The sequence below is a fragment of the Diabrotica undecimpunctata genome, chromosome 5, assembly GCF_040954645.1.
Source record: "Diabrotica undecimpunctata isolate CICGRU chromosome 5, icDiaUnde3, whole genome shotgun sequence".
Lineage (NCBI taxonomy): Eukaryota > Metazoa > Arthropoda > Insecta > Coleoptera > Chrysomelidae > Diabrotica > Diabrotica undecimpunctata.
The window spans coordinates 24,959,426-25,103,604 of record NC_092807.1 but is presented as its reverse complement, the minus strand read 5'-3'; the positions used below and the strand labels follow the sequence as shown (position 1 = coordinate 25,103,604).

At 33.6% G+C, this 144,179-nt stretch overlaps 1 protein-coding gene and 1 pseudogene across 5 annotated transcripts; one reads left to right on the top strand and one right to left on the bottom strand.

Annotated features, from left to right (window-relative positions):
* Positions 1–8,606: 8,606 nt before the first annotated feature.
* On the bottom strand, positions 8,607–19,592 carry LOC140442120 (uncharacterized; annotated as a pseudogene).
* A 9,506-nt stretch (positions 19,593–29,098) lies between these two features.
* On the top strand, positions 29,099–128,482 carry lig (ubiquitin-associated protein-like lingerer). 5 transcript variants are annotated; one of them, XM_072531765.1, is made up of 15 exons: positions 29,099–29,201; positions 30,064–30,190; positions 40,793–40,980; positions 58,992–59,711; positions 64,544–64,897; positions 66,721–67,017; positions 67,553–67,792; positions 68,526–68,760; positions 73,111–73,326; positions 82,040–82,188; positions 100,674–101,024; positions 103,334–103,576; positions 108,685–108,855; positions 120,818–120,847; positions 127,426–128,482. In XM_072531765.1, the coding sequence occupies exons 2-15, from the start codon at positions 30,106–30,108 to the stop codon at positions 127,522–127,524; spliced, it is 3,378 nt and encodes a 1,125-aa protein (XP_072387866.1). In that variant the 5' UTR covers positions 29,099–29,201; positions 30,064–30,105; the 3' UTR covers positions 127,525–128,482. The 5 variants fall into 5 exon arrangements, with proteins under 5 accessions (XP_072387866.1, XP_072387867.1, XP_072387869.1 ...); XM_072531766.1 differs by having other exon boundaries at positions 29,182–29,263; XM_072531768.1 differs by having other exon boundaries at positions 29,182–29,281; positions 100,737–101,024.
* Positions 128,483–144,179: the final 15,697 nt, after the last annotated feature.

Below are 144,179 nucleotides of genomic sequence, written 5' to 3'. Positions count from 1 at the left end.
TAAGCAACTTCATCAGTTCTTTCATTGCAGTGTATTTCTCGATAACCTGGCACCCATACCAGCGTGACACTGTTATGCTCCGCTTGTCAGTCGTGTTCTTCTCAGCATTTCCACAATAGCCTATAGAATACCTTTGGGCCATAGCCATTTGATTATCTATTAGAATTTGATTATCTGTTAGAATATTTTATAAAAAGTTTTGCATTTTAAGCAATAAAAGTAAAAAGAACTCATACAATTCAAGGTCTGCTTGGATGTATAAGTGAGAAGTCTTTAGACATCCTTCTTCCAGTACTGATTTATCTCCGTGTGATTTCCGTTACACTTAAACAACCACAAATAGACGAATGTGTTTTATTATAGGAGTATTTGTACTTGAATCGACATTCGGACAGGTCGAATTAAATTTACAGAATTAAATCATCCAATGGAACAGTTTGGCTTGTTGTACACTTCCCGTCATATAAAACTGGTACACTTTTTTTTCCCAATGTAAACCTGTGTTTAATGGTACTGCTCATTTCAACATAATGGAACAGTTAGTTCTAGTCCTTTTAAAACTTGGTTCGATCGTTCAGTGAGATGGTGCTGTCACTTCATTATAAATCCTCAGTGGATACTTTTTTCGAGCCATACTCCAATCATCAATTTTACAATTATGATAGTTTAAAATCGAATTTGGCTATGCAGCTTTGAATTATTGGAATCCACGAGAGAATTAAACGATAGAGTAGTAAGATAAGTCGCAGTCCAATGAAAGTAACAGCCTATTCTCCTTGCATATCTTTATCCCCATGGAAAAACGTTTTGTGGTCTCCTTCCCAGAGGAGAAATATTTCTAAGCACAATTTGTTAATTACGGTGTCCCCCAATAAATTGATATTTCTACAGAAAGATGGTAACTTCTAGAAGTAAATTAGAGACAAGTATGATTTTATATTTTCTAATCTTACCGGTCTCATTTGTCTTCCTTTCATAAGTATCTTCAGCTTGAGCTACCTGTTTTACTAATCTAAACTTAATCGGAAGGATTTTTCTACATCCAGACAGTACTACAGTGCACACGTCCTTCTGAGACTTTCTCGAATTAATCAGTCCTCTTCTGAAGGTTTTGAATGGATGAACATAGTGATATGGGTACTATTGGTAAGACCTAGCCATCATATGGAAGTAGTGACCCGTATAACTAACCCAAGTTATCAGTTCTTTGAGCAATTTGGGTTGCAATTTCCTACGTCACAGGATAGCTGTATTAAACTGGAGACACAAAACCCTGATTCTTTGAGAATAAGCTCATATTTGGTCAAGCAGTCTTCGTCATAACATGTTTCTCTAATGACTTGCTCGGTGAATAATGACAGCCATCGGCGAATCAAGTACGAGCACTAACAACTATATATTCGGACAAATTAAAATATATAACAGATTCATGTGTTTTAATAATTATGATATAATGCCAAAGAATAAAGAAGCAATATTTTGAATAATATTCAAACATAATAAAACAAAACGTAATTAATATTTTTTATACAACCCATATAACGTAATAATGTAATGATTAACGTAGTTTATTCTATGTATTTGTTAAATTTCCTCATCCTCATCCTCAAACCCATCCTCACCTACGCGTCGGAAACATAGACGATGACAAAGAGCGATGAAGAACATTTAAGATGCTTTGAACGTAAAATCCTCTGGCATATCTATGGAGGAGTACCGCCTATATCTGTGGAGGAGTACATCAAAATAAACCGGCTGCGGTGGTTAGGTCACATAGAGAGGATGAATGAGATGGAGCCGCCAAAACATATTTATAACCAAAGAATAGATGGAGTGAGAAGGAGAGGCAGACCCAGAGCACGATTTAAGGATCAGGTGGAGGAAGACTTGAGAATGTTGGGAGTACGAAACTGGAAAGCCAAGGCGAAGAATAGGAGAGAATGGAGACTTATCCTTGAGCAGGCCAAGACCCACCATGGGTTGTGGAGCCAATGATGATTTATTAAATTTTACGTTTGTTCCAGATTTGTGTTAACAGAATTTACCGATAGTTTTCAAACTCAGTACTTTACATAGTCGTTAAAAGTAAACTATTTTATAATGACTGGACAATTATTATTGTTAAAAAAAACCTTAATATTTTGCTTATTTTGAAGGTTACAGACTCACTTTTTAGGTCAATATTGGTCTTACAAAATTTCATAAACCTCACTCACTCATTTGGTGACGTCAATCTACGAATAAAACTATAATATCCTACATTCTTCTTCTTCTTTTGGCATCATAACCCTGGATGGGTCTTTGCCTGTCTGGCTATGTCCTTCCATTCAGATCTCTCTTGTGCCCTTCTTCTCCATTGTCTTATGTTCATTGTTTTCAGGTCGTCTTCCACGTTATCCAACCATCTCGTTCTGGGCCTTCCTTTTTTTCGCCTTCCTATGGGCTTCCATTGTAACATTTTCTTTGTTGTTTTTGCATCGTTTTGTCTCTGCACATGTCCCAGCCATGACAGTCTTTGACTTTTCACAAATCTTACAATGTCATAACCTTCATTTAACTCATTAACCTCGTCGTTTCTCCTGATTCTCCATGTGCCATCTTCCTCTTGTACCGGGCCATATACTTACCTCAGTATTTTTCTCTCGAATGTCCTGAGTTGGGCTTCATCTTTTTTCGTCATTACCCAAGTTTCACATCCATAGGTTACTACGGGTCTAATCAATGTTCTGTAGATAGTCATTTTGGTTCTTTTGTCTAATAATTTCGATGTCATCAATCTTTTATTAGCATAGTATGTACGATTCCCGCTGGAAATACGTGCATTAATTTCGCTACTTACGGTGTTCTTCTGATTGATTTCTGTGCCGAGATATGTAAAGGCATCCACTCGTTCGATAGTATAGTTGTCTATTGTGATATTATTTTCATTGTCAGTTATTCTCTTGACTGTCATATATGTACTTCGTTTTTGATTCGTTTATTTTGAGACCTCCTTTTCTTGCTTCAGGATCAATTTGTTTGAACACTTCCATTAGTCGTGGCTTATTCCTACTAATGATGGCTACCTTGTCGGCTATATCCGACATTACTGAAAATATTTAATTGTCAGCAGTGAGTTCTAATAGCAAGACAGAGTTAAACTACCTAGTTTTTGCATTAGTAAAATAGATTTTAATTCTTTGTATTGAATTAATTCAGTATGAAATTAAAGTAGTTTATTTTTGTTTATGAAGTTTTGAAACATCCCTACTAATAGTCTAAAATTCTAAAAGGTTAATTTATCTTATAGTAATATGTACTTATATTTAATTAGGAATACAATAACCCTTGTATCATTGCGTTTTATAATCTGCTCAAAACATATATAGTAACTACAAAACGAAATATAAAACAGATCTTATTCTTAAGTTTAAATCGTCCTATAAATCAGTTTTCCTATCGAAGTAACCATTCAGTTACTATTACTTTTAGTTTTATTACAGTAGTTCCAACTTTTTTTTGACCTGCTTTTTAAAGTAAAATGTTTGTATAATTAATTTTAAATCCATAGTGTAATTTTATACAATATTCATCAAAATAAAAAGAAACAAAAAGTTATTTGTCTTTATTTACCATAATAATTCAGCAGTTTCGTTAACTAAACCCAGGATCGTAAGTTCAATGCCCAAATTGGCAAAGAACAAAGTTTAGTTTCTGTAATCCACAAGGAAACTAAATTCCAGTAGTTGACTATACACCAGATATCACAAAAAATTTATTTTAAAAAATTCCTTTATAAAAGGTATAATAATAAAAACTCCATCGGGCTACATCAAAACGTTTTCGGAATGACTATTAAATCATCAGTGCTATCTGGATGTTTTAAGTCAATAAATATGTGGGTAAAAATCCTTTAAATGTAGTTTGATTAACTTTGAGTTACATCTTTGATAATTAAAAACTATGATGTTTAAGTTACAAAAGGAATTAATCACATGTCAACGTAAGACTCCACTGGGGTTGCTAGTCCTCAGACGAAGTGTCTGTGAGGACTTGTTGATGATTGACAGAACAAATTGTTATTTCCCCATAAGTTTCCTTCAAAGGGACTTCAGATAAGAATTCCCTCGCTTCAAAAAGGAGTCAGATGAATACACTCAGAATGGTGAAGAGATCCTGAAAGAACTTTTGGGGGTGCACTTTACTGAGTCTAAAACAAAACGGATAGCACTAGACACATGACAGCAGACTGAAATGAATACCATGACTTATGGATCTAGGGTAAACTGGCGTGTGGCAAAACAAGTGGTGAACCGGGATTTATTCAATCCTGCAAAAAAAATTATGTATGATACTGCAGGCTAGCTTAGGACTGGGATACATACCGAAAGCATGGAGGCTAAAGGGTGGCCTTTATACCCAAAACCGGACAGGAAAAACCTAAGTCTATAGGTCTGATGTCATTCGTACTGAAAACTCTAGAAAAATAGCTCGATAGACATATTAGGGATAGTTTGTTGGTTGAAAGTCCGATGCATCAGAGACAGTATGCGTATTGAGTAGGAGTCTCTACTGCAACATCTCAGACAGAGAGTGGAAAACTAAGAGGTGATGTTAAGTGCATTTCTCGATATAGAGGAAGCACCCGACAACACCTCCCACGAAGCAATCACAAGAGCGATTCGTTTAAAAGAGTTACGACGAAACAGTCCACAGATGGGTAGACTGCATGCTGAAGAGCAGTGTGATATAAGGAACTTTACTGAGAGATGCAGTGTCAGCTCACGTAGCCACAGGTTGTCTGCAGGAGGGCGGGAGATTTATCTATCTTGTGCAGTGTGGTGATAAATGGGCTGATAGCTAGACTCAACAACGACAAGCATTATGATCTGGGCTACCATAGTCAGAGATATAATGACTGTAGTTACAGAATGGACTTCAAATGTAGGGCATAAAATAAGCCCCCTAAGAAGTCTAAAATCATAAAATTTACCAGAAAGAGTAATTTAGAGGGCTTGCGTCGTCTAAGCCTAAATGTTACATATCTAAAGGTGAGTGAAGTAAAGTATCTTGAGGTAATAGTAGACTCACTTGGAATTAGCAGATAAAGCGAATAATCAAGAGAGCGGTAACTACGTTAATGATAGTCAGACGTACTCATCGAAAAAAGTGGGGTTAAAACCAGAAATGTTATATTGGATTTATAACATGGTGGTAAAACCAACAATTACATATGTATCAGTAGTATCGTGGTCAAAGGTGCAGCAAAAAAGTGCCATCCTCAAAGTAAGCAAGGTGCAAAGTCTTGCTTGCCTCGCAATCACAGATGCTATGAAGGGCACACCAACGGCAGTCTGAAAATTGGATATTATAAACTGTGAGAAAACCTGAGCAACATACTGATTATATCGGGACTTAGTAACATAAATGAAATTAGAGATACCGAATGGTAGTACTTAAAATACCTTTCGAAGTGGACATTTCTATGACAGGGATGGGGCAGAGGAAACATTTCACAGGTCCAGACTGCAGGGTTATACCTGGTCACAGACGGGTCTAAAACTGTAGAAGGGTCCGGTGCACCGGGTGTAGGCATATTTGGTTGGGATGGAAATTTTAACATTTCTATGAACTAGGAGAATATACATCTTTATTTGAGGCAGAGATTTTTGCAATGTTACAGAAAAATTAACATAAGGGCTTTTGATCTGAAGCAGATCAAAATATGCAAAGATAAACAAGCAGCCATCGGGAGTACTCATAAGCCATGAGATGAACTCTAGGCTAGTGTGGAAATTCTGAGGGAGGAATGCCAGACTGGTGGAATATAACAGAGGCACACTGGTATGGGTCCCAGGTCACCGGTGAATATACGGCAATGAAAGAGCTTACCAAAAGAGCATACTTCGGTCCAGAGCCGGTCGTGGAAATGCCAAAAAGCACTGCGATGGGGAAAAGAAAGCAATATAGCTCTCACTGGGAAAATATACTCGGTAAATGTTTATTAGACGGACATGTGCTAATAGGACTGGAGTACTGCGGAAAACAACAAGAATTAGCTCAGACTTATAACAGGCTTTCTTGCTGGATACACGTTTGTCAAGAGACAAGGTGATTTCACGATGAGACTCTGTAAAAGAGAACCTGAAACAGTAACAGAGTATGGGCTACTTGGACCAGGCGGTCAAAGTCCAATTCTGGCGCCAATATCGCTCAGCGTTGGATCTGCATTACCGGCCGAGATTAGTCAAAACATGAACCTTAGTCAAGACCGGAACCATTTTTCAACTAGCCGCTAACCTATAACAGATGTGTAGATAAATATACTGATATACAGGGTGTAGTCAGAAAATTATTTTGCGATATTTTTAGCTAGGTGAGGGTATATATAGAATTATAGAATACTTTGTCGTATCGGGACATATAAAACGTTGGTGGAAAGGGGAGGGGACAGCGAATATGTTGAGACAGAAAAAAACAAAACCTGGTGGCATTGTCAAAACGGTTTTACATCATATCGCCATTGTTATTGTGAATCCTTAAATGATTGGATATTGCGTGTAGGCAATATGAGTACAAGCACTGTATCTGAGAAATATTTAGAATCGGATATTTCACTTTTTGCTACTATTGAAATGTAGAACAACGTTCCATTAATGAAATTGTGGAGAAAGCAAAGATTACTTTAAGAGCGGTTCAAAACACGAGCTAAAAAACATTCTACTAAAATACCAATAAGGCTGTGTTTTGTGAAACATGTAGTCCAGGATATGACGGTTTTCTGCTCAGAAATCTTTTTATATGCATGGATTTGCTTAAAATTTTGACAGTAGGTAGAAAATACCTTAACCTTATCTTGCATGACTGCAAGGCATTAAATCGTAGACGGCAAACTCTTTTTAGAGACTACCAAATGAATCCAAAAACATATGGTAGGTACCCATCCATGAGACCTGTACAATCTGGTACATGGTTCCAAAATCCTGGAATGGGTATCATGATATTTAAAGAAAAAATAAAATATTTAAAAAACGATCATTTGAATTTACGTTTTTCGGAAACTATTAAGTTTTATATTACGTTTTTCAAAGCTACATAACTTCAGCTACAAACTCCAACCAGTACCGTCTTCGTGGAGGGATTTCCCGTGACGTGCGATTAAAATGCCTCATATTTGTTGCCAAAACTCAAAATCAAAATTTCATGTTATAGGTTTTGAGATTAGACTCTACCAATGGAAATTCTACAGCGACCGGTAAATAAATTTTATTGATCTCATGAAAAATGAAAAAATCGCGCAACGTTTATTTCTGTAACACCTTTATAAAAACTGACTTCATTTGCGACGAACATTTAAACACAGAACCAGCTCAAAGAGACAATTTCTGTATTTTTTACCAAATGAGATCTTTTCTAATAGTTTAAAAACTTGACTATAGCTCTGAAGATGGCTTTGTAAGCAGAAAGCGCTCAGAAAGGGAATAAATTGTTAACACACTTCAAAAATACTTTTCTATTCCATTCTTTGATTTAAAATAATATTAACTACCACAGATCGTGAGGAGAGAATGACAGCTAATAATTTAAAAAGTAAAATGGAACAGTTTGAATTTGTCTTCCTAACTATTTTACAAAATAAAGTTTTGAAATCTTTAAATCTACCTGTCACTCTTTTGCAGTCTGAAAAGATGTATCTCTCACACGCAACAGTACTTTAAAAAAGTACTCTTAAGCAAAACTATACGTCATTTTTACAAGAATCATTTGGTAGAGTTAAGAAGCATTTTAATGAATTATTACAAGATCAACGCATCTCCGATTCTAGAAGTGGATATCTTTTCAAATCGGATCCAGAATTGTTTGCAGAAGCCCGTAAATTAGTTGCTGTGTACCCGTCAGATTTAAGTAACTAGTTTTTGAAGCAATTTCAATGTATTAGAAAATCATTAAGGATATATAGTTGATGGATATAGGATGGATTATAGATTTTCCTAGCGCTAGTGCTTGCATACCAGAAGTGCGGCTTCACACATACCCGGTCGCCGGTTACACGGCACCGTGTACTCGGGTAAAGAGTGTACATATTAATCGATGCTTCCACACATACCGTGCTCGTTTAAACGGTAACCGGGAACCGTGATGTCGCCGGACATATCCACCATAAGCCCGGACAAACGTTGACGTATACACGGCGGTCGAACATGTAGTGGGATAACAAATTAAATGTGAGCGTTCATATATATGCATTCTTTGCAAAAAAAAACATGTAATAGAGTACACGACTTTCTTGAAAGTAGAAGGCATTAGACTTTTTAGAAAGTAGAAGGAATTTTTGTTGTGACTAACTTATGAAAAATGGCTGATGTGGAAATTGATACCGGGCATTTAATAAGCTTGGTGCATGAAAGACCTGTAATATGGGACAAGACAAGCGAAACATACAAAGACAGAAATGAAACCAGAAGTGCTTGGCAAGAAATTTGTAGGAAACTGAAGAATAACTTTGATGAGTTAGAATCTGATGACAAGACTAAGTTCGGTAAGTTTGTGTGGATATTTCTTTATTATTGCTTAATTAAATACGAAAATAAAAACATGTAGATGTGTATGCATATATTACTTATATACTAAAAAGAAATTTTGGTCATCTGCCATTTTACAGATCCAATAGGTGTCAGAAAATAATCATTTACAATATTTCTTATGTTATTTGCGTTAATACTCCCACGTACAGTTTCTGCTCTAGGGATATCTTCCAGCCCCATGATGGTTAAAGTATTCTCTGATTCATATCCGTCTCTATCGCGAACAAAGTTATGTAACACAATATCGACAGCATAATTAGGATTCAAGTTGATAGGTCGATGAAAAATTCGCCACTTACAGCAAACGCCAGTTAACTTGGCGACGGATTACGCAGAACGTCACTGAAAAATAGATTATGTTAACGCCCCATGATTCTCCTATTAGTTTACTATTTCTGATAAGTAGTTTCAGTGGCGTAACAGTATAGTTCGAATAACACAATTAAAAAAGTAGTAATATTTTTTCGCAAGCTTTAATATATCATTAGAAAGATGAAATTGTTATTATTTTTTTAGTCAATTTAAATTAAAAGCCACTTGTTTATAATATCTCTTTAATTTAACACACAAACACAATAATAATTATGACTGAATTTAATTAACAAATAAAACTACGTTGATATTGTCTTTCATATTAAATGGAGGGTATTGTATAAATAAATGTGACACAGTAATTATTTAATTTTGATATTTCGGTTTGATTATAACACTAAAACGAGTATCAAGTGTAGAAAAATAGCAACTGAAAATAATTTTCTAATGGTTAATTTTCTTCATCTTGATCATCAAAAGAAAACTTTGTACTGGAAGATTCGCTGTTAATATTTATAATAATAGGAGCTATTTCCATGGCGTTATCAACCACTATCTCGCTGTCCATGTATTCATCTTCCTTCTTAATGACATGGTCACATCATTTTCTCCACTCATTTGCATCAATTTTATTGAACTCTTTCTCAGCCAGTTCTTGTGCATCCGCTAATTTAAATGTAACGTTTTTCTGGCTTACATTATTTTTGACTGTAGCCCATATAAGTTCAATCGGGTTTAGGTCAGGATGGTACGGAGGTAAATGCAAAGGAATATGGCCATGCTCGCGTAAAATTTCGTCGAACTTGTATTTTACATGACGGGGTTTATGATATTTAATGGTTTCATATAATTCCGGTTTTAAAGCGGTAGGTATAAATGGAATATTTTTCTGTATTAAAAATTCTATCATTTAATTTTTTTTGAGTTTGATGTAGGCGCCCGCTCTAACTGAATACTATGATAAGATGCGTTATCAAAAACAAGTACCGAGTTAGGTAAATTAGGTATTAAACGTTTTTGTAACCACTTTCCATAATTATGTGCATTCATTTCAGAGTGGAAATACCCTGATTTTGTACCTGACTTAAAGATTAATAATCCATCCTTAATGAATCCCATGTCTCCACTGGCATGCACTATTATTAGTCGTTGACCTTTAGAAATTATAGAAAATAATCCCTTTGTTGATTCGTCAGTCCAGTTCTTTGAAAAAGTATGACCGCTGTGTAAGTAAGTCTCGTCAACATACACAATTGGCCTATTTTGAGTACGAAAATATTTGATTTGCCTGAGATATTTTATACTCAAAGCTCGTATTTCACTTTTTTCTATAAGTAATTTTCGGTTGTTTTCGGTTCTTCTCCAACGAAATTGCATTTTGCGTAGAAGTCGCCTTAGAGATGTCTGTGAAATTGTGATATCCAAATCGTTATGAATTTTTTGTTTTAATTTTTTTACCGTAACCCGACATTTGTCTGTTTTATAAAAATCGTAGATTATTCTGCGAATGTCTCTTTTTTGGTATTCCGGGAAATCTATGATTGATCTCCTTACTCGTTTTTTGCCTGGACTGGCAAATTGGACTCTGTCGGTATTTTTCAAAGAACCTTTTGCCTCTCTTGTTATCCTGTCGATTGTTCTGATGGAAATTCCTGTAAAAGTAACTATAGTGATTCATTATATCTAGTATGTAAGTATAAAAAGTCTAGATTTACTGCCATACCATAAGACAGTACACAATATATTCATGTGCTAATAGGTGTAATAATTTAAGTATGTTAAAAAATGTCTTTCAATTATCGAGAGTAAGACCGATGTACATACAATAATTATAATTTCACAAATTTTTGCAAATATGTTTATTTAAAAAGCTATGCCGTTTCAAACGTGAATATTTTGGCCATGTTATGCGACACCCAGAGAGATATAATATTGTTACGTAAAAATATGAGTCATAGTTTTAACCTTTAAAACATGTTTTTATTCTAATATGTTGTAGAGTTTACGAGAGGCCTCGATTTACCTGAGCGACCTTCCAGAACCGATGCGAGGGAAATCCAGTTTGCCTTTACCGTTTCGCCATCGAAGGTTTTGGATTTTTCGAGATAACGGCACTGGTATATAATAACGGAACTTTATTTGGAAGGGACAGTTAATTCTCAAGACCCCGCGCTCGCGAATTTGTTACGTACGGATATAATAAATTATTGTCAGATAAGTTAATATAAATAAAGAAATAAATTAAATCCGTAAGTGTTATAAATATTGAACCTTTTAATAAATTCACAACAAATGGTGTCAGAAGTGGGATCGAACATAAATTAGACTTATAATAATAATACAAGTGAATATAAAATAAATTGTGAAAATGGCTACGATTTATGAGCTGACAGTGACTAATTTAAGAAGACATCTCGAAGACAGAGAATTAGCTTCTACCGGAAAAAAGGCTGAGTTAGTCCAACGACTAAAGAACGCTTTGCTAGAAGAAGGACTAGATCCAGAGACTTATATATTTGAAGATGCTGTCCTCTCGTCGATTTCGAAAGTTTCTTCTGATGTAGCCAAAGTTTCTGGTGACATCGCATCATTAGAGAACAAAGTTTCTGACGATATTTTGAAAGTTTCTTCTGATGTAGCCAAGGTTTCTGGTGATGTAGCCAAAGTTTCCGGCGACATCGCTTCGTTGGAAGACAAAGTTTCTAACGAGATTTCTTCGCTGGAAAGCAAAGTCTCTGCTAACATCTCTTCGGAAATCTCTAAAGTCACTTCTGAGATGTCTGCCCTGGACGATAGAATATCTTCATTAAAAAACCAAGTTGCTGCCGATATGTTAGCCTTCGAAGAAAAGATATGGAAAGAGATGGAAAGGAAGATGGAGGAAACAGGGACAGCAGAGAGAGGTAACAATCCGATTACAGTGGAGATAAAAGAAGACGAGACGAAATTTAAGTTGGAGACACGGCCGAAATTTGAAGGAAGTGGAGGTTCTATTCATGTTAAAGTCCCAACTTTCGACGGAAAATCATCATGGAACAACTACATGAAACAGTTCGAATCAGCCGCAAGAGCAAATGGATGGTCTGAAAAAGAAAAGGCTGTAAACCTGACTATCGCCCTTCGAGGAGATGCCTTAGATGTGCTTCAGACCATAGCCGTAGAGGAGACCGATGATTTCGAACAACTGAAGAAGAGGTTAAATATGCGATATGGCCACGAACATTTGGAGCATGTATATCAGTCACAGCTTAAAAATCGTAGACAGAAGAAAGATGAGGCTCTTCAAGAATATGAGGTAGATATTGCCAGATTAGTACGATATGCTTATCCAACAGCTCCCGAAGACATGATGGAAAAATTGGCCGTTCAAACGTTTATTGATGGTCTTCGTGATCATGAAATGCAGAGAACACTGCGATTAGCTCGTCACAAGACGCTGGTTGATGTCCTATCCGCCGCCCTCGAATACGAGTCAGCTACGCAGGCCTCTGGCGGGTACAGTAAAGTTAGGACTGTAAAAGAGGAAGGAGATGAAGATAAACTTGACCAGCTCGTTAATATGATGAAAAGCATGACATACAAGAAAACGAAGACCATCAGATGCTGGAATTGTGGCGAAATAGGACACGTACGAAGCTCCTGTAAGCACCCTAGGTACGACGCAAATCAAGAAACTCACCATCAGGAAAACTAGAACGGGTCAGCCTTAGGGGGGCAGCTTCGACCCAGAACTTTTCCAAAGACCCTCTCATACTAATAGCTTCTTTGAAATGTCGTGAAGATAGTGTATATGTAGATGGAGACATAAATGGTAAAAAGCATACGTTGTTGGTGGATACCGGAGCGACCAGAACCATTATACGCCCGACAGTTATAAACAGCCGAAAGAAACTGTTACCAACGAGGTTACGACTTCGGACCGCTACAGGTGAAAATGCCAACATTCATGGAGAAATCCAGGTACAATTGGGAATTGGGGCAGAAAAGTTTGTCCATACTGTTATAGTTGCTGACATCGAAGAGGATGTTATATTAGGAATGGACGTAATGAATATGCATGGATTCCAATTGGATTTTAAGAATAAGGTAATCAAAGTTGGCAACGAGGAGGTATTTCTCCATCCACATAATGACAACACTGTGCAAGCAGCCATTACAGAAGATACAGTCGTGCCTGCGAGAAGCGAAACGATCATAGTAGCGCGACTACAGGGAATTGTAGACGAAGGGAGACCTGTTATGATGGAGCCTTGGAACCACGACGATGAGGTTGGCCGTGGAATCATAATTGGAAAGGAATTGGTGACTTCGGCTAAAGAAATTCCTGTGAGACTTATCAATGTCAACGACTACCCAGTGACCATAAAGAAAGAGACAAAAGTAGGAACTTGTGTACCTGTGACATCCATAATTCGTCAGGCGACAACATCTGATAATTCCAACGACAAATTCGACCAAATGGTTGCAGTTGCAGGACAGTCTCTAAATCAGATGGAGAAAAGGAAATTAAGGGAATTTCTTCGGCAGTATCGTGATATTTTCGTACCGAAAGGAGGAAAGACGGGAAGAACTACCGTTGTTAAGCATAAAATTGATACTGGTAATGCTAAGCCAATTCGTCAAACAGCTCGACGATTACCACAGGCGAAGAGAGAGGAAGCTGAAACGATTGTTCAGGAAATGAAGAAAGACGGGGTGATAGAACCTTCTACGAGTCCATGGGTCTCTCCGGTGGTCCTGGTTAAGAAGAAAGACGGAACGACGAGGTTCTGTGTGGATTACCGTTTGCTGAACAACGTTACCAAGAAAGATAGTTATCCTCTGCCTCGGATCGATGACACATTGGACACATTGGCTGGAAGTAAATTGTTTTCTACTTTAGATTTGAAGTCTGGATACTGGCAGGTAGAAATGGACCCAGTCGATAAAGAAAAGACAGCCTTCACCACAGGATCTGGATTGTGGCAATTCAACGTTATGCCATTTGGACTTTGTAATGCTCCTGCGACATTTGAGAGGCTTATGGAAAATGTGTTGAGAGGGTTATCTTGGAAAACATGCCTGGTTTATTTAGATGACATAATCGTCTTGGGGGAGACATTCGAAGGTCATTTGAGGAATTTAGAAAACGTTTTTAATCGACTTAAAGCTGCCCAATTGATGCTAAACCCCAAGAAGTGCCAGCTATTTCAAGGTAAAGTCAATTATCTGGGTCATATAGTCAGTAAAGAAGGAGTGGCCGTGGATAAGGGAAAAATCGATTCCATTAAGGAATGGCCAAAACCAACTGACAAACATCAAGTGAGAAGTTTTCTTGGACTATGTACTTACTACCGGAGGTTTATTAAGAAGTTTGCAGATATCGCTAAGCCATTAACGCGACTTACAGAGGAAGCAAGAGAATACCGCTGGGATATAGACTGCCAAAATGCCTTTGAAACGTTGAAAAAGCATTTAATAACAGCACCAATTTTGGGGTATCCACTGCCAGAAGGAGAGTTCATCTTAGATACGGATGCAAGTAACGTGGGAATTGGAGGAGTGCTGTCTCAGATTCAAGGAGGACAGGAACGAGTCCTCGGATATTTTAGTAAAGTCCTTTCAAAACCTGAGCGGAATTATTGCGTCACGAGAAGAGAACTTCTAGCAGTAGTTAAATCAGTAGAGCACTTCTACCAATACCTCTATGGCAGAAAGTTTCTAATCCGAACCGACCATGCCGCCCTTAAGTGGTTGATGCAGTTTAAGAATCCAGAGGGTCAGATAGCCAGGTGGATCGAACGACTCCAAGAATACGATTTTAAGATTGAGCACCGGGCCGGAGTTAGCCACAGAAACGCTGATTCTCTTTCCAGAAGGCCATGCCCAGCAGAGTGTTCCCACTGCAACAAAACGGAATCCAAGGAAGCAGCAGTGCTAAGAACGACGATTGTCAACGACGACTGGACGCCTACTAAGATAAGGGAAGAACAAGAGAGAGATCCAGTTATACAGAAAATCCGAAAATGGAAAGAGGAAAACCGTCGACCACCTTGGCAGGAAATATCAAACCTATGCTCAGTAGTTAAGACGTATTGGGCCCAGTGGGACTCATTTATCATCGAAGATGGCTTGCTCAAACGAGTCCTGGAAAATGATGACGGTTCAGAGAAGAGAAGACAGTTGGTGATCCCAAAGAGCAGAATAGCCGAAGTACTTCGTCAGTTACACGACAGTCCATCGGGAGGGCATTTTGGTGTAAGGAAAACCCTTCAGCGAATTCGGGAACGGTTTTATTGGATGAACAGTTCCGACGACGTAAAAGACTGGTGTAAGAAATGTACTATTTGTGCTACGAGTAACGGGCCTCACCGGAAAAGGAGAGCTCCTATGAGACAATATAATGTTGGAAGCCCGTTTGAAAGAATAGCTTTGGACATTGCAGGGCCATTTCCAGAAAGTGAAAATGGGGGCAAGTACATGTTGGTAGTAATGGATTACTTCACTAAGTGGGTCGAGATTTACGCACTTCCAGACCAGAAGGCCGCCACCGTTGCAGATAAGTTGATCCAAGAATATATCAGCCGATTTGGAGTGCCTTTGGAGATCCATAGTGACCAAGGCAGGAACTTCGAAAGTGATCTATTCCAAGGAATATGTGATAGACTAGGCATGAAGAAAACAAGAACTACCGCGTATCATCCGCAATCGGATGGTATGGTAGAACGAATGAATAGGACAGTTGGCAAGTATTTGACAAAGATGGTGTCCGATCATCAGCGAGACTGGGACCAATACCTTCCGTTCTTCACAATGGCCTACAGATCTGCTGTTAACGAATCAACGGGCCAGACACCAGCCAGAGTCCTATTCGGACGCGAAATGCGACTACCTTGTGATCTAGAATTTGGGTGTCGACCTGGAGAAGATGTAGCAGGTGAAGATTATGTGATCGAATTACGAAGAAGAATGGACGATGTACATGAGTTGGTCCGTTCCCACCTTCAGATCGCTAGCGACCGAATGAAGAAACGGTACGATACACAAGCCGAAAAGGGTTGCTTTAAGAAGAACGACAAAGTATGGCTGTATAATCCCAAGAAGCGAAAAGGTTGTTCTCCCAAATTGCAGCAGTTTTGGGAAGGTCCATACCTCATCATGGAGAAGATCAACGATGTCATCTACCGAATAAGCAAGATTCCGAGGGGAAAGCCGATGATAGTACACCATAACCGGTTGGCATCTTTCGAAGGTGACCACGACGTAGATGAAGAAGTGGAAGTAAACCAAGTCCAAGATGTGTCTGACCTCACGTTTGAGGAATTCATGGGTGCCTATGGAGGTACCGGTAAAGCGAGACATGGTGTTACCACTGAAGAAAAGCAAGATCTACTCGCGCTCCCCGATGACTACTCGCTGGCCCTTACCATCCCGGCCAGTATCAAAGACGCACCAGGGTTGGCATCCGTCTTTCGAAGGAAGTTTGGTGGAGTTGCAGAACTTCAATGCCAAGTGCCAGCTCCCGGTAAAACCTTGAAACTCCAAGATGCATCACGTTACCTTTTCTACCTGGTAACAAAAGACACTGCCCGTGACCAACCTACCTACCGAGATGTATGGGAAGCCTTACTTCAATTGAGAGGGCACGTACTAGAGTCCGACGTGCAAAAGTTAGCCATGCCAAAGTTGGAGTGCCGCCAATTAGATTGGAGAGTTATCCGAAATATGGTGGAGGAGATCTTTAAAGACACCGAAGTCCAGGTGTTAGTCTGTTGCAATCCGCATAGTTACTGGTGCGGAGAGAAAACCGTCCCTTGTCATTTTTATACAACTGGAAGTTGTAAAAGAGGGTCCAGTTGCCGATACCAGCATACCGTTCCAGTTCTAGTCCCAACAAGGTTCCAGGAGGAACCATCTTTTGAGAGGGGGGCAATGTTACGTAAAAATATGAGTCATAGTTTTAACCTTTAAAACATGTTTTTATTCTAATATGTTGTAGAGTTTACGAGAGGCCTCGATTTACCTGAGCGACCTTCCAGAACCGATGCGAGGGAAATCCAGTTTGCCTTTACCGTTTCGCCATCGAAGGTTTTGGATTTTTCGAGATAACGGCACTGGTATATAATAACGGAACTTTATTTGGAAGGGACAGTTAATTCTCAAGACCCCGCGCTCGCGAATTTGTTACGTACGGATATAATAAATTATTGTCAGATAAGTTAATATAAATAAAGAAATAAATTAAATCCGTAAGTGTTATAAATATTGAACCTTTTAATAAATTCACAACAATATACTCCACTTAATAATACAAGGCAAGGTAGACGGAAGAAAAGTGGACAGGTAGAAGAAGAACGTCATGGCTTAGAAATCTAAGAAAATGGTTTAACAGATCCTCTGCATCCCTTTTCCGAGCTGCCGTCAACAAAATTACTATAGCCAATTTGATAGCCAACGCTCGATAATCGAGCACGGCACATGAAAAAGAAGAATGCCATATGATACAACCACGAAAGTACGTTATACAACTAAAAGAGAATAAATTAGGCAGATATGACTAATAAAATGTAAAGGTACAATTAAAAACTCTCGATTATTTTCAGTTCATTTGATAGCGAATTAAAATTAATTTATTGTACAAACTTACCAGTTGCTTTAGCTGTTGTTTCTTTCACAGTTTTCAAGGTATCTGCTTCAAGCTTAAAATTTTTGAAATAATAACACATTATATATGATCTCACGAGATTGTCCATTAATAACAGAATCAGTCTTTCTATTACTTTCTAACGCCATCATTTAAAGAAACTGCCACAAACACACTTAACTATCCAAAATAATAAGAAATCTGAACAATAACAGCCGCACTTCACTTTTGTGTTACGCACCTGACTACTGGGAGGAGACTGATGACAACCACCTAATCCACCCTAAGCGGACTTCAATTTTGGGTTTGTGCGCCTCGCCAACTTAAGTGGCGTTGACAGTATTACTTAATATCCACATATCTTTGGGCTCTAGAGAGGCGATAATTAAAAACTTTTTTCTTAGTCGTTATGTCCACCGTAAGGTCTAATAAGATGTCTATCAAGTGCAAATGCTTCGTCTGCAATAAAGACATAGGGTATTTTAGGCCTCATTGATCCTGGTAGACATGTTTCTTCAGGAATTTCTAGTTCCTTGTTTTTCATGGATTTCCATAAGGAACAGATCTTAAATATATTCGAATCGCAATCTTTTCCGTAACTTCCAATATCTACGTAGATAAAACGATAATTGGAATCTTCTACATCTATTTTAAAACTATTGAAGGGTACCCTTTATAATTCAAGTACATTGAACCTATCGGATTAATAATTCGAATGTGTTTTCCATCAACTGCTCCTAAACAGTGTGGAAAATTTGCTCTATTTTGAAATCCTTCAGCAATTCTGAGCCAGTCTTGTTTCTGTGGTTCGGGAATACACTCAGAGCGTATAATTAACCATATGTTATTGCATACCTTTTCAACAATACTGCCTATTGTGGAAATACTAAGTCGATAACTGTAGTGTAGATCCGTGAAAGTACAGCTACTGGCGAGATATCTGCAAAAAAAAGTATATTGTACTAAATATTGTAGTAGTAATAACCAGGTTTTTTTGTTGTTGCAGGTAAACAGGTGATGAAAAAATGGGGAAATATCCTTGATATGTTTCAAAAATCTTGTAAAAAAATTAAGATAGCTACAAGATCGGGAGCTGGGGCAGTAACTCATAAAAAGTATATTTATAACGAGCAGTTACAATTCTTATAAAAGGTATGTGAGGAACGCCAAACAGAAGATAGTTTAACTAACACTGGACTATCAGAAGTATCAGAAGCAGCAACATCTGACACTAATTTCACCGACAGCAACATTTGTAAAGAAAATACCGCTACCAATGTAACTACTTCACATGCTTACAAATTTTCCAAAACGCCAACAGGAAGAAAACGTAAAGCAGACCCTGTTGAATTACAAATGATTGAAGCTTTAAGGAGAAACCTGATCGCCACATGTCCTTTTTTGCTGGTATAATTCCTTCGTTACAAAGTTTCAATTAATTTGAGATATTGCAAATTCAGATGGGAGTACTGCAAAAATTACAAACAATTAAACAACGACAGAAGATATCTTCCTAGACAACTGTCCACTGCTACAAATCTAAACATTCCAAAGTCAGTATTAACAACGTCAGATATTACAACAAACCGATCCTATCATACATTGCAACATGTACGCCCTGATGTGCTACAAATACAAACCACTCAGTTCTCCCCAATAATAGCATACACTTCTTACCAGTCGCAGCGGTCTCCTTTTTTAACAATAGCATCACCCCAGTCACAGTTTAGTGATTCCCAAATTTCATTAGATTCAATTGATTTCATTTAATGTTAAATATCATTCACATTGTCAACACCGTATTATAATAAACAATAATAAAATCGAATGTGTTTTTACTTACCTAATTGTCTGCCAACATTTGCATTGGGTTAATGCATTCTCTCATAAATGTGTTTTGCTTCTGAAGAGAATCCTTTAACCGATGATGTAGTTCATCAAACGTGGATATTGTCATCCTAAAGTAATTAAAAAATTTGTTCTCATCTTCTCGCAGTTCCAAGAAAAGAGTATAAAATACACCAAACTCTTTCATTTTCATATTAATGGGGTGAATCCACACATTTCTAGTTATCTTTCTTCTCTTTATACGCCGATAGGGAATCATGGCAACGATGTGTTTTCGATTCATGGTGAACATCGACACAGTATATTGCTTAAAAAGAATTCTTTTTAAGCAATATACTGTGACATCGACTAACATTTCGGCACGGACCACAAAACTGTTTACGTGTGAAATCTCGCCAGACCGTGTAAACGGTGCCGTGTAACCGGCGACCGGGTGTGTGTGAAGCCGCTCGAAGTGTGTCATGTACCTACTCACGACCGCTAGTTCAGAGAGATCTTTTTCTCATAGTACAATGCCAGAAGCATGGTTATCTTCTCTAGCGCTTATAAGTATTGAAAATGAAGTTACCCATCAGATAGATATTAATAAAAGTGTGTAGATATATTCGCTGATAGTAGTGCACGAAGAAAGTTGTTCACCTCATAGAACAATACTGTGTAATAATGTAATCATTTATCAATTTTTGTTCTATTTTATTCTATACCAATAAAGATGAAAAATGTAAGTTGTTATAAACAGTGCATGAATACACTAACACATGTAAGTTTATATTATAGTTTATTTTTATGAACGAGAGAGTAATTAGCATAATTTTAACTGGTAGCTCCGACCACTCCATGGGCGTGCTCAAGATTAATTGAAAAATTACTTTGAATAATTGTAAAAAATAAATGAATTATTTCAGTGTTATAAAGTGTTATGTGTATGTAAACAAAAGTGACCTCTTTTATCACACACTATATTAGAACTGACTGGCCTACATTAAAAAGGGTTTTAAAAAACTCACATTTTTTTTATTTTTAAAAATTACAAAAGAGAAAAAGAGTTTTTAAAACCGTCTAAGGTATGTTAAATAGATGAATAAAAATATTAATATAAAACTTACAGCTACTTGTTACAAATCCAAATCAGATTCAGAAGATGAACTTTCAGAACCAAGATTTATAATAACTGGCTCGATCATTTTATCAGTAATATTGTCCAGCTTCCACATTTTTTCCTCTTCTTTAATAGTGTGATTTACTGCCTTTTCCCAGTTTTCAGGTTTTACATTATTTACGGCCTCCAAAAACAACTGTTTAACATCATGAATTTTAAAAGTGGTATTTTTTCTTGAAACTTCACTCTTTATCTGTGCCCATACCAGTTCAATCGGGTTTAATTCACAATGATATGGTGGGGATCTAAGTACTGTCATTCCACGATTTTTGGCAATTTCATCAATTTCGTATTTTTTAAATTTTTCTTTATGAAGGGCACACAACGAATAAAGTTCCTTTCTTATAGATCCGGGATGGTACGTAATATTTTTTGAACTCAGCCAATTCTCCAAGTCTTTTTTTAACCACTTGGTTGTGGGCAGTCCTTCTATAAGTCTGGAGTGATAACTTGCATTATCCATTACTATTACACAGTTCTTAGGAAGAAGATCTATCATTTGTTCGAACCATTCTTGAAAGACATCAGCGTTCATGTCTTCATGGTAGTCACCGGTACGAGTTGATTCAAAAGTTAATAAACCACCTTCAACAAAACCGTCTGAACTGCCAATGTGTACTATTATCAGCCTGCGTCCCTTTCCTGATGGTGGGTTTAAACCAGTAGATAAGTTATTTACAAAAGCGTGCCTTTGACTTGTAACAGTTTCATCCTGCCAAAATTTATTTGGTGTATGACCCTCGTTGATCCATGTTTCATCAAGATAAAATATTTTGCTTTTTTGGTTTCTCATTTCCTTTATGGTTCTTAGAAAATGTCTTCTCCATATGACAATATCGCTTCTTTCTAATAAAATAGACTTTCTGGGATTCTTTTTCCAGCGGAAGCCTATTTCTTTTAAAAGTTTCCATAACGTACTTCGACTCATTTCTGGGTAATCCTTATCATCTCGAACTGAGACAAGAACTTTATCCAATGTTGGAAATTCTTGTCTAAAGAAGAATTCATGCACTTTCCGTCGAAGTCCTTCTTTAAAATGATATTCTATTTGAAATTTTGGTTTCCCTGGAGCATTACGTGGCATTTGAAAACTACCACATTTCTCTTTAATAACTCTTTAATAACTCTGTAAATCGTAGATTTCCCAACACCAAGTGTACTGCTAACTAACTCAACGGTCTCATCAACACTTTCACATAAACGTTTGTCTGTAAATGATTTAAAACAATTAAATATTAATGTTTTTTCATTAACTGTTAGAGGACCAATTTTTCGGCGTTTACACGGCACTTCCAAATTTTCCATAATACTAGTATACACAATAAACTGCACCTTGCAAATGAAGTACCTACTTTTAGTGAACTGTTAAGAATTTTGAATACGCCACTTGGACCTTCCTATATACAAAATGGAAAAACCCACTATCACATTTTCTGTGGAATAAGTTTAGAAGGTAATTATCTAGTCAAGTACTGTCGTAGATTCCTGGAATTAAAGAATTAAATGTTTGATTGTTGAAACCCTTACTTCGTGGAATGCACTCATTTCAGATAAAATAAAACGTTTTATTTTATCTAAAGAATTAAACTTTATTTTGCAAATAGGCAAAGAATTAAACTTTATTTTGCAAATAGATAAAATAAAACGTTTTATTTTATCTAAAGAATTAAACTTTATTTTGCAAATAGGTAGGTACTTATTAAACTTTTATTGGTTATATATAACCAATAAAATAAACATCTTACATTTCTTGCAAATTCATTAGTACCTGTTAACCTCCATCACTCCGACACTGGCAACCTTATTTAGGGATTAGTAACCCTCACAACTATTGTATTCTATTCTGCTCCAACCTTTATACCTGGTGGTCATACTCAATTTAAAATTGTTTTCCTATATACTTCTGTAAACTTGTTGACAAATATCTGTTTTTCATTGAGTCACCCGTATCAACAGTTTAGGGATTTGCATACATAATTTATTGTTTTATTACTCTCTCATACATAAAAATACACTATAACAAAAGTCGCATTTTGTAATTTTTTAAAGGGACCCCATTTCCAATTCTATGGGGGGGGGGAGGACGGAGTTTGTTACGCCACTGATCAATGAAATGGATTAGAAACAAAAATGGAAGATACTGAAAATGTAAAAAACAGAGAGAACACTGCAAACCCGGAGAAATTTTTTTCTCTCTTTTAATCGGGAGGAATTTTATAGAAAGGAATTGTTTACTAAAGATCTGAATTCGAGTGTTTAGAAAGACTGAAACAAAGATAATATTTGACTAAATGTTTCATTATTTAAAAATAATTATTGCAATGTTTACAACAGATAAACGTTTATTATAAGTAGGTATAAATTCTTTTGTCTTAAGCACATTAGGTACCTATTTATTAAAACGAAATTTGTAATTCAACAATAAAAACAAAATGGTATGAACAATTACATAATTATAGTAAATTAACAATATAATAATTGAAAAAAAATTTAATCACAGAACGCTATAAAAAACCTTCTATAAACAACCCATCATTGAACCCCCTCTTCACTACTTTTTAGCTTTGTGGGTCAGTTCTGATTCTAATAAATGACGTCATCGTTATATTAGGTTACAATAAACAGTTAACTGAAACATTTTATCATCTTTAATGCAAAGTTGATCATTTTTTATATCGGTAAAAATAATAACTATATTTTAACCAATCACAACATCAAAACAAAGCAAAATTAATTGCCAACCTATATGTCAACAACGAAATTACCAAACCGGTTCTGAATGGCCTGTGTGTAAAAATTTCCAAAATACTCCTTTTCTCTAAATACAAATTATACGTTGATAATTAAAATTAGATTTAGCTGGCTACGTAATAAATATATTAAATAAAAGTCTGATTATCCACTGAATACTTTTAAAACATTTAATAATTATCTAAATTTATGAACGAACGTCGAAAATATCAGATTGTTTAACTGGTTTAAAAAGAGCGCCTTGTTAACTGATGTGAAGTTTGTAACATTAACGAGAAGTTCATTTGGACATTCACCTCGGCATTTCATAAGCGGAGGTGTTCAAATATTTGAAATATTTTTAGTAAATTCAATAAAAAAATGATAATACAAATACAATTCAATAATAAAATCAATCCTATTTGTAAACTTAAATATATTCTACTTTATATTTACATTACAAATTTGACCCATTACTTCTTATTTCTGGTCAGCGTCCTTGCTTCTATCCATGTTGTTCCATTTTTTTCGATAATGTTTCCCTAGAATTCTATTCCATGTTTGACGTGGTCGACCTTTCTTCTTTGCGTTTTTGCCTGCCAAATTTCCTTAACCGGTTTTGTATTCTCCATTCTCTGAAACTGACCCCACCAACGAGTTGTTCTGTTAGAACCCACGACTCGCAATCGCAATCAAAGGTTAATATAGGCCTATATATTGACTTAAACACATTAATTTTTGTCTTTATTGTAATTTCAGTCTTGTTTATGAATTTATTTTTCATTACGTAGTATAGGTTCATCATTTTTTGAATTGTATTATTAATATCTGTTTCCTGTCTTCCGTTGTCTTCTAATTCTACTTCTAAGTATTGGAAGGTTCTTTTGATATTACTAGACTTTATGTTATTTTAACGGTCCTTTTGAGCTTAGTTTTTAAACCTATCTCGGTTGCCGTAATGTTAAATTTACTAACAACTCATGGGTTTCTTTAAGACTGGCTGAAATCAACACAATATGATCACAGTAAGGTATCTTTTTATGCGGATTATTTTTAATGCGATTTTTAGTGTGGTTTGTATTTCATCCAAAAATTTCTTTTATTAACCATTATAATTAAATATTAACTATTCACATCTAGATGTCAGTAAAGTGAGTGTTTGCAATTCGGGGATTCCCTTGTTACATGATGTCCCTATTACATCATTGCGAGTTTCGTATTGAAAGGTAGGGGAAGTGTGCCTATGTTGGACCCCTGTCTATGATGGACCCCCTGCTGTAATTTCAAATATGGCGCGGATACATGCACATTGCCGGTTGCCGCTTGCGCACTAAGTTTTTAGTTTAGTATTTGCAAAGTTTCAGACTCGTGGCGGTTATAATAGTAAATTTGTGAAGTAAAATTAAAATTTGGCGTTGCTGACCTAATAAAATTTTTTGGTAAGTAATATTTTACTGGTAACATACGTTAAGCTAAGTGTTGCTTTTGTTTTGTATAAAATGACTACACTTTCTTTGTCAAATACTATACTTTGTTTTAGGTTAGAATGGTCAAAACAAAAGTAACAGAATTAAATTTACTGTCTTGTCTATTTGCCTATGATGGACCCCTTTGTCGTTACCTATGACGGACTAGGGGTTCATCATAGGAAAAAGGAAATAAGTTGCTACTTAACGATTAACATAATACATTTTACAGGGATGGATCCCAATAAAAGGCAACAGTCGAATGAAAGTAATATGCAGCAAGCTTTAAAAAGCATACTACAAGAAAAACTATGGGGTTTAAGCTGACAGCAAAAACATTTAACGTTCCAAAAACGACTTTGAAAAGGCGCTTTAATAAGCAACAAGGAAGTACCAAAGGTGATTTGGGAGGACGAAGACCAATATTTTCCACTGCTATTGAAAAGGAAATTGCTGACCATATTATCACCATGGAAGCTCGTTTTTTGGCCTGACCAGTAAAGATTTACGAAAACTTGTATACGAAGTAGCTGAAAGAAACAATATTAGCCACAGTTTTAATAAGGAAACCAAGATGGCAGGCTGGAAATGGGTCAGAGGCTTTTTAAAACGAAATCCTCGAATATCATTACGAACTCCAGAAAATACTTCGTTGGCAAGGGCTCAAGCTTTTAATAAACCAAATATATGTGCATATTTTACAGTATTAGCACATATATTAGACGAGTTTCAATTTCCACCGGAAAACATTTATAACATAGACGAGTCCGGTTTGACAACTGTGCAAAAGAGATCGCAGAAGATTTGTGCTAGTAAAGGTCGCAAACAAGTTGGTGCTTTAAGTAGTGCAGAGCGCGGTCTACATTTACGCTCGTATGCACAATGAATGCAATTGTAACATATGTTCCTCCTGCTTTGATTTTTCCTCGACAGAGAAAGAAAGATGAACTTATAATCGATGCCCCTACTGGAAGTGTAGCCTTCGCTCACGAAAAAGGATGGATGACTTCATCATTTTCTGTCTCTGGCTGCAACATTTTTTAAGGTATTCAAAGGCTTCTAAAACCAACCAAGTGTTGTTGTTACTCGATGGTCATGGTAGTCATAAAAGTTTTGAAGCTCTCCAGTTTGCAAAAGAAAACGGTATTATTATGTTTTGTTTTCCTGCTCACTGCTGTCATCACGTTCAACCCTTGGACGTAGGACTCTTTAGACCACTTCAAACTTACTACGGCTAAGAAATTCAATTATGGCTGCGACAGAATCCAGGTAAAACATTTACAAAATTTAAAGTAGCCAGTATCTTTAATAGAGCATCTTTAAAAAGTGCTCTTCCATCAAATGCAATAAATGCATTTAAAAAGAATGCGTTTAATCCAGATGTCTTCGAGGATTGACAATTTTTGCCGTTTATAACAACAGATAGAATTACTTGTTTTTTTGATGATTTGGTGGATACAGTCCTTCCATAATAGTTTTCTATCTAGATGTAGGCCAAGATATTTTACAGAGTTGCTAATACGGAGTTTATATTTTCCTATTGTTAATGGTCTTTGATAGTTGTTTCTATTTCTAGAGAAAATACATATATATTATGTAATTCTATAAATATTTTAAGAGCGTTTTGTAGGGCAAAGTGGGGAGCAGATCCAAATACGGCTTTACTTTTCTACAAAACAATGGTACGATCAATAATGGATTATGGAAGTCAACTCTATGGAACAGCAGCAGATACACATCTAAATAAAATCGAGATACAACAAAATAAATGCTTAAGAGTTTGCCTGGGATATCTTAAGTCAACACCCATAAATATTATGCAAGCTGAAGCTGTGGAACCTCCTCTTAAACTAAGAAGACAACTATTGAGCAGAAAATTTGTGATAAAAACCATTTCCAAAAAAACTTCTTACCTCAATAGTATACAATCACTAACAGTTCAAGTTTTGACCCATAGATACTGGCACTTCAAGAAAACCCCCCTCATAGTAGAAACTTTCTCAGAAATACTTGACATTACAGATATACTTTATTCCAACCAACTCCCCCCGGTTCTAATTTACTCGCCAGAACAAATTTTTTCACGGGAAATTAGAACCTACTATTTTGAAAGTCAAGAAGTAGCAAGTTTCAATCAATCAAAGTTTAACGAAACAAAAAACAAATACTGGCCAAACTATGATTCTATATTCACTGATGGATCAAAGTCAAAAGAATATACCAGCTGTGCCTTTTACCATGTGGAAGAAAATACTGACAAAAAATTTATTCTACCAAAGGAAGCTTCCATATACACTGCAGAATTAACAGCAATTGTGCAAGCTATGAAATACATACTCGGCTCTAACCACGACAAATTCATAATATGTACGGACAGCAAAAGTGCAGTAGATAAACTTAAAAAAGTAAACATAAATAGATCAGTTAATCATATTGAAGCAAATATCCTGTATTTACATAATGAGATACACATCAAGAATAAAGTCGTCATATATCTATGGGTAAAGGGACACGCAGGTATAACAGGTAATGAAATAGTAGATACCTTAGCAAAAACAGCCCCAACATCAGGAGAAGAACTAAATCTTAAACTACCCCCGTCCGACCTATTCTTAAACCAAAGAAACAAAATAAATGAGATGTGGCAAAACCTACACAACGCTTCAACAACCGGAACAAACTTTTGTAAACACCAGCAAAGAATTCCCAGAAAACCATGGTTTCACAAAATACCAAACAGAAACTTTGTTGCCACAATAAATCGAGTACGTGCTAATCATGCACTAACACCTTATTATAAGCACAAAATGAAAATTACAGACGATCCACTGTGTAGTTGTGGTAAAATGGGTACATTAGTACATGTTTTACTTGAATGTCCAATAAATAATGTAAACATTAATCAACTATACAAAAACTTAATTCAGTACAAGATAAACCTTCCAATAGATCTAAATTGTATTATTTTTTCAGGAAATAATGATATCCTTTATGTACTTCATCAACACATCATAAACTGTAAACTAAAACTGTAAAATTACTAACCAATTTTGTATACAATTCTGCGAAAGAAACTAAACGTAAAGCACACAAAGAGGGCTGAAACCTCCGAGGGGATGAACCGGGTTGACGCCCTAGCGCGGAAAAAAAAAATAAAAATAAAAAAAAAATAAAAAAAAAAAAATAAAAAAAAAAAAAATATATATGTGTGTATATATGTGTGTATATATATGTATATATGTATATATGTAAACACCTTACACATTTTATATATTACTAACAAAACAAAAAATGAATACATCATGCTCAGGTCTGATACTATGAAACATTTTACACAAATTAATGATTCAATCTAACATAGTCTGGCTAATTGGTTCTCGCCAAAGCCATAAATTCCACCGAAAAAAAAAAAAAAAAAAAAAACAACAGATAGAGAAAATTATGAATAAAACCCACTACCAGGATGTTCTGGCGAGAACTCACTACCGGAACATCGGAACCAAAATGTTTCTTCGATTGAAGTTTCATCAGAAATCAACATCATCGTCAGTCCTAAACATCTCGGTCGAAGATATTTGTCCTCCTCCTTTAGCTGGAGTATCTGAAGTATCTCAGAAAAGGGGTTGGGGTCAAACAGGATATTTAAATTCAACGCCAGAAATTGATGATATAAAACAAAAAATTACAGAAAAAGAAGCAAAAAAAGAAAACAAGACGCAAGAAAAGTGAAAAGGCAAGTTCGTGTTTCAACTACAAACAGTTCTGAAGACGATTGTGACTCTTCTTTTGAAGAAGACGACTCGGACGATGCAGCTTGCATTTACTGTAACGAACTAATTTCGCATTCACGATCCAAAGAAAAATGGATTCGTTGTCAAGTGTGTAAGAATTCGTTATCAATCTGTTCGACAACGTGCTTTAAAAGGCAAAGATTTAAAGCAACTGTCACTGCATTGAATGGCTAACAAGAAAGTCTGGGTGACAACAGCTATTTTTACTAACTTTATTTTGCTATTAACTCGGATTACTTAACCTTTTCTATTAATATATATTTATGTTGAGTCTTTCGATATTCAGTTATATTGGGTTATTAACATAAACTTTTAATGGTTAAATTATAAATACTTCTAAAGAAATAATTTAATAATTTACGTTTTATTGTTATTTAAAATAAATTGATGCAAATAAATAAAATGAAAATTGAATAAAAAATGAAAATAAGAATTACAAAAGTATAACTACATATTTGTTTTTCATTCTATAAAGATGTTTTTCAGGCCCGTGTTTTTCATTTCCGTTTTTCGTTGGTATCTCTATAGTGAAACATTAATTTTTCGATTGTGCTACTAATACCCACAAGTAACTTACTTACTCCGTCCATGGTCAATTCGGATAAATTCGGTAGAAATGCTGCTAGCTTCACATGGATTCTATTTTATTTGAGATGTTGGCTACACTGGTGACCCCTAGCGCCCAGCCAGAGTGGATTGTAAAATCAGGTATGGTTAACGGCATTACGTTTTTGTTAAAAAAACAATTGTGGGTGAAAGTGATAGAATAAGTAATCATTTAATTAGTGGTATATTTTTTTATTTTTTGACAAGAAATCGAGTAACTTTCCTAGTATTTTGTTAATCTCTGTTATTTTATTTGCATTTCTCCGAGCAACTATAGAGCTTGTCAGATCGGGAAATGGCGTCTTTCCACATGGTGATAAAAATGATTTTAGGACTCTTATTAGAATCGTAATGGAATCATGTGGTCTTTGTGACCAAATGAAAAATTTGTCAACATTTGTACTAACGACTAAAATTACTTCATTCTTTGTACAAATTACTACGCGATGTTGCCGTTGTATTATTTAAAATAATATTTTGCAAAGCCGAAAAGTGTAGATTTAATTTGTTTTTGTGATAGAAATACGTTTACGGCGTGTACTTTGTTTTAAAACGATCGATTTACCACATGTTATCTAACAACTTAATGTTAAATGCTGTGAAAAGCACTTAACTTCCGTAAATACTGAATATTTAGATTTAAGAAAATGAAGAAAAAATCTAAACATCACAGAATTTGATAAGATCTTGAGTATATTATAACTTACTATATAGTATTATAATTCGCCTTATAAAAATCAAAACAGATTATTGATAATGTGAATCAACCAAGTATCCTTGGATGTATAGTTTGTACATGTACTTACATACTCTGGGAATATGAATAAATTCAGGAAATAATTAGATTTTGAAGTGGGCTGTCCTCAAAATGTGTATCATAAAATAAAGTACATGCCCATTTTAGTACATTTGACTTAATGTGTCAAGTTTATGATTACAAATTGACATATTTTCTTTATTACAGTTAGCTTGTAAATAGTACCTCTGTACATATTGTACAAAGAAAATGAGTTCGGGAAACAGAGCCACCTCCAAGGGTGGCAAAGTGAAGAGTGAAAAATCTCAAAAATCAGAGAAATCAGAAAATAAAGGTGAGTTACTTCTTTATTATTAATAAAAAGTATCAAAAAATCTGGAATAGTAGGTAGATTAAAGAAATAACCAATGATAAAGTAAAATTGGCTATATAGTAGATCCTAGTAAATTTGAGAGTAAACCACCAAGTTACATATTAAAAGAAGTTTATTTAGCATTAAATTAAGGTTATTTTGAATTAAAACCCAGAACTAAATCTTTTACTGTCACAAAGGCTATGATTAACTACAATCCCATTATTTGAATAAATTTTTAAATGAGGTAATAGTACAATGCATGTAAAAATATTAATTTTGAATCTTTTCATTAGATACATAGGTAAAGATAAAAAATATTAATAAAATACATTGCATTACAATAAGTTAAATAATCGATAAATCTTTCTTTTGCGCCTCTATTCATTTAGGTTATTGCATATTTCTTTGTGATCTATTTGTATTTATCATATATTTTTTAACATACTTTGATGATGATAAAGTATTGTTTATTGTTCCTCACATTTTCTTCATGCCATTCCAAAAATGAGATTTTATGAATAGGGTACCAATCATATATGATAAGAATATAAACATTACAAAATTGTTTAATAACAAGAAGTGTGTGTTTAGTGTGTGAGAATAAGTGTTTAATTTTTCTGTTGAAAATTATTATTGTGTTGTTCTGCTTTCTTCTTTAATTGATATTTATATATTTTGACTTACCTAATTATTACAATATTATTTACATAGCTATTATCACTTTTGGTATCAGTGTTTTAAAGTACTTTTAATTGATGATTACTTTAAATTTGGTAATTGTTTTTAAAATTGTATATAAATATTTTGTACCAAGTGTCATTAACCTTTGGGCCTTTTTAGGAATATTTTTTCTAACAATATGTTTCTATTTTTTATATCTTGTATCATTGTCTTATATGTCTTGGATACAATATAAAACAGGATAAATATATTAGAATTAGTGATGAACACATATTTATGTTTAAATTCTATGGAAAATATAAATTATAGAAACTTAAACTCAGCTAATATAATCAAATAATTGAAAGTGACTTTATAAACCTCCCTTTCTTAATACAAGTCGAGTAAGTGTTCTTATGAATGCAGAAACAACATATGTTTTTGGAAATGACTTTTTAAATAAAAAAAATAAAAATAAAAAAGTGATTAAATAACACTAAAATATCTTTCATAAGATCAACAGTTGTAATGAAAGATTCAAATTTTTATAATTGAAACTATCCATCAATATAGTAAATTTTATAGGTATGGAGATCCATGGGTACTGCCAGGATTATTTGCAGGGGGGTGCATTTGCATCTACACATACTATTAACGAATATAAAATATATAACAATACATGTATAGCTATGGATATATATACTTTTTTCTGGACAGTGGGTGCAATTTCATCCCATTTCTTGCCCCCATGTCCAAATCTAAAAATTTACTATTAAAATTTTTTAATACTTATTTAAATGACCATACTACTTAAAAAATCTAAATAAAATATATAATTTATTGGTTGACATTAACGAAAGTACAGGCTGATTATAGCCACAAATGTCAACCATGGAACAAAATATTTCGGTTTGGCAGTGATGGCATGTTTTTATAATGTATATGTTATATGCTTCAAATATAAAGAAAGCTTTTAAAAAGTACATTTTGATTTTATTATTGTATGACTTCTGCAATTTTTAATTTATATAACACAATAAAGAGTACATATATGTTGCGATCTGGCAACTGGTGGTTTGAGGATTATCACATCTATCAAAGGGCAATTGGCAAAAAAATTTAATAATTAACTGCAATTATAACCAAAATATACATATTAGAAATATGCACTGTGGACAGAAATGTGGACATCTTTTGTATCACTGAACACTGGCTAACAGAGGAGGAAATCCAAAGTCTCAATGGAAGGTTACCAACTGGCTAGCTTTACAGCCAGGTTCCAGAATCATTGAGGAGGTACTGCTATATATGTAAAAGTTCTATTTGTTTTAATGTTGTATGTAATGACCCAATATTGTTCTGTATGTCTTAAAGATTTTAACCTGATTATGATAGCTATATACCACAGCCCCTCTGGTCATTTTGACACCTTTTTAGAATCCATAGAGGGAGTACTAAGCACACTTAACCCACTCAAGCAAATACCTGTTGCTGGGGATTTCAATGTTGACTCTCTAACTGAAAATACATCTGTCCATAAGCTCCAAATTGTTTTTGAGAGCTTTAATCTGATTAAAACTATATATACTCCAACTAAAGGCAATAACTGCATTGCCAATGTCTTTTTCGATCCTGGAGTGATGCTCCTCTGGACTGAGGTGATCGATGTGGGATTTTCGGATCCCAGGGGGCAAATTGTTAGGTTTGAAATTGATAAAAGGGCAATAGGTTACACAGAACAACCAGGGTTTATTCGACCTATACCTGGAAAGGGTAAACATTTATTTTATAATTATTGGTTGTCTGGCATAGACTGGAGGTTTGTTTCTAACAATAACACCTATATAAATTTTAAGTTTAATGAGTTATGGGCATTCTTAAATCATGTTTCTCAGAATCCTTTATTCAAAAAGTCTATAAAATAAGAGCAGACCAAGCTGGGCAAATTACATGGTTCTCAAACAAACTAAGAGCAATGAGAGAACATGTCAATTGTTTAAATGAGTACTACAGACAACATAAAACTGACACAATAACTTACAAATACTAAATGATTTTAAAAAAAACTGTATAAAAATGAAATAAAAAAGGCAAAGATTAATTCTAATAACACAGTAATCTTGACTTCAAGAAATCCTCCAAAAACCATGTGGAATATCATAAATAGACAATGAGGAATATCTGGGGCGTTAAGTCAGGCTCATAACATCACTCCAGATGAGTTTAATAATCATTTTTCTCAAATTTCCCACAACTTAATAAAAGATATACCTGAATTACATATGGATTTTTTGAATAACATCAATGTAAATCCCTCAAAGAGCTTTTCCTTTTCTAAAGTATCATTCAATCAGACCCAGGAAATCATATACAGCTTAAAAAAAAGTAGTGATATATATTGCTTAAATGTTAGCATTATTAAAATGATAAACAATATCATAAACCCTCTAACTTACTTAATAAATCAATGCTTTAAAGAGAATACATTTCCCTCAGTGTTAAAAAGGGCCATTATAACACCCATATTTAAAAAAGGGGAAATTGATGTCCCTGAGAACTATAGGCCTGTCATATTGCTCCCTTCTTCTTATGGTGCCGTGCACCTATAGTGTGTTGGCGAATTATCTTAAGGTCAGACGTCTGTCTTTTGCGGCATGCAAACGTTCGCCAGTGTTAGTTACGCCTGTCCAGTTCTTTATATTTCGCAGCCACGACATTTGTTTGCGACCTACTCCTCTCTTGCCCTCAATCTTTCTTTGGATAATTAGTTGAGGGATTGCGTATTTTTCCCCTCTCAGGATGTGGCCCAGGTATCCAATCTTTCGTGCCTTGATCAAGCTGAGCAATTCTCTCTCAGTATTTGCTCTTCTTAGGACTTCCTCGTTTCTCACCCTATCTGTCCATGGTATGCGTAACATTCTTCGCAAGGTCCACATTTCGAAGGCTTCCAACTTGTTGATGGAAGATATTTTCAACGTCCATGTCTCCATGCCGTATAACAGTATGGACCATATTGCTCCCAGTCATCTCTAAAATAGTTAAAAAAGGCCATGGTTTTGCAAATCACAAGCTTTTTACAAAGTAACAATTATTTTTCAGGATCACAGTTTGGTTTCTTGACCTTTCTCATCTCATCTTAGAATCCTTTCATAGAATGCAATTCAACATTGTTGTGTTTTGTGGATTGAGTAAGGCGTTTGATTGTATGGACCATGGGATACTCCTGAAAATCTACAGAGGTACAACTTTTATCCACAGAGTGTCAAGTTGATCCAATCATACCTCAAGAACAGGGTACAATCTGTGAGGGTGTCTGAGGTGCTGTCAGGGGAGAGTGTTGTTAATATCGGTGTTCCTTAGGGCTACGTCCTTGAACCCAGGCTCTTGCTTAATGAAGCAAAGATGAACAGGGCTGTTTTTGCTCTTAGGGACACTTGGGCTGAAAACACAAATGTGACCAGTGTGAAGTTCCTTGGAGTACACCTAGACTCCAAGCTTCAATGGGGTCAACACATTGACTATCTGAGCAGAGCAAAAATCTATCAAAGAACTTATATGTGCTCAGAAATCTAGCATCAGGCGTTTTACATAAGGTCTTACGAACAGCTTATGCCATTTTTCACTCTCATCTGATATATGCAATTGTGGTCTAGAGACATTTGGCGGGAATGCCGAGAGTCTTTGGTTTGCAACATAAGGCTATAAGAGTTCTTGCAGGCCTTGGATTTAGGGACAATTGCAGATTGGCCTATGAGAATCTAGGAATTCTTACTATGCCCTCCTTGTATGTATATGAGAACCTTATGTTTGTTAAGAGAAGTGGGGGCACTTTGGAACCCATGAAGAGGTGCACAATCATAACACTACACACAGATGTGATCTTGTTCCAGCCTACTGGAGGCTAAAAAGGTGTCAAACTGGATCAGGGTATTGGGTAATTAAATTTTATAACAAATTGCATGATAGCGAAAAGGATATTCCCAAAACTCAGTTTAAAAATACAATAAGGAAATTTTAATAAAAAATTTATAGTATTTTATAGTAGTGAGGAATATCTTCAATTTCAATTTTAAACTATTTTAACTTGATCGGATATGTGTTTTTATGTAATTAGAATTTTAGATTTTTTAATAGAATTATTGTTCTGCTTTTATTTTGACATGTGTTAAGCTACTGGCAAAATTACATCAATAAATGAATTTGAATTAATCTTGAAACAAATGTTACTCGTTATTGTTTTATATAAATTAAAAATTGCAGAATTTATAATATAATCAAAGTGCACTTTTAAAAGCTTTCTCTCTTTATATTTAAAGCTTACAAAATATATATTATAAAAACATGCCAACACTGCCAAACCGAAATATTTTGTTCCATGGTTGACATTTGCTGCTATAATCAGCTTGTACTTTAGTAAATGTTAACCAATTTATTCTTATTAATGTGAAGTCTCATCTAATAGCTTTATAAGTTATAAAATTTTGCATCACCGCTTAAATGAAAATAAATAAAAAGGAAGAGGCCAGGTACCTAATAACCAAATTATAAAAAAGTATTGAGCACATAATATTCTTAAATGTCAAGCCATCTCTAATTCTTCACATTGAGTAATCTACTTTTGGGAATGATTTTAAGATAAGCCTCTGTAAAATAAATAAAAACTGTAAAATAATTTATTAAATCTAGTTCAGCAATATAAGTTTACATTACAATACAATCATCACTTTTAATTATTATGAAACATATGATATTGTAATAGAATTGAATTATTGTCTGAGTCTGTAGTCTTTATATGAATATATTATTATATTATCTGAATCTATTATGTGACAGTGACAAAACATTTTATTTTTATTACAAATAGACTTGGGAAGAGTTGAGACTGAGACATAAGTGAAATACTCCAGCCATCTGATAATTTAATCATGATTCATTAGAGAGAAAATTTATATATTAATTTGATTGGTTCATTTATCTAAGAGTTCTATTTGTTCTTATATTATTCCCTGAAAAAGTACTCATGTTTTTAGATTTATATAATAGCTTATAATTTTCCTCAATAGCATATTTGTGGTTCCCTTAGACTTATCATTCTGGGATAACCCTAGTTACATACAGGGGATTCCCCATACCTAGTATGTTTGTAGTTAACCTACTTTGATATTCTGGTATTCATTTATTCATATTCTTAATGTACAGTGCGCAGAGAACAATGTAAAGGTTCATTTTATTATATGTACATATATAAAAGAGTTGAAATAAAATTAAATACCCCCAAAGTTTTAGTTCCTAATATTTTTATCAGCATTGCTACAGTTTGATTGGCTATTCTAGGAGAATATATCCCTATGCGGGAATCTCCATACAGTGAGTTTATAGTTATTAGATATATTATGTGAGATTATTACAGTACAATCTAATAGTTAAAGAGAAATTGTATGAGATTCCCTCTTAAATTAGTTTTGAAATATAGTAGAATTTTAGGGTTTGTTTACTCATTCATAAGATAAGTAATTGTCCTTTGTTGAAAGTTCACATTTTAAGTATGTTGGACATTCAACAGTAATTACTAATTACGTTGTTTACTTTATTATCATTGATTGTTTTTTTTTTCAAATCTTTGAATAGCTTATTGCCTAACATTTATCAATATGATTGAATCTTTTCTACAAAATTTTGTTTCTACTGAATACATATTTTAATGTGTAGAAGTATTATTTTCACAAGTTTTTGGAGAATTATTTATCTGCTTCAATATATATGTTTACACAAATGATACAGCTGATTATATTGATTTGAGATAATGAATAAATGCTTGTTATGGGTATGGTGCAGAAATATTGAATTATGGGATAATTAGTCAGTATATATAAAAAAAATCATAAATAAGAGCAAACTGCATTATTAATCAATGTAATAGAGCACTCTCCTTTTTTTACTTTTTTTTATTCTTTTTTTTTTCACATGTTAGGCTTTTGGAGCGGGTGGACTTTGCTTGAGCACCATTTGTGTTGTTTACAATTAATTGACAATTGTATCTCAGGAATATAAAAAATACATGAAATTGAATTAAGTTGTGAAAAATTTTCATGCACTGATTTATGACTTATGACATTAATTATCAACATAGAAATATGTTGATCAACTTACTTCCACTAATTGTGGTGAAGCCTATCCCTTGCCACTGTGAAACATTTGTATAACAAATGTAATTATTGTTACATACTGTGCGATTGAGGCAGCCTTAGACATTATTTTAAAGAGGATATTATGTATAATCAATTTGATGTTTGTTCTATTAAGATCGCACATAATCTGACAAATTGTTGAAACTTATGCTCAATAATTATAATGGTGGTCCTTCAACAAATATGTATAATATTGTAACCTTGACATCATGGAGCTATGAGTATCATATCAGCCGGAAATTCAGTTGACTGTATGAATGTTTCAAAATGAAACCTCAAAGCATTTCGAAAAAACTAGTCACTTAATTTTTCTCATAAAGTGGTCATATGGCAACAGTGTCCTTAGAAGAACATGGAACTGTCAATTATGAATTGCATATAAGCGACATGTTTGAAAACATCAGGAAAACAAACCAAACAAAGTGTCATCCAGATAATGCCAGCTACTTACAATCAATGAGTACTCAAAAATTGAATTAATGGGTCATTCATCCTACAATCTTAATTTGGCTCTGAATGACTTTTTTGTACTGGAACCTCAAGAATAAATAGTGATGATTTTCATTGACAGAAGATATTGTTGATACATTCAGTCCATAAGCTAAATGGAAAAAATGCTTTAATAAGTTGTGTGAACACATGCAAAAGTATATAGATCACATTTTGAGCCAAATAGAATATTTTGAGAAATAAAGTCCTTATTAATGACACATGCCTTCTTCTATTATATTCTATTATATTCATGTATATATCTATTTTCTATTAATTTTTTTCATTTTATTATCTCCATCAGTTTTCAATACCTTATGAATTGTGGAATTATTCAATATAATGGCAAATGCTGAGCATGTTTTTATTTTATTATAAAAATATATCAGTATTGTTTTCTACTTTTGGGTAATTTTAATATGATTTGATCTTTTGTGACACATATTTTTCTATAATTTTCTGCTTATGTTCTTTAATGGAAGAACATTGTTAAGCATTCCAAGACTCGCAAATGGTTGTAGCGCCATTAGAAGAAGATGTTCTTTAATTTTCTGATCTGTATATTAATAACTCTCATGTCCCTTTTTCTCTTCTCTTTTGCTTTGTAGGTATTGAAAGCTTTAATTAGCTAATTTATATTGACTTAAGTTAATCCTATAAACAGTCTGTGTTGTGTCAAAACATAAGGTTTTCCAGTTTATGGCAAATTGATATGACTTTACTATGCGTGTGAAGTTTTTGCCACTTAAAAAAATTAAAACAAAAAATGGACATTTTCTGCAGACACAGACTAAAATTGTGCTAAGCCTTATTTTTTAATCACGTATCGTCGGCTGTATGCAATAGTGGCACAACACAAAAACTGATAATTTTTCAAATCGGGTATAAAGTTTGCATGCCAATAATTTTGTCTTGTTTTATTACATGGATTGGGATTTTTGAAAAAAAAATAATTTTGGTTACATAGCCTTTAATGAATTGTAACACGGACTTTTACATTTAACCCTTATTTTGAGTTGTGCCACTATTGCATATCAACATTTTGTCTTTCAAGACTAATTAAGGCAAAGACCAAACTGGCATTTTTTTTATTCCTATCAACTGAAATAAAGGTTCAATAAAAAATACTACAAGTTACTTGAATCAGAAAATGTGTTTATTAACAACTATTAGAAGAATGGAATAAAAAAAAAGTATATATTAATAAAAATAATATTAGGTATGATTAACAATGCTTTAAATGTCAGTAGAAATCAGCGTGAATTAGTGGAACACTCTTGTCTTCACGGATGCTATTAAGTTTTTTTTTCTTCTTTTCAGTTATTGGCAGGCTGCCAGTGTAACCCTTTTCTAGTTCTATAATATCCATGCTTTCTAAACCTGTTGTTGTTTTTTTTTCTTGGTGGTATCAACTGATCTGTACTAGAGCTTTTTTTACATGAGTTTCACAAATATGATTGAAATGAAAAGTATTTCTTTGGACATCTTCATTGAAAATTGTCGCTGTTTTAGTATTTAACTTTTTCAGATCAAAAAAATCATTATGAAATAATTTGTGTACATTATGAAATAATTTGTGTACTTCTAATGGTTGTTTGCAACGAGCAGTTCGGATTAGTGTAATGAGTCAGTTGATAAATAGGCCCTCCTTTTAAAGCTTTAGTGATATTTCTTTCTATTATAGAGTGACAGCTGTCACCCTCATTTTGAGTATGGCCGACAACTAAATAGCGATCAGTTATAGAAGAAATTTTTAAATAAACTACCTGTTTTTTCCTTAGCCACCATAATTGTCTGAGTAAAATATGAATTTGAAATCGTCAGAATCGGTTTTTATACATGTTTGTTCCAAATACATCAGCAGGCACGAACCAATTTCTATGGCACATTTACTGCCTTGTCCTTCATGCCAAACATATCTGTGCACATTTCCCAGTCCCATTTTCTGAAGTTCACATTATTTAGAGAAATGATTATGATAGATGAAGACAGCTTAGATTTATAATAATGTATATATAATAGAAAGCGGTTTCCTTTTGGTATCGGTACAGCAGCTTGTAGGTCAAGACAAGCAACTTTTTGTAAGTTAGTTACATTCAAGTGTTTTTAGCTCCTGGCTTAAGTTTTTCTCCTTATGATAGTTATTATAAGCATCTTCTAGGGCTATTTTTTCTTCACTGCTCGAATTTTTTATATTGTTTTATTTTTCACAATACTGACATTGATTTTTTTGGGAGAAAAGAATGCATAGTTAAATTCATAATTAAAAAGTTTACGATATAAACCGATTTTTACAAATTCATCATTGTGTTTTTGGCAATCCGCTTTATATTCATTGTACAGATTGTCAGTGTTTTACCTCATATATATATTTTTTTGAGGTAAATTTCTCTTGTTATTGTTAGAATTATTGATACTAAAAGAACTGTATCAAAACATAGTTAAATCTAAAATTAATGTATACAATTAAATTCAAAACTACACGCTGAGAAAGATCTGCTTCCCAAGTATTTTGTTTAAACCGGTAGATGTAAACAAAAAATCGTCTAAAGTTTTCTAATAAATCGATTATTTGGAATTATACACTAAAATAATATTGATATTATTATTACTCATGCTCGAGATAGGATCGCTTATTTTCTAATAACCCTTTGGATCTGACATTTTTAAAACAATAAATTTATTCCTTTTATTTAATGTAACACAACTCCAAAATTCTTACTGATACGGTTTGAAAATATCTAAAATTGTCTTCTATAGTGACACAACTCAAAAGTGCCGGTATTGCATAGAAACTTGATATCGACACGGTTCGACTTCCACTGCACAACTGAAAAGGGCCAGTACTTCAAGAAACAATTTATCTCAACCGACATGTCATAGGTACAAACGTCTAGCAGACATTTTTGCTATTATTATTGTGCCAGTTCTACAGGTCATCCCTCTGGTGATAACTCAATTTTGTCAATTTTTGAGTTAAGCCACTAGTACATGCAGCCGACGATATAATTGAATGAACGACGATGAATTGAAAAAAATTGAATTCTAGGAATGAGGGCATTTTGTCTATCTTAACGGGGGGCACCTTTTACTGATCTTAACAGTAATATTACATTTGCAGTTTTTTTATAGTAGTATTACCTCGTTTAATGAGGGTTGCAATTTCGTACCGCATTTGAATCGGCAGATTTACTAAAAAAATTTTAGTGTTTTAGATTACAATATTAAAATTTCTCTTTTTTAGGAAAAGGCGGTGATAAACAGCAGAACAGAGATTCCAATTCCAAAAATGAGGATCCCAGCATTAAAGACAAAGTAAAACAGCTTATAGAAATGTCGCAAAGATCTGAAGAAGAAGTTTGTTTGGCTCTTCACGAATGTGATTATGACCTTAACCAGGCTACAAACATGTTGTTCGAAGAAATGAGCACTGTAAGTATTTTTATTTTTGTATTTTGAAATTTAATATTGTGCAGTCACAATTACATTGAATTGCAAGTTTTATAACCCTGCTATAAACGAATATTGTATGTAAAAGAATATTATATTGCAACATACTCACTTTTTAATTGGATACATTTATTACAACGAACCAATGACATAAAAAGGGTTACTACAAATTGGGTTCAGATGACAGAAGCCCCTAGACCTTTCAAAAAAAATTATCTTGCTCTGCAAACCAGGCACCCACAGCTTCTATCGCATCTTCATTGGAAGATAATTTACAACCTTTTACAGCATTTTTTCAATCGAGGAAGGACATGATGATTAGACAGAATCAGATCTGGTGAATAAATTAGTTATTTGGGTTATTTGAGATTTCTGTGTCTTATCTTAATAGTTTTTCTCATCAATAAGTAGAATGATGAGTAATGTCGAATAAGAATTCCGTTATTGTTTTATAATCCAGTCCTCAGAGATTCGAGTTTTAAAAATTATACAAACAAGCTGAATTTTACTGAGAATGTTAATGGCGAAGATGCAATAAAGTTTGCCACTCCTACCTCTGAGCTTACCTTCTAACCCCCCCCCCTCGTGGGACGGGTGGAACGAAGAAAATCGATTTACCACGAGTCTTTACGAAACATGTTTCAAATAAAAAATTTTGAACAAACATTTTGATTATCACTTTTTATGTAAAACGAACCGTTCTCCCAAAAACAATGCTTGAAGCGGACGGCGATTTTGAATCAGTTATTGCGCGAAAATAATGTGCTAATTATGTGCAATGAAAATCTATAAATATTATTTTTACGTTGTACCCCAGGTTAAAAAAAAAACGCAAATTTAATCCAGTAGAACCCAAGATATTTTTTCCGAGTGCTCTATTTTGCAACTGTGTTGGATTTTTTGGAGAGCACGGCTGGCACATATTCCGCTAGCCCCACTCCTACTTTAGTCAGAACGAAAAGACTGTACAACACTCGTGTTTAAACAATTTTCAATAATTTTGTTTGTTAGAAGTTTTTTTAAAAACTGACTTTTCTCATAAAAGATTGGTTAATTTCAGCCTTTAATGTTTGTTAAGTAACATAACAGTGATTTAAAAAAGGCTATCTTGACTTCTATAGGTCGTAGGACCTCTTTTGTTTTCAAAAAGTTGTGTTTTTTTACCAACTCTCCGAATATTTTTTGCGATGTAATTTCAACTAAATTTTACTGAGTTATTATAAATGTTCAAGAGATTAAAAAGTGCTAATTATTATTAAATCATTACAACCCATGTTAACGTAAAAGCTAGTGTTGCCCAAAATCGGTCTTGTTCTTGCATTTTCGCAAGACCAAGACCGCCTAATTTTAGCAAGACCAAGACTGACCGTGCAAGATTTACGCAAGAACAAGACTAAGCCTGCGAGACTCTTGCGTCTTGCAGTTAGGACTGAGTGTCGTTTTAGCGAGTATTGTAGTTCGGGTATATGGTTAAATACTCTATGAGACGCAAAAAAATATGTAATAAAAATTTGAAAAACTGGACTTATGCGCATTACGAACAATACCATAAACATTCATCAAAATCATCAATCAAAATATTCATTAAAAACTACAAATTTGGCACGTGCTCAGAGATCATAATTACAATGTAAAAATAAAATATTTTGTACATTCTTTTCCAGCATACGACTTCTTCGCTCTGAAATTAATTGTCCAGATTTTGAGAATAGCCGCCCTCTAATCATAAAATAATCTTGCATTGCTACGCCGACAGTAATACCGTATCGAAATTTTTTAAAAATATGTCACCTTAGCTATAAAAAATATAACACTTATTATTACGGACACCCACTTAATAATTCAATTTTTTCCCATTATAATTTAGTTAGGAGGAATCTAAATAAACAAATCTTATCGGCCTAAGACTAAACATTGTTTCTGCTGAGTGTGCGATGAGATCATTCCGTTAAACCAAATTTGCTGAAAGAGCGCGACTAATATTCAAAAGTTTATTAATAACAGATAATGCTTACCGTGTAAACAAAATACCGAAATATTTAGAATAACGAAGTAACGATAATATAATTCTCGGTTTGTTATTAGATACTTAGGGTATTGAATAGTAACGGTCATATTTATAGTAGTACTTACTTTTTCGACATCACTAAACTTCATTTGACAAGTTTACAATTTGACATGGGCGACAAAGATTCAAATAGTTTTAGTCGGAGTAGTGAGCGTTGATTAGATGCTACATCTTCTCGATACTGCTGTACGGAGTAGAGACTTGGACTTTAAACAAGAGCAATATTGATAAACTAGAGGCCTTCGAAATGTGGATATACAGAAGAATTTTGAAAATACCTTGGACAGACAAAGTAACAAATAGTGAAGTTCTTCGAAGAATGAACAAAGAACGGGAGTTGTTGATCACCATCAAGAGAAGAAAGTTGGAATATTTTGGTCATCTGATGAGAGGGAAAAAGTACCGATTGCTCCAGTTAATTATCCAAGGAAAGATTCAGGGCAAACGAAGCGTGGGGAGACGACGTATATCTTGGCTGCGCAATTTAAGAGACTGGTTCCAGTGCACATCTAACCAATTATTTAGAGCAACAACTTCAAAGATACGAATAGCAATGATGATTGCCAAACTCCGTAGCGGAGAGGGCACTTGAAGAAGAAGTGAGCGTTGGAATTATAGATATAAAAGATCTAAAAGCAAATTTGATGAGTTTTTCGAAATAATTCATGCATCCCAAATTGCTTTGTTTGAATTGTGCCTACATAGAAAGGTTAAAATGAAAATCAGAAAGACTTCAGGTTTAAGGAAGCATCTAATATCTTTTCACAAAAAAGAATTACAAATATTTCTTCCTGAAAAACCAAAATTCTGGTTCCTAAAAAAATGTTCCTACTTTATTTTGGTAAATTAATGTATTTATTAAGTAGGTTCCTTAATTTAAAATAACTTCTTTTGATTATCATTGCTTTCTTACCTATTCTTTATTTTTTCAAGTTAGTTTTTCATATAAAAGTAGAGCTAAGATTGTTAATAACATTTATGTTGCTTTAATAAGTGGATTATAGTTTGTTATCTTATCACCTAAAGAATATGTGCCCTTGATACCTGTATGTGGATTTTTGCCAAGTACCAATTTTTTTTAAGATTTCCATTTCATATATGGTGGAGGTCCATCAATACCTTTCTAGACAGAAAATGTTCTTTAAAATACAGTCAAGTTTATGTCATTAATTTGGTTTCTTTGTGTTTTAACCTTGTTTGATTGACTTTCGTGGGGCATGGTAGATAGCTGGGTTAGTTAGAGCATAGGCACGGATCGCTTAGATCGTGGCTTCAAACTTCCCTATACAGCGTTCCACGTTAAGAAAATAACATTAAGCTTATGGAGATCAGTGTTGCCAAAACTCTCAGGCATGCGGTTTACTAGATTGTCGATATATTTTTCGAATTTCCATTTTCAATTAACATTTAACTGTAAAGTCAGAATAACAACTGAAGAACCACAAAACCTTATTATCATTATGTAGTCTCAGAGAACGACATAAAATCGCTAACATACATACACCGTATGCTGATATATGCATTCCAAGCGGTCCGTTTATTTACTTTAGCCGGCAAAGTGCATGATTTAAAGCAATATTTTCTACTGATTTCTATGATTCATGGTATATGACATTCTTACCGAAAAACAAATAAACTATCGTTACTATAATTAAAATAAGATAAAATAAAATTATCTTTTGTAAATACTATTTATTTAATTAAAATCATTTTCCCTACATTTCATCTCTTGTTTCGAATGGGCACTTTTGGTCAATTACGTTAAAAAACATTAATTTAATTCATGTCTGTGAAAACGAAAATACAAATATTTTCTGAAGCTAAAAAAAAACTAACAAAAACAAAATTTGTTTAATTTACTAATGTTTGTATTTTGAGAACGATTTCCGAAGTGGAAATTGAAACGTCAATAAACGTATTTTAACCTTTAATTGTGGCTTATTCCCAGTTAAATAGTAGAAAATACAAATTATACAACCCTGAATCGCGCTTGTGTTCATCATGGCATCGCTGCGCTTCTATCGTCCATAAGAAATACATGGCCCTATCTCCGCAATGTTATTTTCTTAACTTGAAACGCTCTATAGTAACGTTTAATAAATAGCAATAGGCTAATGGGTAACTGCAAGACCAAGACCGGAAGTGCAATACCAAGACTTGGTGTATTAGCGCAAGACCAAGACTGTCTAAGTCTCGTCTTATTCTTGCATTTGGGCAACACTAGTAAAAACTTACGGTGGTACAAAAAACTATTATTGTCCACTTTTACCAGATAATGCTCACAAATTCACTTTTTTTTATTCGGACGAAAAAATTTTCGTTTGTCCTGTCGACGTGCCATAAACAATGTCGATCATGGCTTTAGCAATATATAATATGCTTGTTCCACCACGCTACTTTAGAACGGTTTTAAAACGGTCATGAAACTGTTTGGCGTCGATTTTATGTGCTTGCTTCGACTTTGCACTGTTCGCTTACGATGCGAAGAGGAGACGTGTTGGAACGGATTTTGACACTGACCTAAGTACTGGTTCTTTGTTTAAATTCTGCTCATTTGTTAAAACAGGTTAAAAAATAAAGAAGAACAATTGATTATTTGTTTGCTAGCCACTTGTCTTTCTGTATTTTAACCAGAAATAGTAAACACGTTTATAATTTCTTTGATTTTTTCTTACTTGAATACTTTTGAAAAATGAATAATAATGTATTACTTGATAAGCAATATTAGGAAAACGTATAATATTGGGTATATTATACTTAGTACTTTAGAAATCAAAAATACCCAAGTAGGTACTGTGGCTAAAAATAGCCTGACATTTAAATGATAATGGTATCAAAGTAACACCCAATAATTGATTAAAATCAAAATAAAACCGGTAAATTTGCTATTGAATATAAATATTTATATTTTATAATAATGTGCACAATTGTAAGTAGAGGCCGTAAATAAATTTTGATGAGAAGGAAATTGATGAAATTTTTTGACATAAAAATGTATATCAACACCAAACACTCCTGTCAAAAGATTAAAAAAAATTAGAATTTACACGTTGAGTTATTACAGGGTGACAATTGGCAAAAGGACGATTTTGAACTAAATGGTACAAAAGAAGTTTGCAAGAAAATGTTATTTTATTAAAATCAAAATGAAGCTTATATTATGCCATTTACAATCTAATTAAGTATGGAAAATAATGTCATCAAGATGGTGACCATCACTTTGAATGCAGTTTTCGATCCTCTTTATGAAATCCTCCATAACACGCTGTAACATCGCTCGATCAATAGTCAGGATGAGTTGTCTTGGGAACAGTTTGCAGAGAATATTCTTTAAAGTATGAGCAGTATGTGTAGTGGCACCATCCTATTGAAACCACATTTCTTGCGTTTATCCCTTTTCTGCGTAGTTCTGGAATCAAAAAATTTTGGATCACGTCAACGTAGCGAATAGAATTAACGGCGACGGTATGGCCAGCCTATTCGAAAAAATATGGCGCAATAATGCCAGTCGGACCAATGGCACACCACACTGTGATTTTTTGAGAATGTAAAGGATGCTCATGGAGATTTCGTGGGTTTTCAGGAACCCAGCACCTGTAATTCTGTTATTAACGGTTCCGTCCAAATGGAAATAAGCATCGTCGCTCATTACAAGATGCTGACCTAAGTTATCTTCCAAAAGAACTTGCATTCTCGTAGCGAAATCCTCACGTTGTCCAACATATATTTCCATTAATTTCTGGACAATCCGCAATTTGTAGGGGTGAAATTTTAGGTGCTTATGCAACATGTTTCTAAACGATTCCCGATTAATGTTTAGCTCAATTGCATGTTTTCGGGCGGACCGTGTAGGGCTTCTGACGACGGCATCTCTCACTCGCTGTATGTTTACAGGAAGTCTTACTGTTCTATTCGGACCTTATTGCTTTTTTTATGAGACACTGCCTCTTGTTCTAAAATTCTTTATCCATCTTAAGATTGTGTTGCGAGATGGAACCGCTCCACGCCTAACAATATTACAGCGAGTGCGATAAAGCTGCTGCTTAGTGATCACTGGTTTTTGATTTTGGATAAACATGTCGTATGCAAACGTGTGATGTTCTACCGTCCACTGCTCCATGTTTACTGAAACTGGCACACTACTACACTACAGAGGTAGTAACGCCGCGCTTGTCCCACTCTCATCCCCTCAAGCTTCGTACTATGCGTTCTAAAAACATCCGGCTCCCGATTGTCACCCTGTATAATGGTGATTAAAAAGAGAAAAACTTCAACTTATCAAAATAAGAAATGATCTAATTGAAAGATGAAACAATATAATTTAAGCAAAAAATAATATTTTAAGTTAGGCAAAAAGTACCATTATCACTGCTGTATTTTTAAGCAATAAATACACTACGCTCCAAAATTAACGCATAATTTTAAAAACTCTGGTAAATCAAATAATTTTAATGTTTCAATTTTTGTGCTAATATATTATTGTTACCCCCGGTATATTGTAAAATTTATCGAAAGAACGGTAAAAAACGCTGATGTTTTTACCATTTTTTGGAAAAAAATTAAAATCATGCTAATTGTGCTTCATTTTATTTCGAATTTAGTTGGGTTGGATTACGTTGTGCTGAACATTTAAAGGGGGTTTTCAAGTTTATTAAGCGTTTTTTCTTTGAAATGAACCAAGAAAATCGAAATTTGTCAGAAAGTGACTGTTTTAGAATCGTTACTCTTCGCGAAGAAGGATACACTCAAGTAGAACTCGCTGAACACCGTAGGAACTGTACAGTATGGCGGCGGCTCGGTAATGGTGTGGGGTGAGATTAATTTAGAGGCTCGTACGGAATTAGTTAGAATAGATTGCGGTCGGCTTACATCGCAGAGGTATATAACAGATATTTTAGAAGAGCATGTCGTGCCATTTGCACCATTTATTGGGGATAATTTCATGCTTATGCAAGATAATGCCAGGCCATACACGGCAAGAATTGTGCAGCAGTATCGTCAGGAGGTTGGAATTCAAGCCATGGATTGGCCTGCGAGAAGTCCTGACCTCAACCCAATAGAACATGTTTGGACATCAGAGGCAGATGAATACAACAACTACCTAATGCACCAAACACATTAGATGAACTGTTTTTGCGGTTGGTTGAAATTTGGGATCAAATTGATCAAGAAGAAATCAGAATGATTATTCTCAGTATGAGAGATCGTTGTCAAGCAGTAATAAATGCCAGAGGATGCAATACTCGATACTAGTACACGGTACTAGTATTTTCTTTAACTTTAAAAATTTCAATTTTGTCATTAATTTATAATGTTAGTTTGTTTAGATCAGTTGTTTGTTTAGATGTTTAGATTTATGATGTTATATTGTTAATTTCAATACATTTTTTGTAAAAAAGAAAAGTTTTTTATTTAAGATGTTTTAAAACAACCATAAAACAGAAAAGAACAAAAAAATTTTTTTTCATTACAACTCAAAATAAGAATTTTAAAATTATGCGTTAATTTTGGAGCGCAGTGTACAAACGTTAATAGCCTTTGCGCGCGTACTGAAATGATGGTTTCGAAAACGATCATAAGTAGGGTTGGAACGACAAAGAAACGGTACGAGGTACGATGAACCGTCTATTTTCAGTTGAAACGCATTTTATCTATTGCGCAGAAGAGTTACCATACGTTGTACGGTTGCTGGACTAGTTGGAACAGACCTAATATTTATTTCTGATTTTGACAGGGAATTCCCGAAAAAGCCCCATGTATTTATCCGGTTCCCGCTGTACGAATTATTTTGCGAATATATCCGGTTCACACAGATGGGTTTCGAATCCATTTTAAATTGGCTGAAAAATAACTATGTACAAAATTTGAATTTATAACCCATTAAAAATTTAATTTGATTAAGACGTAAATACTTTTTTAATTAACTTTCATACCTTTCTTATCTAAACTCGTAATTCATACTAATGATAACATTAATGTGATATAAGTGAAACTACTAGAAAAATTGTAGAGTATGATACAAACATGACATCATGGATTCCCATAATTTTTTGTTTTGTCATCAATGACCTCATTGCAATGCCACTGTGTAACGCATTTTAATTACTCATATTTTACATTGTTATTACTAGAGTTATTAATAACATTCATATTTTTATAAATATAAAGGTTTTATATAGTGATGAACGCGAAATGTATTTTAGCACACATTCAATTAGTAATGTACGAATTTATTACCTTCAAAGTAAAGTAAGTAATAAGTCGGGAATCGACTTCTATAAACCCATATAGAGACGACGCACAGAGTGGTATTTTACATAAAAAGCTGGCCAAAACCAGAATTTCAAAAACTAGCATTTCGGACAGATTCTTGTACCTAAAGCAGGTTATATGTGATGTTATTTGGCACTATCCCCTCCCTAAATAACCTAACCAATCAAATTTGACAGCTGTCACTTCCTAATAGGTTTTTTTTTCTGTGTAATTTTGAGATTTTACTACATTTGTTTTGTACGATTTACGATTTCTTTATTTTTATAATTCAAATGATTTTTGTAATAGCGGCAGTTATGAATATGCCAGAGGAGAAAAGTACTTAATATTGAACCATTTTTTTAAAATATTACCCTTCTAGAATTTCAATCAAAATTAATGCAATTTTTTGTATTTCATAATCAAGATTAGGCTATATAGTTTCATAAACAGTTTTCAAAGATTACACAAGTTTTCACAATTAAATAAAAACGAAAATATGTATTGTGAGTTGTATGAGCTAATGTATGAATTTGTTATTCATACATTAGCTCACCATGCATCCAACAGTACAAAAATATTTGAAAAAAATAGCACTTATGTTTTTTTACCTGCACTTTGAATCTGAAATACTTCTAACCTTCTAGCACTTCCGTTTATACCGGAAGTAACTATTATCTTGGTTAATTTTTAACTTTCTGCAATTGTTTTTTATTTTGCATTTTTATTATTCCTTGAAATTCGCATTAATTCCTATATTTATAATTAAAGGGATCATATTTATATATGTATATATTAATTATACACTCCGCGTCATAGAAAACGGGCCACCCCAAATATTTAAAATATTTTCGAAAATTATTATTTATTGCTACAAAATTAAGCATTTATTTTCTTGTATATTGAATCAATAACTCGTTTAATACAAAATTTCATCATTATCGTAAAACATCAATCGAAAATAAAAAATTTAAGAAAAATAGGAAATTTATTGAAAAAATCAACTTACAGTTTTTAAAACAACAATGAACTGTATATTTAAAAAAAAAGCTGGTATCCATTTTCAGTAATGGGTATTGCCACCTCGATTCTGGATGACACTCCTCATTAGATTTGGCATGGAATTTATAACGTTTTGGATATCTCTTTGGGGAAAAGTGGCCCATTCATCAATGAGTGCCATCTGACGCTCTGCAGGTGTTGTTGGAGCAGGTATGCGACGCATAACGCGACTTTTAAGCAGGCTCCATATATGCTCAATAGGGTTGAAATCGGGGCTTTGAGCAGGCCAGTCTATTTTTGGAATACCAACCTCGTCAAGGTACTCCGTTACTATCCTTGCCGTGTGTGGTCTCGCATTATTCTGCATTAGCAGGAATTCGTTGCCAATAAATCCAGAATAGGGCATCACGTGATGTTGTAAGATTTCCGTTATGTACCTTACTGCTGTTAACGCACCTCTGTCGATCACAACGAGATCCGTATGCACATTAAAAGAAATCCCTGCCCAAAACATTACTGAACTACCACCAAAAGCAACCCGTGGTGCCAAGTGCAACCAGCGAAACGTTCTCCGGTCCGTCTGTACACCTTACTGCGTCCATCTTTACTATAAATAGACATTCTACACTCATCCGTAAACAATACTTTTTTCCAATCGTCTGCTGTCCCATTGATGTGCTCACAGGCAAAATCGAGTCTTCGTCTTTTGTGAGCTGGGGAAAGTAAGAGCCCTGTTGCTGGACTGCAAGCTGTCAAACCTTGCTTCCTTATCTTCGCCAAATAGTAGAAAGTCTGATTCCTGGTACTTGAGCTTGCTGTAAATGGCCTTGAAGTATTCTAGCGGTTTGGGTCTGATTCCGTAATGCAGCAAGAATGACGACGCGATCTTCCCTAGCGGTTGTTTTCCTTTTTGGACCTGCACCAGGTCGTCGTTGGTGAGATCCTGTCACAATAAATCGTTGCTGGGTCCTTTGTGCAGTCGAACGACTAACATTCAATTGTCTTGCAACTTGTCTTTGACTTAATCCACTTCCCAGTAACGTTACAATTTTAACCGATTTTTGAAAATTCTCCATCGTTATTAACTCAAGACTACTTCACACTAAGTCGGCTACTGTAATCTGAAATGCATTTAAAACTCATTAGAACCCTTTACAATATCGTACATTTCTCAAAACAATCGCTTTCTCGAATATTGATCAAGTTGTAAACAACTTTTTTTTCAAAATTGTTTTGTTTTATAGGTTCTATGAATATCCTTAATCCAGTTACATGGTCGGTTTGCTTTCGCAACAACCCATTTAACTTGAATAACCCAAGACACATTAAAAATAAAATAATATTAATTCAATATACAAAAAAATAAATGCTTAATTTTGTAGCAATAAATAATAATTTCGAAAATACTTGGGGTGGCCCGTTTTCTATGACGCGGAGTGTATTAATTAACGTTTTATACCCGAAACCAGACGATGTCTGCTGTCGTCCCCTTTCTAGGATCTCTTTCCTTTTTATGATTCTAGTTACTACCTCCAAGATTTGTTTGTATTCATTTTCTCTCTTCCCTACACTTCCATTGTATTATTCGCCCTAACTTCTACCCTTTCGTACAGCTCCGTTCTCTCGTTCGTAAGCCTTTTTCAATCAAACACACAATGTTCCGCCGTATCGTTAACCCCGCAGTCAACGCAACTGCCGTATTCTTACTTCCCTATCCTAAAAATGGTGTGTGACAAACTTTGAAAAATCGTCTTTCGGTTACTATGAATGCTAAAGACTTGCTAAACGTCATTTTGAAGAGGAAGGATAAAAGTTTTTTTTTCTGTAAAGCAATAATTATACCTATACCTCGTAAAAAAGCTATGGAGCAAAAAGGAAAAATCACGTTTTTCCATGTTTTTTTTTTCATACATTTTTGTAAAAAAATTATTTTTGACTTTAAAAAATGACTTTTATAGGAAATTTAATTTTGAACAATTTTTCTGTAGATGCATATGTACTAAAAGTGCATAGAATTCACCCAAATGCACTCTAGTGCATAGATACTAATTCACCCCTTTAAATGTTAGAACTCTTGGGGGTCCGTTGACCAAATGAAACAATAAAACCCCTTTAACGTTGTAGTTCCTTTCTAAAATATGTGATTAATAGCCTATTAACATCATATACAATTTATAAGGTTTAATATAACAAATTTAATAATATTTGAAGGGTTTTTACCCACATTTTGAGTTGTTTCACTCAAACGTGTATACAGTAACATCACTGATGATTGACTTGTTAGTCCTGTGATGTAACCTGACAGGGTTCTTTTGAAATAAATATACCTTTTTATAAAGCATTAAAAAAATTATCTCCATAATGTACTCCTATTTTATTTGTCCTATAAAGACTTCAGTAGTTCACATTCTCCATTCTCGTCTTATTTGTATGTAAAGATCTCTATATTTGATTTAGAGATATAAGTTGTCAGAAGAAAGAAGCAATGTTTTTTGTTATAAACTTAATGCCCGAAAAAAAAACTATTTTATCTAGTTTATCAAGAGCATATTATATTTTTTACATGTTCATATATACATATAAATCTTTGAATTTATAAATTGTTTGCTACATGATCCAGTACAATATCATCCATTAATTCAGGAATATTATGTTTCAAAGCATCTTCCTAGTTTTGTGAATGGTATTATTTTACAATACCCATGTTTTGTTTCATTCAGATTATTTCTAATTTGCAAATTTGTGTATCCATATTATAAGAATGGTCGTGTTTGGATCGATATTTTCTTTATAGTATGATAATAATTTCCGATATCTGCAGTACATTTTACATGTAGTATTTATAAATTAATATAATTTCATTAACGCTATTATTGGGAAATTAGTCACAATCTATAAATAGATCTATGGCAGAAAAGTCGAAATAAAGTGCATTCAATGGTACACTCGCGATCATAAAATCCGGGTCATCTTGAAAATTTCAAGTTTCTTAAATATTTTTGCCTCTGGTGCAGTAATAACCTTTTTTTGGCTAATGTATTTTTAATTTGTAATCAATGTTTGTTTTGAAAGAAAAAAAATGGTTTTTTATTGTTTTTATTGAAAAAAACAGAAAACAAATCAAATTGTTGATAAAACAGACATACGAAAAAGAATGGAAAATACAGAACGTGGTAAAAAATCAGTGAAATTTCAATGACCAATATCGTGTATTGCCTCCCCTTGCTCTAATAACCTCTTGCAGACGACTGGGCATACTCTCAATTTTTCTCCGGATTACATGTTGTGGTATGTTATTCCACTCTCTCACTAACATATCCTTAAGCTCCTGTGCGTTGTTAGGAGGAGGTGTATGGGTTTGAATACGTTTTTTCAAATCGTCCCAGAGATGTTCGATGGGATTCAGGTCCGGAGACCTAGCTGGCCAGGGTACCCTCGTAATTCCAACTTAGTCCAAGTATTACATACTGATCCTGGCAACGTGCGGTCGCACGTTGTCCTGCATAAAAACGGCGTTTTCTCCAAGCCCTGCCATGTTGGGCATAACATGTTCTTCCGGAATCTCCGTAATGTACCTTCGTGCAGTTAGGGGCCCATTTTCGATGTAGGGTAATTCTGTGTGGAAGTCGGAAGATATACCTCCTCAAGCCATGACCGAGCCTCAACCAAATGGCATTCTTGGAGCAATGCAAGCTTGTGAAAATCGTTCACCGGTTCTCCTCCAAACTCTTACACGTCCATCGGATCCAGTTAGGCAGAAACGGGATTTATCTGAGAATAACACTTTGCTACAATCGTTAATTCCCCAATGCGCGTATTGTCGAGCAAATGCTAGTCGTGCAACTCGAGGCACCCGGCGAAGTGGCGGTCCTCTAGCCATTACCCGAGGAGATAGTCAAGAAGAACGAAGTCTTCTTCTGACTGTTGCAACACTAAAATTGCGATTTCGTACTTCCTCTAGACGATTTTGATGCATAACCGCCGTTGAGGTCCGGTTTCGTAAAGCCTGAAACACAAGGAAATGGTCATCTAGTGCGCTGGTCGTTCTTCTTCGTCCAGAGCCAGGTCGCCTGGTTAGCAAACTTGCCTCCTGAAAGCATTGAAGCACTCATTGAACCGTAGAAAGGCTTACGCCAACAGTTCTTGCGACTTGCCGTTGAGTGTGACCGTCTTCCACAAGTGCAACAATTTGTGCCGTTTCAACAACAGTCAAAGGCATTTTTGTCAAAAAATAAACACTAATAATGACACTAATAAACACTAATGGTGGCAATAATAAACGTTTGTCCGTTGCATTTGAACAGAAAGTCGAAGTACAAACAAGACATTTAAAACAAGCGGAGTTACAGGTAGCGTTCATTTTGGGAAGTGTGCACTTTACCGCGAAATCGGCACTATTGGAATTCTTTCTTACAAAGGAAACCGCAACAATTCTCAGAAACATGCATTAGTTTGTATTTGTGTTCTTATTATTTACGATAAAGCTCGTTAAAAATGAAATATCGGTGATTTTCAAGGTGACCCGGATTTTATGATCGCGAGTGTATATAAAATTGTCACTTAAATATTCACTAATTTTTACCTTAATACTCTGACTGCCGAGACCCTATTTTTTAGGTATCTAATTTTGTGATGTCAGTCATATAAAACTGACTGTCTAAAGTGTGAAAATTTTACAGTGTCTGTGATTTATGCCATAAACTGTATCGTCAGTCTTTTTAGAATGTTACATTTATTTCGTTTTGTCTATCGAAATCATGGCGCTTGATTCTATTTACATGGAAAATCTTATACCGCATAAATATAAATTCAGATCTTTACAATACATTAAATTGTGTTTAAAATATCAGTATGAAATAATAAAAAAGTAATTTAGGAAATACAAATACACCTCTTTAAAATAATACAATTTTACTTCAACTTCAAATATGAGAAAAAAATTCGGGTTTTATCGTCGGTCATTTCAAAAAAAAAAAACGAAAGAAATATCAATAAATACAAGTGACACAGAGCAATGGAGAGGTCAATGTTACATATTCCTCGGAGATAGAATTTCAAATAAATAATTAGGAGAAAAATTGGTGTTAAGGACGCAGTTAAAAGAATTACAACGCCGAAATGGAACTAGACATGCCATGTTGCCAGAGTCAGAGATAAAGATGGACCAAGCAAATTTTAGAATGGAGATCTACACTAGTGATGTAACGAATATTCGCATATTTTTGCATAATCGCATTCGCGAAATTTGTGCGAATGTTTTGCGAATATGAATGTAAGAAAAAAATAATTTGAAGATTAGGTTAATAAAATAAAAATCCATTCACTTCTCAGTTTTTTTATTAAGAAAACTTGCTTTATTTTACAAGCTTAGAAAACTATATAATTAGAAAACAAAAAATAAATGATGCAATGTAAACAAACAAAAACAAATTATTCTTTGAAACTGTTGTTATCCTGAAGTTTTTGATTTTAGACAATCATCTTGAAAAAGCGAAGAATTATTCAACTACAAACTAAAAATAGTCTATGTGTTTTTATGTAAAGAGTTTAAACAAACATAAACAGTGCGACTTCAGTTAGATAAGTTCAGATAAATTTAGTAATTCAGCAATTTTCGGAACGAGATACATATAATGTACACTACACTGTAACGTAATACAGTACATGATTTGTATAATTGTTCTGAAAATTGCTGAATTACTAAATTTATCTGAACTTATCTAACTACACGCGCAAATGAAACTGCCGGCAGCAGTGGCGGATCCAAGGGGGGGTCACGGGGGTCATCACCACCCCCAAAACAAAATTAAATATGAATCAAATAATCCTAAAAAAATAATTTAAAACCCATCAACCTTATAAGCAGGAAGTCAAGAGTTGAAGAAATGATTCAAACTCATTTATTCTACGGGTAGGTGTAGAATTATACGGAAGTCTTTTTAAACTGCTCTTTAAAAAAATCAACAATTCTAAATACAGTAATACCTCGACTAAGACATCCACGAATTCAGAGGCGATTTTCAAATTTTGTCAATTCGTCATTTTAGTGCCAGAGAATCGTTCAATTATCGATGAGATAGAATTTCCGATAGAAATGGAAAACTTCCTGATTGTATTTTAGAAGTATTAGAAAACTGCGATATTCACATGTATCCAAATAGAATATTTCTGCTGATATTAATTACACTGCCAAGTCTAAAGACTTGGATTAGAAATAGAACTTCGGAGGAAAGGTTAACTGGTTTAGTACTCATCAATGTGCATCTTGAAATTTCTCTAGATGTTGATGTAATCAAAGAGCGATTTGCTTAATCGGATAGGCGAAAAGAATACATTTTATAAAATTATATAATATTTACTTATCTTATTCTTACAGTATTTTTAACCACTCAATTCGTGAGAAAAATTTCAATACCGAGTAAAAAAATATTTCACTCACTTATGTTTTTTGTTAAATAAATTAATTTAAATAAATTGCTCTCTATCTTAAGCTGTTCTTAGTATCAAATGTGTGTCCATGTCTGTCCAGTCTCTTACATTCTTCAGCCAGGAGCATTTTCTTCTACTTTCCCTTCCATTATGAGTCGTAGAAAGTTATATTTTTCTCCTCTGTAAATATGTCCTAGATCACTCGTTTTTCTATTGTTTACAATATTTAGGAGTTCTCTCAGTCTTCATTACTTTACTCGTTGTTGGCCACATGCTCTGTCCACGAAATCTTCAGCATCCTTCGAAAAACACACATTTCAAAGGCTTCTATACGCATCATACTTGTAATTCCGATATTTCCACTCCGTATAGCAATAAGGAATAAATGAATGTTTTTACAAATTGATATCGGATATCCAACGATAAGATAGAGTTTATTAGGAATGTTTAATACATTCATTACTTACATTGAGTTATTGCATTTAAATTAGTTAACATGGGTTTATACTTATTTATCCTTGGTTTGTTCTTGATTTTGTAGCCATAGGATAGGTGGGTTTAAATTAATTGTCTTTAAAATAACTAGTTTAAATTGACAGTCCTTGATTTTTCAGTATTTATATTTTAATAACTTTCCTATGGTTTAATAGTTTTGTACACTTGATTTTACTGTCATAGAGTATGTGGGATTAAATTTTTTTTTCTGGTTTAAGTTTAAGATCCCTTAATGTTGTATCCTTCTTTGGACCCGTAGAGTATTTGGGTTTTAATAATTTCTCATTTGTTTAATATATCGCCTAAAATAATTATTGAGAAAATGGTTCCCTTACATAAGGCACTAATGATATCAATCATAAAGGTGCAAAAATCTAAATCCTATATCAAAATCACCCTCAAGACCCATGACCCCCCCACCCGACAAAAAATTTCTGGGGATCGGCCACTGAAAGGTGCAAAAATCTAAATCCTGTATCAAAATCATCCTCAAGACCCATGACCCCCTCTGACAAAAATTTCCGCCACTGGTCGGCAGCGCCTGAGACAATTAAAATTGCCAAATTAAAAAAATGAATATTTGCATTCGTGAATGTCGGTGGCATATATTCGCATTCGCGAATGTTAAAAAAATGACATTCGTTACATCACTAATCTACACACAATGCTTATTGTAATCGAGGACGCCCTCCGACAAGATGGTTGGACGACATCAAACGCATCCAGCATGATTGGATTCAAAGTGTTCCAGATCAAATGCAATGTAATTATTAACTGGTGGCCTATGTTCAGTAGTGGACTCAAAACTGCTAATGTTGATGATTTCAAACTTCTCACCTCTAGTAATATGACCCAAAGATTCCAACATTTGATTTTAATAGTTTTTATAACTTCGCGAACCTTTTGTAATGTCACAATACTTTGGAATTTGTTACACAATACATTAAATCCATGATGTTTTGAGAATCAGTCATCTCCATATTTCTCTATTTTGGACATTTTTGTCAATTACATGGTTTCTAAATTAATTTGAGTTGTTAATCATCTCTACTTGTTTTCCTGCAATAGTTAGTCTCCCAATATATGTCGCTTTGTAATAATGGTGAACTTAGTTTTTTTTTCACGTCCATTTCTAGTCCTGTTGGATACTTCATTGATTTGCTACATTTACTTATTTTTGCGAATCTCGTTTTGAACTTCTGTTCGTCAATAAATTTAACTTTGTGAAAACTAAAACTTTTTGTTTGTTCTTTGCATTTTTTTTATTATGTATTCTCCCCTGGCAATGTCTTACATATATTGGTTATGTTCTTTATTTTCTAGTATCAAACAACGTGAACAATGTACTTTTCATCGATTTGATGTATGGGTGTTCTAGCATTATTTATTTTGTTTTGTTTTTTCTTGTATTTTTTTGAGCTCACTTGGTCAATTTTTTCAATTTCCTTTTTTGGTTGCAATTCCATCCAGAATTGAGAGAATATCTTCTATGAAAATTAATATTAAGACAAGTTGTTATTATGAAATACAACATAGTTTGTTATGAAAACGAAATGCAAATAACGGAATCTTCCATCTTGGGCTGTTGTACCAACCATTCTGGTTTATATATTTTCATGTGTAATATTAAATTTTACCGAATTTCACCTTATGATAGATAGTCCATATAATTTTACTTATTAAATACATCAAAAAATGTATTGCATAATAAAGAGTTTTTGATTATTAACATAGATTTCTATTTTAGGGTGAGTGGGAAACTAGAGTTAAAAAGAAAAAGAACAGACAAGCTTCAGCCAGCAAACAAGACAAGGCCGATGAAAATGCTCCAGTTGAAGAATGGAATGATGTGGCGCCACCATTATCGAATGCCGCTGGCGGAGACAAAGATAAACCACGGGGTGGCAGTCGCGGTGGCAGACAGAACAACAGGGGCTGGCGAGGTCGTGAACGCGAACGTCAAGAAAACGATCGTAATGCTGAGGACCGCCCCCGCGGTGACAGGGACAGAAGAGGGCGACCAGGCGGTGGCCCTAGAGGCGGAGGAAGTGGTCGTGGAGGAAGAGGAGGTGGCAGAACCGGTGGGCGGTATTTACCCAGGGGCAACAGAAACAATAACGCCTATAAGCCTATTGACACGTGGGATAGTTCGAATACTTGGGATAATAATACTGTCGCCGTTACAAATCACACTGTAGAAGATAATTGGGATGATTTTCCAGGCACAGATGAATGGTCAACAGAGGAATACCAAGGAAGTCTGGCAGATACTAAAGTATTTACTCCTAGCATTCCTTCTTCAGCAATGGATCCTGTGATTGAGCAAAGTAATGCAATGAATGCATTGCAAGATCCAACTTTTGTTGCAGATCAACTGGTACAGCATTCTAATCAGAGGCCCTCACAAAGTCCTGTGCCACCTATGATGGGTAGTCTTACAGCAGCTCAAACTCAATACTTTTCACAGGTATGTTAATTTATTTATATGATTTATGTGGGTAAATATTGTTCACTGGAGTGTTTTACGTTATTAATAATAAAATGAATTACATTTTTGACATTTTTTATAAGAAATTGCAAAATTGATGTTATACCTAGTAACAACACAACATAATAAAATTTTAATATCTAGTATTTCCTCCTAAATCTGATAATTTGTGTCTTCCTGATCAGGCTGTACAAAATATATTTAATGAATTTTTGCGGAATTTGCAGCTTGTCGCATAGATATACTATGGGATTATCCTTAGGACTTTTTTTGTCCACTTATGTGCTGCAGTTTTGACTTCTTTAAGGTATTGGATTACTATTATTACTGTATTTGGGCTCGAAAACTATCATGCGTTATCACAATTACGCTGTAGCCAATAAAGCCAACATAAGGTAAAACATGTTCTTAAGGATCATGCATATTTACTATACAGTGTTCCACATTAAGAAAATAACATTAGGTTTATGAAGATCAGTGTTGCCAAAACTCTCAGGCATGCGGTTTACTAGATTGTCGATATATTTTTCGAATTTCCATTTTCAATTAACATTTAACTGTAAATTCAGAATAACAACTGAAGAACCACAAAACCTTATTATCATTATGTAGTCTCAGAGAACGACATAAAATCGCTGACATATGTACACCGTATTATTTTAAGTTGCAATTAGTAATTAGATATATGCATTCCAAGCGGTCCGTTTATTTGCTTTTAAATCTTTAACAGCCAGCAAAGTGCATGATTTAACTAAGCAATACTTTCTACTGATTTCTATGATTCATGGTATATGATACTCTTACCGAAAAACAAATAAACTATCGTTACTATAATTAAAATAAGATAAAATAAAATTATCTTTTGTAAATAATATTTATTTAATTAAAATCATTTTCCCTACTTTTCATCTCTTGTTTCGAATGGTCACTTTTGGTCAATTGCGTTAAAAAACATTAATTTAATTCATGTCTGTGAAAACGAAAATACAAATTATACAACCCTGAATCACGCTTGTGTTCATCGTGGCATCGCTGCGCTTCTACCGTCCATATGAAATACATGGCCCTATCTCCTCAATGTTATTTTCTTAACGTGAAACGCTCTATAGTCAGCAGTCTTCCTGAAATATATGTCAATGAGCTCTTTGCGATTCTCCCAACTAATCACATCCTCTATTATAATGGAATCGCCTTCAAAGCCAAGATTGTGAAAAAGATTACATTTTATCTCATAATCTTCCTTATACACAACTACTTCCATCAGGCTCCTATCATTTTATTTTTGTGTTATCTGTTAAGAGGACCTTTCCTCACTGACAAGTTATTATCTGCTTTGTCAAATTCTAAATGTGCAATTTTGTTTCTAAACATAATAGATTTAAGCTGACCTTTTAAGTCTTATTATTACTGTTTTGATTAATACAATGACTTGTCTGGAGGTTAATAATTGGTTTCTAAGTTGCAGTGCTGTAAACATGTGATTTGGTAGAAACTAAAGTCGCAAATGTGGGTCATCTCTTGGTACTATAAATATATCAAATACACGATTCTAATCAGCCTGTTTTGAGGCATCTCGCTAACTCAAACTATACACCAAAGAAAAATATTGGAGATGTCAATTTGACAACAAATTATTTTTTGCCATTGTCACGTATTGATTTAAAACGGCAATATCTAACGCATATTTTATCTGCAATACATATCAAAATACATAAAACATCTCGGAACAATATTTATCAGAATTTATCAAACTATTGTAAGTAACCAAAGGTTTAACAAAAGAAAATAAAGTGAAAATATAATAGTCAATATTTTTGTTTGTTAGGTATATTAGAAATCAAATAGACTATATGCTTGTTAACAAAAGATATCGAAATAGTTTCAACAGTATTAAAACCTACCCAGGCGCTGATATTCAATCTGACCACAATCCTTTAGTGGGCGTGTATAGAACTAAGTTAAAGAAAATACGCGGAAAAACTGTAAAAAAACATGACATGAGAAAACTGAAATGTAGCGAAGTAAAAGAAATAGTCAGCAAAACATTAAATAGAAAATTTAAAGAAATCGATAATACAACGGAAAGCACAGAAGATAAGATAGAATCCCTTAAGAAAACAATAGACGACATTAAAGACAATTTTATGAAGAACGAAGAAGGTAAGAATAAGACATGGATGACGACAGAGATTCTGCAACTAATGGAAGAAAGAAGGAAAAACAAGAACGATAACTCCATGTATAAAACATTACAGCGAGAGATACAGAGAAAGATCAGAGAAGCCAAACAGAAAGAACTGGAGAAAAAATGCCAAGAAATCGAAATTCTCCAAAGTAAATACGACGACTTCAACGTACATAAGAAGGTAAGAGAAATTACAGGTAAATGTAAAAACAGAAGAATAAGTAAACTTGTTAATGACAATGGAGAGATAATTGTGGACAAAGAGAGCATCAATGATACCTGGAAAAATTACATAAGAAATTTATTTTTTGATGAGAGAGAGAACCAGCCCCCAATACCTACGGAAACAGGACCACCTATACTAGTGGCAGAAATAAGAGCAGCCATAATATCACTAAAAGAAGGTAGAGCTCCAGGACCAGACGGAGTACAATCTGAATTTCTTAAACTTCTTGATGATGAATCTTTAAGAGTACTATGTAAAATCTTCAATAATATCTATGACACAGGCAATATCCCAAAAGATTGGCTACTTTCAGAATTTATTACCTTACCAAAGAAACAGGGAGCAAAAAAGTGCGGAGAATATAGGCTAATAAGTCTAATGAGCCATACATTAAAACTTTTTCTTAAAATGATACATCGTAGAATATACAAGCTATGCGAAGAGAGAATACAAGACACACAGTTTGGATTCATGAAGGGCGTAGGTACAAGAGATGCACTGTTTAGTCTACAAGTATTATTTCAAAGATGCAGAGATATGACTTGCGATATTTACACCTGCTTTGTGGACTACCAAAAAGCATTTGATACAGTTCAACACCAAAAAATGATGGATATTCTAACAAAAGCCCAAATGGATGATAAAGATCGGCGTATAATACAAAATTTATACTGGAACCAATCAGCCACAATAAGAACGAATTTTGGAGGTGAACCAACGGAAATGATCCAGATTCTACGAGGCGTTAGACAAGGTTGTATACTTTCACCTATATTATTTAATCTATATTCAGAGGAAATATTTAGTGAAGCCTTGGAAAAATGCGAACATGGAATACTTCTAAATGGAGAACGCCTAAACAACATCCGTTATGCAGACGACACCGTTATTTTTGCAGACAGTTTGAACAGTTTACAGCAACTGATAAACAAAGTAAATGAAGTAAGTGAAAGATTTGGACTTCAAGTAAATATAACAAAAACTAAATTTATGATCATCAGCAAAAATAAAGTTAGAGACGCTCAACTACTTATCAATAATACACCAGTGGACCGAGTAAAACAGTATAACTATCTTGGAACAACAGTAAATGAACAATGGGATCACTCACAGGAAATAAAATGTAGAATAGAGAAGGCTAGGAGTGCATTCAATAACATGGCCAAACTCTTTAAAAGCCACAATCTTAATCTGGAGATAAAAGTAAGACTCCTACGATGTTATATCTTCTCAATATTGTATTACAGAGTTGAATCCTGGACACTAACTGAAGCAATGGAGAAAAAACTTAAAGCCTTCGAGATGTGGCTATACAGGCGAATTCTAAGGATATCATGGACAGACAAGATAACCAACGAGACCGTATTACGAAGAGTGGGCAAAGAAAGAGAGGTGATGTATACCATTAAAAGGAGAAAGTTGGAATATCTCGGACATATAATGAGAAACAGCACTAAATACAGATTACTGAAGGTAATCCTACAGGGTAAAGTATTCGGAAAGCGAGGAATTGGGAGAAGGAGAATATCATGGTTGAAGAACCTGAGGAAATGGTTCTCCACAACAACAACGAATCTATTTAAAGCATCAGTCAATAAAATTATTATAGCCAGAATGATTGCCAATATTCGGAACGAATAGGCACTGAAAGAAGAAGAAGGTATATTTGTTTGTTTTTGTGCATTTATTCCTTTTGCTCTTCTGCCCTGCACTTTATGATCTAGAGCTCCTCTCGGCAGACTGTCATCATCCATCCTCACTACCGGACATCGAAGTCTCTGAAATCTAACATATTCTGAGAAAGGTGGTTCTTTAAACGGATGATGCAGTTCCTCATTATATCTAGATCTTTATATACCATTTTCGGCGATTGATTTAAAGATCTTCATTAGAATTTTCCTTTTCAGAACTTTAGTGTTTTCTGTCACCACCCATCTCTCACATCCATAACATACTATTTGTCTAATTATGGTTCTATGGAACTTAATGTTCGATTTGTCATCCACAAATATATATTTATTTAATAAATCTTTTTGTTCTGAGAAAAGAAAAAAAAAATGCAATTTTTCACTTTTTACATTTTGTATTTTCTACTGTTAAAGAATTCTACTTTCTTTGTTGTATCAGTATCTGTTGCTTCAATTCATTCAGTATTCGATTGTATAAAATGATTTACATTAATATTGCATCATGCTGTTCACGAGTTTGCTTTCGTTTCTCATATAAATTATTAAAGATATTTCAAGAAGTTTAATAATACATGTTGATGGTTAAGATCAATCAGTCAATAGAATTTTTTGTGTGCCAAATCTTTTGATCTTATATTTTAACTTGATCACCTGTATATATCAGTAAAATTTAAACTTTTACATATATTTAATCTCCTTATTTTATTTATAGCTGCAGCAGAACAATGATAGCCTCGCCAAATCGTATCAGACTCAACCTTATCAAAGTCAAACTTATGAAAAACCTACTACAAACCAATATGCAAGTAACACAAGTCCACAGTACAACAGTGCATCTACTAATCAGTATGGGTCGAGTGTTTCTTCTCAACCTTATGTTACTGGAACTCAGCAGTATGGCACCCAAACCAACTCAAGCCAGTATGGCACCCAAACCAACTCAAGTCAATATGGAACAGACAATACATACCAGAGCAATGTTTATGTTGCAGGTCAAGAAACGGTGTCCACTCAACAACCAACCCGGACAAAACCACAGAGGGCTCGGGTACCACCGCCCTCAAAGGTAATTACTTTTGTTTTATACTAAAACATTTAACCTTGTCTACAATAATTTTTAATAATTTTAGTATGTTGAGTACGGATAAAATTTTTTAAATATTAGTAATGTTTAGTTCTTTTATATAAACGATACTGATTCTCTGGTTGGTCTAGTTCAATTTCATTTACCTCAATATAAAATAGTTTTGAAAAATTCTATGGTTTTCTCTTGTTCATTATCATCTGATGTATTTGATTCTTCAATAGAACTCTTTTGTTCATTGATTTGTTCCTAAAACTCACTTGTGATAAAGTAAATCTCATCATCTTTATGATGCGATCTATCAATTACAAGTAAATTTTAATCTCAATGGAAATTTCTGAGATTCTCAACACTTGCGTACATAACCCGATACATTGTAGCACTGCGTACTACAATGATATATGCAAGGCCAGAATCGCTCACTGTCGAAGAGAATTGGGCGGGGTTTTTTAAACATATAGAAACTATCGTATCTTAAATCCAAGCACAATTCGATAATATGAAATTATAATTTATTATTGGACGCCACCCCTGGTTTATCCTCGAAGGGGACGAGCAAAGAAAAAATTAAGATTTGTCGAAGGTTTACAAGAAAACTATACTTTATTATTTCTTAGTAATGAACAAAAAGAAAACATTAAAAGTTATGTCATCCCAAAAGGATACCAAAATACCATTTTATATTTACACTATCATAAACAAAAAAGCTTTGTATCATATTAAATTAAGAATTAGTTATAAAGAAAATGAATATATATATTAACCACAAATTTCGAAATTTGTTTACATTGAAAATAATATAGTTATTTATCAACTAGGAATAATAGAGAAATTAAACCTTTAAATAAAATTAAAACACTTCACTATATTTTCGTTCTTTGAGTTCATAATTATTTCTCGTTTTCTTGGTAGAAGATATAATAAAACATTGGTACAACCAGAATCTGCTCTGTTTCTTCTCTTATTTAATCAGTCGGCCAAATAAAACAGAATATAAAACATAAAACATGTATTAGAAATATATCAGCATTATAGCCTCTCCAATAAGGGTCTAAAAATAAATATCTATCTGAAATATGGACAAGAAAAGGATTTCTTAGCTCACCTCTAAATGAGACCCACGGCGGAAACACGTCTTAACGGTTGTACGTTCTTAAGAGAAAAGAGGGAGACGCTATTCTTGCGCTCTCGGAATTTGGGCGTGAGTGACAAGTTGATGAATGGGCTCATCTACCGGATATATTTGGGAATTACAGAAGAATCCTTGAGTCGGCTACAGGTACTTGACAGATAGATGGGGTTAGTAGTTTTATTAAAAAAAAAATAATCGAAATTTATGATTTTCTTTTAAATCTTTTGAAACGGTTACAACATCTGTAGTTTAAAGATAAACTTACCCTCCAATATGTGAATTTTGAGGCTTACGGCTAAGTGGAAAGTTTGGAAAGGAATTATGTCACAAAGCTTATGAGTGCGTGCTCGCTGAAATGTTAAGATCCCATGGATAAAACGAAAATTATGTTACTGTAGTTTTGGATTATTTGCTGGCAGTATTTTATCTTAAATCAGATTACTGTATAGTCTAATAAATATTACCTATGATGAAACGATGACGAGACTGAATAACAAGCAGGTTAAAGCAACACTACTTTTGTGATAAGTCTTTTATCACTCTGTACAATGTTACTTACAAACCAGTTTGTTAATACAGATGATCATGGCATCCTGATTTTAATTTAAATGTCTGTAATTTTATTGTTATCAGTATTTGCCCTTTTTCAATTTTATACTATTTTAAATTTCAGATACCAGCTAGTGCAGTAGAAATGCCAGGTGATCTAAATTCAAGTATAGGCTACTTGGATGTCCAATTTGGTGCTATGGATCTGATAGATGCAAATTCTTCGTTTGATGGAGGCATAGAAACCAAATATGGTACTACAACTCAGTCTACTAATAGCATTGAAGCAGCATCAGTAGTGACTCCTTCAGGTGGAAGCCTAGATCTCAGTTCATCGTCTGTAAATCAAAACTCTAGTTTGGATGCCTATTCCCCTAAAACTAATACACAGAACAGTATTAGCTCTGCATTGTCACAGAGCGTAAGTATTTTTACATAACATAACTGTTAATTTTTAATACGAAAAATTGTTACAGTATTTTTGTTTGTTGTGCTTGTCATTGAAATTTTTTTACCACTTCTTTTTTGTCTTTATTGTTTTTGCATGTATAATGCCATATTATTTTTTCTGTTTCTCATTATAGATCTGTGTTCCATTTCCAAATTCAATTGGAAATTAAATGCATGTTTACTGTACTCAGATGAAATTCGAATTTGATCCTTTTTTTCTTAAGATGTTTTTCAATAAGGTGTTAATCATGTCTGTTTATACAATGTATATGTCAAGTAGTATTGGAGTAGTAGACTTGTATTAAAAAGTAAGAATACCTAACTTTGTATATAATCGTTCAGAAATAACTGAATTCACGATATGCTCGCCAACTTGGAAAATGCAAATACCACTGCATCAAAACGATCGATTTTGTATCCAATGTTTTTTAAATTAATTAACTGCGTAAATGTCCTAGGCTGCTTCAGCTGTTTGTGTTTATGTATACTATTTTTTTTTTCCTCAGCTGTCAAATTCAGATTCCATTCCCCAAACAACTGATCATCTGACGAACACGTACAGTTCTGCTCCTCGGACGACGACGCAGGGCAGCACTCCAGCATCATCTTCAGTAACAGCAGCAGGCCTGGATCTAGGAGGGAGTAAACAACCGCCTGACACACATTCGTACTCACAGTCTTCAACTTACAGTTCCTACCAGCCTAAGACAAATACTTACAATTCATCGACATATAGTGGGACAACAGTAAGTATAATGATTTATTGATATTATTTTCTCTTCTAATAAATTATAATATCTAAATATAAAATGTTATCTATGATGACACGATGACGAGACTGAAGGTTGAGGTATTAACTCATGAACAGCACTTTTTATAAGTTTTTTATGTTAGTGTATAGTTCATAGTGTTGCCTTTTCTTTAGGATGTCATTGGCAATCTGAGATAAAACCTTTATTACTAATAACGCGAAATAACAATGCTGAATATATATTTATTAAAACGCTACTCACCTGAAAAATTAGTATACTAAGTATAACAAACAATTGCATTTACTTTAAGAAAGTAAGAAAGCAAAAAATTATTTTGAAATAAAAAAACTATGCGGAAGGTTTGGAGACCCCCTCTGAATATCTATAAAAAAACTAGAAAAAAATATTTTTGCTACTTCGGTTTTATTGGCCATGTATATACACACAATAAGATCGGTTTTGTCAATTGGCATCAAGCTGCAAAAATAGGACCCATTGAGGAATAAGCTTAGGAAGGTCACTTGAGCTTAACTTGAGCCGTGGCACCAGTAATTATGATCCGTCCTTTCAAGTAACCTCAGTAATGCGAGGAACATAATATACATGGATAGAGGAGCACTATGGTATTCTTTATTTTAAAAGCGCTGTCCTTGTAACTTATAAAACAAATCAACATGCTAACAATTATCAAAATTCATCAAAAATTTTAATTACTATTTTTTTCCAGTCTACTGTGAGTTCTTATGTTACGAATCAAGCTAATAGTTATGCGAACAGTCAAACTGGATCATACAATGCTGCTAGTGGGAACACTTATCCAAGTACCTACTCTTCAAATAGTTCTTATCAATCTAATACAAATTCAGCAGCATTTCCATCGATTAGTCAGGCTAATTCCTACTCTTCAAATACCCCATCCTATCCACAGAATACTAGTCAATCTGTTTATGGTGCTAGCACAGGTAAGTTTTTTTATATGTTATGTAATTTATGAAATCTAATAGTACAAGATCCCACTGCAGATTACTACGTTCATGACATAATTAACCAAACTCACATCTTTACATACATTTAAGAATAGGAGAATACATTGATAATAGGTTACCAGTCAAAAAGTGGCCGCAAGCTTTAGTTTTAATTCAATTAATGGTAATTAATTGTTACTGACTCACAGGAAATAAAATGTAGAATAGAGAAGGCTAGGAGTGCATTCAATAACATGACCAAACTCTTTAAAAGCCACAATCTTAATCTGGAGATAAAAGTAAGGCTCCTACGATGTTATATCTTCTCAATATTGTATTACGGAGTTGAATCCTGGACACTAACTGAAGCAATGGAGAAAAAACTTGAAGCCTTCGAGATGTGGCTATACAGGCGAATTCTAAGGATATCATGGATAGACAAGATAACCAACGAGACCGTATTACGAAGAGTGAGCAAAGAAAGAGAGGTGATGTATGCCATTAAAAGGAGAAAGTTGGAATATCTCGGACATATAATGAGAAACAGCACTAAATACAGATTACTGAAGGTAATCCTACAGGGTAAAGTATTCGGAAAGCGAGGAATTGGGAGAAGGAGAATATCATGGTTGAAGAACCTGAGGAAATGGTTCTCCACAACAACAACGAATCTATTTAAAGCATCAGTCAATAAAATAATTATAGCCAGAATGATTGCCAATATTCGGAACGAATAGGCACCGAAAGAAGAAGAATTGTTGAACAATAATTTCGTTTATTTATTTTTTAAATAAAATACGCTGTTCATGATGTATATGCATGTTTTTTATATCAAATTAAAGCTAATTTTTTATTAATAGGATAATATAGGATTGTCTAAGAAAAAATGGTCGCAAATTAGGATTGCCAGCTGTTAAAAACGCGAAATATAATGATAAAGTAACCGAGAGATAGCGCGCAACGCCACTGTTTGACATGGCTAGTGTCAGTCGTCGATAGATTGTGTTAATAATATACATATTATCACTTGTAAAATCAGTGTCATTGCGCGCTAACTCTGTTTTATTTTATATTTGATACCTCGCGATTTTAACAGCCGGCAACCCTAATTTGCGACCATTTTTCTTTGGCAACCTTCATCATTATCCAATAATCATATTAAGAAAAAAATTAGCTTTCATTTGATATAAAAAACATGCATATATGTGATGAGCAGCGTATTTTATGTTTTAAATAAGTGTAAATTTATTTTCCTATTCTTAAATATATGTAAACATGTGAGTTTGATTAACTACGTTATGAACGTAGTGATCTTGCAGTGAGATCCTAGACTAGTAAGTATACATATTTTATTATTAGCAGTATGTGTGAATACTTCTTCATTTTTTTAACAATTTTAACAATTTATTTGAAGGTGGTGAAAGTGATTAACTATTTTACTGTGGTATTTAAAGCAAAATTTTGTTCATTGCCTATAACTTAAATGTATTTACAAGTATTTCAATGTTTATTAAAATAAAACGAGTTCAATATTATTTAGAATGATAGTATAATTTGTTTTTTTAATTTAATATTTCAATTTGCGTTAATTAACTTCAATAAATTTTTGTCTGTCAGAATATTTAGTTGCTAAAGGATTTTTCACCTAAGAAGACCGCTTCGCCATTAAATGCTGGTAACTTTATTACTAGCGGACCAGATAAGCGGCGATATATTTTACACTACCTTTATGAATAACATTTTACTGCTCTGTTGTTTCAATCAGCACTGTTCAACAAGTTATCGTTTATTGGTTTATAATTTTATTGCAATGTTAATTTTTTTTAATTTCTTCTGACGTAACGTATAATGTAGGTTTACCCAATAATTAAAGTTATGCATTTACAAGAACATATTTGAAAAATAAGGAGTAAATATCATGTGTCATAATAATTGAAATCTCAGGAAAAAAAGGCAGTTAAGATTTTATACACATTTAAAAAATTTGTTTAGTAATGTATTTCTTAAATCTACACAATCATTGAAAAATGATTCATGCTGTTTAAAATATCTTTCTGTTAACGACACTGACGACAAAGTATATCAAATTCAAACGTCATCATATTTCTCTTCTGTTTATCCTTAAAAATTAATTGATGGTCGTGGGTTATATTTTTGTGTTTTAATAATTTAACAAAATACATAATCAGCAAAAACCTTATTTAAAACATGCGAACGGTTTTGCAATCACAATCAATACAGTGTTTATGCTTGTTTAGCATTGGCTGTTAAATAATTTGTGTTCGATTGTTTCGTCTGTTGTACAACCCTCGTCCTTTTTAGGGTGTAGTAGTTGTATATAAGTACCTATTTTTTATAGTAGTGTAGTGAAGCAGTACTTTAAAGCAAAATGAGTAATTTGGAAGAAAATAATATACAGTCGAAACGTAAAGTGTTATCTCCAGAAGAACGGCGTTTAGTTCTAAAAGTAGAAAGTTATTTAAAAAAAAATAATAATAATAATATGGGTCCATTGACATCTGTTATGGCAGTTCAGAAACGCACATGCGATGCTTGCGGTATCTCAGAGAGGACATTCCGAAGAATTAATAACATGAGTGGGAATGAAATAAATAAAGTAAGCAAGAGAAATCGTCGACATCCAAAAACTTTAGATTTGCACTATAGAGACCTTAATGAACATTTGATAATATGTTATAATAATAATTTCGATTATTCGAAATATTCCGTTCCACTTCTATTAACAACCCTGTATATATAATATTGTGTATATAATATTACAATATTATACATATTGTAAAATCCAATATTATTACTGAACATAAAATAAAGGAAACTAAATATTTTTACTTTTCAAGCGATCAGAGTTAAATATTAACGTCCCACTGTTTGAGGCCCACTGTTTGAGGCCCACTGATCATATCTTAATTACATACATATCGGCCTTCATAGGGTAAAAGGATTTTAGGGCTCTATTATACATACTGTTCAGTTCAAATCCTCACTGTAAATTAAAAGAGAAAAGACTATATTTATTATATCGTAAAAACAAGATTTAAGTGTTTATTTATAAAAGTTGATAATTTTTATTGAAAACATTGTATGGGATTCCCGCGTATATCTGGTTTGAGCTTGAATTTCTGTTTTAATGACAAATTAATAAAATTAGTCACTATATCACTGGTTGAATATCGTGAATACTGGCCTCCCCTAATAATATAAAGGGTAATGGTAATCTTTGAAATACCAAAAAATGGGTAGTAGTCAAAAATAGTATGTTGATTGAACACAGAATGTAGGATGAAAGTTCAGGGGTATTTGATGAACTCGACACAGTGGTAAATAAGAGTAGACATGAAGTGATGTGTGCCATAAATGGGTGGTTTAACACTCGAGCAAATCTCTTGCAAGGTGCTATCGAAAGAATTGAGTACCAATGAGAAAAGTGTGTTAAACTGACAGAGGCCATGTTAAGTTGTCAAAATGTTCCTGTGAGTACTATTTCTTCGTGTATAATAGGGATCAACCCTTTTAAATACCAGTTAAAACAAAACCAGTCATCCAAAAGAGGCTCGACAGTAGTTGCTAGAACCCATCTGAAAGTCACAAAAATAGATCTAGGATATACACAAAAAATCTTTTCAGATCAGTGTTAAAAGATCTAGGAGGCCAAACTATCCTTTTATCTACAATTTATGTAACATTGACTAGACATTTTTTGCTACCACTGCCATTTTCTCATTAATTGATGGTATATGTTCAGAAAATTGTAATGTATTTTAATTTTCTTTAAGGTAAATTTAGACAACTGTCGGTAAATTTGAATGTGATACAGTTTCGATTAAAAATCCCCATATCCACACTTACAGGAGATAAAATAAAGAGGAAAGTTTAATCTGCTCTCTAGGATATAACAACCGCAATTAAAAATATCTTTAATGTAATCATACAAACAATTTGTTTTTGCCATTAATCATAATATTGCATTCCACTCGTTTTTAAAATTATGAGTACCAAGATAAACGTAAACATTGTGACTAATGAATCCTGTCGCCATAGGCGTGCAGAATTAAAAATATTTAAGGGGTAAGACAAATTCAGATGTCGTTTGTGTATTTGCAAGCCTTGTATTTGCACGGGAAAAATATTCTTGTAAATTATTACTTCGATAATAATTTCAAATAGTATTAATAATATAGAAAATAGAATTGTTTCCATTATATCCCAATTAAATTCCCAAATAATTTGTTTCCACAGTAAAATAGTTAATGTCTTTAATAGTTTCTAATAGTTATTTTAAAATTTAAATATTTTTCGTGTTATCACAATATTCTTTTATTTTGTTAGGTTTGAATAACAGTTCAAGTTATGGTAATACGACGACAAGCCAGTATAACAGCTACAGTTCCACGAACAAAATAGGCAAAGACAGCAACGTCTATGAGAATAGTTCGAGTACATCAAGTAGCAGCCAGACGACTTCTACGAGTAGCGTTACGACTACGACGCCATTGTCATTGTCTCAGTCCGGAGTTACTACTAGTAAAACGTCGACAGCTTTAGGTAAGTCTCATTAGCCATTTTTGACATGAAGATAACCTTAATGAGTTCCTGAAGTAGTTTTAAATGATTTTTTAATACATTGAAAAAGCGTGTGACTCACGCCCTTGCATTCAGATCTCTATTACATATTTTTCAGAGTTATAAATCAAACTGTAAAACGTTTGTGATCTATTTTTCGGAATTGCTCGATTTTTTCGTTTGAGACACTTCACATTTGGCCTTGACAAGTCGTATAATTATTGTATCAAAACGAAAAAATCACAAAATTTAATGTAATACGCAGAAAAAAATTATCTAAGGAAAATAATTGTAGAGTGTAGATTTTTTTTAGGATTCAAGTTTTCTTTAAAAGAGGTCGGCTGAGCTTCATCGCGATTTCCTAACCTCTTTTGTTGTTTGCTTTGTCTATTATTGTCCCATAGCAGACGCGTTCCGTTAAATGATGTTGAAGCAGCTTCTCAATCCCGCAATCTAGTATATGTTGCTCCAAGTCTTCGGTTAAAGTTGTTCCACTACTGGCTTGAGGGAGACGTTCGGTCGATCCTATCCGCCCACAACACTTGCTCTCTATATTATCAGTCCCGATATTAGCGTATGCCAATTGCCAGTGCTTTGTTTGCCAATGTCAAGGTGACATGGTCTCGCGGTCCAATCCACTCACGATACACAAATACCGGTGTGACGTCACGTGCGAAGCAAAGTTTCTATTAGAACGTTAACGTCTGTCCTGTTAGTTGCTTGTATATTCATAATAATTTAGGAATATAATAATGTCTTCAATTCATAAGCATAAAAATTAATTCTATTTTATACATATTTCGATGGTCAAATTCTTACTGAAATATTTCCAAAATCGTGTAATTTGAACAAAGTATGTAGAATGGTTAAATATTAAAAACACTTCCTGAATCACTTAATTAACATTTAAAATTGAAAATTGTTTTAAATGAATGTGTTACAAAATATCTTCGAATTGCTACATTTTCCAACATTAGCTTAATTTGCAATGTTCCACTAATGAATCCGGCTGACAATTCATAATTAAGATTGATGAATATTTTGAAATATCAAAATCAACATTTTGAAAACGAAATATATGGTCATTAGCAGAAACCCTCCAGAAAACCCGATAATATGCATAGGTGACGATCGCATAAAACGCGTGAAAACTTTTAAATACCTTGGCACCACAATCAATGACCAATCGGATCCACAACAAGAGATAAAAACCCGAATACAAATGGCAAGACAAGCTTTTGTGAAATTCAGACCGCTCCTATGTAATCAAAACCTAAATTTCGAAATACGCTACAGAATGGTCAAGTGCTACATATGGTCTATCTTGCTTTATGGCATGGAAACGTGGACTTTGAAAAAAACATCTATCAACAAACTTGAAGCATTTGAAATGTGGTCATTAAGAAGAATGATGCGCATACCTTGGGTGGATAGAGTTCGAAACGATGACGTCCTCAAGAGAGCCGGCGTGGAAAGAGAACTCTTTAAATTAATTAAAAAACGCAAGATTGGTTACCTTGGGCACATATTGAGAGGAGCAAAATATGAAATACCACAGTTAATCCTACAAGGGAAGATCGAGAAGGGTAGGAGAGGAGCCGGCCGCAAACAATTATCCTGGTTAAGAAATATTAAAGAATGGACAGGAATACACAATACAGGCGAGCTGTGTCACGCCGCCAAGAACAGAATTCTAGTAATGAGATAGTCGCCTACGCACTTTGGTGTATGGCATGTTAAGAAGAAGAAGAATATTTTATACTACATTATTAAAATTTATTTCTTGAAGTTAAAAAACTTCTTCATTTGGGTACAAAAGAGAACCTCTAGAGACTGTCTGTAGCCATCTGGTTCCATATATGTCTCATAATTTTGTAGGGTTTTCTAAACCATATTTATGCCTGAATTTGTATGCAACAAAACCAGCAACATACTTGAGTCCCGATGAATTTTTTTCTTTTACCTCATAATTGTCTGCGACTTTCAAAATGTCATCGTCAATTATATGATTCTCCTCCAAATAGTGAGCTTCTATAAATGTATTTTGAAGTATTTTGTCCTGATCAAACAGATTATTTCGAACCTTCAGTTTTTTCTACCAAATTAGACAGTATTTTTTGTGTGAAGCAAATATTTTCTGACGCCGAAAAATTTTGCTACAGAATTTGACAATAATTGAACTGCAGGTCTTACTCTTTGCCTCATAGAGCCTTTAAACAGCGATTATGTAGTGTCAATTTATACGCAATTTTCAATTCTGAAGTCGATATATTTAGCAGCGCTTCAAAGTAATCATTGTTGATTATTTTATTGTCAATGACAAAACCATGATCAATTACAAATGTGGAAAATCTGCAAAAACAAAAATATTTAAAGACTAATCACATGGGTGATTAATAAAACAATTTTTGTCATATCCAACACTCAGCTGAGACCAAAGGGCAGTATTTCCAATACCCATGTCACTGGTGATCTTATATGTCGGGATATTATAATTTTTACAATTAGCTACGGCACAATCCGGCATGTTTGTCGATAATACACAAAATTGAACTAAACACTAGAAAAAGAGATCGAAATGAAAGGGCTTTGTAAAAACAATTCAGCTAACGCACGATGCACAAATACATCTACCGGGACAGGGAATCCTATATCTCGAACATCGTAGTACCCTGTATTGTTGCTTCGCAGGTGAGGTCATGCGCGTCAAAGTACACATTTCTATTCCTTGAGTAGCATACCGGTATTTGTGTATCGTGCAATCCACTCAATATATTCGCGCCACTTCTCCAACGCGGATCTGAAGTTTATCTTTGTGCAGCATGAGATAAAGAATTTACAAAGCCATATTTAGTCATTAATGACGTATGTTGCATAATTACACTATGACACTAGAAAACCGAAGAGAAAACTGGAAACTGCAGTAATAAAACTCTTATGAGAAATTATTCTTGGATGTAAGCTGTAGAATATTAATGAATTAAAAAAGAACCTGTCGTAAGACACTTGTTTGTAGCTGTAAAATATGATATGAAATAAAATTATATTTTCCTTACAGCATAATTATGAATTCTATATAAATTCAATGGTTACTGTGTCTCCCGAGTTTATATGTTTTGTATGAAACCATAATTTTAGTATTTATTTAATGTATTCATCAAAATCAGCTTAAACCAAAACAAAATTAGTATGATTGAATAGGTATGTTCAATATCTTTCAAACGAGGTATCACTTGCCATAAGGTCCCATTTAAAATTATCGGTCACAGTCACCCTGTAACGTCAACTATAGTCGGTTCGCTATATTTACGCGGGTTTCGGATTAACAAAATTATGCTAATGACTCATTGATAACCAGTTGCAGTAAACGACTTCCCAGAAAATTAGGTAAAAACTGCATTAATGGTCATATTTTAAAATACATTAAAATAACATTAGGTTAGGTATAAATTTGTTACAATATTGCAGTTGAATTGATTCTTTGCCAGTGTTGACATTGTATGTTTGGTGGAAATATTTGAAAATGCCTAGACGTGTGTTAGATGTAGATAGTCTAATTTGTAGTGTACATAAGTATTTTACGGATGAAAAAGAAAATGGCGGTCCTTTAAAATCGGTAATGTCTGTTCAACAACGCGTATGTGATGCTCTAGGAATTAGTGAAACCAAACTAAGAGGAGTATTACAAAATCGCAATAATGAACGGCCGAAAGAAGATCACCGAAAAACTCGCCTATCATTGAAAACGAAAGATATTCCAGATGGAAAAAAATTTGAAATTCGTGATACCATGTATCGAATGTGAGCCAACAAGGAACATGTGACCTTAAATACAATTCTCTCGGAATTAAAAGATAGAAAATTTGACGAAATTGGCAGAACAAGTCTATGGCAAGTGATACATAATTTGGGTTTCAAATTTCAAAAGGAGGATAACAGAAAAGCCCTTTGCGAAAGAAGTTCTGTTGTGCATAAAAGAATTAACTTTCTAAGAAAATATTCTAAATTAAATGAAGAAAGGGCAAATTTTATATATTTAGACGAAACATGGATATTTTCTAGGGGTGCAACCAAGAGAATATGGCAAGATGATAACGTAAAGTCTATCAAACATACTGATGGAGAAGGGAAGCGACACATAATTTTACATGCAGGAGGGAAATCGGGTTTTATAGAAGGTGCTGATTTAATATTTTCATCTAAATCAAAATCAAGTGACTATCACGATAATATGAACACAGAAATGTTTGTAAAATGGTTACATGAAAAACTTCTCCCAGGTTTAAGTGAGCCCAGCGTAATTATTTTAGACAATGCACCTTACCATTCTGAAGTATTAAACAAAAGTCCAACGAATTCTTGGACTGTTAATAAAATTAAAGAATGGTTGACAAAGGAACATATACCATTTACACAACATATTTTAAAATCAGAATTATTACGCTTGGCAAATATCCACACAAAACCAAAAACCTTTGTTGTGGATCAGATTATTGAAAGTTACGGTCATCAAGTTTTACGTCTGCCACCGTATCATTGCCAGTTTAATCCCATCGAATATATATGGGGAATAGCAAAACAATATTATGACAACCATATTGGACCTAACGGTTATAGCGACGACGCAGTTCGGGAAACTTGGCGAAAGGCACTTTCAATTGTAACTCCAGAAGTGTGGTGCAACTGTATATTCAAGTGCGAGAAACTAATAGAAGATTGGTGGACTCGTGAAAATAAAATAAACGAAATAAGTCCAATCATAATAACAATTAATGGTGATGACAATGATGATGACGATTATGATATTTTTGATGATAATGACTGATTTTCATTTTTGTTGGCAAGTTAAATTTTTTTATTTTTCATTAGAAATTCTCTCCATGTAACAAATATACATAGACCATATTTTCTGTGTGAAGTGTAATATAAAATTATTATTAGGTTTATATTAGCCACATTAGACTCCATTAATGAAGTAATTCTCCTTATTATACTGTCAATTATATAAAAGATTTTCCATTATTATTTAATTAAAAAAAGGTATGGATTATTTTTCATTTCATTTGACCAGTTGATATTTCCCCAAAGAGCAGGTAATTAAAACTGGGTACTTACAATAAAATTTTTAATCCGAAACCCGCGTAAATATAGCGAACCGACTATATCACTATTACGTCACTTGTTATGACTAGTTGAGAAGCCTACGTCCGTTTATTTCCTTCCTTTAAATTTAACTATTCCGTCCTTTCACATGATCCGGCTCGAAATACCATGTACAATTGTATTTTTAATTATGCGAATTAAAAATTGTCCAAATATTTATTTTTAGGTGCTGGTATTATTTTTTTATTTCGAAATAGGTTAAAAGTAAAATTTATCAATTAATTTCAATATTGTGTGTGTATGCAAATCAAATTACGGTACCTGTGATGTTGAATTAAAACTTCTGCTTCTTCCACAGTACACTGGGTTGGTTGGGAGTCTTCTCCGAAGTTGCGTGGCTGATTTTACACAAAAACTGGAGTGTTTAATCGCGCTGATTTATACAAGACAAGTGCGTGTAGTCCGAAATAGCTTCGCCTCCCTTAAGTATCATGGGAGCGATGCGCACGGGACCGTATTAGTTTACATATATACATAGAAGACATACACACACGTTAATTGAAGAATTAAATATAATAAAAAATACTTAATAAAAAAAAATAAGAATAACAAATTTCGGCAAAATCCACTATAAAAATATATAAAACAGTTTTATTGCTTTGTCATTAAGGTCATTATATATTTCTTCACTGGCCAGAACTTTATGTTTAAAACTGGCTGATCTACATTACAAAATACCTGAAAGTCTTTAAACTTAGCCTGTCCACTACTCCTATCGCGTTTACCTTTCACCAATCTGAATTGAAGAGTAGACCTAGCGGAGTAGAGCATTGTTTAATGCAGTGGTTCCCAACCTTTTTCCCATGATCGCCCCCTTAGACAGGTTTCACCAGTTATAAATACTACAATCGCCCCCCCCACCCAATTAAATTGAAACAAATAATGAATCTATACAAAAGGTAAGTATCCATATTTATTTATTTTTACATTTCGTACAATGATAAATGGTTATATGTGTGTAAAAGAATTGTTAATGGCTTCCTTGGGCCTGGTGTCTCTCATATAATTTCTTTATGTCTGGCTCAATGTTGGTTAATAACAACCTCAAATCCCCTTTTTCTATTATGTCGAGCCTATTTCTTTGTTTGTTTTTCAATATACACACAGAACTAAAACCTTTCTCCACTAGATATGTTGTGGGGAATGCCAATAATAATAATTTGATTGCATTCCACAAGATTGGATACACTTCTTTTATCCGCGGCCAAAATCTTTCGTACCCACACTCCCGAAACAAACTTTCAATTTCAACATCATGTCTCAAATCAATCAAGTTTTCTTGAAGAGAAGAACATACCGTTGAAACTTCCACGCTGAAAGGATTGATAAACCAAGTTGGTACTTTCAGACTAGCCAAATCTTGGAATCGGGATGCAGATCTTCTTTCAGTGTTTGAAGGTGGAGGCAATATGTTTGAAGATCCTCCGAATCACCACAAGAAGATTTCAAGTTGGGGAATTTGGTGCATATTTTCTTCTCTCTCTTCTCTGCATATTTTCTTCAAAAATAGATAGTTTGTCAATGAATGCTCCGACTACTCCCTTCGCTTTGGCCATATTTATGTTCTTGCCCTGTAGTTGCAGGTTCATTTTCTTTAATTTTTGAAAAATATCTGATAAGTAAGCGATGTCATTTCGCTTCTCTTGTAGTTCTGTACTCAGTGTGTCAGTAGTATTAAGAAATTCAATAACAGTATCCATGAGACTGAAGAACCGCCTTAAGCAATTGCCTTTAGAAAGCCAGCGGACTTCCATATGTAGTAGCAATGTATTAAATATCTCATCATTTTCTTCACAAAGTATACGAAATATTCGATCATTCTTTGGTTTTGCTTTAATTTTATTTACCGCATCTATGACAAGTCGAAGAGAATCGTGCAACCTCCCACTCAAATTCTTGGCAGCCAAATGCTCTCTGTGAATGACGCAGTAAACACACAAAATTCCAGGTACTGCTTGTTTCAGATGTGCAATAAATCCCCAATGGCGTCCTGTCATTGCTGCTGCATCGTCAGTAGCACAGGCGATCATATTTAATAAGGGAATCTCTTTTTCCTCAAAAAATCTCTTAATGACTTCAAATATGAAAGATCCTTTTGTATCAGTAATCTGACTTCTAACAAATAGCATTTCCTCGGCCATTTCTCCATTGTCGTCAATGAATGGGACATATGACAGCAGCAAAGCTATGCTGTCACTCAGGGTACTCTCGTCAAGTTGCACAGTAAACTCTCTGCTTTTTAATTTGTTGCAGAGAACATCTTCGACATTCTCTCCCATTTCATCAATCCTTCTGGAGACAGTATTATTGCGGAGAGGAACTGCATCTGTTACTTGGCTGGCCTGACTGGGTACCAACATAGTATCAACTATCTCTTTGACAGCTGGGAGGATGAGTTCTTCTCCAATTGTGTGCGGCTTGCCACTTTTTGCTATTAAGAATGATACCTTGTAGGAAGCAAGTAAACCCTTGTCGTTTTTCTTGGTAGCTTTTGCAATCAATGACCCAACAATAACTCGCCTTTCATACTTTGCCTTGAGCTCCTGTAAACGAAAGAAATACACATTCACTTTAATTATTATAAGTAATGGTAATAAAGTTTAAAAAAGATTTTCTTTCAGTCTGACTTTTGGTAATAGAAAGTAAAAATAATTATAATATGTTGATACCTAGGTACAGTTACGATCACTAAATAGTTTACACTTTAATTTTTACATTGTAATACTTTTGACGTAAAAGAGACACAATGGTAGATTGGTAGAGACACACAAATAAGACACAATGGTAGATTCTTATTTCCTGGCAATTCAATGAATCCATATTTCAAATACTCCGTTGAGTACCGCCAGCACTTATTTTTAGGTGCTGACATTGTGAGAGCAAAACAAAAGAGTAATTAATTACAACTTATTAAGAAGGCAAAGAATAAAAACACTATCTTGCAATTCTCAATAAATAATTATATTGCCACGCGTCGACGTCTCTGTCCGAATTCTAACATTGTGACTAATAATATTGTGTTTCTAATTGTTATTGTTGAATTCTATTATTGTGACGCCTCGTGTTCGACAAGATCTGTGACTAGACGAGATGTTTGTGTTATTATTACCTGCATTAGTATACATATATTTACTTTTTATTATCCTATGGATATCCGATCGAAAGTATTATATTTTTTTCTTTTTTCTTATTTATCTCAATTACCCATTTCTCGTTTTCCTGATGCTAAACGCCCCCTTTTCTCTGTCGCCCCCCATATCGCCCCCTTCGCTCTATCGCCCCCCTGAATATCTCAAAACGCCCCCCGGGGGGCGATCGCCCCCAGGTTGGGAATCACTGGTTTAATGCACTTAAAAATGTCCGAGTCATTTCGGATTATACTTAAAAACCTCTATATGTAAGTGTGAACATATTAAAAACGACCAATTTTGAATTGTCTCAGTATCATTGCCGGAAGGCGAAATTTTCAATGCGCAGTGCGCACATCATTTCATTATTGTATATATTAATATACTTTTTTTTTATTTTTCAGTGAAAAATTCCAACAGTATTGTGTCAAACATGCCACCCAATGTAACGCCTGTCATGAGTATGCCGTACATAGGACAGGTGCCGTATTTCCAACAGCCCATTTATTCTTTTGAAGATATGCAGATGTTGCAGCAGAGGCTTCCACATATGGTGAGTCGGGACTTCTTCATGTAACCAGTGTGACGAGTTTTGTGTTATTGTTGTGTTTACTTGAATTACATTTATCTCTAAAATATTAACGCAAGCACGCAGTAAATATAAACAACTCGATATTTTTGTCAAACAAAAAAAATTGCTGTTTATTTCCATATTTCTTTTATAATTTCTGCGTATTCTTTATTAGTATGTCGCCTATTTGTTGGTTTTCAAATTACTTATTAGTTATTTCTTTAAATTTCATGTTTTTTATCATTTTCTTCCTTTTTGTCTTATAATCAATTGATTGGCACTGGAACACTCCTCGCTGATTATTTATTCCTTTACATAAGTTTCTAACTTCTCGATTTTACGATTTATCTTCGTTGAAATTTTCTCGTTTCCTTTTTAAAATATTTTTGTATCAGTTTGCCGGATATATTTTTCTTTGTTTCCATTTATCCCATATCTTGTTTACATTCATCATTAAACCATTGTTTGTGACTAATGACCTTACCGTCGTTACTCACTGTTGCTGTGTGTGTCATACCTGTTTTTATATCGTGAATGTTACATTTTTCTTTGTGGTATTTTTTAGTTCTTTAGTGATTGTTTGATATTTATTAATAATAAATTCAGTTTTAGTAGTAATAAAATCCACGTATCAATATCAAGATCATTTTTCCTTGGAAATTCATATTTACGTCAACAAAAATAATTTATGGAAAATTTTAAGAGATAAATGTAATCAAATATTTTTATGTTTTCATGTGTTTTCTGTACGAATCCCCCTGTTTTAATTTTTAACGGTATCAATAAATGTATTTAAAATCCCCCCTGATTTTTCTGAGTTTATAACAAAAGGAAAAATAACAGTATGAAGTAATTTTAACATTCTAGTTGCATTCGTGTGGGTATTGCTTTTAATCATACATCCCATTGTATCGATTTTAATTAAAATTATATTTTATCAATAGAAGAGTAATATCAGGTTCATAATATTCATTTGTCAGTTTAGAATGATTTAAAGAAATGTGCCAACAGACAAACTAGTCACTAGCCCACAATTTCACACAATATCTTCTGTATAATTTTAGCGGGCCTTGAATTTATCGTAATTTATAGTGTTTCTCTGGTACATATTTATAATTAAAAAATGTTTAGCTAATAAATACCTTGGCCGCAAAGACCACCACCACGCAATGAGTGGTTCGATGCTGAGTGCGAGGACATTACAAGAAGAAAGAACAATGCATATAAACTGATGCAGCAAAGAAGAACCCGAGAAAAAGAACAAAAATATAAAGATCTCAGAAGAGAAGAGAAGTACATCTATCGGAGAAAAAAGCGAACTTATGAAAATAGAATATTGGAAGAACTTGAGACATTAAAAAAGGAAAATCAAACAAGAAAATTTTATAAAAATCTAAATAAAGCAAGAAAAGAATTTAAACCAAGGATCGGACTATGTAAGGATAAGGAGGGGCATATACTCAATACAAAAGAAGAAGTATTGAAAAGGTGGGTGGAACACTATAAAGAACTGCTTACTATCGAAGTAGAAGATCCAAATCAACCACCCCCAGGAGCAAACAACAATACACCATTGGAGCCTCCATCAATTCAGGAAGTACGGGATGCAATAAAACACCTAAAAAATAATAAATCTCCAGGAAGTGATGGTATACCCGCGGAACTTATTAAATGTGGAGGTGCTACTCTGACTAATCATATATATAAAATCATACTGAGAACCTGGAATGAGGAAAAAATCCCAGAAGAGTGGTGTATTGGGATCGTTTGCCCGCTACACAAAAAGGGCGATGAATTAGAATGTAGAAACTATAGGGGAATAACCCTCCTTAATACAGCATACAAAATATTTTCGAGTATTTTATATGGTCGCCTGAGTGAATATTCAGAGGAGCTTCTTGGCGAATATCAAAGTGGTTTTAGGCCTGGTCGATCAACAACAGACCAGATCTTTGTGCTAAGGCAAATACTGGAAAAAACCAATGAATTCAATATCGACACATACCATCTTTTCGTAGATTTTAAATCGGCCTATGATAGTCTCCTAAGAAATAAATTGTATGAAGCCATGGATGAATTCCACATCCCCGATAAACTGATAAGATTGGTTAAGGCTACAATTCGTAAAGTTGTTTGCAAAGTCGAAATACAGGGCGAACAATCACAGGCATTTGAAACGCATGTTGGGCTGCCACAGGGAGATGCGCTGGCGTGTCTCCTTTTCAACATAGCTTTGGAAAAGGCGGTCAGGGATGCCCAAATAGACAGCAGAGGAAACATTTTTAATAAATCATCCCAAATTTTGGCATATGCAGATGAGGTTGATCTAGTTGCCCGCACAACACGCAAGCTAGAAGAAATGTATACCACCTTGTCAAACGCCTTAAAAAATATGGGCCTGCAAGTAAATGAAAATAAAACTAAGATAATGGCATCAATACCCACCAATAGAGCCAGAAACATCGGCCACCAATTCACGGTTGATAATTCTACCTTTGAAGTGGTGGACAAATTCACATATTTAGGCTCCCTGATCACCAAGGAGAACGTCATGACGGAAGAAATCAAGCTAAGAATAATCCTAGCAAACAAATGCTATTTTGGACTGAGTAGACATATGAGAAGCAGAAACTTAAGCCAAAAAACAAAAATAACCATATACAAAACCCTTATACAACCAGTGTTGACATATGGGTCGGAGACATGGACCATTTCCAAGGCAGATGAAAATCTCCTGCTTATATTTGAACGAAGGATCCTGAGAAGAATATTTGGTGGCATCTGTGAAAATGGTGTTTGGAGAAGGAGGTACAACTACGAGATATATCACAGATATATACATATATTTGGTGGTAAAGACGTAGTATCGTTTATAAAAATAGGAAGACTAAGATGGGCAGGACATCTGGCAAGATCACAGCAGAACAACCCTCCTAGAAGAATCCTTATGTCACAACATGTGGGAAGTAGAAGTAGGGGTAGACCAAAACTCAGATGGAGGGATGGTGTAGATGAGGATGGTAGACAAATAGGCGCAGCAAACTGGCAACAGTTGGCAATGGATAGAACTGACTGGTGTAATAGACTTGGTAAGGTCGAGGCTCTTTTATAGGGCTGTAGCACCAATGATGATGATGAATAAATACCTTAAGTGGTATAAGAATACCAGGTATATCCCAAAAATATTAGACTTTTGATCATAAATTCTTCAATTCATTATTCATCGTCATCTCGCTTGCGGCATCCATTAAAGTAATCCCTGTTCCACTTGAACACAATGCTACGACTAAGCAACACGTTCTCATCAGTGCTGTAAATCCTGAAGTTATCAGTATCATCGTCGCACTTGTATGGATCGCCACTGCGTTCGCTGAAACGTTGTCCTTTAAGCGGCATTTTCAGTTTTCGAAACACGAAAATCTCGCAAGGTGCAATGTCGGGACAGTACAGAAACTGACGATACACAAAGAGGTTACGCCTCGATGTGACGGTACCTCCCTGACCGCTCAAGCTACCACCAACCCACCCCAATCGCAGACATAACGTTGGAGAGCCTTTACTGCCTACTGCGGTAATGTACTTGAGTAAGTATTTGGATCTCCAAATTTGTCTATATATTGTGTTGTAATTTGGTGTGAAGATTTGTGTCTGTGTCATATCTGACACGTTACCAGCCGATATATGTGAATCGTTCTGAAAAGGTAGTATGTCAACTTCAAATTGTGTAGTCAGTCAAAAACTCCAAGCCGACCATAACGTTATTTGCCAACTGTTTTAAGACAATAAAAATAGTAGATTTGCATCGATATGTTAAAGGCAGGTATCCGGTAATGAGATCCGCATGGTATTTTCTTCATCGGACTACCTTGAAAAAGGAAGAACCGTCATAAGCAACAAATATTATATAGCTTTATTAGTGCTTTTGAAGAAAACGTAGGAAAAATGGTCATAATAGAGAAACAAAAACTTCGAAACAAAAGTCGAGCGTAACTATGACAAAGGTAGATTAATTCTACTTCGAATTACTTCTGCGATCACCTTATTCTTCAGTCAGATCTGGCTCCACTTGAATTGAGGTTATTGCGAATATCCCAACATATTTTCCACCAATCTTTCTACAAAAAGGCTTTATTCCTCAGTTTTTATACTATATCGGTTTACTTGAGACTGTACGAATCTCTGCTAGTAACTAGAAGTCTGTTAGCAGCATTATTTTTTTTGTATTTCGCTTTACATTACTTCATTATTCATAATTATTTCAAAGCACATTACAACAGTAGTTTATACCACGATTTTTACATTCATCTGCCTGATTATTAGCTATCTTATCACAAAAATACTTATTTGAACAAGTTTTTCAATTAATAATCATAGTACATATATGTTGTTTGTGTTTATGTGTTAAATTAACAAATACAGCAAATCCATCGCTTTCCGGAAGTATACAATCCAATTTTCGAAATATTCATTAAAAAATTAAACGAAAACAACACAATTAACAATATTAAAACATTGATCAGTAAAAAGAACAAAGAGTTAGAGTGCTGATATGTAGAACACCAAATTGTGACTAGCGAGCCATTGAACAAGTAAGTCATTGGCTGATTACATTTTTTTTTAACTTTGTTGGAGGTTACAAGATGTCATTTATTCCAAAAATATACGTTATAATTATATATACAAGAAAGGACTGTAGTATCACATATTGTGTTTATTTTTGCTATGACAGTTAAACGAATACATTTTTCAAGGTTGGTTGGTATTATTTAATCTTTAGACTTGTTTACACGAGTAGAGTTGTGAGGAGAGTAGAGTAGCGAGTAGAGTCGACTCTACTCGCTACTCTACCAAAAATGGCTTGATACCGTTCACACGAGGAGAGTTACAAGTATAGTACTTATGCTAGTATACTGTGGAGTAGGTGTTTGTTTAGTACAAAATGAATTCAAGAAAAAGAAAATTGATTCAAAATTGTTTGGCTACTGTTGCAAATGCATTTGTAACTGAGGTCGCTTTGTAACAAAGAAAAGAGTGGATGAGAGAGTGGCTTAAAAGAAGGAATACACACGGGGCCTCAGTTTTTTTATCTTGATAAGAATACATTTTTTATTTCTTATTGTACTTTTATTAACAAGTAATAAAAACCTGTAACTTGCCCGTGAGCCTTCAGATTTCTTGTTTCTTTTTGCACCTTTCATGATTGCTTCTATAGGAGTGAACCATTTCACGTTCGGAACGTATACATCGGCTGCACCTGAACCCCATTTTTTTGATTTTTGTATTTTTAAACACTCTTGGTTATAAGTGCACCTTATATTCTTAATTTTTGCTTGAGCTCGTTTACTCCAAAGCCCCCTTTTGTCATTCTTTAGACGATTTCATCCTCCGCAGCTTGCCTCATACTTTTATTTCTGTATTATTGTTCTGAAGCTATTTTCTTGTGGCATTTTAAATTAATTACTATTTAAATGGGAATAAGCCACAATTAAAGGTTAAAATACGTTTATTGACGTTTCAATTTCCAATTCGGAATTCGTTCTCAAAATACAAACATTGTAAATTCAACAAATTTTGTTTTTTGTTGAAATTTGTTTAATTTACAATGTTTGTATTTTGAGAACGAATTCCGAAGTGGAAATTGAAACGTCAATAAACGTATTTTAACCTTTAATTGTGGCTTATTCCCATTTAAATAGTAATTCCATAAACACTGGTATTCGCCATACATCTCTACAAGTTTTAAAGTCAAAGTGAATGACAGCGTCGAGCGTCCGTATGCACTCTCCTACCTACTCTACTCTACCAGAATTGACCGCGTTCCATGGGTAGAGTGCGCAGACGAGTGGATATTTTGGCGGTGGTGGTGGTAGTAGAGTAGAATTACTTTGCCACATGTTGCTAGTCAATCTACTCTACCACGTACTATGCACTCTACTTGCTACTCTACTGCGCTGAGCGTTTTTACGGGTAGAGTTACTCTACTCTACCAAGTACTTGCATCATTACTCTACCCGTGTAAACGGGTCTTTTGAGGGTTATTTCCTCTAAGAAGGTTAGCAATCATCACGCCAATTCTTATTTTTTTAAATGTTGAAAAGGTTGCCAATGTGAGTCCATAATACTAGTACAGTAAAACCTCGATATAACGGACTAATTGGAGGGAAGCCGAAAGTCCATTAAAAATATAAAAATATGTTTAAAATAAATCAAAAGTTTTTTTTTTGAAAATATGTACACTTTATTTAAATATGTATATAATAAAAAATACAAAATACAACAAAATTCTATTTAATTGTCTTCAGACATTCTTCGTGAAGTGACGTTGCTATTTGATATCAACGTGCTTGCCGTCGGTAATCCTGTATTGAAAAAAGAATCAAGTTTTTGTTTGCACTTTCGAAGTTTGCTGTTTTTTTATGATCAACTCCCTAAAATTACGAAAATTACGTATAATACAATTGAACTTCTATATCTGATGAATAATCAATGTTATTAGATCGTCGAGATGCGATCTTACCTCTGATAACTTCATTGTTGGCAGTGTTGTTTTGTCGTTGTCTTCGTTATCTTCACTTTCATCCTCATTTTTTGGGTTCATAACTTCATCTGCTATTTCACTTTGTCATGATGTTATACCCAGGGTCACCTTCATCTACTTCGAGCCATTGTAAAACGTTTTCTTCAGCTACATCTTCTCCGGCATTATTTTGTATTGTCCTACAGAAATCAGGAACTTCCAACCCATCTAAATCTATGTCTGCATCTTGGCCATCAAACAAATTCTTCCAACCATTTTGTAAAGTTTGCTCTTTCACCTCTTCCCATACTGCAGCAAAATTGAAAATTGTTGATTTTAAATTGTAAGACTTTAAATTTTGCAAAGTACGCTGCACTCTTATATCTTCTGTATCATTTTCATCGTGCAATATAATCATAACTTCTTCTAAAAACTTTCTGCGCTATATTCGTTTGGTGGCCAAAATGATTCCCTGATCCATGGGTTGAATAAGGGATGTTGTATTTTTTGGCAAAAACATTCAGCTAAAGTTGCCATCTTCTGAACGTAAAATATTTTCAGAGGGGTGAGCAGGAGCGTTGTCTAATATCAATAGACATTTCACCTCTTCTGGCGGTATTCCCAGTTTCTTTTCTTGAAATGTTCTGACCGAAGGTACAAGTTCTTTAAAGAACCAATTTTTGAATATCTCTGAGGTGAACCATGCTGTCTTGGAGTTATAATATGACACGGGCAAATTATGCATTATATCTTTTAAAGCTCTGGGTTTACGAGATTTGCCAACCATGACAGGAGTCAGTCTATGCGATTCATCCGCGTTAGCACAAAGCAGTGCCGAGATCCTGTCCTTGCTGATTTTTCTTCCAGGATTTGATTTTTCATATTTGGAGGCTTGTGTGCTTTCAGGCAAAGTACGCCATAACAAACCAAGCATTGTAAATCTGATATTCTAATAGCATTTTGTTACTTATATGTTCTATTAATTTTTGCCTAAAAGGTTTAATTTCTTCTTGTGGTGCACTTGATGCTTCTCCGTAAATTCTTTTATTCATGTTTCCATTCCTTTTGCGAAAGCGCCAGAGCCATCCATCACTTGCTCTGAATGGTATGTCCATATGATTTGCTAATTTAATTGCAGCAGATTTCAATTCGACCGCCCGGACCGGGACCCCACTAGAACGTTGTTGGCCGTACCATTTTAAGATTGCTTCTTCCAGTAGTGAAGTTTCACGAGCCAATTTCATTCGTTTTCTGGGATTGCTGTTCTCTCCTACATCATACATTAATGCAAATTTATTTATTTTACTTTTGTTTTTCTTTATGTCCGAAACAGTTTGCTTTTTTATGCCATATTTATTACATATATGAGACACAGACGTTGCAGACTCCAACTCTTGTAACATCTCTAGTTTTTGATTGATCCTTAGATTGATTCTTTTCCGTTTGTCCATATTTAAAATGTACACTAAGTGTGTTTATTCACATCGAGTAAATAAATAAGTCAAAGTGTTGTAAACACCCATATATAATCATAAATACCCACACGATATTCTATCAGGGAATCCCCTAATATGTGCTATTGCTGCGAGTAAGAAATTTATATCTCATTCCCATGTGTGTAGAAAGATGATAAAATATTGATGATTTTACATTATCTATGTTTATGATAAAATATTATGTTTCTCTTGATATTTATTTCTCAGCTAAAAATGCATACATATGATTACATAATTCGAAAAAATGTGTCCTGATTATGCTGTAATAAACATTTTGCTGAAATTCTTTGTAAAATACAGTTGTATGGGACGGTTTAAGCATGTTTAATATTAACAGGATCTTAATTTTTTTTTTAAATTTGACCTGATTTTTAGTCCGTTATATCCGAAGTCCGTTATATCGAGGTTTTACTGTATATGGGAAATAAGTCAATACTCACAATCTTAAGTAGTTTTTATTTAATAAAGTTGGTAAAATTTGGGCTAACAGTTTCAAGGCTTACAATATTTGCCCCAAACCGGTAGCCCAAAATTTACCAACTTCATTAAATAAAAACTACTTAAGATTGTGAGTATTGACTTATTTCCCATATACTAGTCTTATTTTTTTATTCAACTGCTCTGAACAGGTCATTAGTCTATTTCAACTAGTTCCTTAAAACTAGAATGACCACACTTTTAACACTACTAGAACAATCGATAACAGTCAAATCACTTCTTATGAAATAAAGGCGCAAAAAACGATAAACATTACTATTTAATTTTTAGTGTTATTTATGATCATTTACATTTTATTCTCATTACAAATCTTACAGATTATTTGTTTACACATATTATATTGGACATATAGGTTTTTCCTACAACACACTGTTGATTTGTTTTGTTTGTACAATATTTTTGTTAGCACTGTTTTTTTGTTGTTGTTGTTTTGGTCATACCAGACGTGGTTGGTTCATCTTGTGGCTGAGTATTGAAGTCTCCACAAAGCTGCTCGGTTAGCCGCAATCATAAATGTTGACCTAGTTTGCTTTTGCTGACTTCTTTGAAAAGAATCCAGGCATTGATTACACTAAAATCTAAAATATTATAAAACGCCTAAAGTGGCCATCTCCAAGAACCATAACAGTATATTTTCTGGACATCTCTGGTCTATGATGTTGAATCCGTATTTTGTTAAATTGTAGAACCACTGATTCAGGTTTTTTCTTTAGCTATGATTTCCAGGCAAGTCATTTAGTTCAGCAAGTAATTCCTCATCAGTGAGAAATATTCATACCATGCCCAAATTTGATTGACAGATTTGAAACCTCGTTTTTCAACCACCTTATGCCACTTCTTATTTCACATTCGCCGTGCACATAAAATGCATGGCAATTTTTTTCTCCATATATCATTTCCTATTTCCCATGACCATGTTCAGTTCTTGTCTAATGATTCCCTTCATGTAAGATTGCATCTGAACGGTCCTTCATTTGTCTTTTACGACTTATTTCCAGATACTTTTGAACTGTAAATTTTTGGTAATAGCGTCTCATGTCCAGTCACTAATTACAGACGCTTTAGGCGGTATTAAAGCCGTTTTTAATCGTACAGATCTATTGGGAGATGAGATTTGCTTCCAATAAAACAGTGTAGGTATATCTTTAATTTTCAAACTAGAGCTAGAACCCAAGAAAGACTGATGAGTTCTCAAAAAAAGATGAAACATGACAAGTCTTAGAGTGAATGAAGACAGACTTTTAGAGAGAATTTATAAATTGAATTACAGAAATTTGTTTCTGCGAGATAAAGGTATTTTTCAAATAAATATAAATGTATATATAGGTAATTTAAAAGATAGGAAGATTTTGCATGTTCCTTTTGACTCGTCCTGATATAGCTTCAAGAAGGTTAAGCATATGTTTGTACTTAAAATATTCTATAACCTCTATAATGTATAACATTGAAAAATATATTCTACAAGATAATAATAAGCTTTGATTGCGCAAAATGTCACTACGGTGGCATACCCAAATCGAAAATTTTAATATTATATCAGTTCATCATCATCATAAGTGGCTCGACAATCCGTTGTGGATCTTAGTCTGCTCACAAAGAAGTCGCCTCTCCTGTCGGTTCCTGACAACTTCCCTCCATCTTCCGACCCTTAGAATCTGTAGGTCTTCTTCCACATCATCAATCCATCTCCTTTTCGTGGTCGTCCTTTACTTCTTGTGCCCTCTGGTTTTGAAAATGTTAATCTCTTCGTGATTCGTGATCTGACATCCTAGCAATGTGTCCAGCCCTCTAAGTCTCTGCACTTTAACGAATTTCATAATATCTAGATCGGTGTATAACTGATATAGTTCAAAGTTGTATCTTTGACGCCGTAGCCCATTTTCAAGAATTTTTCTCTCAAAAATACCAAGAAGTCTTTCATCATTTTGAGATAAGGTCCACGTTTCAGTCCCATATATCAATACCGATCTTATTAAAGTCTTGTATATATTGAGCTTTACTGCACGTTTTAAATTTTTATTCTTTAAATGTTTCTGGAGACCATGAACAGTTCTGTTTGCTATTGCTATGCGTCTTTTTATTTCGTTTCGTCGCTTGTCGTGTTTGTTGCGTTTACTAGCGATCCAGGGTATGTGAATTATTTGACTTGCTCAAAGGTATAGTTGTTAATTTGAATTCTCTGTTGGATATTTCGGGGGTTTTTAGAAACCAACATATATTTGGTTTTTTCCTCATTTACAAGTCCTAATTCACTTGTCGCGTCCGCAAGCCTTGTAAAACACTGCACCATGTCACATACTTCTGCCCACTGTAACTATATGGTCAGCATATATGGTCATTCATTCTAATATTTAATTGTCTGATTGCCTTTTCCAAGGCAATATTAAAGAGGAGACACGCCAGCGCGTCCCCCTGTTTTTAGACCATTATTAATGTCAAAGAACGTAGAGTTTTCTCCTTCAATTCTAACGCATGAGCTTACGTTTTGCATTGTTAGTTGGGTCAACTTAACTAACTTAATTGGGATCCCAAAGTCTATCATTGCAGTTCTTTTCACACTGTCATAGGCTGCTTTGAAGTCGACGAAAAGATGGTGTGCATTTAGATTCTAGTGACTGTTCTAGAATCTGCCTATGTGCTTGAATTTGATGTGTAGTTGACTTTCCAGCAGTAAATCCGCATTGATATTGACCAACAGTATCCTTAGTAAAATGTTTAAGTCTTTCTAACAATACATTGCCGAAGATTTTATACGCAGTTGCTAACAGATTAATGCCTCTATAGTTCTTACACTCCAGTTGATCAGTTTTCTCAAATTTCCAGGTTTATATAAATCAACTTACTTGATTATATTTGGCAGTTGAAGTGTTTACATGTGACATTTAAATTTAGTGAAAAATGTAAACAATGACGCCTCTACCGTGGCAGAGAAATTCTATTATTTAAATAATAATAATTAAATCCTCTATTCAGTGCTTATTGATAGCTATCCATCTAAAATTGGTAGTTACAGTGAATCGGCAAAATTTTTTCAACAAGCAATGCTTTAGAAAAGTAAAAAATACAGAATTGTCACTACCGTGGCAAATAAATGCAAAATATATGTATGTTATAATTAGTAGACAGAATTTTAATATTTTCATGATAATATCATGCCTCCTAAAAAAGAATTACTCGCAACGCTGATCAAGAAAAACAAAAAAAAAATTGCACTGGGCAAGGTTAAAAAAAAAGAGATTATTATTTCAGAAAAAAATTGTCATGGAAAAATCTTCATATCTTTTAAATAACCATAGATATATTTTATATATTCTAATTGATGCGTTTATTCTTTACCTTACGCAAATACAGCTCGACTTCTTTCTGAAATGATTTACTTTTTGGCTCGCTAGACACTTAGTTTCTTCTTGCTTTTGTTTATATTAAAAGCAGCTAAAGACAAACAATTCATAGCACAGCAGTATTATATATAATACAGAAAATTTTATTGTTTTCAAAAATTTTTAACTCTTGAAGTTTGCAATAGTTTGAATCGGACTTTCTCAAATGATTTATTTTAATATAGCTTTAAATTTCTATTGGTATGTATTCACTGGCAAAATAATCGAAATAAACACATGTTGATTGTTGTCGCTATCCTCATTTGGAATGTGATTGCAAACAGGATTGGCTTCGATGCAATTTTCACGAATCCACCTTACGACTCTTATTAATTTTTACATTTCCTTAGAAATTTTCGCATTTTCCGTATTCAGTGCTTGATGTCATGTTTCCAATTGGATTGAATATTTTCCAACTGTTGAATCGACAATGATAAGATAAAAGTACCGTGGTGTCCAAAACTATTTATATATTTTTGGTATTTCATGTGTTTATTTGACATTAGAAATTCCGAATTAAAACACCACAACGTGATATTTTTATTCGTTAATCAGTCTTTTATTTTATGTACAGTCCAAGCGTGTGTTGGTAGCTTATTTACAATTTCCGAATGGTACGGAGCATTGTCCAATACTATTAATAGATGGTTGATTTAGTTGTCAACAATTTTCCTTCCAACCATCTTCGTATTGATATTGTCGGGACCAGAGGCCGATTTAGGCGAAAAACAAGATCGACTCCTACAATAAAACTATTTTTTCTACTTATATTCAATATAGTATGGTTCTTTTTTCTCACTATCTTTGTGTTTTGTGGATTGCACTCTTCCAAAATTCGTTTTGTTCCACTTTTCAGCCAAATGGACATATTAAGAGTATTGTTTGTTTAATTTTTGAAACTTGGTATAATTTCTTAAATAGTCTACGCCTAGCTATTTCACACAAAACCTATCTATCATTCTCCTTTTTGTAGGAGACTTGGCGACATTTGTATTATATTTTGCATTTTTTAAAACTGACTAGTTTTGTTTCTCTAATACAGAGCATATTTTCCCTCATACAGCAATTTAATTTTCTATCTAATTTGATCATGAACAAATGATCATTTGCAAACCATTAAGTCGTTGATTGAAAAAACCATTGAATATAATAGACCCCTAATACTTGTCTTTGTCGACTTTGAAAAAGCATTTGATACGGTCAATCAAAGTGAAATGCTCCAAGCTCTAACACAATGTAGAATAGATCACCGATACATATCCCTCATCAGATACATCTATCAGCATGCTACAGCCTGTGTAAGACTGAATGAAGATACTGGGACCTTTCGTATTGAAAGAGACGTTCGGCAAGGAAACAACATGTCTCCTAAATTATTTACAACTTTGCTAGAATACGCTTGTAAAACAATAGATTGGAACGAAAAGGGCATCAATGTAGATGGAAAATTTTTAAATAACCTTAAATGTGCAGATGATATCGTTCTTATTGCAAACAGCTTTGATCAGGCACAGATAATGCTCCAATAACTCCATACTGCCACAAAAAGAGTTGGTCTTAAAATAAATTTTTCAAAAACACAATTTATGACAAATTTAGTCCACAATAAAAACATCTCAGTAGAAGACAAAGATATTGAGCCAGTTGACACCTATAAATACTTTGGCCATGAGATCGAAATAAGTCGAGACAACCAAACAATCGAGCTGAAAAGAAAAATAAACCTCGCTTGGGCTGCATTTGGAAAGATGAAGGATATTTTTAGGTCTAAGATTCCAATGTCTGAAAAGAAAAGTATTTAATCAGTGTATTTTGCCAGTGATGACCTACGGCGCAGAAACCCTAACACTCACAAGAACAACAGTGAGTAAACTACAAGTTGCGGAAAGGGCAATGGAGAGAGTAATGTTAGGGATTTCTCTACGTGATAGAATACCCAATGCTACTATACGTAAAAGATCAGGAGTAGCAGACGTTATTGAAAGGATAATAACACTAAAGTGGAACTGGGCAGGTCATGTAGCAAGATCAGTTGATGACCGGTGGACAAAAAGAATTTTGAAATGGAGACTCCGAATACAAGCTAACAGAAATAGAGGTCGACCCCCAACGAGATGGACAGATGACATAAAAAGAGTGACTACAAATTGGATTCAGATGTTGCAAAATCGGACTAAGTGAAAAAGCATGCGAGAGGCCTATGTTCAGCAGTGGATGTTAGAGGCTACTTGATGATGATAATGTTGAGTTTCTAGTGGCAATCCAAGTTGCAATTTATTGGAATGGCCTGACTATAAGACTGTAGAAATGTAAAATCCAACATCAGTTTGGCGCTCAATGATGTGTGTGCTAATAATCCTTTGTCATACAAATGGTATTTGCATTTTCGCCAATACTTACTTCCGATGGCCATACAATTCTTAAGAATTTTAGCCTTCCTGCATATGCCTCGCCACGGTTTGCGGTCTATTACAGCTCCTTCCAATGATGCAGATACATTGAGCTCCTGAAGGTCCCTTATGATATTGTCACCAAGCCTTAGTCGCGGACGACCCGGTGGACGCTTTCCTACTTTCGTCGTTACAGCTATATTTCTGGTAGCTCTCCCATTGCTCATCTCAGTACATGACCCATTCATCTGACTATGCTTGTCTCCAATGGTGGAGTTCAATAAGAACTTTTTTGTATGATGACTTCATATGATTTTCGACGTGGACTAATATATGGATGTCCTGGTCCATTGTGTTTCGTTATTTACTCCAATTTCGTCTGCATATGAACTAATATTGCTCTGTTCATCTTCAGATTCAAGTTAAGATTGAGCTATGCTTGGGTAATTATTTTCACTCTGATTCATGGTGATAGGTGTAATGAAATATTCTTCTTCTTTCTCTTTATAAGCAATTCTGCTTGTTCATTCGCAGATTAATACCTCTATGAAAGGTTGTCACTCCATCTTTTGCGCGGTCCGTCGATACTTCTTCTGCCGATTGGTGACTTATCTCTTGCTATTTTGACGACACGTGTCTCCATTCTGCTTACGTGGTTATTCCATTATTTTTTTCTATTTTGTGTCCATTCATTTATACACTGTACGTTACATTTTTTTCTAATGTCTTCACTTCTCTTTCGATCTCTCAGCGTATTTCCTGTAATTCTTCTCAGTACTGTCATCTCTGCCGTATCCAGTAGTCTTTGCGTTGTGGCTGTGTCGGGTCTTGTTTCTGAGGCATATGTCATTATTGGTCTTACACTGGCTTTATAAATTCTTGATTTCATCTCAGTGTTAATGTGTCTGTTTCGCCGTATAGTGTTATTAAGGCATTCTGCCAGTCTATTTGCTTTTTGTACTTAATCTCTCACTTCTTTTGTTTTGTTTGTCCAGGTCTCCATAGAAAGACAGTGTAATTCTCAGGTATTTTATTTCCATTACTTGTTCAATACGGATGTAATCAATGTCTATTTTACATCTGGTTGGTTTTTTGCTGACTACTATTGTTTTAGTTTTCTGAGATGAGATTGTCATATTAAACTCTTTTGCTCTTTTGTTAAATCTGTGGACCAGTCTTTGCAGACTATCTTCATCTTGGGCTATCAATATTGCATCGTCTGTGTAACATAGTATTTTGATTTCTTTGTTTCCCATTCTGTATCCTCTATCTTTGTTAACGCTTTTGATTATTTCATACATGATTAAATTGAAGAGCATGGAGCTCAATGAATGCCCTTGTCTTATTCCGCTGCCTATTTCTATAGGTTCTGTTAGTTGTCCATCTATTCTGACTTCCATTTTGTTGTTTTGGTAGATGTTTTCGATAGTTTTTATAATATTTAGGAGAACTTCTCTATTATACAAAAAATGGATTACATCTTTGAGTCTTACTCTGTCAAATGTTTTCTTTAGGTGAATCAGACACAGAAATGTTGGTTTATTATACTCTAGTGATTTCTCAGTAATTTGCTTTATAACGAATATTGCATCTGTACACGATCTTACACGGCGAAAACCCTCTTGTTCATCTGCCAAACTTATTTTCTGATTGATTTGAAATCCTCTAATGCAATATTAAAAAATTTAATTGCTTCAAAATATTGTCGTAATAAATAGATAATTACACATAAATAAAAATAATTCTGAGTTAAAAATATGAAGGCTCTTAACCTATAAATATTTATAATTGGCCTTGGAATACCAATTTGACAGTTGATTTACTTGACCTAGATCTTATAAATGTTGGCAATGTTTAAGGTCTAATAAGATTGAGGCCAAGGTCAACTGTCATATTGGTATTACCACCCACACCAATTATTTAAGGTTGAGCATTCAGAATTTTTTTGAAATCTGTTTCCGGATTGGAAATCGAAACGTCAAAGCCAATTTACTATTTTTATTGGGAACAAGCCACTTTAAAATAAGTTTATTTATAAACGCAAAATAAAAGTAAAACTGTGGCTTGTTCCCAATAAAAAATAGTAAATTGTATTAAGATGACACAAGAAAACAGTTTGGAAAGATGTGTACATTGTTGGGAGAATTGTATTTTGAAAAATAAATCTTTATCTATCTCAAAATCAGTATTTCGCATAGTGAATATATTCACTACAACTACCTACTTGATTAAAATAATGATTGAGAAAGAATTTTTTAAACTAAATTTTTTTAAATTTTTACGCTGCTTTTTATATAACATTTTGGGGTTAAACTATACAAGAGAAGTGCATACCTACTAATCTTCATCGACACAATGTTTAGTCACAAAATAAATATATTTTTTAATTAATTTAGCTGCAATATTTACATTGATAGTAATAATTGTTACTGTTTACTATTTTTTACTGGAAATTAACTACGCTTTTAATTTAAAGTTTGTTTAAACTAACATTTTGATTTCCACAAATTTCCAAAAATTCTTCTTTTATCTAACTCTTTCATATTGACAATTCAGACATGTATTATACATTTTTTAAAGTAGATGACTTTAAAATGATATTGCCAATAATTTTGAGTTGTGTTCCTGGGACGACGGGAGACTGGTCTCAAAAGAGACCATAGTAACGTTGTTTGGAAGAGTAGTTTAAGAAAGTTTGGAGATTAAATCTAAAGTGTCGTTGACAGAATATTTGGGAGAGTAATTAATTAGATCTTGGAGAAGAGAGTGTTAATAAATTTTGCTAGTGAAGCTAGTGGAGTATTGACAAAACTAACTACACGTCCTATTGGAACATTAACTTATGAATATTTGTAAATATTGCTGGAAATAAAAGTTTTGGGGTTCATTTCAAGTTCAACTCCATCCAGATGGTCGGATACTTACACCCGTACCATGAAAAAAAAATTTAATGTAATTTTTGTTGAGTCTAATGTTCTGTCTTAGATTTTTTTAACTTTTGAAGTTGTTTTAGAGAAAAAAAAAAACTATTACATTAGTGTTACTTACTTTATAAATTTGACCACGTTACACATTGTAACACTTAATTAGTTATTTATATTAGTTATTCTATTGTAACATAGCTCTGAGAATGGCTTTTTAAGTCGAAAGTGCTCAGCTAGGAATTAAATGCTTTACACACTTCAAAAATACGTTTCTTTTCCAATAATTAATTTGTCATAAGTGTGTACACAAACATATCAGTCTTTTTTAATACTTTCATATTTTCCTGTTCCCAAAAGATTTTATGTAAACTAACCTTAAGTTATCCCTATTTTATCGCTTTTCTCTCATACAGTTTTAAATGTTAACCATTTAATTCTATAACAATATCACTTCAGTCTTCAGTTTTATTAGTTTCAGTTAAGTTTTTCAATTTCCTTCTCAACCATTAATTTTTCAATAGCACCTCATTGCGAAAAGATGATTTTACAAAATCTGACATTTTTAAAATGCAAAATATGACTTATAAATGTCAATATATTGAGGTGAAAGTAAGTCAATATAACGTAGTTTATAGAACTACTAACCATGTAGTTTATATAGTTAGTCGTTCTTCATTTGCACTCTACTGGACAAAAATATAAATTGGAATCAATAAACAATTTCAAAAACTTTTACCATCATAGCTAATGGTAATTTAAAGTTTAAAAAACGTATCGTATAGATAGTGCCGTTAAAAATATATTATCGTCAATTGAAGGGATATTTTAGAATTGTTCGATAGGTAGGCATATTCAGTGTAGATATCATTTTTCATTTCGTTTATATAAAACATATCTAAATTTGTGGTACCAAAGTAAAAGGAGGTGAATCAATTTAATACAATTTAGTATTAGAATGCAGTCTTTTATTCCCATTGAATTTAATTATGTAATTTAAAAAATTGACTGACGACTACCAATTTTGCACTAACTCTTTGTATCCACCTGTTTTTACTTTGCCACATAATGCTTAAAGGTGTGATAAGGTGGAAGGTATGCACTGATCAAAAATACACAGTCCTCGCATTCTTTTCATTAAACATCACATCAAATCGACTTGCCTCCAAAGCATTCTTCATCTTTTGACTCCAATCACCGCTTAAAATGCCAGCTTTCTTTTCGTTACAATTTAACCTCAATTGAAACTTGAAAAATTTGCTAAGTTACCTGGTGACGTCGATTTGGTACCATCGAATGTGACGAACCTATGTATTTATCCTACACAGACGACGACGCCCTACTATGATATGAGTTATCAGACGCCGACGACGATGCCAGCTGTACGAGACGCCGCAGCACTGGGCAACGTCGGGTATTCGCTATCGGATGGGAGGTTTGCGAGAGCCGACAACAACGCGTCTCCCGTTCCAACCACCCTTTCCCAGCAGACCAGCACTTTGACGCAAGGACATCAAGGCCAGCCGATACTGACCGGTACCGCTCCTCCGCCTTACTTCTATGCGACAACGTTCAACACCCTCGCTCCAAACTACCAGTTCGGCATGTACGCAGCGGTAAGTAAAATTTAGTTGTGTAAGATTTACCTATTGTTAACTAATTATTATGTCGAAAATTAGAAAATCGTGAGTCAAGTTTGGTTGGTCGATTAAAGTTGATCAAACAAGTTGCTTTATTGCACATTTTTTATGGAAAATTAACAATTTCCGTTTAGAAATGGAATTTAAAGTAGTTCATCAAATTGCAAATAAAGAGCAGTTCCTATTATCATACTTTCAGATCAAAAACTCGGTGAGCATGCCCTTTAAATGTGATTAAGTTGATCACAAAAAGTTAAATAAGCTTTTGAGGATATTTGTCCAGATAAAAAAGTCAAAGGCACTTACTCAATCATTTTCGCGATCGAAAGCGCAATTTCTTCCATCCTCAAACAATTCAGTATCACTGAAAATATCGAAAAGTTTGTAATAATTATTAAAAATTCTACCTATCCCAGAATTTACGATCTTCACAAAATCCTCAAGAAAAGTGTATCCCTTCGCTTCATTGTCAAGACCATTAACTCACCGGAGTTACAGAATTCCCTGGGTAGTTCCTATTTACCAAATTCACGTACAAGATTCTCTCGTTACTGTGCTGACTCATCTGGCAACGATAAATCCTTGCCAAAACCATGGATTTGACAAATTCTGGAACACCCATGGACGTGAGCCCACAGCTCTGGAACCGTACCGCTTTAAACTTAAATGGTTCTGGTAGGGCTCCGGTAGGTTGATGACATGACCTAATGGCTAAAACACCCTTCGTTCTTTCCCCGATTAATTGAATACATGGCAACCGAGTTATCTGCAATAGATGTAGAAAATAGCCAGTCCCTTCCATTTTTCGATATGTTAGTCACTCCTAGTCTGAATGATCGATTGGTTCATTCACTCATTGTAATTCTGTGATTGGTATCTAGCTCAAAAGAATTTTATAATTAATTATACCATAGAGTAATTCCTTATCTTAAGTTCACAATCCGCATTAACTATTGATATCTAAATCCTCGTATGTATCTAATGTCCCGCTAACTCAGATCCTATTCCTCCTACATAATGTTACTTTCCTTCCGAATATTAGCTGTCACTTCCCGATCGTCCAAAATTATTGCCTGTTCCCAAAGATCCACCACCGCCTTTCCTTCTTGTTTTATATATTCCGTCTCTCATTTGTGTAGTAATCGATAACATGTTCTTCTTTGGCCTGGACTCTTCCGGCAAATTTGATCTTATATTATAAGGTGTAAAATTTCCCCGGATATCTCATCACACGTCCGAAATATTCCAACTCATCATTTTCATCCGCATTACATGCCCTACCCACCTCAGACATCGTCTTTTAATGTATTTTATGATATCTGGTTCCTGATATCTTCTCACTCCATTGTCATTCACCGCTTTATAGATTCGCCTTAGCACACTTTTCGAAACATCCTAACATGTTTTCATTTCTTTTTGTTAGAGTCCAGATCTCTGAACCATATATTAGGACCTAGCGTATTATTGTTTTGTAATATTCCAACTCCTGTCACCTATATGTCGGCGAAACCGATTGTCCGTCAAAAACAAACCAACATCCAAAAATTCTGGTCCATGCTGGCAGATTAGATCTGGTATTTTTGTCTACTCTGCAATGACGGCGCACTGTCAAAAACTGTACATTGTTTGAAAAACCCATAATCTTTCCAAAAATCTCTACTATTCTATAAAAAAAAATCATAAAGGAGAAATGGAAGAAGTTCCAAGACATGCCCTAACATAAATAAAAAGCAAGAGACCTTTCTGGACTGTTCGCTCTAGTGCGTTGAGTATTTCCCTACCCGACCGTTGGTTTACCTTTGGGTACGTTGAATTCATATGTTGCCAGGATCAACAGTTTGTCGCCCTACTCCCGAAGCTACATACAATTGTAGGGAAACGTTGGGATGGACCCACACATGGATCGTTTAAATAAGATGTGGTCCAAACCCGGAAGATAATTCTAACTCCGTGTAAACCTCTGATTTCAATTGCTTAAATGCTTTGTTTTTTTTTTTAAATATTGTGCTCACGAACTGCAGATATTTTTTTTTGGCTTTTTTATAATTTGAACAAAAAGGCATATTTGATTAATACGTCTTTCCCCATTGCTTATGATGAAACGATGACGAGACTGAGTGTACAGGTCTGCTGTAAGCTTACACACTTATCAAGTTTTTTGATATCTGTGAATTACTTACAGATTTAATCTTTACACCAAGATGTCTTTGGCACACTGATCAGTCAGAATCGTCAAATATAAATAAACAAAAAACGACATACGTGTTAACTTGAACTATTTTTAGCAACTCCCACAAACAAACACCCATGGTTCCAGTAACAGCACCCAATATCCCAAACCTGCGACGTACAGCAACTATGGCAACTATGATACCCTAGGCCAGTCACAAGACTATACTAAAGCTGGTTATGTAAGCAACACGCAGGGGCAGAAAGGTAGCGCGGCGAATGCCTCTTCCACGGGATCTACGGCTACTGATCTCTCTGCTATGTACGGGAAATCTCACACCGCTTTAGGAAAAGTTAATGTGAGTAATTAGTATAATTCGATTACAATATATTTCTCGTTTGAGGGTCAATGGTATATACAGGGTGTTTAAAAAAAATGTAACCCCGTCTCTAGGGTTGGTAAAAAACTGAAAAATAATTGGGGTTTGGTTAGTAAAAAATTTTTGTAACGCCATCCGTTTTCAAGATACAGGGCGTTGAAGAAAGAAAAAAATTTACGCATTTTTTACGATTTTGCCGAAACTACTGGCAACATTGTAATGCAATTTTATACGAATATGTTTTGGAAGCTGATACATCCCATGAATTTGTTTTTATATCTGATTCTCATAGAGGGCGCTAGTTACGCGGATCGTACTAAGTATTAGTCAATATAACTTTTTTAAGAGTATAATTATTAATCAAAATTTCAAGTAAACTTAAACATCATTCAATTTTACACGAGAAAGGTACTCTTGGTAAAACTCGATACTGTGTACCGTTTTCGGAATATTTTGATTTGAAAATTATGAAGTAATAATTGATGCTGGTAGTAATGATAAAGTTCTAATAGGTACACCTCTATTTTCTCTAAGTGTGCCATGGAAACCTGACATTTATTGATTGTTATGACGATAAATCAACAATAATTAGAGTTTTGAAACCTTTTTTTTTTTTGTAAAATCAAATCAAAATGTACTCAAATGTTGAATACACTGACATGTTATTAACCTTAAGCGAATGTTAAGGATGTTCTAGTGCAGCTGTGACACGTTATGCAGAAAAGTTTCCTAGAAGAAACTTACCAAGTAAAAAAACATTTAGATCCGTTGAACGACGTTGTCGAGAAACTGGGAATGTGAGACCAAATAAAATAAATTCTGGTAGACCAAGAACAACAAGAACAATTAATAAAGAAAATAATATTTTAAATTTACTTGATCAAGATCCAATAGTTAGCGTAAGGAATATAGCAAGACAAACAAATACTTCTTCTTCAAGTACTTGGCGGATACTGAAAGAACAGAAATTACATCCTTATCATTACAGACAAGTCCAAGAGCTCTTGCCAGATGATCTACCGGTTAGAGTGGATTTTTGTGAAACATTGCAACAAAGGACAGCCCACAATCCAAATTTTTTAAAATGCATTCTTTTTACGGACGAGACCATCTTTACACGACAAGGTATGTTTAACTCCCATAATGCACACTACTGGTGTGATGAGAATCCACGAGTCAAAAGGGTATCACATTACCAACACTCATTTAAAGTTAATGTTTGTGCAGCAACTTTAGGTAACAAATTAATTGGTTGAAATTTAAATGGTGATATGTATCTTGATTTTTTAAACAATTCCTTATTCGAGATATTAGAAGATTTAACGCTAAACGAGCGAAGATCTTTAATTTATATGCACGATGGAGCTCCACCACACTTTGATAGAAGGTGTCGTAATTGGTTGAGTAATCATTTTCCGAATCGATGGGTTGGTAGAGGTGCAGAAGCTCCGATTCATTGGCCTCCTCGGTCATGCGATTTTAACCCTTTGAACTACGCAGTTTGGTCGTATATTAAGGAAAAAGTCTATGCTACAGAGGTAAATTCACGCCAAGAATTGGAAGAAAGAATTCAACGTCAATTTAATGACATCATAGCTGATCCCCTACCGTTTAGAAGGTTAATGGAATCTTTAGAAAAAAGAATAGACTTGTGTATTTGCGAAAATGGAGGGCATTTTGAACACTTACTGTAATTGAATTTTATTTTATGTTCTTAGTCATTAATTTAATTTTCTTCTTATGAGTTTTGTTTAATTACTAACTATTTTATACCAGCATCAATTATTACTTCATAATTTTCAAATCAAAATATTCCGAAAACGGTACACAGTATCGAGTTTTACCAAGAGTACCTTTTTCGTGTAAAATTGAATGATGTTTAAGTTTACTTGAAATTTTGATTAATAATTATACTCTTAAAAAAAGTTATATTGACTAATACTTAGTACGATCCGTGTAACTAGCGCTCTCTATGAGAATCAGATATAAAAACAAATTCATGGGATGTATCAACTTCCAAAACATATTCGTAAAAAATGCGTAAAAATTTTTTTTTTCAACGCCCTGTATCTTGAAAACGGATGGCGTTACAAAAATTTTTTACTAAGCAAACCCCAATTATTTTTCAGTTTTTTACCTACCCTAGAGACGGGGTTACCTTTTTTTGAAACACCCTGTAATACTGATTAACTGTTCACACTAAACTGAATACATTTTAAAAATCTGCTTAATATTGTACTTAGTCGTTAGGAATAGATTTGCAAAGAAGTGAAATCGTTTAACCTTTATTTCCTTTTTTGATCGTGTTTGATTTGTAGACCATTGGTCAACTATTTTATTCTTCTGAGTCATTATATTCTCATTGCTTTTTATTATAAAACCTACCCTACCAAATCTAGATTTTTCTGGCGTATTATCAGGAAATATAGAAATCAGCTGGTTGATTAATTAAAGCCAAAAAAAATGAAATATTATATGATTGTAAATAAGAAAAAATCGATGGCATAACTGATAAATTATTAACAGCACAAAAGAAACGCACTTACTCTTTTACTTATTAGATTTCATCTAAGAACAGCTCGAATTCCCGAAACGTCGCGTTGAAATAATCAAATGGTGTATACAGGGTGTTTCCAAAATAGGTAACCCCGTCTCTAGGGTAGGTAAAAAACTGAAAAATAATTGGGGTTTGCTTAGTAAAAAAATTTTTGTAACGCCATCCTTTTCAAGATACAGGGCGTTGAAGAAAAAAAAATTTTACGCATTTTTTACGATTTTGCCGAAACTACTGGCAACATTCTAATGAAATTTTATACGAATATGTTTTGGAAGCTGATACATCCCATGAATTTGTTTTTATATCTGATTCTCATAGAGGGAGCTAGTTACACGATTCGTACTAAGTATTAATCAATATAACTTTTTTAAGAGTATAATTATTAATCAAAATTTCAAGTAAACTTAAACATCATTCAATTTTACACGAGAAAGGTACTCTTGGTAAAACTCGATACTGTGTACCGTTTTCGGAATATTTTGATTTGAAAATTATGAAGTAATAATTGATGCTGGTAATAATGATAAAGTTCTAATAGGTATACCTCTATTTTCTCCAAGTGTGCAATGGAAATCTGACATTTATTGATTGTTATGACGATAAATCAACAATAATTAGAGTTTTGAAACCTTGTTATTTGTAAAATCAAATCAAAATGTACTCAAATGTTGAATACACTGACATGTTATTAACCTTAAACGAATGTATAGGATGTTATAGTGCAGCTGTGACACGTTATGCAGAAAAGTTTCCTAGAAGAAACTTACCAAGTAAAAAAACATTTAGAGCCGTTGAACGACGTTGTCGAGAAACTGAGAATGTGAGACCAAATAAAATAAATTCTGGTAGACCAAAAACAACAAAAACAATTAATAAAGAAAATAATATTTTAAATTTTCTTGATCAAGATCCAACAGTTAGCGTAAGGAATATAGCAAGACAAACAAATACTTCTTCTTCAAGTACTTAGCGGATACTGAAAGAACAGAAATTACATCCTTATCATTACAGACAAGTCCAAGAGCTCTTGCCAGATGATCTACCGGTTAGAGTGGATTTTTGTGAAACATTGCAACAAAGGACAGCCCACAATCCAAATTTTTTAAAATGCATTCTTTTTACGGACGAGGCCACCTTTACGCGACAAGGTATGTTTAACTCCCATAATGCACACTACTGGTGTGATGAGAATCCACGAGTCAAAAGGGTATCACGTTACCAACACTCTTTACTTTAGGTAACAAATTAATAGGTTATCATATTCTACCTGGAAATTTAAATGGTGATATGTATCTTGATTTTTTAAACAATTCCTTATTCGAGATATTAGAAGATTTAACGCTAAACGAGCGAAGATCTTTATAATTTTAATTTTACGATTTTAACCCTTTGGTCTACGCAGTTTGGTCGTATATTACGGAAAAAGTCTATGCTACAGAGGTAAATTTACGCCAAGAATTGGTAGAAAGAATTCAACGTCAATTTAATGACATCATAGCTGACCCCTTCCGTTTAGAAGGTTAATGGAATCTTTATAAAAAAGAATAGACTTGTGTATTTGCGAAACGGAGGGCATTTTGAACACTTACTGTAATTGAATTTTATTTTATGTTCTTAGTCATTAACTTAATTTTCTTCTTGTGAGTTTTGTTTAATTGGTTAATACGGTTGCAAAGTCTGGTAGGAAATGTAGAATTAAAAAAAGTTGAAAAAGTTTATCTGTGATGAAACGATGACGAGACTGAAAGTTTAGGTATTATCTGCTAAACAGTCACATTTCGCAAGTTTTTTGTGTTTTGTGCATCGTTTGCAGTGTTGCCTTTTTTTAAAGATGTCTTCGGCAATCTGAGATAATAAACATTGTTCAAACTGTTTCTTCTACATTGATTTAATATTAATCTTAAATGCTTTCGTACATGATTTACTGTTGTAAAATACTCGTTCGTTAAATTAATATCGCGTTTAAATATTAATTTTATGGTACAAAGGTCTTATGACCAATATTTTGCGGTAAATACGATAATACCCGCCACAAACCCAAGCGATAGTTAACTTTAAAATTAATATTAGAAAAATAAGTGAGGAGCCACTATAAAAACTACTACGAAAAGTGAAATAATCACAATTTTCTCGGTATAGCTAGAAAACTCACTAATCATTAGATAATAATATTTAATAGGATGCTCTTATAATCACTAATAATTTATATTCAATCGTTAAAAATTCCTCTGAAACGAAAAAAAGTAATTACACTGGTATCAATAAATACAGCTTGGATTTGGTGAAACAGCTTCCAAAATGTTCCAAAGATTAGAATACATATATAATAACACGCAATGATGATTAAATTTCACATGGATACGTGAAATCGACTCTTATGGCTGTGAAGCCATGTTTTTAGAAATTGATTATAGTAGTTTTGTAGGTTAAGTAGACATTATACAAAGTTTTTCCGTCGCTTGGTAATTATTAAATAAAAAAATTAACTGTCATTAAACTAACTAAATAAGATTGTCTTTTTCACGTTTAGTCATATGAAAAACAGGGTTTCCATTCGGGGACGCCTCCTCCGTTCACGGGTGGCATTCACGGTAGTCAAAATGCAGGGTTAGCGCCAGGTGGGACGGGCTACGCTCCACCAGTGTACATACCCACCATGCCTCCACATCAGCAGCACCTTATGCAGCAGCCTCTTCATCAGGTAAGAAAACATTGATTAAAAAAATTATATTTTTCGAGAGAAGTGGAGCATGTTTTGCGGATTTTTTCTTAAAAATGCACCTCTTTGCAGGGTTTTTATATTTTGAAAATTATTATAAGAGTAAACAAAAAATAATTATCCTAAATAAATTGATATAAATAAAAGTATAGTCGCTTATTCGCGCCCTAGTTAATATAAGTTTATTTTCATTGTGTTCTTTAGATACATTATAATCAGGGACTAAGAAATCTGGTGTATCCTTGGAAATAAAAGAAATATAAAATTAAAAACATAAAAGCAAACGTTCCTAACATTATTTTAATAACATTTCTTCTGTCAAATGCTGCGTTTATAAAGCAGATCGGATAAATATATCTTACCAACGTTTTGCAGTGTTAAACTTTATGCTTATGTTGAAAACACTCAGGATATTAGGAAGAACAGGAAGTACAATATGTCGTGAGGCGTATTAGAACACTCAGCGGTTATGTTTAGAAGATTCCTGAAGAGAGTATTGCAAGATGGATTCAGACTCAGAAACCAAACATAAACCTTCAGAGTTATAGAAAAAACTGAGGAGAAGGCCAAACATAACGGATTAAATAAGATATAATCTTCCTAAAAGATTAAATAAAAATCTTGATACATTTCCCTTGTCATATTTGATTTGATCCGCTCGCCACATCTTAAACTGTTCTCTTAATTCTTTACTATTAATGGGTATTCATTAATCATTTTTCGCTATCAGAAATTATTTGTATTTGTCTTACTACTATTAATTATTCGTAAAGTATAATAGATATTCCTGATTTATTTTCGGAAAGTTTTTTGTTGAATTTGAACTGTTGGAATCACCTGGAGATTTTGTGTAAGATATAGATAAAACTCTTCTAGATGTCCACGTTTTGAAACTAATCCAAGATGTGTAAATATTCAAACGGCTGTGAAACTATTAACTTATGATGTTTATCAGATTGTCACATATACTTAAAACAATAGGTAAATGGCTAAGCCAATTACATTTCACTGTGGTTTCCCTGTTTGGATTATCTTTATTGAAAAGTCTTCATGTTTAATTCTAAAGAATCTGCTTGATAAATACCATTCCAAGATGTAGGTATATTGTTTTGGAAAATATTTTTATAACTTATATATTAATGCATCATGTCATACCTTACCAAAGGCCTGAGATACACCAAGAAAGATTGTTGAGCATATTTTTTTCTCCTATAGATGAATACTAACTAGTCTATGTACTTGATCAATGTTGTAATCCAAGTTGTTGTGAGGGTATAACTGGTTTAAATCTTTTTGCCTATAATTCAGACATGACAAGAAATGGTCTGTAGGAAGTGATTTTATAGGGTGTTTGATAATTTGATAGGTTTGATAATAATTACCAGGTTTGAAAATAATTTCTGCAACTTTCCAATAATCTATCCCCGTAGTTTAAACAGAGAGCAGCTATTATTATGTTTAAGTACTACTTGCTTAGGTAGTAGTTTGTTTGCTTAGGCTGTTATAAAATTTCTCCAGTTACTATGTCAAATCCAGGTGCTTTCCTATGGTTGATCTTTTCTTTGATTTTAAACATTATTTATTTCAGTGTAAAAATAAAAATCTCTTCATTTGCCAGTATTGGTATGTTCCATTCTGTGCAGATATAGAACATACATCTATATTTTCACATGGGGTGAAAATATTTTATAAATGTGCAGTAAACCTTTCGTCTTCACCTTTACTATCTTTTGCCATTTCAATCGTTCAGTCTATTGATAGAGCTTTTACGACTGGCCTTTTTTTGCTTTTCATAATCGATAGTCAGTACTTTTGATGAGATTTAAGTCTGTTAAGATGACATTTAACTCTCTTAATTACTAAATGCTCGTCAAATTATTATTGACAAACGGAAATAACCAACTGTTGCACTGTATCTTGTTCCACAACATATTTTATTAAGGCTTATTTCGTTCAATGGACATATTTAGTTCGAAATAAACGAACCCTAATCAATCCCCCACTAGTTATAACTCATTCTGTATAATTACATGCAACCCGATTTCTTATCAATACAGTTAATATAACAGGTTTAATAATGAACTTGTTCAACCTGATGGGTTATTAACCTTTCTTAGTTTAAACATTTTTTACAATCGAGATTTAAAACTGTACCTATGATGAAACGATGACGAGACTGAAAGATTAGGTATTATCTGCTAGACAGTAACATTCTACAAGTTTTTTGTGTTTGTATACAGTTTACAGTGTTGCCTTTTCTTTAAGATGTCATTGGCAACCTGAGGTAATTTTATATTTTCCAATAACAAACACTAATTTTGGAAAAAATGGGTTTAGGTCTGGGGAACACGCTGGTCAATTCATTGTTGTTATATCACTTCTAATAAAAAGTATCTTATACAGTGGGCGACGTGTGGGTACAGTAGTAGTAAAATAAAAAGATGTATTTTGTTCTCCTTGGCGTCGATACAATCTTTCCCTACTTTAGATGAAATTTACCCAACGGCTCTCGTCCGTGAAAGAATTTGACCCCATTGGTTATCATTCCAATTTTGATGTTCTCAACCAAATTCTAATCGCGCTATACGATGGTGTCTGGAGTATGGGAACTTTTATTGGCACACATGATTTAAGACAAGCTTCTTTAAATCTCCTCAGTGTTCTCTTACTTATGGTGGTTCCACAAACATCTTAGAGTAGTTTTTTGGTTTGAACTGCCGTTTGACGTCTATTTTATATGGTTGCAACGTTATAAAATGATCAACTACAGCTGTTTTCTGTCTTGTTTACTTACATACTCCCAGGTGAGTCTCCAACGACTACGGTGGATGGTTGATGGTGAATTAATAAACATTCGAACAACTTTCCTGTATGTTCGACCATTGTTACAACTCTAGTAATATCAGTTGGTATTAGGCATCCTTTATTAGTTGTTCTTTGCAATAAGAACACAGCTGATTAAAACAAATGTAAACAAAAATAATTCCAACAAACCCAAATAAATTTAACTAATTGATTAAATATAAGTTAGTATGTCTTAACAACAGATCAACAGACATTATAATGTAAGATATAACTCAAAAAAAACAAAATTGTGGGGTGGAGCTTTCAAATCTATCTAGATATTGCTATCTAGATATAAAATAGTAACATAAAAAAATAAACTAAAATTATAACCTGTTGCTTGATATTTTCTGGTGTTTATATTCGAAAAAAATTCTATTCTAACTATTGCGACATAGGATATAATCAGGTTATTTAGACCAAAATGTGTCCATTCGACTGAATGTACCTTAATAAAATGTTGTGGAAAAGAATAAAGTGTGTTAAAAATGAAATTTTCATTCTTTGATAATAATTTCTATTTTAATTACCAATTTTAGTAATTGATTAATAATTTTTATAAAATCAGCAGCATTTTGTATTTTTCTTCATATTCTCCAGTTCATTGGCATAAACTAATGAGTCATACGTCCCCAAACATAAAAGATCAAGCGGATTCTACACTGGGCTTTTTTGTGGCCATTCAAAATCAAATCACTTCCGCCGCTAATCCATCTGTGAGGAAATGTACCATTTAGATTATTTCAAACAGTTAATTAGAGATGAGGTGAAGCTCTAACCTGGAAGTTTTTTTGTTTAAATCTTAATAATAGGTGACTGACTTACCTACTCCTGTTGTTGCTGATAGTTGACGTGAACTTTTTTAGGATTTTCCATCTACTTCTATAATTTTAGTTCGAAATGACTGTTTCGCCTAAAGGATGAAATGAAACAAATTAGAAAACACTTTGTTGGAGTTTTGATTTTGTTGATTTGGTTGCCTTCTGTCTGCATATAGCAATTCATACAATCTGACTGTCGAGCAAACCAAAAATTTTCTTGTGCCTCTACACAAATCATATCCCGCATTTCTTCATCTGTAAAATTATTATGACGTGGTATTTCAATGGAAAAAATAATGGTAGCTTTAAAAAATATGCCACAATACACTACACAATCGTAGCAAAAATAAGTATCTTACAAGAAATGACACCAACAACAATTATTTGGTAGCCCAAAGCACCTAAACTGTTTAAATGCATGTTTTTCGAAAACTATTGAAATTGTCATGTTTAAACATTATTACCAAATAATTTCCTTGTTTTTTTTTTTCGTTTTCCAATTTGCCTTTTAATAATTACCAAAATAATTTCATCATCAATGATCATCCAAGAGGCGTCTCTTGAAGGAAATGTAAAATAATATTCCATGTCGTAAAGTTTTCTCTTTGTACCGATTTTAATAACAATTTATAAATATAAAGTGAAATTATTAATGAAATGAAAAAAAATCACTTGTAACACATTGTATCTTTTTCCACAATAACATTGTATTTATTTATATGCCTACATACTTATATCCAAACTTCCGAACCCTAGTCTAATGCTTCTTTTGGTTTTTTAACCATTTATAGTTTAGGCCATCTAAAGCTAAAAGTATTAAAACTGTACCTATGATGAAACGATGACGAGACTGAAAGATTAGGTATGATCTGTTAAACAGTTACATTCTACAAGTTTTTTGTGTCTGTGTACAGTTTACAGTGTTGCCTTTTCTTTAAGATGTCATTGGCAATCTGAGGTAATTTTATATTTTCACATAACGAAAACTAATTTTGGAAAAAATGGGTTTAGGTCTGGGGAAAACGCTGGCCAATTTATTGTTGTTATACTCACTTATAATAAAGCCTCTTACTCGGTGTGCGACGTGTGACTAGACTAGTAGTAAAATAAAAAGGTATATTTTGTTCCCCTTGGCTTCCATACAATTTTTCAATACAATAACTGCTCTCTTCCGTGAAAAGTATTTGACCTTATTGGTTATCATTCCAATTTTGATGTTCTCGACCAAATTGTAGTCGCAAGTTTGACATCTATTTCATATGGTTGCAAGTTTTCTACCTTATCCACTTCTTACATGCTTCCTGGTTTGTCTCCAACAACTTGCACTACGTTGGATGGTTGATGCTGATTTATAAAACATTCGAGCAACTTCCCTGTACGTTCAACCATCGTTACGACCCTAGTAATCAGTTTGTATTAAGCCAGCCGTTATCAGTTACTCTTTGCAATAAAAATACAACTAACTAAAAAAAATGTAAAAAAAAATAATTCTAACAAACCTGAACAAAATTAAATACAAGTTAGTACTTCTTAACAGCAGATAAACAAACATTATAATATAAAACTTCAATTGTGGCGTGGAGAATTCAAAGCTTCTTCTTCCTTCTTGTATGTAGGCTTTAAAGCCTGTTTCTTCTTCAATATTAGCCTCCTAAATTATTTAAATTGTCGCACCATCTTTTTCTTGGTCTATCAATACTTCTTTGTCCATTTGGTGACTTATCTCGTGCTATTCATACTATCCTATCCTCTGCCATTCTACTGTGTTCGTTCCACTCCTGTTTCCGTTTTCTCACACATCCATTTATGTCTTGTATATTGCATGCTCTTCTTATGTTTTCGCTTCTCTCCCTATCCAACAGACTTTTCCCTGATATTCGTCGAAGTATTTTCATCTCTGTTGTTTCTAGTAGTCGTCTCGTTTTAGATGTGTCAGGTCTTGTCTCCTCCGTGTATGTTAATATAGATCTAATTGCTGCTTTATAGATTCTTGTTTTTGTGTCTTGTCTTAGGTGTTTGTTCTTCCAGATTGTGTCATTAAGAGATCCCGCCGCTTTACTTGCTTTTAAGCTTTGTTGTCGTACTTCTTCAACATCTCCGTAACTAGTTATATCTATTCCCAGATATCTAAACCTTGATTCCTGCTTTATTGTTTTCCCATCAATTTCGATTTTACATCGTAGTGGATATTTAGATGTTGTCATACATTTGGTTTTTTCTCTATCATATTGTATTTCTTGACTGTTGTATTGAAGATGTGTGTTAATCTTTGGAGCTCGTCTTCTGTCTCAGCGATTAATGCGGCGCCGTCTGCATAACATAATATTTGGATTCCTTTGTTCCCCATTCTGTAACCATGAGCTTTACGTACTGCTTCTATTATTGCGTCCATTATTATATTAAAGAAAAGGGGGCTTTACGAGTCACCCTGTCTGACTCCGCTTTGTACTGGTATACACTATGTTAGTTTTCCATTTATCTTTGCCTGTATTCGATTATGGAAGAAGATATTTTCGATGGTTTGTATAATACACAATAGGTTTTAATCTACTTCTAGGATTTTAGTGTGAATGAAATTTTGATTGATTTTTGATTTTATTCATTTGGTTGCCTTCTGTCTCCCATACATACAAACTGACTGCCAAACGACCCAAAAATTTTCTTGTGTATATCCCGCATTTCTTCATTTGTAAAATGATTGTGACGTGGAATTTCAATCGAAAAAGTAATGTTAGCTTTAAAAAAATGCAACAATACACTACACTGTCACAACGAAAGTAAATTACAAGAAATGACATTTACAAACAACATTATTTGACAGCTAGAAGCACCTAAACTATTTAAATTTATTTTTTTTTTTTCGAAAACTGTTGAAATCGTGTTCAAACATGATTACCAATATTTTAATAATTATTTCATCATTAAGAATAATCCACGTAGCGTCTTCTCTTAGAAAATGTGAAATCATACATATGAAATAATATTCCTTGTCTAAAGTTTTGTCGCTGTGCCTAGTTCATAACAATTTAAAAATAAACAGTGAAGTTAGTAGTGGCGAAGTATTTTATTTTAAAGTATTTTTATTTTATGTATTTATATATCTACATTCAAATAACTGAACCTTACTCTATTGGTTTATTTGGTTTTCTAACCATTCATAATTTAGACAATTTAAAGCTAAAAGTGTTACAACTGTACCTATGATGAAACGATGACGAGACTGAAAGATTAGGTATGATCTGCTAAACAGTTCCATTCTACAAGTTTTTTGTGTTTGTGTACAGTTTACAGTGTTGCCTTTTCTTTAAGATGTCATTGGCAATCTGAGGTAATTTTATATTTTGACATAACTAACACTAAACGTTGACCAGTTCATTGTTGTTATACCCAATTGTAATTAAAAGTCTTTTACACAACGGGCAACGTGTGGGCGCGCATTATCCTTAGAATTATCATTAGAATGAAATTATGTCCAATATATGGGGCAAAAGGTATCACATAATCTAGAAGAATATGTCGTATGTACTTATCTGCTAGTAGTGCTCCACCAACAAATCGATCACCACTAACTCTCCAAACTGTACCAAAAAGTACAATAGTAGTAAAATTAAGGAAAGTAAATTATATATCGCATTGGGGGGATAACTGGTGATCAGCAGTTTGGGTTCCGAAACGGTATGGGTACTTGTGAAGCTCTTTTTTTGCCTACGAATAGTCTTACAAAAGAGCATTGAGTTTAGGAAAAATATTGACGAATATTTTATAGATTTTGAAAAAGCCTGTAATAGAGTACCACATGCATTACTATTTCAATGCTTAGTTGGTCTTGACACATGACATTAGAATGCTCAAGAATCGTCAGCTAAAGTTTCTATTAATCGTGGTGTCAGACAGGGATGTGGTATGTCAACGATGTTGTTTAATGCCTACACTGAACCAGTTTTTGAGATAGCATTAAATAGGCGTTGCGAAGGTGTTAAAATCGGTGGGGAAATTATTAATAACATGAGATACGAAGATGACACCGCCATAATCGCCGAGTCTAGAAGCCTTCAAATCCTGTAACCCTGTAAACAACGAATGCACTGAAAAGGGCTTATCAATGCAAAGAGAACAAAATGGATGGTGGCCAGCAAAATTAATATCGAAGACTCAATACTAAATAGATAACAAAATACTTAAAAGGGTAGACCACTTTAGATATCTGAGTAGCTGGTTTGACTGCAGGGTTAAAAATGACAAGGCAATTTTGACCAAAATAGAACGTTCACCAAAAGCTTGGAACTGGAGCTCTGTATTGTGCAATAGAAGTCTGTCATTGACCACACGTCTAAGAGTATTGAAGTGCTACATCTGGTCCGCTTTTGTTTTATGGATGTCAATTAAGTTCTCGTAATTGGAAGTTAATTATTAGAAGACTAGTTAGTGAATATCAAACAAACGTAGCCATTTTGAATTTCATGTAGTGGTTCGGACGTGATATTCTTCAGGTCTTACTATAAAACTGCTGACCAGCGAAAAGCAACTATTAAAAAGCACCCGGCAATGTCAAAAATACTAATAGAAATAGTTACGCGATATAAAATAGATTAGAAAAGTTGATCCTTTGAAGAACTAGTAACGAAAATAAATTGTATCTACTAAAATAGATTAATATATCTAGTTAATCTATACCAGTTCTGTAGATAAAAAATAATGCTTTACCATAGCAACGAAGAATAACTTCGAAAAATCATTGTAAAGTTTTACGTCAAAAAGTCATCGGAGTTGCGCAATAAAATTTAAAAATAAATTAAAAAAAAAAAGATGACAGCCAAAATGGTGAAAGAAAATGGAGTATCATCATCGAGTACCTGTATCCGAAGGAGTTAAGGGGGTAAGCAGATTTTTAATGACCTTGGTGATCAATGTCCTTCATATGCAACAGTGAAAACTGGGATTGCAAACTTCAAAAGAGATAAGTATTTCAAGATGAAGACCGATCGAAAAGGCCAGTTTTTGTGTCCACTCCTGCGATGCAGTTAATGACATTACTGAAGCACTGAGTATTTCATAAGAATGCGTCTTATCACATGAATTCGATTTGGGCGCCAGAAAAATGTCTACAAAATGTGCACTGTTTCAAAAAAGCCGTGTTACTATGGATAAAACTTTAGTTCATTTCTCCAAACCAGAAACAAAGCAGCAATCGACGAAATGGGGACACTCTGGTTCTCCAACGCCAATCTTATCGATTGCTGCTTTTTTTGTGGATAGTAAAAATGTACTTAAAGTTTCATCTGTATTGGCAATACAGCTAATATTCATGCTTCTGGTCAACATTCAGTGAATTATATGATAGACGCGTTCATATGGAATATTCAGTGTTTCAGAATTCGTTTTAGCTTACTTCGACGGTCTGATAACATCATGACATGAATAGTCTTCAATGGAAAATTTATTTCTTAAGTTTGCAGACCAATAATGACATACGCGGCAGAAACAAGACCTGACACAGAGAGGACAAAAAGGATGTTAGAAACAGCTTGGATGAAAACACTTGAAAAATTGATGGTAAGACACTATGAGACAGAGCTGGAAGTACAGATATACGACGTAGATGCAAGGTTAAGAACATCAAGAACTGGGTAAGAAATAGAAGAGTAGAATGGAACGACCATATAAGCCGAATGACAACAAATAGAGTAGTAAAGACGCCAAGAGACGGTTCCCCAATAGGAAGACGGATCAGTAGGAAGACCACTAAAACGATGGAACGACAACTTACTGGAGGCACATTGAAAAACAGACAGTCATGTCTATATAAAAAGAAGAAGTTTGCAATTCAATTTTTTAGGGTCGCATACGAACGACTTTAATCATCAAGCTTATTAAACATATATCTTCGTAAATCCGGTCCCTCTTAATTTTTTAAAGCTTTTATCAACAATTCATTCTTATAAATGATTGAGTAGTGGTGATTAATATATTTTCAAGCATGGGGGGGCTTGGAATCGATTAATTGAAATATCTACAAACCTTTTTACGATTAGATTTAAGTGTAAACATAATTGCGGTATACTTATATGTTTATTATTAAAGAATATAGTACAGTAATTAGTAAATAAGTTGTTTTTTAGAAAAGTGTGATTTTTCCTATAATGCACTGTTTTTAGTAATGTTTTTAAAATGTTCTATAATGAATGTATTCAAATTACTAATGTTTTGAAAATGTCCTCAAAGTATTTTGTCATATTTCAAGAATAATATATACCGAGTATAATACCTAGATTAATGTATTGAAATATATTTTTTTCTTATTTAGTATTTTTTATGAATTCTGGAATTGAGCTATAGACTTAGCTATATGAGCTATTGAGCTCTATAACTAATTTAATGCACCATTTTATCAAAGTGGTAACATTTTAGCTCGTTCAGATTTAGTTTAGTGATTTTCCAGAATCGACATTTTACTATACATTTTAATTTCATTACAGTTACACACTGAATTACATAATTTCTATTGTGTAGAGTATGTATATATTATCGGTTACTTGTAGAGTATTGAAATGAACGACAAACAACTGAAGCTTATAATATTTCTGACTTTATTTTTGTTCGAATCATTTCTTCAGTATAATACATTTTCCTTCAATCCTGGATCTTTACACTTTTATTTTTATTGTTAACACTTACATTTCCGCACATTTTATTTTCAAATACAGGTGCTCATTTAGAGCAGGGATCAACCAACTTAACTATCATTGAGATGTTTTGATATGTTTTGCTATTTTATTGACGATCTAAGGACTAAAACAAGAGATAAAACAATACAAACATGCAAATCTATAATTAGAAAGACAAAAGTTGTGGCAGACAATGGTGTGAAAGACAATTTTTACTGTGTTTCCTGTGGTTTACTGTGCATCTTCAATTAACTACTACATGTCCTGGTCCTGGTATGCCCAGGCCCCATATTAAGGCTGAATTGAACTAATTTTATCATTTTTATTGAGATTTTCGGCCACCAGCCGTTGAGAATGAGAATATTATTGTCGATTTCTATTGTGTATGGAACTATATAACACAAAGTTCTAATTTAAAATATGTTTTCTGTTTCTATATCATATCCCATTCTTTTTATGTCAAGTTATAAAACCACTAACATATGCAATAAAAAGACTAAAAACCAACAAAGCACCTGGACCTGATAACATACAAGCTGAAATATTGAAACTATTTGAAAACAACCAACTCAAACTCCTAACGAGTCTACTGAACAAAATCTATGAAACTGTAGAATTTCCTACAGATTGGCTAGTTTCCACCTTTATCCCTCTTCCCAAAAAGGCAAATGCCACCAGATGCTCTGATTACTGTTATTCACTCTCGCATATATAGAAAACTTGAAGAAAACATTAGCAGTGTTCAGTTTGGGTTTAGAAGCGGACTGGGAACGCAAGAGGCCCTATTTTCCATACAAGTATTGATACAAAGAGCTCGAGACGTAAATTGCGAAGTCTACACATACTTTATAGACTTTTAAAAAGCATTTGACAAGGTGCAACATCAAAAATTATTTCAGATACTGAAAGAATCTAGTATTGATGACAAAGATTTACGCCTAATTAACAGCAAAGGGCAACTGTACGAGTAGACAACGAAACCTCATAGAATTCACGATAAAACGGGGAGTACGTCAGGGCTGCATTTTATCACCGACGTTGTTCAATACTTACTCGGAAATTCTGTTCAGGGAAGCTATTGATAGTTTAAGAGAAGGTATAAAAATCAATGGTGAAATCATAAACAATTTAAGATATGCGGACGATACGGTTTTGATTGTTGATAATGCGGAGGATCTGCAAACATTAATGGACCGTGTAGTGGAAGCCTGTGACAGATACGGCATGAAATTAAACTGTAAGAAGACCAACTGTAGTAAGTAAAAACGACGTAATACAGCACCAATTCACCGCTAATAATGAAATCTTGAAAATAATCGACAAAATTACATACCGTTATTCAGAATCATTAGTTAATTGTCATTTACGCGAGAAATAATAAGATTAGTAAATTAAACAAACTTTGTTTTTTTTGTTATAAATAAGATAAAAGTATATTATTCTTTAAACATGACAAATACCATTGAAACCTTTTCGTATATGATAAAACTTGACGGAACAAGTGGCTTTAAATGATATATTTTCTCATAACCAATTTGTACTTTTTATCCTTATATAATATTGACTATTGCATGCATCACTTCTTGTGATATTTAGTTTTTGTTTTGCTTATAGATGGATGTAAGGCACCAGAATCGACGCATGGTAAGTCAGTGTTGGACTCACCATGCTTTATGTAATTTGCTATAAAACATGTGGGACTTTGCATGGGGTGCTTTCTAGTGTTGCATTAACATTACTTACATGCTCATATACTGTCGTGATGTGTCAATTAACCAAACAATTTATACACAAGATTTATCTATTAATTTAAAGCGGCATTCAAATTCGTGAAAAGTGTGTCAATTGTACGAGAACTACATGAGGGGATTCTCAACACTTTTTGGAGAATACCAAGTGACCCCACAAATATATGGTATCCATTCACTAAACGTGTACAAACTGGTACAGCATAAAAAATGTAGCTAGATTTCTTGGACATATAATGATATTTGAGGTAGTCTTATAGTCTAAGTGGTAGTTTGATTCGTTATTGTAAGTCCTCAGATTATCATTTTTATAGGCAAACACATTACAGCTTTTTTGAACACTTACTAATTTAATCTCAAGATTTAACTCTCAGATGGACATAAAAAGTATTTCTTAGTGCCATTCTTCTTCAAGTGCCATCTCCGCGACGGAGGTCGGCAATCATCATAGCTATTCGGACTTTTGAGACGGCTGTTCTGAAAAGTTCATTTGATGTACATCCGTACCACTCGCTAAGGTTGCGCAGCCATGACATTCTGCGCCTCCCTATGCTTCTCTTTCCCTGCATAATCAGTTGGAGCAAGGTGTATTTCTCTTCACATGTAATATGTCTGAGATATTCCAATTTTCTTGTTTTAAATGTATTTAAAATTTCTATTTCTTTATTCACCCTTCTCAGAACCTATTTGTTTGTGACATGTTCTGTCTACAAATTTAAATAGAATATGTCAAATACGGAATTGATGCCAACTGTAAAAAGCTACCAAATATCATGTAAGTTGGCATCATCACAAATTGAAATAAAATATTTCAAATACAGTTGAGCCTAATTGGAGTATGCTGTGAAATTTAACTGCTTGTTGGTATTTTGGCCATTTTCACAAAATGATATTTACTACTTCACGTTTCCATAGTAAACAAACTTCAACCATTCCTAAATGTAACAAAAAATTTGTTCGACTAGAACAGACCAGTTTATGACTCAATACTTAAAACTAAACTATAGAAAGCAATGAGCTAGAGGCATACACTAATAGTTTTCCACAAATATTAAAAGGAATAGATCAAATCATTTATGTCAGTCCAAAATAGGTATCTCAGAAATTGACTGCTGTCTCATCTGGTGTCTTGAAACTATAACCACGTAGTTTGTTTTTGATTCTCGGGAACGCAAAGAAATAACACTGTGCAAAGCCAGGACTATCCAGGATGACCCAAAAAATTGATTTTTTTTCGCCTTCAAATACTCAGATGATATACGGGCTGAGTGACAGCTGGCATTTACCGAGTGCAAGAAGGTGGGACGATTCCAGTTGTTTTTCGTAGTTAATCAATCATTTCTGGCAAACAAATGGTTGTATACTACTCAGCATTGACAGTTCTATCATTCAGTCCTTCTTATGGACAGCAGTTAAATTGTGAGGCATCCAACGACTGCACATATTTCTCACTGCCAAATGGTCATGCATAAATTGTTTGTATTTGATTATTATATATATATATATATATATATATATATATATATATATATATATATATATATATATATATATATATATATATATATATATATATATTGATTGTTTTGAAAGTTTGTTGCTGCTAAACCACCCGATAGATTTTTAATGTCAACGGTTTTTACCATAAGAAATGTCAAAAGTTACGAAAATCATATTTACGAAGCCTACTAACTTCCGCTAGATGACTCTGTGACTAGTGATTCAGTTACAAGAGTCCATCCAAATGAAGAGTAATATGGAAATGTTGGTAGTAATATAGAAATCTCCCCGATACTTATTTGTTTATCTTTATTTATTATTATATGTCTTCAGTGTCAGACAGCACCTCATACCTAAAGCACCTAAAATTAGCATGCTGCATTTATCTTCCATGGACTATTTTACTAAATAACCTTACTTATTATCATCCATCCTATAAAGATCGTTCGTTATTGTGCTAGAAATATATTTAATGTTTTATTGTAAGGATAATATGAATATGTATAATCTTATGCACGGAAGTAGCAGAAATACCGATATTCATTAGACCACAGTCTTTGTGAGAATGTTATACTAAATGTACACTATACATTCGAAGTTCTTGATGTGCTACGTTTACTATAAAAAAAAAATTATCTGAATTTTATCCACCAATATTGATATTTTGGTTAAAATTGTGTACAAAAACTTCGAATAACAAGTAATTGTTACAGACATTCACCCACTTGTTCCATGTTGTATGTTGTTGCTTTGGTGTAACAGTAAATTTGAGCATTTTAGGTGATCGAATTAATGAAATGTTTGCGTATTAAATTTGGTAACTAGATTATAGGTTTGGATCGTAAAATGTTTTATATTTAAACCCAACTAGAACTGATAGGAAGAAAATAAAATTGAGGTAGATATATTAAAGAAAAAGTAGTTATTGGAAGTTTTTTGATTATATCCTTTTCATTAACTTAAAAATTTTTTTTGAATGTACGAAATTAATAAATAATGTTTATAAATAGCACACTTGATAAGACTCTCTGGCGGGAACACTCTGTTTGATGTTCTCTGGAAGGCTCTTTGGAATAGCACCAGTAATTAACAGAATTATAGGTGTTGTTTTGGATAATTTCTATTGTTCTCGTCTTGAACACAATATAGTCCCAATATAGATTGCACTTGTCATTCTCAATCATACTATCATAAACATATTTATAATAAAGGATATGGTTGATTTTGACAAGTAGTTTCAGTTACAGTCAGGCAGTTCCTTATATTCAGTAGCAGCAAATACCTGGCAGCCCCGGTAAAACGTTCGTAAACTTCTTGGGCTTCACTTTTTATATAAGCATTTGTTGTTTTGTCCCTGACAATCTCTAACGATATATTTCAGGTAATTTTTGGTCGAAATTTCTCAGTATTGTCGATATAGTCTCGGTTGGTTGCATGGTAAGAATTTGTTTCCCAACTTGTGGTATTGTTCCCATAGGTGATACTGATGTGGTCTCTATGTACATATTTTGCCCAACGTTTTTAATATTGCTACGCCTGTTTGTCCTGATTTGTTAGCTACTGACATGAAAACTTCGTAGTGGGGGCCTCCTAATGTTCTTGGCCTTCCCAGTGTGTCTCAGATATCTATCTTCTTCTTGATTAGTTCAGTTTCTAATATATACAATTCTAACATTCATAATCAGGTGTACATAACAGGTATGTACATACCTTGTATTAATTTCTGTCCATGCTATTTCTGCATCATCCTTTCTTGAACAGAAAACATGGTGAAATCGTATAGTTTAGGACGTTCCCTTATTTTACCGACAAACTCAAATGTTACGGTCTCGATTATTAATAGTAAATAGAACTGTCAAGCTTGAGAATTTTATGTCATTAAAAGCGTGACTTAACAATTATGCATCTCCTGCGTTTCCCCTTCATAACTTCATTTATCTGAATCTAACAACTAGTGGAAAGGCGCTCTTCGCTGGTTTACTTCGGCAAAGAGAAGCAATGATTCTAACGCATCAGGATTCTAGAACATGTGATGTTCTACTAAAATGTTTTTGTTTTGTCACACCAAAAATATTCTATGCAGATTTAAATTGATATTATAAATGAACATGAAAAATACAAAACAAAACAAAACGTTTCAGTTTTATAAATTTATTGAAAACATCCGTGTACTACTTATTAGAACATTGTAGACAACAGAATTAATGTTAATATGATACAAACATGGGCAGAATATATTGACGAACTGTTCGATGATCTGGAGCACATAGAACTTGCTTACTTAAAGAAAAAATATTACACGCATTAAAAACAATGAAAAGTGGGAAAAGCCCTGGACCTGACATGCTTCCTATAGAACTCCTAAACATTCTAGGTGAGAAGCACATTGATGTTTTAGTGACACTCTTGAACCAAATTTATAGTTCAGGCGTATTACCCAAAGAGTGTTTAACGTCGATTTTTATTTGTCTTCCCAAAAAGAAAAACGCAAGAGAATGCAGGGATTACCACACCATTAGCTTGATGTCTCATGTGCTAAAGTTACTACTAAAAGTCATCCATAACCGAATATATCACAAACTGAACATAGACGTTAATGATACACAATTTGGTGTTCGCAAAGGCCTAGGAACGCGTGAAGCTCTTTTTTCACTTAATATACTGGTACAAAATGCCTTGACGTCAATCAAGATATATACGCATGTTTTATTGACTATAATAAAGCATTCGATAAAGTACGGCATGAACAATTAATGAATCTCCTGAAATCAAAGAAGATTGACTACAGCGAGCAAAAGTACATGTTAACGAACAGCTGTCAGAAGAAATTGAAATTAGACGTGGAGTGACACAGGGATGTGTATTATCGCCAATTCTTTTTAATGCCTACTCCGAAGAGATCCTGAAAAAAGCTCTTGAGGGTGAAAGAGCTGGAATAAAGGTAAATGGAGTTCCCATTAACAACATTCGATATGCGGACGACACTGTGATCTTAGCCGAAAATATTAAAGATCTTCAGAGACTGGTGAAGAAGACGAAATTTATGAGAATATCAAAAAATCACAGAAATAACGAGAATCTTCTAATAAACGGAACCAACGTCGAACAAGTGGACAAATATGCATATCTGGGAACAATGATAACTCCACAAATGATTACATTCAGGAGATTAAAATCAGAATAGAAATGGCTAGAGCAAATTTCAATATAATGAGAAGAGTGCTATGTACAAGGGATTTAAAATTGGAACTAAGAGTTAGGTTGGCGGGGTGCTATGTTTTTTCGACTTTGCTTTATAGAATGGAATCTTGGACCTTAAATGCGACGTCAATGAAAAAATTGAAATCATTCGAGCTGTGGGTGTATAGAAGAATTCTAAAAATATCGTGGAGAGAACACGTCACAAACAAAGAGGTTCTGGGAAGGATGAATAAAGAAATATGGCATAGATGGCAATTGAAGAAGAAGCTGAATCAAACATATATAATAAAACTAGTTGTGCAATACGAAAATTTCTATTTTCTAAAATACCCAAAGAAAAACAAATAAATTACAACTATAGTACAACTGTTATCGACAACGAAAATTTACAATTTAATCTCTAATCCTAGAAAAAGCTACGTAAAGCTGACCGTAACCAAAAACAGGTTGAGGTAAATAAATCTCAACACAGAGATCATCACCTGCTACAGAGATAGTATTAGTTTTTGTGGATAGGTGGCGCGAAAGTTTTCGGCAATACGAAAATTTCTAGTTTTTAAAACAACCAAAAACAATAGAAATTAATTATAAACATAATACAACTGTAATCGACAACGGAAATTTACATTTTAAACATCTCTTTCTAACCCTAAAAAGTTGACAGATATCGTCACCTCACCTGCTACCATCGAGTTAGAATCTATGGAGAAGATATGAGCATATAAACGTGTGTATTAAAAACGGCGTAGGTCGGCGTGGCTAACGATGATACCAATATGGCGGTGGGATCATGGCCGGACTCAGTAATATTAAAGCTACTATAAAAATATGACTAGTTATTGAGAAGATTTAATCATAATCTAAAAAAGTGCAATATATTTTTAATAAACTATTATTTATTTATCCCGCGGTAAACACTAAAAACGCGATATATTATACATAAAGATAAATTAATACAGTCAAATACTATTAATTTATTCTCTGAAGTACGGGCCATTACTTTGTTTACATATTTGTATACTAACCTGTAGAACGTTATTCCTGAAGATTTTTTATTAACATTGCTTCTGCTACTGCAACTACGTTGAGAATAAAAAATCATTACTATGCACTATCACAATATATTATTACAGTTTCTATAAAAGTATTATAAAACTAAAAATATTCGAAAAACAACAAATGTAAACAAACATACGATCTGTCAAAAGTGTCAAAACAATCTTAACAATATGGCCTAAGTGAGGTAGTTTTTAGTCACGTGATGCCCTCTCCATAGAACTCGATACCTGCTACAAAGATAGTAGTAGTTTTTGTGGATAGGAGGTGGCGCTGGTGTTTTCGTTACATGTAAATAGACAGAATAAGCAAATTACATATATATATATATATATATATATATATATATATATATATATATATATATATATATATATATATATATATATATATATATATTGTTATTACCAAATTTATCAAAAACAGTTTTTATATACCTGTATCAAAGAGTGCCACGAAAAAGGTTTTTATTTTGCTAATTTCTCTGGTCTCTGGGTGGAAACTGTATAAAAATTTTAATGAAAACTAATTATTTTTCTTACTCCGTATGGATTCTGAGGATATGGAATGTTTAACCAAATGTATATTATTCAAATATAAACTATCCAAACCTTATCTACTTACCGAATATAAATTTTTATAATGCAATCCACGATCATCATTATAATGTGACATTTAAAACGTCATTATTAATATGTATTGGTTCTTCTTTTTTAGGATTCGGGTACCACTGCAGGTCAACGCTCACAAGCGACAAATCAAGCTAAAACCGGTCCGAAACAGCCCTACCAGACATCCTACTGGAACCAACCTTAAGAATATGGGTACATACTATAAAAATGCCTGCTCACTAATCATCCCACCCCGCCTCCTCTCATATAAAGAAATCTATAGGTGGTTCAGATTTGTTACTACAGTTATTAGCCGTAAATGTACTTTTAATGAGAAAATGTGAACAGTCCTTAATTATTTATTTTTAGTCTTAAAGGCTTTTCTTATAATTTGACTTGATGTGACTTTTTATAAAATAAATAGAAGCCTGTATGATACTTCTTAAATATTTTAAACAATTTTTATTATTTTTGATTATTTTTTGTATCTAGGGTAATTTAACGAGAATGAATTTAGGTTATTAATAAATTTGGTAAGCGTCCTATCGCAATGTTGTGCAATTTTTTTTTGTTTTTGAGGTTTCTGTTATGATACAACTTTGACCAATTCGCAACTTGTTTTTTATTAGTAAGAATGGTCAAGAGAAGTTATTTTTAATTTTAACGAGAGGTAGGGCTTATAGGATTCAACTGAGCAGACGGAAGTCAATTCGGAGTATTTCTTTTTTATGTTTTGGCAGAATAAGGTGGATTTCTTGAAGTTAATGAATATTCTGCTTAGGAAACTCAATTTTTGTCTGTATCGTTATTTTGTTACCTAGTATTAAAAAATTGTAAATACGTTTAGATCATTTTATACAATAAATGTTGCTTGACGATTACGTATACAAATAAAATAATAAATAAATAAATATGAATGTTAAGTCAAATGTAAGCTGTATAGGAGAAATTGTTATAAGAATTCGAGAGGCAGTCTTATTTGATAAACTTTTTTAAGTTCATGTTTAGTATTTTCGATTGAGTACACAGTCATAGTCAAGAGTATCAATCATCACTAAAGGAATTATAACTTTTACATAATTATTTGAATAAAAAAGTTTCTTAACACAGTTCTTAGTATATATGTAACACCACAATTCAAATAATAAATTTATAAGATATTTTTACCCTTAGTTATTATTTGAGACATGTCCTCTACACCTAAATAAATTTTGAGCTCAAGAATTAAATTCGGGGTGTAGGATAACTGCGCAACCATTGGAAAAAAGAAAGATTTACGATTTTAGTTGTAATACCTACAGTATAAACCTTATTATTGGAGTAGCTAATCTAAAATGGCGTAATCCTGCGGACTGTAATGCCAGGATCACAAAAAGGGAAATACCAAGCTTGACTAAACATAAAAACTCATGTGTTTGAAAAATTATACTGAGAACCATATTGAAAAATATCACGGCTGTCATTTATGGGTTTAGTTCATTAATCGAGAGGAAGTAGACAATAAGCCACTTGAACGCACTTTGGCCACCGCGGCTTTTACACGTGACATTCGACATGAAACGTGTCAATACGTTTTATATCAAATTTCACATTTTGTCTATGGTGAGTGTGGAAGCCACGGAAGTCAAAGTGCGCTCAAGTCTACTAGTGTAATGACTATAATCTATTTGTAGCCAGGAAAAAAAGCGCCTAAAGAGCGACTTATCTCATGTTCTCTCTATCGCTGTTTTCGATTCTTATGCCGTCAGAAGGATGATCATGAATTTTTCACGCCTTTGTAATAACTAATAAGGGTCTTAGTTAATGTCGAAAAGGAAGTATAGGACATGTTTTTTCTAGGCCTTACAGTATAAAAAGGACATAATAGGACCAGTGCTCGCTTCCATTTTCTTTTATATTTAAACTCTCAACAAAAAACTTTCCTCGATACACTCCTCCCAACTCCTTCATAACTTGTTTTATGACTATTTCTGACGTTGTTCTTAATAAAGTTATTCAACATCTTCATATTCAAGTTGTCATCTATCGCTGTCACTTCATACAAGATCTCCTTTATGTTATGCCTGTATCTACATCTTTTTGGGTTTTCTTTAGCAATAATGAGTGTGTAACTTTTTTGACGGCAAAGATAAATCACGTAACGACAAATCGGACTGTTAAAATCTCTGTCGGTCAAACAACTCCATGGATTTGAAAAATCAAAAATAATCGCTCACCTGGAACGTGAATTCATCATTAGAAGGCGGCAATAGTTTCCATGCATCGGTTGAACTTACACAACAACACACATTAGACATATTTTAAGACCTTAAGAACCTTGGAAATACATATGCTCGAAGAAAAAAAACGAATGCTAAAAGATTACCTATTTTAATTTCATAATGAATTCAATATAAAGTATTAAAAAGGACTGTTAGAAGAAAAATATTTATTACTCGAACTATTTTACTAATGCAAAATCTAGAGTTTGGCTGTCTTGCTATAATAACGCACTGAAGAGAATTAAATGTTTTTAGTAATGTCGTATTTTATCATTCGTCAGAATCCCGAGATTTTGTAGTCAGTCTATGCCGCGTACAAATGGATTTATTTTATCCTTTCCGGAAGGCAATAAGACGCTAAAACGGAAAATGCAGATAGTTTTAATTTCATCAAACGTATGTTCCTGAACTTTGCCTTGAAGCTTCATGAGCGACAATTCCGGATCTTGAAATTATTACGACCCATATCGAATGTGATCCGAGGACCGCGTCTGTCGCTATCTTCTTTTCGTAGCACTACAACCAGGGTGGTTCTGAGCTGACTGCACAACTTGCTTCCATCTCAAACGGTCGTCCATGATAGTTGGGTTTGTGGGTAGCCCCATTGTTCTGACCATATTTTATCTCCACCATTCGTGGGCGTCTTAAGATCTTTCTCTCTGTTGGAACTCCCAAATTAACTTGGCAAGGCCATTACTAGGGAGCCCATGGATATAGCATAACGTATCTTAGGCGTTGGGATTTAATTTCTTGGACGACGTCGCGTGTTGGTTAGTATTCGGGTCGTTATAGGGTCCGAAGGTCCTGAGGATTTTCCTCTCAAAACATCGGAGTTTTATTTCCATTGCTTTTGTCAGCGTCCACGTCTCACACTCAAACATGGTCTAATCACTGTTTTATATTTTTGAGGTTTATCTCTTCTGTGATATCGGTATCTGCGGTGATCGTCGCTTCGAGATATTTAAAACGCTTCACTCTTATAAAAAGTTATATGGGTCGATTGTTATATTTTGCCCTATTCTATCATATTTTCTAAAATAATTGTGGAAGTTATAATTCCTAAATATTGAATATTAGCTTGAGTAATGATTAAGTTTGTTGATGCTCAGACATGGCTGTACTTAATCTGTCATATTGTCTAGATTTGTGATAAAAAAAATTCTATAGTTTGACAATCACTTTGTGAGTTATCTTTATTTGTAGTTTTATATATAGCACTACAATAATTTTTTCGAGTTTTTCAAGCAGAATAAATCTATTACCTATATTTAGATCCTTTGTGGTGCGAACTTTTGGTAACTACGAAACGGTGTAGGAAAATTTGTAAATTAAAAAACTTTTGTACTGACCCGACCCCCCTACGCAAATTGTGAAGTTTTGTCTGTGCATACACATTTAGGGTTAGATCAAGCAAACAGTTGGTAAAAATTGGCTTACCGATGATGCACAGTTGCATGACTGATCTTGTGTCGGCCATATTGTCCCGTCAAAGAACTGTCAGACGGTACGTTAAGGCATCGCTTGTTCCCCAACGGGACTTTCGTGGCACGAAATAAGTTTTTAAATACATAGTTAGATTTATTAATTATTAAATTTAAATTATCTGTACCTATTGCTATTTGTATAAAATATTCACTTTTATTATGTAAGCACCTGTATATGTGTAGTTTTGATTTTTGTATTTGCCAATAACCTATTGAGATATGAAGAAAATACACATACATACATTTTCAGTTTGATGTGTATTGTTTATTGTATTTTATATTTCTTTTTTTATTGTAGAAAACGACAATGAAAAGTTAATAAAATCTAATTTATGTACAATTTAGTTTTTTATTCTATTTTCACTGAGAATAACCTCACCTCCTAGAACTTGTTTCTGACGATCGGTCTTATTGCGGTGCTATAGTCCTTCTAAGATCCTTCTTTCAGTTGTGAAGTACTATTGATTTTGGACATGTCGAAAATAGGTTTTGGACATTCCAGACAAATCTGACAGCTGCTATATAGTCCAACAATCAATTGAAACCATCTGATACCGTCAATTCCACTATTTGGAAGAGTCAGTTCATCGTTTGAAGGCGGAGTAGTGGGGAAAGACGTATGAAAATTTAGTGGAATACACTCACTTTTATTTCAACGTTAATTATTTTATATTTTTTAAATATTTGTTCTAAATAGACCACAATATAATTATTTACAGGTTTTTAGTGACTTTTCGATCTCTACCTCTATCAGACCGTTTTCAAAGATATAAATGATTGTATATACTTATTTTATTTGTTTATTATCTATTATTATATCTTTATAAATATAATCTTATTTATTTCCAATTTTGTATTTCTAACTTTGATCTCTGGAATAGAGAGCGAAACGTCAGTAAATTAAACATTTGAATAAATATATTGTGGCTTATTCCCAACATTATTTCTAAAAATACAGAACGCCACCAGCAAAAAGCTATAGAAAAATAAATATTACTATCAATTGTATATTTGGAAACGACATCTGGATATAGAGATCGAAACGTCAGTAAATTAAATATATTAATGAATATTTTGTGGCTTATTCCCTACATTCCCCTAAAAATACAGAATGCCACAAGCAAAAAACAAGTAAATTTGCAGAAAGCTTATTAATGCTACCCGGCTGTAGCGGAAGCATCAAGCAAAATGCTCGATGAGCGGAAGTTACGCTAAAACGTCTATTGACGTGACCCGTCCTTAAAGAAATAAACAATTTTTTTAACGAATTAAGACAATTTCCACACCACCCCAAAGGTAGGTCTTTTGGTGCCTTACTTTTTTTAAATGGGTATTTGCCAAGAGCCATATTGTCCCATTAAATAAAATGAACAAAAAACTTAACAATGTAAAACAAAAGTTGAGTTTACCGAAAGTTCAAGCTGATTATAGCTGCAAATGTCAAACACGGAACAAAAAATTTCGGTTTAGCAGTGTTGGCATGTTTTTATAATGTAGAGGTTATATGCTTCAAATATAAAGAGAAAGATTTAGAAAAGTACATTTTGTTTATATTATGTTATGAATTCTGCAATTTTTGATTTATATAAAACAAGAATGAGGAAATACTTGTTTCTTTGGAGATTAATTGCAGTTCATTATTACAAATTTTTTGGCAATTCCTCTTTGATAGATTTGGCAATCGTCAAATCAGCAGCTGCCAGATTGCAACAGATGTTTTCAATTAATCTCGAAAGAGACAAATATTTACTCGTTATTGTTTTATATAAATTAAAAATTGCAGAATTCATAAAATAATATAATTAAAATGTACTTTTTAAAACCTTTCTCTCTTTATATTTGAAGCATACAATATATCCATTATAAAAACATCCCAACACTGCCAAACCGAAATATTTTATTTCATGGTTGACATTTGCGGCTATATTCAGCTTGTACTTTCGGTAAATTCAACCAACAAAACAAAATAAAGTCCTATAAAAACAAAATAAAAATAATTTCTAATATAACAAAACATTGTATTATTCTAATTATTTAAACACAAACACTACATACTTACTAAACTCTCAAAAAATATTCGCTGTCTAAATCTGAAGATGCAGTGCTGTTATCGCTGTCATTATCTTTACCTGGTGTAATTATAATTGGCTTTATTAAAACTTCGATATGAGCGTAAATTACCCACATACGATGTTCTTCTTTAACTATATGGCCTATACATTTAGCCCATTTCTCTGGAGTTAGATGGATGATTGTTTGAATCAGAAATTAATTAATTTCGTTTAATTTAAACGCTTTGTTATTGCGTGCTACTTCTCCTTTCACTTGCGCCCAGATAAGTTCAATGGGATTAAGTTCGCAATGATAAGGTGGTAGAGGCAGAACTTTGACACCATAATCTTTTGCAGTTTCATCCACAGCATATTTAAAATATTCAATTTTCCTTAACCGCGCAATGTCAAGCAGCTGAACTTTGAGCATTGTTTCTTCGTACGCAATCACCTTTTCTGTAAGCTTTTCTTGCTCCTTTTCGCCATGCCGTCGTTGGTAATTGTTCTAGTCTGCGACTATGATATACTTCGAAAGCCATTTCTTTATGATAATCTCCTGTTTTTCTTGACTCAAATTGAAGCAAATCATAATTAAGGAACAATGTATCACTTCCTATATGGGTAATGATTTAACGCCGTCCCTTTCCTGATAGAGCTTTCAATCCTGTAGACCGTACACCATCCGCTTATACGTATTTCAGCCTAATAGGCCTCATCAGAACGGCTTTCGCAATCGCTCTGAACGTGAAATAAATCTTTTCTGTCTTAGGAAGCAACTCTAACATGGCTTAGTATAGACGCAATGTAGCGACATCTGATAATAAAATCGTAGACTAATTTTCGAAACCAAATTCAGAATTTCGCTTTAATCTGTGCCTTCTAAGAATTGCAAGGTAAAACAGACGTTGATAAAGATGTTATGAGAGACATGGGGAATCTAAAAATTGCATTCCACAACATATCTCCTCAACTAAGCAAAAATTTTTAGCGAATTTGTTGCTAGTACTCGTAGAGTATATCGAAATAAAAAGGAAAAGACAGTTAAGATTTGATTTCACGTACAGGGCGCTTGCGCATCCGCTTATACGTATTTCGGCCTAATAGGCCTCATGAGAACGGCTTTCGCAATCGCTCTGTTTCGCGTTTACTTTTGACATTTAAATCTTGCCAAACTTTTCCAACTGTATGACTTTCGTTAATCCAGGTTTCATCCAAATAATATATTTTCCGTCTAATGCTGCCAATCAGACCCTTCTATCGGGGAATACAGAATTGAACTTTTTATGTTGTTCTCTGTCGGTCTACCAATTTTTTCTACGATAATAAGGTGCCTCTAAATCAACTCTGTCTTGGTGAATTTCTGACAATGTGATTGAGGTTATCATATATTTTAAACTGTAAGTTTACGTGTATTTTAAAGCAATTTTAGCTAAGTAAAGCTATTTTAGATAACGCGGTGTCAAAAAGAAAATTGTTCAGAAGGACCATTGGAAAGAAAACGTGGCAAAATCTATGAGACAGAGTGGACAGGAGTATGTGTCAAAATTTACGGGAAAAACTGTACAGAGTAAGGTATTTTCTGTTGTCCGTAAGTGTTGTGTAGAAAAATGTTTTGTAAAAATAACTTCGCAAGATGAAAAGCGTTTGTTTGACTCTTTTTATGATAATGGTTTAAAAAAGAAATAAGACACTCTTCTAGCAAGTTGTATGGCATTAGGGGAGCTTCCAGAAAGGTATAGAAAGAAAGAAAATCCCAAAATTAGCAGACAGTATCACTGGAAGTACAAGCTTAAAACTTCTGGTTGTGATGTGCCCGTGTGCCATTCCTTTTTTGAAGTAGTATGAGTGAAGCTTGTAAGAATATTACAGGACAAAATTGTTGAGAAAATTCCACTTAATGAAAAACGTGGAAAACCTGGAAAAACAAACAGATTGTACTTCGACAAACCAGATCTAGCGATTAAAAACATTTTTGAGCAGTTTCAAAAGTTGTTTAAAGACACTACTGGGAATAATCTTACCGTTAAATACAAGACCTATTTCAAGTTTTTCGGAGAAACTAATTTTACGTTCAAAAAACTGAAGACTGACACATGTGATTATTGTCGTGAGTGTGAAATCAAATTAGAAAAGAACCGGAATGATGAATGCCATGTTGATTACATTCTCCATTAAAAAAGACTCGAGGCATATTCCAAGCTAAAAAATGATTACTTGAGAAAGGCAACATATGATAGTGGCATTCTTGTCTTGGAATTTGATTACGCACAAAATCTACCGCTGCCTAAGCTCAGCATAACAAAACAGTTCTATAAAAGACATTTATGAATGTACGTATTCAATATACACGTGCATAAGGATTGATCATCATATTATGTACATTCCTTCATAGAATCTCAATGTAAAAAGAGAGCAAGTAGTGTTGCTTTATTCATCTTTGACTGTATTCACAATAAATTAGCAGATTATCCTAATAATACCAAGCATAATGTTCTATCAGATGCAGCTGGAGGCCAAAATAAAAATCAGACTTTGGTACGGTTTTGTTCTTGGATATCAAAACTATACAGAGTCGAAGTGACACATATTTACCCCGTTCGTGGATAATCCTTTAGTCAATGCGACAGAAACTTTGGGGTTATAAGACAGGCCTTAAAAAGATGTCGAGGAACCCACAGTCCTAGAAAATCTACTACCTAGAAAAAATCGTACAGTGCAGACAAACTCCTTCTCTTTTCTGCCTCAAACATGACTCCTCTATAATATATGACTGGGATGCAGCACTTCTTCCTTATTTTTTGAAAAAGCCTGTGAATAAAGATTGTGAGTTTAAAATACAACAGTATCGCGTGCTGAAGTATAACCCTTGTGGGACACTGGCTGCCTCTTAAACCCTACTTTGAAATGTATACCCCTTTTAAATGTGCAAAAACGTTGCCACTTGAACTTACTCTTACACTTTTGTCTCGGGTTTCTATTAATCAGTCTAAAATAAAAGACGTGAGAGACTTGTTTCAGTACTTAAGAGAAGAAAGTAGAAACTTCTACAAACTCTTATTTCAAGAAAGCACACCGGCTAAAAAGGATAATGAGAGTAGTGCTGATGACTTAGCTGGTGAGGAAATTTAGCATAAAATTATATTAAATATAATGTAGTGCAACAAACCAATCGGGATATTAACAAATGCAGATGGTACCACTATAACTTAAACGCAAGACAAATTACGTAGATGGAAAGAATACATTGAACACCTATTTTATGACCAAAAAGTAGAACAATTAGAAGTTGACGGAGAAATCACGGGACCAGAAATATTGAAAGAGGAAGTTATTTATGCTATAAAACACACAAAAGGTAGAAAAGCTCCAGGACCCGATAATATACCAATTGAACTATTGAAGATAATTGATGAAGATAATATTGATGTCTTGGTAGACCTTTTTAACTCCATACACAAGACGGGACACATACCCAAAGAATGGCTTCTCTCAACTTTTGTAACAATTCCAAAAATCACAAATGCTAAAGATTGCAATGACTATCGGACAATTGCATTAATGAGCCACACATTGAAAACCTTCCTTAAAATCATACATAACAGAATCCACATGAAATTAGAACAAAAAGTAAGTGATTCACAGATGGGTTTTAGAAAGGGTCTAGGAACTAGAGAAGCATTATTCGGAGTCAATGTTCTGACACAACGATGTCTGGATATGAATCAGGACATTTGCTTCATAGACTTTCAACATAAAAAGCTTTTAAGTATTCTTAAGACCAAAAACATACATAGTAGAGATCTACAAATTATATCAAATCTGTATCAAAATCAAAAAGCAAGAATAAGGGTCGAAGGAGAACTGAGAGAGGAAGTAAGTATACTTAGAGGAGTTCGATAAGGGTGCATACTTTCACCACTCTTATTCAACGTCTACAGTGAAGTGATATTTCAAGAAGCTTTAGTGGATATTGTGGAAGGTATTTTGGTCAACTGAAATAGCATTAATAATATTAGATATGCGGACGATACGGTCATATACAGTACATAATACAACATGTATACAATGCATGTGAAAGGTACGGACTGCAAATGAATCTCAAGAAAACGAAATCAATGATATTCTCAAAAAAAAAAACACAAAATGTAGATAACCTGATCATCAATAACACAACGATCGAAAGAGTAACAACATATAAATATTTAGGAACGTGGTTAACCGAAGATGGAGATCAAACAAAAGAAATCAGATCTAGAATAGAAATGGCAAGAAACACGTTCATAAAATTGAAGAACTTACTTTGCAACCGTAACCTTAGTCTAGAGATCCGCACAAGAATGCTACGTTGTTACGTTTTTTCTACTTTACTATACGGCATGGAAGCGTGGACAATAAAACAGTCTGAAATCAAAAAATTAAACTCCTTTGAGATGTTGTGAGACTACAGGAGAATCCACAGAATATCGTGGACTGAAAAAGTAACTAATATAGAGAATGTGAAGTCATAAAAACTGTTTATGAAAGAAACCCAGGACGACGCAAAATATCCTGGCTAAGAAATTTGAGAGAGTGGTTCGGTTGCAGCTCATTAGAATTATTCAGAAGCGCGGCCAATAAAATTAAAATAGCGATGATGATTTCCAACCTCCGATAGGAGAAGGAACCTGAAGAAGAAGAAGTGTAAACAAAATAAAAGTTTTCTTGTTGTAGAAAGACCTTGATTAATATGTTAAACCTTTTTATACTATAATAATATATAACTGTAGTATACTATACAACAGTAAAAAGTTATAGACCTTTCTTCTGCAGAAGACGTTTTAATCCGCCAAATGTGTTCTCCAGAAGAAGGGCTTATGTAAACTTGTTTTAATACGTTTCACTTGAAACGAAAAAAAGACATATTTTATAAAGACGTTCTCTATTGTTTTATGAATGTATCAAAAATTCTTAAGACTAAAACACTTAAACAATGCAAGTGTTGGTTCGCCTTAGGCATGGATGTTAAATATTTGAATGCTTGTTTCTCAAAATCCACTTTTAGTAGAAGGGTTTCTTCTAGCTACCGTCTCAATTGATTGTCAAAATCAGTCACGATTGATCTCTTTTAGAGACACATTACAGGCTATGCATTTTTTTAGGTCTTTATCGAAGATTTTAATGTCAGTATTAGACCCAGTATAAATAAAAAAGTCCAAATTGTAGCCTGTCTCACAGTCACATAAAACGTGGAATTTAATTCCAAATATGTGCTGTTTAAATGCTAGCCTTCCCTTATAAAGCATCAAACTTTCGTCGATACAAATGTTTCTGAATGGATACAGAAATCTACGAAAAACGGTCTTTAAATGGTCTATAACGATTTGCAGCTTAAAAAGGGAGTCTTGTTTGTCAACGGTATTGTTATCTGAAAAACTTAACAACGACAATGTAAGGAACGACAAAGCTAGAAAACAATACTCTTCATCCACATCAGTGTCTTTCCAATTTGTTGCGACACGAGAATTTTGTTCAATATCACTATGTTCCACAACAAATTTGTAAAAATTGTTAATTTCAACAACCATTGCTTTCATAAAAGTCAAAGAAAAAAATGTTTTGAAACTACTTAAAATACTTGGACTACTTTTTAAATTTTCATTCAAACACTATGATGTATTGTCATTAAAATTATGAACAGTTGGTTGTAGATCTCCCTTTTCCCATTTATATAACGGAATCTTTTCATATTTACGACGTTTAGCTTGTTGAAGAGAAGAGAGATTCCAAAGTAAAGCACTATTTTCACTAACCTGTGCTGATGATGGTAGAGTCTCTTCATTATCATTTTCTTCTCCAGATTCATCACTTTCTGCATCAGATTCTTCAAGAATACACTCATTCTCACTGTCACTTTCAATTAAAATTCATATAGGTAGTTCACTTTCGCTAAGATATTTGCGTATACGAGCCATTTCACTCAGCAATTGCTTTTATTAGTCAAGAATGTATGAGAAATCTAAATTTAAGAAGCACCCACTTATTTTTGGAAAAAAAAATACACTACTAGTACAGAATGGTGTACAACACTATGATCATAATAGAAATAGACGCTGCACGCAAACCGGAGGAGAGATGCAGAATTCATTTGTGCCTTAAAAGAAATAATCTTAACATTATCAAGTCTGTAGTTTACGTCTTCTTTAAATATTCATAAAATATTATTATCCTAAAAGGTTTTTCAAATGGTCAAGTATATAAATTCTTTATATTATAGAACTAATCCAAAAAATATATTTTGACAACAATAAGTCTTTCATTTCGGTTCAACTTGAATAATATTAAAATATTTAGATCGTAAATTTCAGGTAGTAAATAAAAATCATTTAACAAAACCCTACAATATGACAAGCTGTCTCGAACCGTCTTTACTATTAGCTAATTAATGCAATAGGTAATAAAATTATTTCAATTTGAATACTTCTTACCTGTTAACCATTCTGTGAAATGTGATAACAATTCTATTGTTACTCATAATTAAATAAATAAAATAAAACTAAATAAATATATAGATAAATAAATAGAATAAAACTCATAATTCGACAGTTTTTTTCCTATTTTTCAAATAGGTTTATCAACAGCTGTAATTCACACAATTAAATTCTTAAAGAAAAGAAATTAAAATACGCTGCTAAAAACTATCGTACAAAAATACGGCGAAAGGGAATCGTAAGATTTTACAAGTAAATCCCTGTAGTGCGTGCCTGTGTAAAAAGGTGCGGATTTGTACGGCTCCCGCAGTGAAGCGTACAATTTTTAAATGTATTGTAAATTTTGATATAACATGCTTAACTCTTTCCTATAGGCAACATACAATACGTAAGCAGTATCTGATTCATACGGTTTCCGCAGCGAATGCCGAAAAAGGGTACGCGTATTTAGCCGGTTCCCGTTGTACGGGCACGAAATTATTTTACGTGTATATCCGGTTCCCGCAGTGAAAAGGTTAATATTAAAAAAAAATACTAGGCAAAAAAAACACTTTATAAAAAGAATATTTTTATTTTTATGATACACTTTCGGGGAAATTATTCAAAAGCAGTAAAGAAAATCAGCAATTTCGTATTTCCAGCAGTTTCAAATAAAAAAAATGTACAAATTATTCTAAATTATACAAACCCTGACTCTACCACACATTTTTTTAAAATTATTAATGTTAAAGCTCTCTAATTTACATAATGAATTCGTAGACTAATATAAATAAACTCCGAAATAAAAAATACAAACATTTACAATACGCTTTGGTCTTATAATACATCGAAATAACTTTTTATTTCTAAAAATCTAATTGGTTCATAACTTCTGCTTTTAATACCAAGAACATATAAGAAGATACAATTTTAATAAAGATGTTCTACATTTATAACGACGCGTGTTTAGCTTCGTTAGCTAGATTTGCTTCGTTCTACTTACTTCAACATTCGAAAGGCATGTCTGATTCGACTATTTTCGTAAACAGCGTGCGATATACTCCAAAAAAGCGTGCTTGTTGAACCGTTGAAATTCCAAATTATCTTAACGCTTCGAAAATTAAAAACCAAATACTAAATTTATAAAATTATATTTGAATAATCATTCTATAGAGTATTCACACAGGATATAGTCACTTTACTACAATCCCACTTAACAGGGAATGTGATATGCTCTAAGCGAAACGGGGAAAGTGTTACAATGGACCCCACAAGACAATTTCAAAGCAAATTTAAATCACGTTATAATCGCGCTGTGAACATAATCCTATATTTCAAATCTCAAAAAAAAGTGATAAAAAGTATTTAATCATTAGACATACTAGAAAATATATTAAATATATCCTTGCCAAAAAACGAACAATAAAAATATATGTATCAACTGCATAAGCTGTCAGTATCGTTTTACAAATTCGAAAAGTAAAATGGATATTTTTTGTGAATATAAGAAAGTTATTAAGCTATAAATTAATCATTGTTATACCAGAAACTATTTACAAAAATGTTCGTGAATGGGATAATTATAAAGCGGATGATAAAGTGGAAGATGGACTCAGAGGAATTAAAGGAACATTAGAATTTAACATTGAAACTAATCACCTATTCGTCGACGTCAAGGCCGCATATGACAGTGTCAATAGTACTATACCAATCAATACGTGAGTTTGGTATACCAGAAAAACTTAACCGATTAACGAGAATGGCAATGTCTAACTTTTAAAAGCCAGCGTTAGGATACAGGGAGAAAATTCTCGATCCTTTGATATAAAGGATGGAATCAGACATGAGGATACCCTGGCTTGCCTCCTATTTAACATTGCCTTGGAAAAAGCAGTCCAAGACACACGAATTAGAGACGGTGTTACTATTGACAATAGATCGATACAAATCTTAGCATACGCTGATGACATTGACATAATAGGGCGTAGCAAGCAAGATGTTGAGTAATATTTCCTAGAATTGGAAACGGAGGCGAAACAGGTCGACCAAGTCATCAACGACGACAAAACGAAGTAGGTTACTATGTTGGTTACTATAGCAAATGAGGAACGGGAAACAGCATTTGGAAGTCATATCTTTAAACATGTTGACAGCTTCACATACCTTGGCTCGCTAGTGACTACTACCAACAAAACAAGCGAAGAATTTAAAAGAAGAATAAACCTTACAAATAGAGCATATTATAGACTCCAAAAACAATTATACTCAAGAAATATCCAAAGAAAGACCAAAATGATTATACAGGGTGGTCCTTAAGTAATTGTACAAACGAAAACCGTAAATTCTACACTTTAAAATATTATGATTTAAGCCAACTTGCTTTAATAAAATATTGATATTAAGAAAGATACAGGGTGTTAAAGTGGAAATTTAAAATTCTATTTTTTGCTATAACTTTTACGTTTGTAAATATTTTTGGACAAAAATTTATAATTGGGTGCTTTAAGGCAGAATAAATTATAATTTTATACAAACTTTAATGTAACTGATAGAGGGCGCCACATATGCTACATGTGTGGCATAGATTTGCGCTTAACTTTTTTGCTCTTTAAGTTAGCTTTATTTTTGTTAAAAAATATTAAAGATACATTATTTTTACAAGGAAAATGTATACCTATTAGTAACCTCAAAATTTAACGGTTTTCGAGATATTCGCATTTTATAAGTCAGCTGCATAATAATTCTTAGTTGTAATATTTGTGCGGTAAAGCACTGAATACCTGTAGATAAGCATAATTCACAGTTTATTCTTATTACAACAACTCAAAGATGATAATGTAACATTACAAAATTTTTGTTATGGCTTCTAAATGTGGTATTGAAGAAAATATTCTTCATCTTCTTCTTTAGATGCCGTGTCCGTATTCAGACGTTGGCCGTCATCATGTTTACAATTTCCCTTTTCTATCGCTTCTTAAGTTTCTATACCTAGTGGCGTTGTATTACTTTTTCCCTATTGTAAAATGCTGAAAACCCAAAATATGTGGTTTATGCAAGATGGTACACCACCACATTCTAAAGAGAAGGCAGTGATAACATACTTAAATATAACTGTTCTGAACGTTGGATTGATCGTGGCAGTCATATTTCTTGGCAATGTGGTGAGATATTGATATAATTATTTAATTTATAAAAAATCCCAAAAGAATACTTATTATTCACTACGTAAATTGTTTACCCATTTTTATTAGGACAATTAAAAACTAAAGCTCAGGTATTGAATAACACGTATATGTCTTGTTTCATAATACTTTTGCTACCAATCTAACCTTAAAGACTCAGCATTTTTACAAAAACATCATCGTTGGCCTAATAACCGATATTGTTATAAATTTAGTAAACACACAGGTAATTTAGTTTAGCATAATATTAGTTCGTTAGTTAATCATAATAGACCATTTGTTCTAGATGTAATTATAGTTACTCGTAAGCTGTAACGTAATCATAAAAATAAGTAATGTCATCGATAGGTCATTCTGTGTTTATATAAGTAACCAATGAATCAAATACACCATAATTTAATACATTATTTAACCTCTGCGACAAATAAGATGTAGTTCCATAATATACCATAAGGTTTGGATATGTATCCAAAAGAATATATTCATCCATTATACAATATAGCCACCACGTAGCCCAGAATTTAATCCGCTTGATTTTGGTGTATGGGGCGTATTAAAACAACGTGTCTATAAGAATCCCATAAACATTCGCCACCAACTATGAGAAGAAATGAATTCTGCAGCAGTTTCTTTAGAAACAATGATGCTATTTAATATGAGACGATCTTTTATGTAATATATTGACAAATGAATTAAAGAAAATGGTGGACATACCGAACACTTACTTTGACAAAAAGTTATGTTATTTAGTTTAACTATTTCCAAATTTGCTTTGTAAACAAAATGTTTTGATTATAACTTTAATTTAACATAAAACGTAAAATGTTTGATGTCCAATCCTATTATTCTGTTTTTGTCAAATCCTATTATTAATTATCCAGCTGATCTATTTTTTAACTTTAGTTAAAGGTATTTTATACCAAAATTTAGATTTATTAATGTTTTTGTCTATTTTTCCTTCGTTGCCTGGAGTAATTGCCTTAAACCAGAATTATGCAGCTGATTTGTAAAATGCGATTATCACGAAAACTGTTAGGTTTTGAAGTTATTAAGAAGTATACCTTTTTTTTGTTAAAATAATGTATCTTTAATATTTTTTGTCACAAATACAGGTAACTTAAAGAGCAAAAAAGTTAAGTGCAAATTTATGCCACATATGTGGCATATGTGGCGCCCTCTATCAGCTACATCAAAGTGTGCATCAAATTATAATTTCTTATATTTAAAAGTACCCAGTTGTAAATTTTTATGCATAAATCTTTACAAACAAAAGTTATAGCGAAAAGTAGAATTTTAAATTTGCTCTTTAACACCCTGTATCTCTCTTAATATCAACATTTGATTAAAGCAATTTGGCTTAAATCGTAATATTTTAAAGTGTAGAATTTACGGTTTTCGTTTGTACAATTACTTAAGGACCACCCTGTATACAAAAC

Bases quoted from the DNA above. Each gene is read 5' to 3' on its own strand.
- lig (XM_072531765.1), top strand. From the start codon at position 30,106: ATGAGTTCGGGAAACAGAGCCACCTCCAAGGGTGGCAAAGTGAAGAGT. The intron at 101,025-103,333 runs GTAAGTAAAATT...AACTATTTTTAG, and splicing joins AGTTCGGCATGTACGCAGCG to CAACTCCCACAAACAAACAC. The intron at 120,848-127,425 runs GTAAGTCAGTGT...CTTCTTTTTTAG, and splicing joins GGCACCAGAATCGACGCATG to GATTCGGGTACCACTGCAGG.